At 34.0% G+C, this 144,179-nt stretch overlaps 4 protein-coding genes and 1 long non-coding RNA gene across 7 annotated transcripts in view; 3 read left to right on the plus strand and 2 right to left on the minus strand.

The window, feature by feature from the left end:
* Positions 1–2,056, plus strand: part of LOC145324340 (uncharacterized) — a 3,186-nt gene extending 1,130 nt beyond the window's left edge. Inside the window, exons 2-4 of one of the 3 annotated variants that reach the window (XR_013881252.1) lie at positions 181–282; positions 1,222–1,336; positions 1,912–2,056. This is a non-coding gene — a long non-coding RNA (uncharacterized LOC145324340). Of the gene's footprint in view, positions 283–1,221; positions 1,337–1,911 lie in introns of all 3 variants that reach the window. The other 2 variants (XR_013881251.1, XR_013881250.1) reach the window with 2 other exon arrangements.
* An 18,419-nt stretch (positions 2,057–20,475) lies between these two features.
* LOC145324341 (uncharacterized) lies at positions 20,476–38,833 on the plus strand. Its single transcript, XM_080166952.1, has 8 exons — positions 20,476–20,535; positions 20,822–20,897; positions 33,723–33,791; positions 33,999–34,064; positions 34,612–34,693; positions 37,000–37,076; positions 37,339–37,399; positions 38,495–38,833. The coding sequence occupies exons 2-8, from the start codon at positions 20,883–20,885 to the stop codon at positions 38,587–38,589; spliced, it is 465 nt and encodes a 154-aa protein (XP_080023078.1). The 5' UTR covers positions 20,476–20,535; positions 20,822–20,882; the 3' UTR covers positions 38,590–38,833.
* A 92-nt stretch (positions 38,834–38,925) lies between these two features.
* LOC145324342 (potassium voltage-gated channel protein Shab-like) lies at positions 38,926–108,874 on the plus strand. Its single transcript, XM_080166953.1, has 17 exons — positions 38,926–39,034; positions 39,416–39,432; positions 41,379–41,494; positions 46,651–46,730; positions 47,249–47,303; positions 75,203–75,272; positions 75,464–75,586; positions 77,638–77,736; positions 80,075–80,177; positions 84,340–84,436; positions 89,646–89,760; positions 90,081–90,130; positions 99,182–99,244; positions 102,497–102,614; positions 102,959–103,046; positions 103,488–103,631; positions 108,708–108,874. The coding sequence occupies exons 1-17, from the start codon at positions 38,956–38,958 to the stop codon at positions 108,854–108,856; spliced, it is 1,566 nt and encodes a 521-aa protein (XP_080023079.1). The 5' UTR covers positions 38,926–38,955; the 3' UTR covers positions 108,857–108,874.
* Positions 108,875–110,840: 1,966 nt separating this feature from the next.
* Positions 110,841–114,057, minus strand: LOC145324574 (uncharacterized). Its single transcript, XM_080167156.1, has 6 exons — positions 114,054–114,057; positions 113,685–113,751; positions 112,995–113,069; positions 112,342–112,415; positions 111,737–111,863; positions 110,841–111,083 (listed from the first exon to the last, which is right to left on the minus strand). The coding sequence occupies exons 1-6, from the start codon at positions 114,055–114,057 to the stop codon at positions 111,044–111,046; spliced, it is 387 nt and encodes a 128-aa protein (XP_080023282.1). The 3' UTR covers positions 110,841–111,043.
* A 126-nt stretch (positions 114,058–114,183) lies between these two features.
* LOC145324343 (uncharacterized) lies at positions 114,184–119,464 on the minus strand. The gene is made up of 7 exons (XM_080166954.1): positions 119,403–119,464; positions 118,923–119,031; positions 118,018–118,085; positions 117,463–117,507; positions 116,117–116,180; positions 114,858–114,933; positions 114,184–114,330 (listed from the first exon to the last, which is right to left on the minus strand). Exons 1-7 carry the CDS (start codon positions 119,458–119,460, stop codon positions 114,199–114,201), a joined length of 552 nt encoding a protein of 183 aa, XP_080023080.1. The 5' UTR covers positions 119,461–119,464; the 3' UTR covers positions 114,184–114,198.
* Positions 119,465–144,179: the final 24,715 nt, after the last annotated feature.

The raw sequence follows: 144,179 nt of genomic DNA on the forward strand, positions 1-144,179 counted from the left end.
AAATTAATCGATTTATTGGCCCCAACTAAACTACAGAATAGATTTTGTTTCCTAAGTGAAATTAACATCAAAACCTAACTTTTATTACCTACTTTTCATCTGTTATCCTTTTAAATTTAGTGGAATGGGATTGATATAATCTAAACGAATAAGCTGACAACTAAACTAATTTATTTACAGGAATTTGTATGAGAGGCTTTAGCCAGAAAAGAGAACATTCAAGCCCTTTTTTCAGTTGGTGGACCCTCCATGACCTGTAGAAGCAATTACCAATAGTCCCAGGTAAAATTGTTTTAAAACTTATATCAACAGTTTGTTTATTAAACCGAAATAGCACGAGAAAAAGCCTTTAAGTTATCTTCTACTAGCAGCTTGTATTCAAACCAAAAATGTATAAAAATAGAGGGAGGGAGGGGCTGTCGACGACCACTCATGTTTAATTTATGAATCGGGAGTGAAAGTTGAACATCTATAGTAGTTAAATATTGTTGTGCTTTGCTAGGTATTTAATATTCGGGAATAGTCCCTTTTATGGCAACGCCTCTTAAGGGGCGATTCGTGGTTTTTTTAAATAGCTTTTTATAGGTTATTTTAGGTTAGGTTATATTAGGTTAGGTGATTGCCCCACAGGGTTAGGCAATTAACTCCGCAAGGTTAGAGCCCACCGCAGGGGCTAGAAATAGGAGAAAAACAACTGTGAAAAATACGAAGATTCGCCCCTTAAGGTGCGTTGCCACGAAAGGGACTATACCCCAAGATTCTCAGCCACATTTGTAATACAAAATTTTCCACGAATATTAAAACAAAATCATCGGCCCCTCTGGACTAACAAAACTTGTTTTAATCTAATTTTTCATTTGTATATCCAAGTAAAGCTGTCTATAATAGTTATTTATTTCATCGTATTATAAACAGCTTTCCACGGATGAAAAAGGTACAATTATAAGATTAAAAACTTTTTTTTAGCCCCCTAGTCTATAACCTAACCTAATTATAAAAAATATTGTTCTCGGGTGTTGGGGGGGGGGGGGGGGGAAGGAATAATGGGTACCAAAATTTTCAAAATGTCTTAATTTTCTAGGACTACTGAAAATCTGCTATATAACGAATTTTTGTCCATCCATGATTGTATTATAGTACCTAAAGAGTTTTTTTTGTAAAAAAAACGTTCATCCTTATTATTGCTGCGCTTCTTATGGACCTAATCACTCTTATTATCAGCAAGATAGAGTTGGAGGTGCACGAGAAAGACAAGACTCTGCTGAAGCTGCCCATGAAGAAGGTGCTGGAAACAGAGAAGAATGGTTTAACCATGGATCTTGCCACCCTTGCCAAGGTATGTACAGGGGACAAGACAATGGACAATGAATTGACAACAGGGGTATGGGGTCCGACTTTTCAGCTTTCCGTGGACGGTAATATGAAGAAGAAAAAAACATATAATATATTGCATTTACATTGTCATTCAAAGGTACATAGTTTTAAGTTATTTAAGGCCATTATGAATCAGCTAGTAGCCTTAAAAGTATAAATATTTTTTTTGGTGATATGCCAGGAGCATTCTACGACAGGGGTGTATATTCTGCACAAGGTTTGTTTTTTCCCCTGCCACAAATTTTAAAAATCCCTCCCCACATATTTTTTCACCAAGGAGGGGGGGGGATGGAAAAATATTTAAAGAACTCTAGGTATATATTATTCATTTATCCCCACACATTTTTTTTTCACCAAGGAGGGAAGGGGGGGGGAGAATGGAAATTTTTTTTCTCAGTTCTCTTAATTTTTATTTTTTTTTCCAAACCACATATTTTTTATCCCCCCCTCCCCCTCCTTTAGTAGGGTCAATTTTGCAGAATATTCACCCCTGTTATACTGTTAGCTGCACAAAATCCATAATATTTTTATATTTAGATTGAGATGATCCAAAGCCAATATCTTGAAGATAGCTGTGACGTTAGCAATAGCCAATCCTTGCTACCTCTATACTTCATACATCATTATACTCAATTTCCAGAATAATATATTTAATTTCAATAAAATAATAATATAATACTAATCTAGCTCTATTTATATGTAAACTTGTAGCTGCTCTATTACTATACTAATGGTATCAAAGTCCACCTTTTCTTTTAGTTTCACTTATATCAGACAGAAAGCAGTATGACAGCCATAAGAGCGACAAAGAATATGCGGGCAAAAATAACATTTAACATAAGAATAAAAACATCTATAAAATCTAAGCTTGATTTTACAATACAGATAACCTAGATAAACTCTTGAGGATGGGATACACCATTAGGTGTTGTTTTGGTGTATCTCTGAACCAAATCTTGCTACTGACAACCAACCCTTTGATTGCACTACCTTTGAGAAGTATTAAGTGCATGGTAATGAGTTGCGCCTGTTTTGGGCCAAGACATTCCCGAGACTTTAACTATTTATGTCGCGTGCCTGACATAGCAGCAGTAGAAACCATTTTAACGTATTTAGTTATGACATGATGTCGGGCCGAGATTCTAACGAGAAGAAGCTACACTGTGAAGAAAAACCATATCGGTTCAGCGGTTAGCGAGATCCTTCGGGACAGACAAAAAACGCTTATTACTTTATATAATAGGACTAGCGGCTACGCCCCTAGAAGCCTCTAGGGGCACTTAATTTAGGAGGGGGAAAAGTCGGCCTCATCCCATATTAAATTTGAGTTTCAAAAGAATAAAAAAATATTTTTTGGGGGGAGGGGGGTGAAGACACCCTCTCAAAAAATAGTTTAAAACCTTCCCAGAACCTATAAGAAGCTTCCCTGTAAAGGAGAACAATATCGGTTCAGCGGTTAGTGAGATCCTTTGGGACAGACAAAAAACGCTTACTACTTTATATAATAAGAAGAAAAGATTAAGTTTTACCTCTGAGACTCACCCTTTCCTTATATTCGAAGAAAGAGAGAGTGCTTTCTTCTTCGTTTTTAAGTAGGTTACAACAATCTTTTGGAAACCAAGCATAACAAACACCCATGGCCAATTTAAGGAAAAAAAGTAAATTTTTCGGTTGATTGATATTAACAAGCGTGTTCGATTATTTAAGATATTAAGAATAATAAACTTTTGGGGGCCCGGTGATGCTTCGGGTACAAGTCCGCTACACGCCACCTTGAACGTACACTGAATTTGTGTTGTAATGTAACGTCCTCAAATGCCAAGGATATCAAGTAAGGGATCATCCATTAGACAATCAACTCTTTGATAGCTAGACCTTTGTCTAGAAAAGCACGGTAATGAGTTGCGGCTATGTTGTGCCAAGGCATTCCCCCTACTCTCTATTTTTTTGTCGCTCACTAGACATAGCAGCAGTAACATCTCAGTTCATGATGTGGTTTAGGGCCGAGATTCAAACCTAGCACCTTCCCGACAACAAGCGGATGCACTACGTGTTATGCCACAGTTAAGTGTTAGATATACAAATAGTCTAACAATTATGCGGACAAGATACGTTAAAGATTAGATGCTACATAATTAAAATAGTTTTTTTTTAAATAATAAGTGTTCACTTCTTCTGTTTGTTCATCTAAGCATTCTATTTGTTTTTTTCTTCACATTTTTTGATAAAAAGTAGTTAGGTATTAACTTCTTTTATATTTCTTAATTCAAAATCTAACTTAATCAGCGACACAAATAGTTGAAGTAGGGGGAAAAGCAGTCCGACTGTTGTGGATGTTTTAGTTAATTATGCTTCCTAATGATGGGAATGTTGACAGGAGTTTTCAGCAGTTTATCTTTAAAAAAGCGCCAAAAAAATCACGTTGTATAAAAAAAACTTTCATATGGACAGAGTGACATTTCAAATAATAGAGTAGCTTCGCTATTACGAAGAACACCTTCCCCTTTCAGTAAAATAAAAAATACAAAAGTTTTGAAATGTTTTGCATTTATTAGTTTATTTCATAACATAACAATAACAAATAGAATGTGTACTAAAGTTTTAATTTAACAATAATATTATTAAAGTATAACAATGTAAAAAGCAAAGTAATCCTTGGTAGGTCTAATTTCCCTAAATCGAACAAAAATTGCAAAATTAATGGCTAACGGCTGCCGGCTCAGCCGTTTTAAGGTTTTTTTTAGGGCAAAATTATCGAAAATAACACCAATAAACTTTTTAAAAATTTCTAGTACCAGCTGTTTAACTGCTAGAATCGACTAAAAAAGGCTGGTAGAAGTTATAAAATGCCAAGAGTACCATTTTTAGACCGAATAATGTAAAACTATCATTCAAAAAGTTGATTCCTCCGTATTTAATGATGGATTTGCCCTGAAAATAGCCAAAAACCGGCTTAACGGCTGAGCCGCCAGTCAATACTTATTCTAATTTTTTATTCGATTTAGGGAAAATAGACCTACCAAGGATTACTCATGCAAAATTTCAGATCGAAATTCGAATTCTAAGTGCCATTTATACATTGACTATGAGATGGTTGCATTAAACCCCCCCCCCCCCCTTGCTTCACCGCTAGATGCATATTCATCACACTTGAGGAAGGAGAGGGTCAGGTTTGTCAACCACCATAAAGGGTGGGGGGTTAAAGACATTTAAACTTAAACCGTGAGCAAAATGGTCTAAATATTGAGCTAGACACTTGAAACTTGGTACATAAGCCTAGTCCTATAGGTACTACATCTAAATGGCGAAAAAATTCAAATTTTTTTTTTATTTTAGGTTAGGTCAGGTAAGAAAAACCCTGCGGAAATGGGCGAAAATGGGGTTATTAGGCCATTTTTGGTCTATTTTGATGTAGAAACTTACCTTTAATTGTTTTTATTACGTTTTTTCCTTGAATACACTATGTCTATTACACAAGGACATTATTTAAGATGATTCAGCAAGTCGGGGACCGACCCCAGTAGGCTAGGTGAGTGGCTCGAAGGAGTAAAGTGCATTTTTTCTGAAGTTTGTGTGTCATATATCAAATCTAGGTTTTTTGAGTTTTGGTACCAAACTTGCTGAATCATCTTAAATAATGTCCTTATGAATAGACAAAAAGTTTCTAAGGAAAAAACTTAAGAAAAAAAATTAAAAGTGAGTTTTTACATCAAATTACACCTAACCTTAAAATAAGAAAAATTTAATTTTTTTTTCATTTAGATGTAGTATTTATGGGACTATGCTTATGTACCATTTTCAAGTGTCTAGCTCAATATTTAGACCATTATGCTCACAGTTTAAGTTTACATGTCATTAGCCCCCCCCCCCCTTATTTTTAAAGAAAATAAAAATTTTACGGAGAATATTTATTCTATTACCTAGCGGCCTCAAAATAGAAAGAACAAGGATGACAACATCCATAAAAGCGAAACTGTAGGACAAAAGGGCATTAACACTTGTAGAGTGTCAGAACTGAATAATCAGAATATAAATGTATAAGAATCGAAGCAAAATTGTAAAGGGGGGAGGCGGATGAGCCACTTTTTGAAACCAAAAGTAAAACGCACATGATCTTAGCCCATAAAAGAGTTACATCTCTAAAATTCGGCACAGCAGTTGCTTTTGTGAGAACAATATGGAACTGTGAAGAAACGGCGGCAGAACAGCCGCTCCCGCTGAAAAACCCCGTTTCCCGCCGAAATATTTTTTTACTTTTTTCGCCAAATTATACAGTTCTAGATCATCAGAGATAAACTTTTTTCTCATAAAAATTTCCCTTACATTTTTACGTGACACTTGTAATATTTCAAACATGTCAATATTAATAAACAAGGATGACAACATCCATAAAAGCGAAGCACTGAAACGGTAGGACAAACGGACATTAACACTTGTATAGTATCTGAACTGAAAAATCGGAACATAAATGTATAAATGTCGAATCAAAATTGTAGGTAAATTTGTTGAAAAACTGCTTAAAAACAGGATAATGTTTATGGACATACTTACATTTTGGGACTTGATTATAGAGTTGCTTCGCTTATAATATTGTTCTTTGTTGTCCCAGGAATCAATATACCAAAAATCAGATCAAACGGATAATTAAAACACTTAAAAATGTGTTGTTAAAAAAGTAGAAAAATCAACATGTTTAAAATGGACGTACGGACATTCTGGTAATGATTATAGAGTTGCTACGCTTTCTAAACCGTACCCAACTACTACAGGAATCATCATGCAAAGTTTGAAATCGATAGGACAATTCTAACATGCCTAAATTAACGAATAAAAGCTATCTATCTCGGACGGACGGACGGACATACTTACATTTTGGGACTTGATTATAGAGTTGCTTCGCTTATAATATTGTTCTTTGTTGTCCCAGGAATCAATATACCAAAAATCAGATCAAACGGATAATTAAAACACTTAAAAATGTGTTGTTAAAAAAGTAGAAAAATCAACATGTTTAAAATGGACGTACGGACATTCTGGTAATGATTATAGAGTTGCTACGCTTTCTAAACCGTACCCAACTACTACAGGAATCATCATGCAAAGTTTGAAATCGATAGGACAATTCTAACATGCCTAAATTAACGAATAAAAGCTATCTATCTCGGACGGACGGACGGACGGACGTACGGACGGACGGACGGACGGACGGACGGACGGACCTACCCTAATTATAGAAAAGCTTCGCTTTTAAAAATTGCAATTGTAAAATCTTACAAGTGTCAAGAGAAAATATAAGGGAAATTTTTATGAAAAAAAAGTTTATCTCAGATGTTTGAAAATTGTCTATTATGGCAAGAACAGGGGGAAAAAATTTCGGCGGGAAAAGGCAGCTCCATACTGTTCTCCACAAAAGCAACTAATGTTTAAGGACATACTTACATTTTAAGGACTTTATTAATATTATAGACTTATATATAATATTGTACTTGTCCCAGGAATCAGTATACCAAAAATCAGATCAATCGGATAATTAGATCATATAAAAATTTGTTGTTAAAAAAGTGAAAAGAAGAACATGTTGAAAATAGACGTACGGACATTCTGGTAATGATTATAGAGTTGCCACGCTTTCTGATTAGTATCTGACTACTACAAGGATCACCATGCCAAATTTAAAATCGATAGGAGAATTCTAACGTGCCTAAATTAACGAAAAAGCTATACGTCACGGACGGACAGACCTACCCTAATTATAGAAAAGCTTTGCTTTTAAAAAAAAACTGTGGATTGAGAATTTCTACCCTTATTTTACTATTTTTATCATTATACAAAAGTAACAGGATCTGTGTATGTATGTTTGTCTTCCTAAATTTCTTCAGTGACACTTCATGGTATAACTTTCCTGAAAAATATGAAATTTCTTCAAAATAAAAAAATTAGTGACATGCACAGATACCCCCAAACCCAAATTGAGTGAAGTATAATACAGGCAACAATGGTGGTGTTAGTTTATTGTCAGAGGGGTGGATTCACCTTCCTATATGTCAACCATCTAGCATACATACTTAAGAGTCAAATTATCTTTAATTCTTGAAATTACGAGCGAAATTATGCCATAGCAAGGGAAAAAAGGGACAGAAAGAGAATATATTAAAATTAAAAGAATATCATGAAACATTTAAAAAATAAGGTTTATGTCTGTGTAAAGACTAGAATTGCATGTCATATGAATCTTCACTGAAAATTTCAGCTGTCTATCTTTTAAAAAGTTTTATGTCTTCTAATTCATGACCGACAGACAGACAGGCAAAAAAATTAAGACTAGATGTGCCTTTGTCATACATAGGAATTAGGGTTGGGCCGGATATCCGGCCATTTTCGATATCCGGCCAGTTACCTGATATTGAAACTATCTGGATAACGGATATCTGGCCAGATGTCTTGTAATTAGCCGGATATCAAGCATTGGCATGATATCCGGCTGGATACCGGATATTGAATCTATCCGGATACCGATTTTCCGGTATCCGGTATCCAGCAAAAAAGTATTCAGCCCAACCCTAATAGGAATAGCTGTGTATCTTAAATAGCAGCCGAAAAAATCAAATTTCCCTCATTGCGTCTCGGACTGACGCATGGACAAAGTAAATCATAGAGTAGCTTCGCTACTCAAAAAAAACCTCCCTTATTTTAACCTGTATTCATCTGTAAATTGTTGAACTTTATTTATCTGGTTTTTTAGACTTCATCCACTTTAAACATTTTCACCTGAAATTTAAAAAAAAATATTCTTTAATTAAGTCTTTTAAACTTTTGAGGTCTCAGCCAACTTCACAAGAATAAGAATATCCATGAAAGCAAAGATCAAATAAGATGGACAAACATATTGAGTAATATTTAAAGTAAACATTTTTTCAGTGGCGTGCACAGCATTTGTCATTCTCCTTAAACCAAAATCGAGCAGGGTGTAGACGGGTGTCAGATTCAGAGTGTGTTTTACTGACAAGAACATGAAATTGCTGGAAAAAATATTTAGTTGGTAAAAAATAATAAAAAAGTATACTATGATTAGAACAAAATTATCAAAAAGAGAGTAGCAAAAATTAGATGTATCCCAGACAGCTAATCCACAATAGAGTGGGACAGGGAGAAGGTTAATCAAAAAAGAGAAAGGGGAGGTTGAAGTGGTAAAGCTCCTTACACAACTATTCCCGTAAAAATAAAAACTTAGGTAGATTCAAAATAAGGTAGGCAAATAGAAATACAATGCTTTTCTATAATTATGGTTATTCTACAGTCTACACATCTCTAAAGTTTAGCCTACTAGTCCAAACGTAATCATGAAAGCATAATAGTACAATAATAAAGAGTAAATAATTTTCAAAATAATTGTTTAATATCCTGCCGAAACCAGTTGTTATGAAATACTACGTACTTTAGAAAGAGTGTTTGTTATTGAAATCAGCTGACATATACGCACAGGGGTAGATAATTGCATTAAAAATACGTTTAGTAATGAATATTTATCAAAGTGGAATGTGTGACGTGTCAATGACGTCACACCTACGTACGCTTATTTGTAATTAAAATAATTACATTTAAAATTACGAAAATTAATGATTTTATGATCTTAAAAGATGCGTGCAAATGTATTAATTAAATGAACATAAGTAAAGTAGTCAAAAAAAAAGTCTTGTAAAGGGCTAAAATAAACGGTTTGTCGGCAATCTCATTTATCATATGTTCAATTGAAACAGAAAATTGCAAAATCTACTTAAGGATTTTTTTGAATTTTTAAATTTGGCATAGATATTCTAAAAGTATGAAATGGCACCTTTCATATAAGCTCATATCATATCGAACCTATATTCGCCCTTTAAAATAATATAATGTTTGTCTGTCAGTATGTTAGTACTGATCAGTATAATTGTCCATTACAGTGAAGCTTATCATAGGTCCAGGGAAAGTGGAGGAGGTCTATTAATTTTTCAATTGACGATCCCTTTTCTTCTGCATATTTATGATTGATATAATGTCTATGATTAAGGGTTAGTCTAAAACAGCCAATAACTTTAAGTCCAAGCTTAGCTGTCATGGAAATATATTTTTTTAACGTAGCAACATCTCAATTAACTTCCATAATTTGTTTGAAGTACTTTACTTTGTTTATTGGCAGTTTGCAAAGATTTTACTCCGTAAAATATGAATATTGAAACTTGTAAAGAATAAAGAGCGAAGTACTTTGTAAGAAAAAAAGTTTGTGTTGCTTTATACTAATGAAGTAACGGGCTAAGTAACGTTTTTACGTACAACAAACCCTAGTTATAGAGAAGTTGCGATAGTTATAAACTATGGATAAAGTGACGTTAAATACTTAAACATAGCAAAAAAGTTGTTTGGTAAAGTCTCCATTGAGTTCATAACACGTAAGAAGAGGAAAAGAAAGAGCTTGGAAAAAATGCATATTTTGTTTTTCATCTGCGATTGAAGAGATACTTATATTAACTAAAATAATTTATGTAGAATTATACGTGTATATTATGGCAGGGAAAAATTGTCAATTTATGTTGTTATTTCCCCTATAATTTATTGGTCAATTCGTTCATCCGGTAGGAAGGTATGAAATAAGTATGAGAGGGGATGAGGGGAATGTTTATTTTAACCCGCTACAAGTTTCACTTTATCTAAGTACATGATAATCTGGTTTAAGATCCAAGTAATGATAAATCCATTACTAAAATTTACTTTTGAAGAATACATTTTATTCGTTGGCGTTGAGGTTAATTTACAATTTTAACAATTATTGCCATTTTAGTTATATCATTAAATATTTTGATTTTTGATATGGAGCCTATTCTATAAAGTAGTAGGTTTTTTCGTCTGAAGCTTAAGATTTCAATAACTAATGAATTGATGGAGTTTTTAGGGAAGCATCAGGGCTGGTTTTAGGCTATTTTATTTTTAGATTTAAGCTTTGGGATATAAAAGCCTTTAGATGCTAGGGGCGCAGCTGTAAGTGTAATACTATTTTGGAATCCCAAATATAGATTTCTGTATTTATATTTATAGCAATTTGATAATTCCTCTATCCCTGTATTTATTTGGACATTTGCATAATGTAAATGAATACCTATCTTGAATAAACACATAGATACATCTTTTTTTTCAAGTTTAAGGTTGGATATTTTGTGTTGTATAAGATGCAAGCGACTGCACCAGTAAAATTAAGTATATATATATCTGTCTGTACGTACAAAAGGATCTCGCCAACCGCTGAATCACCATGGTTCTCCATTACAGTGTAGCTTCTGAGAGGTCATAGAAAGGTGTAATGCTACAACCCATCCAAGAGAAATCGCCCAAAAATCCCTAAAATATTCAACCCCCCCCCCAAAAAAAAAAAAAATTATTTATCTTTTTTACAACTAAAATTTAAAATGTAGAGTGTTTGACTTTCCCCCATCCTACATCAAGTGTATTCTAGAGGCGTACCCGCTGTTAGAGCTTTTTTGCAAGCTTTTTATGATTTGTATCACAATTAGCAATTTTGATTTCAATAAATTAAAGTAATCGTAACGTCAGTCCGACTTAAGGATCGCATTTGACACAATTTTTATTTTTTTTCCAAGAAAAATCTAAATATTGTTCTTTTCTTTCATTTTTTATTAGTTTTATTCCGTAAATGGCGTCTGTTTATGTATCTGTAAAAATACTTATAAATTTGAAAACTTGTACTAATAATCAAATTAAAAGTAGGTTTTGAATCCTACTTGTCTGTTTCTTTTTAAAAGCGAGGATTTTTAAAATTAAATTTATTAAATTTAATTATTTTGGAATAATGATTCTTAGGACAACAAAGTACAATGTTACAAGCGAAGCATCTCTTTAATCAAGTCCTAAAAATGTAGGTATGTCCTTTAACATTATCCTGTATTTAAGCAGTTTTTCAACAAATTTACTTAAAAATTGTTCGAAGTTATACATTTATATTCTGATTGCTGTGACACTCTATAAGTGTTAATGTCCGTTTGTCATAACGTTTCAGAGCTTTGCTTTTATGGATGTTGTCATCCTTATTCCACAAAACATACGTAGATCACTTTTGAAACAAAATTGTTATTGAACTAGCGGTTGCGCATCTAGCATTTAGGGGCTCTTTATTTCAAGGGGAAGGTATAGGCAGAAAAAAAGTATAAAACCTCAATTAGAATTAAGTCTAAAAAAGAAAACAGCTTAAAACCATTCTAGAATATATTGTAAAGCTTCCTAAATTGGAGACCTCAATCGGTTCTGTAGTTAGTGAAATCTTAAGCTATAGACAAAAAACATTCTACTGCTATAAAAAATAGGATATATCTTTAAAAAAATTTTCGCTGATCCTTAAAAATTGTAATGCCTATGAGTATGAGTATGACCGTGGCAAAATTGGTACTTTGTTTAAAATGATAATGAGACAATTTTCCCAAAAATTTTCCGGTGTTTTTGCAATGTCTCATATATAAGTCTTTGGGAAACCGTGCATAGTTGTTCTTTAGCAGTTGTCTATTTAAGTCTAACTCTCTCTTTTATAAATATAAAATTTACATAAAGCTAACCATTTTCTGTAAAAACATTGTTCTTCTAGCTTCAAAAATAAGAAAATTACAGCCGTTTGAAATTTTTCAGTAAAAAAGGACCTAAAAACTAAGGTTGTTAAATAAAGGGCTGAAGGAAGCGAAAATTGACTTTGACTCACTTAAGGTCGGAAATTCATTATCAAACAGGGGACTTGCACAAAAATGTTTAGCCCTCTAGCCCTAATAGGAACTGAGATAATAGGGGGGGGGGGAGCGTTGAACGCCCCCCCCCCCCCCCGACTGATTAAGGTGCGGCAAGGGGCCCGACTGTAAAGGGTTAAGAATATAATTACATTTAGGACTTTAATATAGAGATGCTTTGCTTATAACATTGTACCTTTTTGTAACAGGAATCCGTATACAAAAAATCAGAAGAATCGGATAATTTTAACATACAAATATTTGTTGTAAATAAAGTAAAATATCAGCATATTTTAAATGGACGTACGGACTTTCTGGTAATGATTATAGAGTTGCTGCGCTTTCGAATTATAAAAAAGCTTTACTTTTAAAACTAATCAATAATTTATATTGTTTGTAGGAACACTTTGAGAGCTTTTTAGCAGCAATGCATAGATATTTGAAAGAATTGATGATATTGTAGTTTAAATCCTTCATAACTTTGGATAGATGCCACATAGTCATGGATAAGAGATCAATGTCGGTAAAACCTACAGCACTTTATTCCATCTAATATAAAAAAAACTTATTGCCTAGTTTACATCATTTGAAAGATTATCTTATCGTTTAACTTAAAATATCCCTGTTATATATCTTCAAAATGTAAAAAGATTTATTTAAATTCTATAATTAATGCTTAATAATCGATCTAACTAAACCAAGAATGTTTACGTCCAAAAGCCAGAAAGTAATGTTTTCTTATTCGTTGGCTTAATATCTTTTTGTACTTTTATACAATTTGAATTTGTTGGAACTTGGTTCATTAAGTTGAATGTCGAAACGTTTCAACCACTAATTGTAATGTACAGAAGGAGTAATTTTTCTATCATCATATATGCTTAAACATAGTTGGTTAACAGTGGACTTATTTTCCTGTTAAGGATCATAATGTTTTAGACTTGTATGTTTTTAGATTTGTATGATATGACAAGAAGACAATGGGCTGTCATTACATTAGTCCTCAAAGTTTTATGTTATTGCGTTCTTATTTGTTGACTTAACAACTTTAGGGACTTTTTGATTGGTTGTTTTAATAAGTTGAGTGTTCAAATGTTTCAACACTAATTTTTAATTTACTCAATGGGTAATTTTGTGTATCATCATTGGGGATGTACATCAAGTTATTAGCCAGTGGCTTATCCCTTTAGATCCCTGCATTGTAATGTGGCAGGTTTAACCTAACTATGAAAGGTATTAATGGACATTTTGTCAAATTATAATATAATTTGTATTCAAATTCAATTTATATCCTCATATGAATACAGCCATCCTTGTTTCTGTTGTATTTTTAAAAGCAAAGCTTTTCTATAATTAGGGTCGGTCCGTTCGTCCGTCCGTTACAGTTAGCTTTTTTCGTTAATTTAAATAGGTCAGAATTGTACTATCGATTTTAAAATTTGCATGCTGATTCATATAATAGTTAGGTACGTCTTGGAAAGCACAGCAACTCTATAATCGTTACCGAAAGTCCCCACGTCCATTTAAAACAAGCTGATTTTTTACTTTTTTGACAACAAATTTTTGAATGTTAAAATTATCTTATATATCTGATTTTTTAAATTTTGATTCCTATTACAACAAGGTATAGTGTTATAAGCGAAGCATCTCTATAATCAAGTCTTAAAAACGTCACTATTTCCTTAAACAGTAACATGTATTTAATCAGTTTTGCAACAAATTAACGTAAATTTTGTATAGACATATGCATTAATATTAAGTTTATTCAGTTCTGACACTCAACAAGTGTTAATGTTCGTTTGTCCTTTCATTTCAGAGCTTCGCTTTTATCGATGTTGTCATCCTTGTTTTTTATGCAAAAGCAAAAGAAAGTGTGTAAGTTATGATTCTCTCTCCCTGTCTGTTTTTGAAATATTAAATAATAAACAGAAAAAAAAGATTATACACACATATTTAGAGTATATATACATACATACAAAAATTCTGGATGCTTTTTAGCCTAGCAAGCATAGAAACCCTTATCATTAAAAAATAAATGCAAATTAAGGAAGGAAATTTTATTTTCTTTATGTCTAACCCCTGCAGGGCTTAACTCATCAGTACCAATGTTACCTAACTTAATATAAAGTAATTAAATTAAAAAGACAGGGAAATCTATTCACCTCCCTTATGTTTAAGTTATATCAAAGAGTAAATAGGAAGGCTGTATTTCATGTGCAATAAAGGGAAACCGCCAAAATATGTGCATAATGCGAATAAAAAAAAAACGTGTCCATAAGTTGATCAACAAAAAGAAGCTGTGGAAATTACACATGTATAATATTCAGTAAATAATATTAATTAACGACCATTAACCATATAGTACTTAATCTGTAATACAGACGGTCTAACTAACGGAGTAAAAACTTAACAAATCTAAAGAAATAAAATTTTATTTAGTTGGTAATATTCATCTTTTTATTCAACATGGAAATCAAAGCAAATTTTGAAAATTATGCATTTATAATGGTTCATTAAAAACATGGCAAACCATGTACAGTTACCTAAAATAATCCACTACCAACCCCCTCATGTGCAACCCCCCCCCCCCCCCCCCTCCTACTGAATTATAATGTACAGTACACTTTTTTGCGATTGTGCAATCATTATATTGTGCATATAGCCTGGTCCAAAATGTAAATGTAAAAATAGTAGAAAAACAAATTATAACACACGTTAATTGTGAATTTCGAATCCAAAGACAATCATAATAAATTCTGTTGTAATATTTATTTGATTTACCTACTAGTTCAGATCGGGGAGGGAGGGGGCAATGGGCTGTTAATTACACTAGTCCCCAAAGTTTTATAATAATATTTTTCATTCGTTGGCTTAACATCTTCGGAGACTTGAATTGAATTTTGATTGATTGGTTTATTAAGTTCAGTGTACAATCTTCCAATCACTAATTGCAATCTACAGAAGTGGTAATTTTGTGTAACATCATTAACCCCTTACAGTCGGGCCCCTTGCCGCACCTTAATCAGTCGGGGGGGGGGGGGGAGGGGGGGGGGGGCGTTCAACGCCCCCCCTTATTATCTCAGTTCCTATTAGAGCTAGAGGGCTAAAATTTTTTGTGCAAGTCCCCTGTGTTATGAATTTTACTTAAAAATTTCAAATGGCTGTAATTTTTTTATTTTTGAAGCTAGAATAAATTTTTTTTTGTAGAAAATGTTAACTTTATGTAAATTTTATATTTGAAATATCAAAATATAAATTTCAGCGGCCGCAGCTGTACTTGGCAGCTGCCAGCCGCCGCAGTCGGCGGTCGGCGGTAAAACGGCGGCGGATCTTTATGAAAATTTAATACGTTATATAGATATATAAGAAAAGCTTAAGTTTGAAATTTGAAGTCTCTAAGTCAAAAATTGCGGCCACAGGAGCCTTTTAAAGATTTCTGGAGACATGGAGGATCAGGACCTGCAAGATTATACCTGGAACCTAAAATTGACTTGAACACCTGTATTTAATATAAGGATGTACTACTAGAGGATATTTTAGTATTTTGGTAAGATAAAATGCTTTGTTTAAGTTAAAAAAATATTTTTGCTATTTACCTGGATGACCCTGCCAGGTTTGCTGGCATCCTGTGCCCGCCAGGATGGAGATATTCAAAAAATTTCAACTCTCAGTTATGTCTCATACCCACACTTAAAAAGTCAAGCAGTTTAGGCTCTTTATCTTTCACACACAGAAAATGAGATAGAAAAAACCGGATGGGGGGGGCGTTCAACGCCCTTTCCCCCCCGACCGTTAAGGGTTAAGGATGTACATCAATTTATCGGCCATTGTCTTATCCCTTTACAACCCTGAGTTCAGACATATTCACCAAAATCCAACCTTCGTTATTATTGCACTCAAAAAAATTAGATCTTTTATTCTGACTGGTAGCAAAGTAAAGACAAAATAAGTGTTCTTCAAATAACGTATCCCTAGGCCTTTTATTGCCAAAATTATTTATAATTCCTTTTTTTACATTTCCAAATTCCAGTATTTTAGGTCAGGCTAATTTGCAAAAGACAATCTGAATATAATAATATTGTGCATTTGCGTTGTTTTGGCTTAATCAAACTTTATTATGCCACCCTTACTTACTTATATACATTAATTTCATGATGTCAGATAGGCAAGGACAAAATAATAAGTACCCACAAATTAATTCAGGTTGGATTACTCAAATTTTCAAAATCTCAAAAAATCTCAAAAATTTTAATTCAGGAGTGTGCTAGCAGCAAAAACCTGTACCTAATAACCCTAATTATCTTATTATCCGGTTTTGTTTTCTAGCACGTATAAATTCGCTGGTCTCGTATAATTTTTCAAGTCTTGAGACCTTTCATTATAGACTAGCAGCTTATCCCATTATTTTTTTAAATGGAGGCTTGGCAAATTCTATTGATCTTAGATCTTTCTAAAAATTAATAAAGGATTATCTGAAAATTATAAACCTAAACAACGAAATTGGTGCTGATATATTTTCTTCAAGCAAAACAGACAGACAAACAAAGAGACATCGTTTTACTAAGTATTGCATATGTTACGGGAAAATGTTCTTAATAGTATCTGCAGCTAGTTTAAAGGGTGTTTTATCGCATACACTCAAAACACATTTTCATAGAATCTAAAAAATAGTTATAATAGGAATTGTTATGTAGTAATCAAATATTCCAATTAAATTCATAAATGATTATGATCATACAGACCAGTAATAAAATATAAATACCTCATTTTTTTTAGAAACTATTTTTCAATGCAAAATCTAGGTTTTTGGAAGATTTTCGTTTTCAATACTTTTGCTCAAGATATTTGAATTTGACCTTAAAAATATTTTGCTTAGGTTGGTGTTCGATTTTTTCTGTATAAAGTTTCGCATTTTTGTAAAAAAAAACATAATGATATTTTTGATTTTACCGTTTTTACGTTATTGATTTTTTTCGGCAATGATGAGACAAAAGCTTAAAGATGCATTTGATTAGCATTGGGTAATCATTGCTTAGTGTATGTACGATTATGCAAAAATCAAAATAATGATCATAGCAAATTTAAAGTGGATGCAAAAGTTATCTTTCTTTTATCTTAAATATTATAGAAGTAATTAACATTTCACCATAGATATAATGTTTTCTCAAGCAGTATACATGCAAACGTACGGACATAGTGTGTTATAGAAAAGTTGCTGGTTGGACAAGGTGATCATATAAAATATTCTCCTAAAGTATTCATAATTCATAAGAATTCTTCTCAATTTTTGACATTGATTTTTTATTCGATCTTTAAGTTTAACTCCTGTATTCCTTTACATATAATATAATAAAAATAAATTTATTTGGTTGATTCACAGAAACATATTTTAAAGGTTTTTGCATTAGCTTGTTATATAATTGCAATACATCAATCTTGCAGTTAGGAACATGAATAAAGTTTACTTCTATTAACATTCGTCATTTTCTTTTAATTTTATTCCTCAGGGCTAACAAAAATACTTTTAATTATTCCTCTAAACAAGTATTTAGTTAATTTGAAAAGAAAAATGTGTGTTGAGGGAAAATGCCTGAACAACTTTTAAGGGCAAAGCAACCAGCTGCTGCACCCAAAACATACCAAGGTCTCTGTATTCGAGGGAGGTGAGAACTGATGAAGCAAAAACCTATCTACACTAAACATTTTTAAAAATTACTAAAAACCATTCTGGAACCTATGTAAAGAAAATAGGGATCTACTGCAGTTCACGGTAAAATATTGCTGATAAGCAATATTTCCAAAAATCTATGAATTTTAAAGGCTGCTAGCCCGCACACTGTTTTAAGCGGCATAAGAAGGCCTACAAATAATCTAGAATAGCCATAAATTAATAATGAATAATTATCTCGCAGTGCAGAGAAATGCGCGAAAAGTACCTATTTTACGCTTTTTTTCTTCAGTGAAGCTTTCCCTGTGCATAATTGAATCTTGGCTATTCCAGATTATTTGTAGGCCGCTTAAAATGGTGTGCGGGTATGATCTGTACGTTCAGCCGTTTGACAGCTAGCTGCCTTTAAAGTTCATAGATTTTTGGAAATATTGCTTACCAGCAATATTTTACCGTGAACTGCAGTAGATCCGAAAATAGAGCACTCAATCGTACAGTACGTAGTAAACAAGGTATTATAAAACAGATGAATATTTATAATGCCGGATTTTTCCGGTTTTGTGTCGGATATTTAAAATGGCCCGATATCCGGCAAATTACCGGTACCCGGACAGTTTCAATATCCAGCATCCGGATATTTTAGTATATCTCCAACCCCCTAGATTTTATACAGTAGAATTGATTACTATGATGTAACAGGATCTTTTATTCCATTCCTTTTTTTTCAGCCATGTTTTGAGAATTTTTAGCTATGCATTATATAGCTTATCTTCAAAAGAATTATTCCATCATAAATAAGAACAATTAGACATATCTAATTCACAAGTTTCATTACCAACCATACACAGGTTTTTCTCTATATGTCCGCTATGATGTGGTGAACAGCTGGACCGATTGTTCCATTATTTCATGGAATTTTAAAATTCATATAAAGAACAGTTTTTTTTCCAATTTTTCCTATTTGATCACCCCCTTTGTATATGTGGGCCCGAGTAAAAATCATCACCCTTAAAGGCTTGGAGCGAAAGCCATTGACATATTGAAAAGTAGCCGAAATAAATCTAAAATTGAGACAGTACGGTAGCTGTCTCGTTTTGTCATACAAATTTTGCAAGGCAAAGCTTATAGTGTTTTTGTATACTTACATACATTTCAAATATAGCTTACAACTAGGTAAAGATAGAAAGTCAAGCTAGTTAATTTCTTTCTCCCATTCTTTTTTTTCATTTTAAAAGTTCTTGGATGAAGGTAAGCAGTAACTAACATATTTTGTTTTAAATGTAGAAACATATCAGTTCCAATTGTCAATATAAAAATATGATATCTAAGTTAAAAAGAAATGTAATAAACAAATTTCGTTGTTGTGTAAAAACAAAAAAAAAGGCTGGAACATTATGTATATTACATAGGTATAGGTATTCAGGAAATTTAATCAAGTTTAAATTCTATAATTTCTGAGGAAGATGATTAACGCCCTCCACAGATTATGACGTCATACGATAGATTAGCCAATGACAAATACACTGTAATTGACCAAAGGTAAAATTTATGCTGGCCTCTCATTGGTTATTCTATCGTATGACGTCATAATCTGTAGAGGGACTTTAATCATCTTCTTTCTGAGAATCTGATTTTGTAATTACCCGCAGATAAGAAATTTATATTAATTAAAACAATAGGATGTTAGGGTTAGCCCTGTCAAACATAAACTTGTGTATTCTTTTTAATTGATTTTACTAAACTATCCCAGACATAATAAGATAAAAAAAGATGAAAGTTTGTTCCTTTCTTGAACAGAATGGAGAGATTTATCATTTTAACTAAATTTTATTAAATCATACAACATATCTTCAAAAGTAGGACCATACGTGTAGATATATTTTAAACTAAAATTTTAACATTTTTATACATTTAAGTTTTGTTCATCCATTCATTATATCTAGCAGATATTATGTTTATGTACGTAACTTAGTCCAATTGTATTTAAACCAAGTTTAAATGCTATTTAAGTTATTAGTGAGTCTATATGCTTTTTGAATCTGGGATCTTAAGAAACAAGACAATGGATAATGTATGTACACCCCTAATGATGATGAATTTAATTCTGTATTAAACATTGCTAATTTGAAAAAAACATTTTAAATTTTTAAGTTTTTAAGCCAAAGAATAAGAGATAAGTTTATAAATCATTAGCGTGCAGAAGGGGTTGTATCCATCCCCTTGTTGATAAAATTACACCTCTCTGATTTTGGTTTCAATGGGATGTCAAACTTTATGGGTGCGAGCAACTCCTTCCAAAACCATGTGCACGCCACTGATTTGCATGCCTTCTCCTTACCTGTGTTGACAATAGAGTAAAACACTAGAGGGAGAAAGGGTTAAATAACTGTATTTCCCCATTGTAACAACCTTGTGCAACCTTGAAAATCAACCAATTGTGTCGCTTATATTAACACAGCTAAGTAGCAGAAAATAATTTAGAAGCAGACAAAAGAGGTCTTTGAAAAAGGAAGGGAGGTAGTTGTCTCTATATACATCTATACTATATATCTGTTGTGTTGACAAATTTTTTTTAGCCTTTTTTGGATTGACTGAAACATTCTACTGGTAGCACGGTGTTATAAGCATGGCAATATTTCCTATGTTTGCTTTATCAATACTTTATAAATCTTTAATTTCAGAAATATTTATTATAAACATTTTCTTGAAGTGATCAAAATGCTTTTCTCCTACGTTAAGGTAAACAGGTTAATTCATGACAAGTGCAGCATTATAATGAATTTATCAACAACAGAAAAATCATTGTTTCAAATATCTTAGATTTATTTCGCTTGTTGGTTATATTTTATACCTTGTTTCATGTAGGTGAGCAAGACAAAATTGTGTTCAGTCCAGTAAAGATTTCTCAAATTCTTATTACTAATTCAATATGACTTAATTTAAGATTATTACAAAAATATGCGATATCTATCAATATAGTTTATTTTGTTAAAAATCTAATGTCTAACAATTTTATTTTGTTTAGAGTTGTTCTCAAGAAAAAGGATGAACTGAACCAAAGTCGTACAGCTATAAACTGATTCAACATGAGTATCTCAACGGTAAGTAAACAATGTTCATTTATCAAAACAAGGATCAAGCTTATCATAAAAGCTTCTAGTTCCACAAGGCTACTTTCACCTCTAACCTCTAGAGATTTACACTTTATGAGATAATGTAAAACCCCTATTGTAAAATAGCTTCACTGAAAGTTTCATTCAAATCATTAAAGTAAAACACTAAAGAGGGAAAGGGTTAAATGATTATATCTCCTCATCGAACTGTCCTTGTTCCCACTTTAATTGGGTCATTGAAAATTAACCAATGGTGAGGTGTGTAACTCAGCCAAGTAGTAGGAAATAATTTGGTAGCAGACGAGTAAGGCCATTGAAAAAGGAAGGGAGGTAGTTATATGTATATACATCTTTACTATAGATCTGTTTTCAAATCATCAGTGTACTGAAACAAGGATAGTAAAATTTACAAATGCCAAGCTAAACAAATGTAATAAAGCTAATTTGTAGCAAATTCCCATTGCTAAATAGCGTAAACCATCAAAGTTAAGCTTCCTACAAAAGCAAAACCCTTTTTTTTTACATGTAAAGTAGCTAAAAATCCAATAATACCTCAATATATTGTCAAAAAGGATTTTTATCAAATTATATTAAGGATTTTTTTTCTGTAGCTTAAGATTTCGATAACTACTGAACTGATTAAGATCTCCGGGTCATGGAAAGAAAACAAAGTTGCGGGTTTCATCGTATTTTCACAGTAGCTTTTGAACTGTTATTTTAGGTTAGGTTAAGTAAATGTTAATGATTGTGTGGTATCCGCCGAGGATAAATGGCAGACACCGGAGTTCAATTAGATTACGGCAGTGTGACAGACGTGGACACCTTACTATAGAGAAGCTACGCTTCTCTAGCATTCACCAAATAATAATCAACATCTATTTCAGTTGTCACTTTATTGCAGGTCTAAAGAGTACTAAAGCTATATACAACAAACAATAACTACACAGATAGGAATAAATAATCATAACATAAAAGCATTATAATACATATACAATAGTCAGTTTGGGCAATATTGATCCCCCATCCCTGGAAAGGGTTGGGGGAATTAACAATACAGTTAACCATAATAAAACTTGGCAGATTCAATCATTAATTTTAGGCATAGGGAGGGGGTCGACAGACCCCTTCCCCAGGACTCGGGGGAGGGCAGTTGGCCCTTCCCTGAACCCTGGTCAGGGGTGCCATAGGCATGGCTCACGGTTGCCGAATACCACAACTCTCCCCTCGGAAGGCTGGGAGAGGGTTTCCCTACCAGACTTCCAACAGTGGTTGAGGCCTTCGGTCCGCTCCTTAGGGCTAAGATATATACAAATGATAATGATTCAATGGAATCCTAGTGGTGAGTGTTTCTCAGGGTTGATGGGCTCCCAACGTGGGATAGAAGGCAGAGGCTGGCTTCGGTTGGACACGTAGTTCAGCGCCGGCAGGTGTCAGGTTGGCGGGTGGCACAATTGTTGCTGGGACAGTCAGCAGTGGGGCATTCTGGTTGTTGTTGGCAGCGGCTGGGGCACTGGCCGCCAAGTTGACCGTCTGGGCGGCAGCCTGACCTCCCGAGGGGCCGCGGGGTCTTCCAGAGGGCGGTCCTGGCCTGCCTGGGCGGTCATGCCCGCTATCGGCTGATTGCATGGACACCATTTCCTCGGCTGCTTCCCGGCTGATGGGAATGGCATCCCAGTCTACTGAAAAGTCCCGGGACTTGGCATGGGTGAGCCGGGCTCTGGCCAAGGCCTTCCTGTACAAAGTTGGATGATACAGGAACACTTGTGACATCGCATTCATGGCTGCCCGTACACCTCCTTGTGCTGCTGTCAGAGAAATGATGGTCAGATCCCCCAGCAGTTTGAGGATTAACAACAGCAAGCACAGTATGGCTGCGCCATCTCCCCACTCGTGAATAGCTTGTCTGAACCCAGCCCAGACATCCAGGGCGGCCTCTCCTTCCTCCGCCAGTCGGTCGATGTTGTAGGACACTATCCCATGGTCACCTGTGGCCGAACAGCTACCTTGCTGAACGCATGAGCCATAGGACAGGCCGGTCAGCATGGCGCTTTTATATGCTGGGAACGCCAGCAGTTGCTGCCAGTCGTTCAACTCAGCCTGCGAATACAAGCCCCCTGAACTGAAGTCATCCAAGGGTTCTGTCAGCAGCTGCTTAGGCGTATCCAGCGGGGGTGGCCTCTTCTTAGGAGCGGGGGTTAACTCTATCCAGCCTTCCTCCGCGTGCACAGTCAGGGGGTATGTGGAGGAGCAGGGAATCTTGGTGGCGTGGCCGCTATACACTCGTGTCACGGCGTCTACAAACCCTGTGGGCTCTACTGGCACTTTGTCCCAACACTCCTTGTGTTCACGGACAACATATTTGTTGCGTTGGCAGGTAAGCTGGAGCAGGACATCTCCCCTCAGCACTGAGAACGTGCTCCCCTGGACACGCACCGGGTGGGCCGGGTCTAGTTGCTGGAGCTTCCAGCAGTTGGCCACTACTTCTTCTGCTGCTGTGCTTTTCATGCGTGTCTCCAGAGTAAATCCAATATAACCTGCATGTATCTGGGCCTGCAGGGGGACATCAACATCCCTGGCCGATACTCTGGGCAGCGCTGCCGCGGCTGGGTCAGCTGCCACGAACAATGCTGGGTGGTTGGTGGCATGGGCCTCAAAGTCGCAGTTCACTATTGAGGTGGGGTTGGTCATGTTGATGAAAAACTGGGCCTGATGGTCAACCAGGAACGCATCCATCACTAGGCTAGGCTGGAGGCTGCGGATCAGCCTCAAGGGGCAATCTCTCCCCAGGTGGTCCCACACGTAGGTTGCTTCCCCAGTGATGCAAGACAGCTCTGAATGGGGACATTCCAAGGTCAGGTTGGGACTCCACCCGTCCATCCTCTACTATGTAGGTCTCTTCCTTGACCAGCAGCCGTCGCTCCTGGAGCACTAATTCATTGCGGTACAGCTGGCCCTCGAAGTGGACGTCCTCCCCTTCACAACCCACCCCCTCGGGGCTGTTGACGAGGGCGCCCACCATATCGAGGGTGAAGAACAGGGGATGGTTCAGCTGGAACGTCAGTGGCTGGGTCTTGCCTGGCAGCGTGTAGACTCGGTTCCTGGCCAGGTCTCGGCACGTTTCTGGATCGATCTTGGTTGGCCTCATGAGGGTGGGGACCGAGGTCACCTTGAGGTGACCCCATACCCCACACCTGAATGTCCACTGGGACACAGTGAGCTGACAACTGTATCCTGTTGTTTCCCTCACCTTGACTTGCTGCAGGACGTGTACTTCATGGCCCAGGGGCACCTCCTGGTGTAGAGGTTCCGTGTTGCACATGTTTTCTTTATTGTAGGCTGTGACGTGGGTGGGGTTGGCACAGTCCCATCCCACCAGGACGTAGCTGGTTGTAGGCCACACGGCTGCCAGCAGTAGTCCCCACAGGACCATCCACCAGTGTGAGAAGCTTCCAGGCAGCCATCTACCTCGCACACGCGGCTGGGGATCTTCGGCTCGGGTCATGGCTGCTTCCCTGGGCTGGACACGGCTGGGCTGCTCCTGGCTAGATACAAATTTCCATTGAGCGTTATCTGTGTGTGGCCGGGGCACCCCGATACCCTCCCCAATGACAGACTGGCAGGCGACTGGCGCTTGCCTGGGTGTCGGCTCCCCTAGCCCCAAGTGGTCCCTTCCCTTGTCCATGGCATGCCCAGTGGCATGGGGCTGAAGTGCGTGTGGCACAGGCTCGCCCTGACTCACGTCCCTCCCCTGCCCTAGGAACTCAGGTGCATGTGGCACAGGCAAGTCCTTATATCCCCAAATTTCAATCTCCCCACCCTCTGGTGCAGGGGGCACAGGCAAGGCTGGGGTTTTACAATGGTTTGGATACAACACATTTGTCAAATTTAACTTATCCTGGCTCGACTGGGAGTGCTGGGCAGCTGGGTTCCTTCGGATGGCAGGGGGCGCTGGATGGCATGTAGTTGGGCTCTCCCTGCAGGCTGGTGGCGCTGGCTGGCTGGGGGTGACGGGTGTCACCCCTTCCTCTGGGACTGCTGGCTCGTTCCAGGATCCAGGTCTCTCGGTGGCGGCGACGGTTGTCGCCCCAGGCACCAGGTTGGAGGCTGGCTCGTTCCAGGATCCAGGTATCTCGGTGGCGGCGACGGTTGTCGCCCCAGGCACCAGGTGGGAGGCGCTGGATAGCACCCCCCAGTCATCACAGGTGGCGGCGCTGGGTGGCGCCCCATACATCGATGTTGATGCGCTGGCTAGCGCCTCCTGCCTCTCTCGTTCAGCGACCGCCAGGGCCTCCCCGTACACCGTCTCAGTGACGCTGGGTAGCGCCCCTCCACTCTTGCTGGGTAGGCTCGGTCGAGCAGGCTCCATCATGTTGAGGCTAAAAGGCTGGGGCCTCAGAACTTCTGGCTCGGCGATGTTGTAGGGTTGCACCAACTCCGGCCCCAGGTGGTTGAGACTGAAGCCCAGGCCAACCCGGTTGGGTTCAGCCGCGCCGCCCAGTACGTTGATCCTAGCTGGAACGGTCCCAAACTGCGGCATCCCGTCGGCTCGGTCCACAGCCTTGGGGGCGGCTGCTTGCTGCGGTGGTGCTGGGGGCGCGCTCCCTTCCATATGGGCCACTCTGCTGGGCTTTCCTGGAGGGGCACCCTTGTCGGCGGTGCGCCTGCGGCTGGCTACCTGGTCCCAGTCAGCTCTGCACTCGGCCGCCGTGTGACCGGCATAGTGGCAACGCTCGCACTTGGCAGAACGGTCACGGCGTGGCTGGGTGCGTCTCTCCTCTAGGCTAACTTCCATAGGCGTCGGGCAGTCTCGAGCTCGGTGGCCTCTCCCCTGGCAGCGGAAACAGCGACCTGGAACCTTGTCATCTGGAGCGACCTTCCCCATCTGGTGGAGACCCGGAGCCAAGGCGCCAATCTCCATTGGCTCCGACTCGTCATATTGGGGCAACTGGATGCTGGCCGATCCAGTGAGCCCGTCGGTAGAGTCCACTAGGCACACACCCTCCTTCAGCTGCTTGGTAATCATGGTGACGGTGAACATGGCTCTACGAGTGTACTCAGGTACACTCATGATCTCATGACTCATCATCTCGCGTTTCACATTAGCGTTACGAATGCCACGATTTAATTCGTCCACCAACAACTCGAGATCCTCATGGCTGTAGGCGTCCCTATACAAGGCACACTTGGTTGATATGTATGCTTGTATAGGTTCTGTCGAGTGTTGCTTGTAATCCCTAAACGCTTGTTTAAGCGTTTGGGATTCAAAAGCAGGACGAAATAACATTTCACACTCGGCCTTGACCTGTTCGTAGGTCAAGGCTTGGCCTGCCTCGCCAAACAGATGAGAAGCCATTTCCGCCGCTTGCCCTACCAATGACAGTAAAAGGGCATTGCGGCGGTTGAGGGAGTCATGGGGTGGCACGCGGTAAGCCGCCCATGACATCTTGAGTCTGCGGATATGTGAACTCCAGGATTGCTTGGGCGGTCCTCTATATTCCGGCAGGTTACTCAGCATCAGCTTGCGGTACTCGGCTGGAGCCGGCTGAGGGTCATCCTGGAGCCATCCTGGGGCTTGGTCGCCTCCTGGCGCTTGCGGCTGTTCCATCGTGTCAACGGTTCAACGGCGGGACACAAAGTTATAAAGCAATAGGATAAATGGTTTGTCACTTGAGGCTTTCTAGCCTAACAGCCAACACTGTTTTTATCACTAGGTTGGTAGTTTAGTTACAAAGATATAACTTAGCTGTACTTATCACTAGTTGTAATTCTTTATTTTCTAAAAATAACTCTGTTAGATGCTATGGAGTAGCTCCGCTCCGGTGTGTGTGTGTGTGTGTGAAATCTCCTGTCCTTGCAACGCGCTTACGCGCCGTCAAATCCGCGCACACAGGTAAAACGCGCACTTATCCCTCAACTCGCTCTCTCATTGGTCCGCTTTGTCCGTTGAATTTTATGATATTTCCGCACTCCGTTGCGCTACCCGTAAATGGCGCTCTGTGTTCCCGGCCACTAGCTCCACACCGTGGGCGGACTTAGTCTAGTGTGGGTAGGAGGGGGGAAGCGCGTGAGGGGACGGGGGTAAATCCGTCCGTTCCCCCTGTGAGGAAGGGGGGAGTGCTGTGGGTTTGAGGTAACTGTGTGATGAAGTAATGGTGCCCTTTCTCCTTAATCCTAGGCTTATCTGTTATGTCACCTTGATTGTATTTCCTTCAGTGGAGAGTGGGCCCCTCCCTTTCCTCTGAGATAAGGGGTGTATTGTTGTTGTGCTGTAGGCTTGAGGTGATTAGATTGTGAATCAGGGCATTTGTTATATTACATCTAGCTTCTATTTTTGTCCTTATCACAATTACATAACAGATTTGTTTACCAACCCTGTTCTATTTTTAGTTGTTATCACAATACACAATAAATCCAAGCCTGTTCTATTTTTAGTTTTATCACAACACAACAAATTGTTTGCCAATCTTTGCTCATAAATCTATTGTTTAGCCATCACACCAGGGTGGTAATCCCTGCAATGTGATATAATATCTGTTTTTCTAGATGGGTGGCTGCGTTGTAGCCTCTCAGGATACTTGGAGTTGACGTAGTTTTCTCTGCTTTGGTGCACTACACTCGTATGTTGGCTCGCAGCTCGCAGCTATGTGGCGTGTTTCAGCCTATCGGCGGCAGGGAATGTCCCGTCCTGCTAGCGCCGCTGATCCAAATCCGGCTGATGGCGGCAGGGAATGTCCCGTCCTGCTAGCGCCACTGGTTCGGATCCTGCTATCTCTTGCAGTAAAATTGGCCTATTTTCAGCCGTTTACACTTATTTGGCTTGTTTCAGCCGGTCCGCAGGCCTGTTTCAGCCCTTTGAGCGCTCAATTCTCCGTTAGATGTCGGCGCTTCTCGCGGTTCTTCGTCAAGTTTCGCTGTTTCACTTCCACAACTGCCGGATGCAGAGTTAGACCTTGCTATCCAGGGTGGGTAATTCAGGTTGCTTGTGTCAGTTTTGCCAGTTTCACTGCTGGGAGTACCTTAGCCTCAGCTGCGCGTCTGCTCTACTCTTGTGGTTTGCCGTAATCTCACACAGCTGTCACCAAAAGTTGTGGTATCCGCCGAGGATAAATGGCAGACACCGGAGTTCAATTAGATTACGGCAGTGTGACAGACGTGGACACCTTACTATAGAGAAGCTACGCTTCTCTAGCATTCACCAAATAATAATCAACATCTATTTCAGTTGTCACTTTATTGCAGGTCTAAAGAGTACTAAAGCTATATACAACAAACAATAACTACACAGATAGGAATAAATAATCATAACATAAAAGCATTATAATACATATACAATAGTCAGTTTGGGCAATAATGATCCCCCATCCCTGGAAAGGGTGGGGGGAATTAACAATACAGTTAACCATAATAAAACTTGGCAGATTCAATCATTAATTTTAGGCATAGGGAGGGGGTCGACAGACCCCTTCCCCAGGACTCGGGGGAGGGCCGTTGGCCCTTCCCCGAACCCCGGTCAGGGGTGCCATAGGCATGGCTCACGGTTGCCGAATACCACAATTGCTCCGCAGGGTTAGAAAATATGCTAGAAATAAGAGGAAAGCTACTGTGAAAATACGATGAAACTTGCAACTTCGTTTTCTTTCCATGATCCAGATCTCCATTTAATGAAAACTTCTAATAGGATCCTGGGTGGTTTGAGGCTAATTAATTCTTAAATTTAAGCTTGTCTTTAGGCTATTTTTCTACTTTCCTTACTCCTTCAAATACAAAGCAGCTAGATGCTAGAGCGCAGCCGTTTGTGTATTATTAAGAGGAATAGACTAAAATTATATCATAATTAATAATTATACTTTTCAAAAACATACAGTCAACATTTAAACCCTATTTTGACTGGATAAACACACATCCTTCTACTTTAGCTTGTATAATTTATTGAACATATGAGAGGTGTATATACATTATAATTGTACATACATACATAAATTAATCCATAAATTTAGAATATTACATCTAGAGATCTCGTATTGTGTTATGCCTCCTTTTAATTAAATGAACAGCCCCGCGGGGAACCTTATAACAAAGAACATTTAGATTAAAATTAACAGGGAAACAGGGAATAGTAAATATTCACACAAAAAATAACTTCATATACAGCATTAAAATGGATAGATTATTATCAAGTACTATATTAAAGAGAAAATTGTAGCTGGCTAAAATAACGATCACCTCAATCTACCCCTTTTACCCCATCCCCTCCCCTTCTACTGGATGGACGAACTGACCAATTAGTGATGTCCATCTTTGCAACCTATGTTGACAATATTTTTCCCTTGGAATAATAACCACATATATCCATTATCATAAGACCACAAGACCTATTTTTGTAAGTAGATATCTGGAACGTTTTAGAGTAGCGGGACAAGTGTTTAAAAAATAGGGAATATCCATATCTTTTGAGGGTTTTTCTTTCCCACTTCTCCGCTCATCTCCCTCACTTTTATGACGTCACATGGCTGATTTTTGAGTCACTTTGTCCAGCTACTGTAATGCTACTAACAGCACATTTTATGACACTAGAGTCCAGAAATCGTTGTAACAAATTGTATTTACCTGTATCTTTATCTATGAGAATAGGTCAGTATTTAATTAATAATTCAATCCTTTTGTGGATGTATATGTTCTATAACAATACATTTATTATTAATTGGATCTTACACCAGATTAGCATGTACCCTAATAAAGCTGGCTAAAATAACGATGCTCCCCACCCATCCGCATCCCCAATCCTTATGGATGAACAAAATGCTCGAGAAATTCTGCAACTAAAATTGACGACTATTTTACCAATGTTATAATATCCACATATATCCTATATCCATTACTACAGCATACGGGTTCTGAAAAGTCCAGAATTTTACGATCTCAGTTTTATAGTAAGATATATTTAGACAAAATGTCTAATTTTAGATATTCTTTAAAACTGAAAGAAACAAGCTACTTTATATAAGACAGAATATAGGAACAATGTTATATAAAAAATGGTAGAAAATGAAATTGTAATTTTAAAATATGAGAATAGACAAACAGACAGAAAAAAGTAGAAAGACAAACAAAAATACATAATAAAATACTTATAAACATACAGACAGACATACAGACTAACAGACAAATAAATTTACAGCCAAACATACAGACCAACAGACAAACAAACAGACAGACAGGCATACAGACAAACATACAGAAAAACATATAGATAATAGGACTGAAAAACACACAGACAATATACAGATACACGCTATTGACTGTCTTTTTGTTTATCTGTATTTTGTATTTATGTTTGTGAGAATAAAAGAAAAAAAACATGCATCAAAAGCAATTAAAAGTTATTAAAAAATCAATTCATAATGAAGCCTGACAAAAAAATCCATGTAAGAAATTTTGCAATATTTTGCATTATTTCTAGGAACTAATTTGCGCAGATTAGGTCATTTCCAGAGTATGTTTCATACTTTGCAAATTTTTTATATAGTGTTTATGTACAATAACTGTTCTGCAAGGACAATAATGTCCATAGGTAGCGCAGCAAAAAGAAAAAATAACATAGATACCATAGTTTCAGTTATCTCTATGGATTTATTATTACACCAGATAATCATGAACTCTAATAAAGTGAAACTTGTAGCTCGCTAAAATAACAATCACTTACATCCACCCCCTTTACCCCAACCTCTTCCCTCTTATCGGATGAACGAAATAACCAATAAATGATGTCCATGTTGGCAACCTAAATAGACGACAATTTCCCCCCTGTCATAGTATCAACGCACATTCTATATCCATTGTTATTTCATCTAATTTCAACCCCTGTTAAGCGAACCTATGTTAAAATAACAAATATGCTATAGAGGGCCTTCCTTAAAAGCTAGATAACTATATTATCACATAAAAACACCTTTAAACTAGTTTTTTTTAGTTATTTTGTAAGATAGTAATATTTGCAATGCATTTTTGTTAACACTGATATCTCGATCATAGCTTGTTAAAAGTGCAGATACTCTATAATTCAAATCTTTGTAGAACTAAAATAAAAACATATTTTGGTTTTAAAAAATTAATTTAATATTGTATATTGTTTATTTGTTAAATTTTCTCACCCTCAACCTATTTGCTAAAAGGATAGGATGATTGTCTGTATGTCCAATATAATATCTTAAATGGGATAGAATGTATTATTAAACAAAGTACTTTAAGATCGGTACAGGGTACAGTTAATCTCTATAGGGGAGACATTCCTAAAAAGTCTACAGTTTTGTAAATAACATTAAAACCTAATGCGCAATCAAGAAAAATAATGTTATTAATAAATCTTTGGATATTTTTCATCTTGATTATATGAATCAATCATAAAGTAAATAATGCTCTCATAATAGAGACTTCTAATAAACAATAAAATACTAAGTAATATTATTGTGTAATTTTTAGTGAGGAAGCATATGCTTTGGGATAAAAAGATCTTAAATAAAATCTTACTATTTCTGCTTGTTATCTTTCTATAATACAAAGTGAAACGATGTCTGTCTGTCTGTTTGTACCAAAGAATCTCGCTAACCGCTTAGCAGGGTAGCTTCTCATAGGTCCCAGAAAGATGTATAACTATATTGGGGGAGGGTACCACCACCCTTCCAAGAGAAATCGCTCCTAGAAAAAAGTTCTAATTTTTTAAAACTAAATAAAATTTAAAAACTAAATCTAAAAAATTGGGTTTTGAGATTCAATCCCCCCTCCTCAAGTGCCCTTAGAGGCCTCTAGGGGCGACGCCGCTAGTTAATACTAAGTTAGTGGTTAGATAGTGTTTTAGTTTATATCTATGTAGATATCAAAACTTCTTAAATACTGTTTGAGGACATATTTACCTTTAAGGACTTGATTAAAGAGAAGCTTCGCTTTTAACATTGTACTAGTATTCAGTATTTCTAAAATCAGATGGTTTAGAGTTGCTACGCTTTCTAAATATAATCTAGTTGTTATAGGACCTTAATTTTGGAAAAACTTTTCAATACATGGTTTGTTTGTTTACCCGTTTTCAAGTCTATTAGGATCAATATTTATATTACATATATTTTAATCCTATAATATTTAAACTTCCGTATCCATGGACAACTGTACATAATAAACCAAACTATAAGTATATACAGTCAAACGAACGGTCTATTACTATAGAAAAGTATAAAGAACATAAATATAGGGGAAAGTTTTTGAAAGGAAGAATTCATGATCTACAAATTGCAGAATTTATTACACAGTCACACAGGAATAGCGACTTATTTTCTTAAACATAAGGGTAATCATATAAAAAAATAGATTAAAAACATTATATTAATATATATTATTGTATTAACAATCGGTTATTAAGAAGAATCGTTTGATTTCTGTAAAAAGTGTATTTTTTACTGAGATGATTTAAGTCACCTTGACCTTAGCAAAGCGTTTGAAACCCTCGACTGGTAGCGTAACACTTGGCATATCCGCTTGTTGTCGCAGGAAGGTTATTAGTTTGAATATTGGATCAACATAGTGCAATATACAAAGATGCAAACTATATATGGTGGTTGCCTTAGCCTCAGTAATTCGCTTAAATAAGATATATTGGCGTATCCCTTCTTGTATAGGCTATCTGAGGCTTCTTCCAAATAGTTTACTTATAATTGTAAGGGGCGGTGATTCTCCGTAACTAACATCTGTCCGTTCATTTTTATGATAGAGTCAATAAAAAAATTAGTTAAACAAATTTATTACACTAATTTTAGGGCAAGTATAATCATTTTCTAACATTAGTAAAGTTCTGATCATAAATTGTTTTATAATAAAGAAACTTTTGTTCATTTAGATGTTCCATCGATTATATAAATTTTTAATAGAATTATCTCCTTCCCATGATTTGGCACGTTTTGCTGATTTTTTACTAACAAAAGCGCCAGTCAATTACTCACAGGGAAGATATTGTACAAAGTTGTAGAATGGGGAAGCATTTTTACACACTAATATTATTCTCTTGATATTGCTGACTGTGTGAGCAAGCCTGTGTGTGACAAATGATTTTGTTATCAAGAATAAGGTATAGCTAACAAGCTAAATAAATCTAAAATAATATTTGGGGGGTAAATATAAAGGTCGTAAATTCTACTATGTGTTGCCTCCAAACAACAGCTAAAAATCTCATATAGGTTTCATTATTTTTTTTTGAACCATTTTGATTGTTGGTATAAACTGTTAGTTTATAGCTTGCTTGGTGTAATTTTGAGGAGGTGATGTTTTTCCACCCACCTTGCCTAGAACCTTCAGAGATCACAATTAGTCCAACAAGATCCTAAGCTTCAACCGGAAAGACCTACATCCTCCTACTTTATATTGTTTACCTTTTTTCATCTCTTAAGCTGTTTGTTAAGCTTTGCTGATATGGATGTTGTTATCCTTGTCTGATAAATAACCTTGATACAATACTTGAATTACTCTATTGACATAGATTTAATACAGGGAAAAAACCTACCAGGACAACCACCAACCTAGACTAACAATCATACAATGTGATTATTTTTACAATTACTTGTTATTCTTTATTAGAAATAATCCATAGATGCCATGAATAATCATATCAATATGATTAGTTTTATAAATACTTGTTATTTTTGGGGGAGAAAAATAATGTTAATATGATTGGTTTTACAAATACTTGTTATATTTCAGGAGAAAGACTCCATGGATGCCATGAATAATCATATCAATATATTATTATTACAAATACTTGTTCTTTTTTAGGAGAAAGAATCCATGGATGCCATGAATAATCATATCAAGATGAACAGTTTCACCAATCATACTGATCAGGTCCACATTTACTTTAAATCATCATCATACAGAAAATAGCCTAAAACCACACTAAACACTGGTATGAATGTAATATATTTGTAAGTTACAAAATTCTCAAATAGGAAATGGATGGTTATTCAGTCAAATAAAATAACTGCAATACAAAAAAATATGAAAAGCATTAAAAATATTCTTCATGTATCATAAGGATTGTTTTGTTTTTAGGTTGGTAAGAATCTTGATACTACAGTGCAACTTAAAATCAACAATATTGGAATTAATGAATTACCGGTAAAAATAATATATTAGCTATTTGATAATAATCTTGGCTATGGTCAATATTTAAGATCTCAAAAAACAGTTCACTATAGATATTTTCTAGAATATATTAAATTTTCTGTTATTTGGAAACAAAATTATATAACACTAACTGTAGGTGGGTGAATGGAAGAGTATTTGCCTCAATTTTTAACTTTAAACCTTTACTTTATATGTCTCTAATGGTTTTAGGGACTTAAGGAGGAGGTGGGGTATATAATTAACCCACAAAAATAACAATTTTCAAGAGTTCCCCGGAATAGGGTGAAAAACTTTCCTGTTCTATTATATACAGCAAGCTGTATATAGCATCAAGGGCCTCCATATTCGAAGGGCTATGGAACGGCAGAAAAATAGCCCAAAACCATACTAAGATATATTTATAAAAATCAGATACCCTAAAACCATCTCAGGATCTATAGGAAGCTTCACTTTAAAGGAGAACCATATGGTTTATGCACTTACGAGAGCTACAGACAAAAAGAGCTTACTATTTTATACAAAAGGAAAAAATATTTAGGCTCGTGTTGGTGAAATGTTCACCTTGCTAAGTGGAATATCTCAAGAACTGACCAGCATCAAACAAATGATAGAAAATGAAAGTAAGTCTGTAATGGGTTCAAATCTCAATCCCAACTGTATCATAACAAACAATATAAATAAATATACCTACCGCTACAATTCAAGATGGATGTCATTGTTATTTACCTTGGCGAAATACATCGCCATGCAAATTTAGGACTTCAAATAACGGTTGTTGTTATTGCTAAGATCTGCTAAAAGTTGATTTCTAGAAGCTTTACATGTAATTGTAGAAGCACATCCATATACCATATATAAGACAAAGAATACTTCCTTGGAAAAAAATAAAATGACAATTTTATGTTTAGAGAAATGTTTTTCTTGCTTTGTTTTTAATCTAAAGGATTTGTTTGTTTGCTAGAGTTAATGTTTTTAGAGACTTGCTCTTTCAGGAATAGAGAATAGGAAAAATAAAATAAAATAGTTGAAACATTTTAAAAAAGTGCTGTAAAGTGTCATGCATGACTTTGTAAAAATATGTCTAAAAGAAGGAATGAGAGGAGAAGTGTGAATAGAAACCCCTAAAAAAAGAGATGGGTTTAGATGTATTTTTATGACGCCACACTTGGCACTTTCCTGCGCTTTCATCTTAAAGAGTAGAGCTACAATGACAAATAAACAACTTTGTAAAACAGTTAAAGGTTGAAAAAAGAATAATAAAGACTTGGTCCAAGTTAGAAGGAAGGAGGTGAAGGGGGAGATGAAAATTGTTTATAGACTGTGAAATATTAAAGGTTTTTCTTAGGAACAAAAGTATTTCTTAAGTGCCTGATTTTGGAACATTAATGGATAATGGCATATTTGAAGGGTGTGCAAAAAATGTATTAATTTTGAAATTTAAACTGTGCGGCTTGTGGTAATAGTAGAAATGTTGTACATACCGTTAGAATCTTCATAAACTCTAGTTTTTGTAAATATATCTAAAAACACTCTGTATCTCCCTTATCCCGGGAAGATTATTTTACACAGCCATGATGAGAACAAAAGTATGCTTTCATACGATTAGGAGGAAGTTTTGCTTTTTACATGAGTGCAGCTGCTCTATTGCATTTTTAAGCTTTATTAAAAAAAGGCTTACATTTTACCAATTCCATTTATTTTTATTTCTCGTCTTTTGTTTGGTCCCCCCAAATGTCCCCCCAAAAGAATTTTTATAGCTGTGTTTGAGTGTAAGTATATATGTTTGTTATTTCACTTTTGGCATATCTTGGACGCTAATATTATTAAAATATTATTAAGATATCAAGATGAAAGATTAAAATCTTCTTACCCTCGTGGATAGCAAAACTAGTTTTAATTTTATTATTCGTACAAATAGTCTTAATACGATACATGACTTTTCAGTATGGCTGAAAACTGGTTCTAATCCAGCGGATATTAATCGTTATCGAAGCCATACTGTAAAATATTTCTAGTCGTCCTTTGCAGTTATTGAATATCTATCTGCATCAGAAGTAGTATGCATGTGTGTCTGTCTAAATAAATGTTGTATATTTGCCTTTTTTCTTCTAGTTTTTAAGATGCAAGGGGGCATTCTGGCTATATCATATTAACCCCCCAACAAGAAAAGTGGAATAAAAAGTGCATATTATTCTTTTACAACCCATGCTGACTTATTTTGCATTTTGTTTGGTAATATTACAGGATTAAAAATACGTAATTCTTCTTGATACTACTTTCATAACTAGCGGCTGTTCCTAAAGACTCTTAATGGAATAAGCTTCCTTCAATTATTCATTTCATTTAAAGGGGATGAAGAATGATTTTAGTAGCGAAGCTAGTCTATAATTCACTTTGTCGGTCAGTCCGTTCGTAACGCTATGGGAAAGTGCGATTTTCTCGTCTGCCATTAAATATAGACGGGTTAAATTTTTGGTGAAGATACCCTGCATCAATGAGCTTTAAGTGTATAATTTGCTTTGTCCGTCAGTCTGTCGGTCATGCATAAAAAAGACTTTAAAATATTTTTATTAATATATCAGAAAGGTTTCGTGATTTCTAAAAAATATAGCACATTTATCAACTGAACATATAATGGATATCCCATATAATTCATTTTGTATGTTTGACTTGCCGTGAATTTTTAGTGATTTGCTACTTATGGATGTTGTCATCCTTGTCTGAGTATTAGTCTTGGGGTTAATTGAAATATCAGGAACTAAAAAAAGTCAAAATGACTAGAAATAAAAAAAAGCTTTACTGATAGTAGCTAAAACAATAACCATCGGTGATAAAAAACAAACAGACAAAAAGAAGCTTTGTAATAAATCTTAAGAACAAAATAATTTTTGATATAATTTGCTTTTGATTGTAGTTTTGTCTTTAGATAAATTTGAGTCCAAGAGTTTGGTACTGGAGGATGAAGGAAAACATTTAATCTCTAGATCAGCAGAATCATTCCAGGTAAGAAAAAGCCAGATAAAAATTAATACCTATGCTTTGGAATACAATTTTACGTCGATACGAAGGAAAAAGGACTTATGGGCTTTTTTTTCGACTAAAGAGCTGTCAAAGTCATTCTTGTTTTTTAATTCTTTTATTTAGCAACCGTTATTTCTAAGTCCATTTTTTATGATAAGTATGGCGTTTTCTAAGTTTTGATAGCTTGAGAGTAAGGGTCCATCAACTGGTTTTAGGATTAGGCTATTAATTTGTGTTTATCTAGTATGATGATTCCTGCAAATCAAATCCAGAACTTAACAGAACAAATAATAATGTAAACAAAGGTAAAAAATTCCAACAATCCATTTCCTGTGAATCTACCCTATAGCTTTAAGAGTGATGGTACATGGGACAGTAAAGGTTACTGGTCTTTAAAGTTTTATTATCCCGTTTCCTTGTTGTAAGGCTAAATATTAAAGTAAGATATATGTAACAACGAACCACCCTTGAAGACCCTGTCCCGACTCCACATTGGGTCTTCAAGATCAGCTGATAGCTTCAGAACTATAAACACCAGGTTCCTGCAAATAGAACAAATTGCAGAACCTCGTAAAAATGTCGAACTATGACGTCAGAAAAAAAAACAATAGACCAATGAGAAGCCAGTATTCACTGTAATTGACCAATGGTAAAATATATAGCGGTCTCTCATTGGTTAATTATTAATTTTTTCTGACGTCATAGTCAGACACTTTTACTGGGTTCCAAATTGCAAACTAAACTGAATTAGTAGTTTATAACAGGGACGTTCAAGCTTATACATTAATTTGCTAAATAACTTCTAACTACTTATTGATTTGGTGTTACAAGCAAGCAGTTTTCAAACTTTTCCATAACTCATGTTAGTCTATAAAAGTGTATGTTTAGTTTATTATACATCAATTTATTGACTAAGCAATCCTAGAAAGCAATTTTTATCTGTTTTATATATTTTACTAGCAGCTTCGCCCCTAGCCTCTAGGGGCTGTGCCCCAAGAGGGTTGATCAAACCAATTTTTCGTATTTTAGATTTAAAAGAAAAATGGAAAAAAATGTCTTTTTTTTTGGGGGGGGGGTAGTCGACCCAACTATTTTAATTTTAGTTTTAAAAAGAAATTTTTTTTTTTTTGGGGGGGGGGGTATTTTTCATTTTTTGGGGGGGTTTGTGGTGTCCAACCCCCCCCCCCCCCCCCAAGAAAATAGTTATAAACCTTTCCGGGACCTATGAGAAGCTACCCTGTAAAGGAGAATCCGATCGGTTCAGCGGTTAGCGAGATCCTTCGCTACAAACAGACAGACAGACAAACAAACATCGATCTACTTTGTAATATAGATGTCCATTTATCGTTTATTTTCTTAAGAAACCTTTGATCCAAGTACATTTGTTATTTTAAATTTAGGTAGTTACGATGGAATCCGGAATTTTCGACCCAAATGTCGAGATCGAGAAAGTTTTTCGCATATTGGTTACAGGCAATTACATATTTTAGCATAACTTTCACAGGGCTAAAAAAAGTTTTCTCAATAACATTCTAATTTTGAACTCTTAAAGAGTACTCATACTCATTGACTGAACTTTTTGGAAGCTGTTGGGTTCGACCTATCAAATAACAGCGACGATCAAAATTTACAAGGTGCTTGAAATGGAAATAGAATGCTTAAATAATAAAATTTACCTTGTACGGAGGGACCTTAGACTAAGGTCGTGCAATCAAAGTGCTAGTTGTCCGTTAGTAATTGCTTTTCCAAGCAGACAATATACCCCCTCAGTATCATTGACTGTATATGAACAGTAGCCATGGACAACCTAATTAAGCACCTGAAGACAAAGGTTACATTATTGATATATCATAACTAAAATATGTTGAACAGTGCCCCGTTCGGTCCCAACTCACAGCCGGATGGGCAACAGGACCTCACTGAAATCTCCAGAATTTCAGGTATGATATTTTTATAGTTTTCTGTTTAATCTGTTTTTTTTGTTATTTTTCTGTTAGAAGGAGGAGTCAATTTGCTTAACCCTATAAAAAATTTTATATGTATCAGGGTATATATAACCTTTTCAATTTGGGCATTAGGGGTTTACACCTAGGGGGGTGTATCCATTCACCTTAAGTTTAACAGGGGGGAGAAAAGGCCCCCAGACCCACATTCTGTACTTTATTTGGATTTAATTATTTATTTAGTTTGTTGTACAAAAAGCAAAGATATTGCTATCTTTTTTTCCAGATTGCATTTAAAAAACTTTTTTAAAAACATTTTTATGATGTAAACTAAACTTTCTTTTAAAAATCATTTAATATTGTTTTTTATTCTTTTAGCAAGCCAATTAGCAAAGGTAAGTTTTGTTTAATGTAAAGTACAATTATGTGTTATAGCTACTTTATAATTAGGATTTGTCCGTACTTCTAAATGTGATACAAGAATAATATATGAATATATGAATCTAGACTTATAAAATTATCAATACACCTACTTAAGACAACTTTCGAACAATATATCAAGCATACTTTCCAAACATTAGTTAAAGTGTCATAAGCTGTGATACTTTTTGACGTAATTGCCCTTCGTATAATTTTTACTTAAACCTATTCAGTAACACATTTTTCTGCCCTATTTTTTATTTTCTCAATTCTTCCTTTTGCCAATTTTGTAAAATAAAATTGGGAGAACAGAATGATGTAGATCAACTTGATCAACATTTTCTCCTCCCTTTATGATAAAATCGGTCAAAATGAGCAATGAATTAACTCTAATTTCATTTGGGTTTAAAGTCCACAAATCTTAGTACTATGACAGCACTGTTACAGTCTTAAACAGACATAAAATTACTGTAAAAACTCAGTAACAGAGGAATCATCCTTAAAACCGAGACTTTTCTTTATAAGAGGTTTTGTAAGTTTTGAATCGAGTAAAAATTCTTGTAATGATTGACAATAATTGGCTCAGTAATTTTTGTCATAAATTCACTTGTCATAAATATATTTGTCATAATTACATATGTCATAAAGGTAAACTTGTCATAAAAATATTTGTCATAAAGGTACGTTTATCATAAAAGGTAAACTTGTCATAAAAACATTTGTCATAAAGGTATGTTTGTCATAAAAACATTTTTCATAAAGGTACGTTTGTCATAAAGGTATATTTGTCATAAAGGTACGCTTGTCAAACATATGACAAACATACCTTTATGACAAATGTTTTTATGACAAATTCTTTTATGACTAACGTACCTTTGTGACACTTTTTTTTATGACAAGTGTACTTTTATGACAAATATATTTATGACAAGTGTATTTATGACAAGTGAATTTATGACAAAAATTACTGAGCCCCATAATCTCTGAACACGTTGCAACTCTGTAATCAAAATAGTTTTAACATATTTAACAATATAATGCTGCTTCTCTATATAGTTTGCCAAAATTGCTTCGCTTTGGCAAAAGTTGGCTTCCTTGTTAATTGTTCAATTCAATTTACACTAATAGTTATGAGGAGTGCCTTTTTAATTCTTAAATTATAATTTATCTAATTCCCTTTTTATACGCAAAATTTTAACTTTATCACATTTGTTCCTTCAAAAAAAACTATTTTTAGAAGCGTAGCTACTCTATAGTTCACTTTGTCTGTCCATCAGTCCGTAACGCTATAGGGGAAACGTGATTTTCAGTTGAAATTTTTAGTGAATATTCTTAAGGCATATGCTCATCTAATCTATACTTTGTTTTATCCATCCTTCTGTTAATTGGGGTGCTATATTGATTTCTAGATTTTTAAGTTTTTGTAATTTTCTCGACTCCTGTTCAAGACAGACGACTGAAATTTTCAGAGATTAAATAAATTCACAAATGTATTATCTATAATACAAAGTAGAATGATGTTTGTCTGTCTGTCCTTCTGTCTGTCTGTCCGTCTGTCTGTCTGTCCGTCTGTCTGTCTGTCCGTCCGTCCGTCTGTCCCTTAAGATCTCGGTAACCACTGAACCGATCGGATTCTAATCTTCAGGGAATATACCTACTGGTCCTGTGGTGGTTTTAGGCAATAATTTGGGGTGTGGGACACCCCCAAACCCCCCTAAAAAACAAAAAATCCCCCACCATTTTTTTTTGTAGGTGATTTTCTTGGTCCTTTTACGTATTTTGCCAAAAAAAAGTTTTTATCACCTCTTGGGGAAAAGCCCCTAGTGGCTAGGGGCTTTGCCGCTAGTATAAATATAAAGCTTTAAACAAAAAGATCTACTACTTTATACTACAGGATATATCTAACTCAATATCTGTCTAGAACTGTTTGGACCAGACTGGAGAGGAGGTGAAGATGACGCTGACCCCCTCCCCCTTCCTCATAATTGCTAACAAGTGTCTCAAGGGACCGGTTCTACTCAATGTTGGAGGAAAAAAGTAAGTATTTTATTTCTTTAATCACCTTAATCCTTCCCCTCTTCCACTAAAAAATAAAAATGGGGGGGGGGGGGGTTCTATGCCAATCCCTAACCCTGCAGAGCTTACTAGTACCCAATATAACCTTACCTAACCTAACTTAAAGATATAAAAAAAAACAAATTATAAAAGGGAACCGGGTTATAAGTGTCTCTCAAGGTGTCTCATATGTGAAAGCGCCAATATATTTTTCTCTTATTTTTAGGCTAGTTTAAGTAAACCAATAAAAAGAGAATGTAAAGAGCACTGCTGGGGTTTAAAACTAATTTTACATACTTTTTTTCTTTCTATCTGTATTTAACCTTTCTTTCTATGCTGTATTACTGTCTGTATATTTCTTTTTTAAAGCCTCATCCATCCTGCCAACAATGTTTCTTAACTCAAAATTGTTGTATATATTTTTCCTTAAGAGTATTGTTTAAGAAATTGAGTAATAAGTAAAAACGTAAAATCCAAGACAAAAAATAGTATCAAAGTTTTTTTTTGCAAAACAAATGTTTTTAACTCTCCCCTTTTTAATTGTAGTTAGACTCCTAAAACTGTATAATTAAAAATGATGGGTAGACTTTTGAAAATTATTGAACAATTGAAATTCATCAATTTAAGACTATCAAATACTCCCTGTGTGGGTGTTATGATATATATTCAATTTATCTATCTCTGTGTCCATGATAATTTTAATAAGAGAAACTTGGCAAGTATTTCTATACTGTTTTTTCAACAAACTGATGACTTTACATAATCAAAAATCACAACATAACTATTGTTTTTTTTATGAGTGATTTGACTTTTTAAAATGCCAGGACCAGTAATAGAGACCATGGTTCTAAAGGGTAAAGAATATGACAATAGATGATAATTGATGTGTTTCTCAAATGACGATAACAAAATTACAGGTTTTAATTATCAGTAGAAAGTATGAACACTTCTAGTTTGAACGAACCAATTCAGATTTCATTGTAGTTACCGAAATTAAATAATTTTAGAGATTGTTACTAAATAAAGAAACGAAAATCAGGAAAAAATACATCATTATTGTGTTAGATAATATGGTCATCCTAATAATATGAAAGACTTTAAGAAATTACGATTTTAAAGTAACTACAATACAAATCAGTAAATTGTGGCCATAGGCGCTGTTAATAATTCAAAAGTATTGAGACATGTCTTAAGAAGTAGTTAAAGTTAAAAAAATTTTTTCTAGTTTCAGTTAAGGGACACATAAACATCCAACTACTTTAGTTTATAGGATAATTTAACAATCAATAAATTTAATTTAATTGAGATTTTCTTTTGTCGCATAGGACAACGTTTCCAATTCTACTCAGATAAAGGAATCAACATTTTGACAATGAAAACAATTGACTTTTTGGTATTATCCTCTTAGAAATTTTTTTTTCAATATTGAAAATTTGAGAAAATTTCTGAGAGGATAACGCCGACTTTTTTTAGGAGTAATTAAGGTGGGGGGGTTGATAATCCGACAAAACAAAGTCGCAACAATTGATATATAATACGTTTATATATTAACAGGGGACAATATTTCCTCAATTCAAATTGCTAACATGAACCTCATTTATTGGTTAGGTTTTTCATCTAGTAGGAGGGTATGGAGTAAAGGAGGTGAGTAGAGGGTATCGTTATGTTAGCCAGCTGGGAGTATCACTTTATTATAGTGCAACATCCAAATAATTGCATATCAATTGCCGCAATTAAGTATGACTTTCAGCTTTTATGTTAGATGAGTCAAAATAATAATTAGTTAGAGTAGTAATATCTTTGAACATTAATAGATTTATTACATTTTCATCCATTTATTAAGCAAAGGATATCAAGGTCGATGCTTATTTTGTTAGTTTAGAACTCAAGGAAGTTTTGTCAATTTAGCTATGCATTGAAAAGAAACATTCAAGTTAAGGCAGGTTTTAAGCTATTCTTATGAGGATAATAGGGTACTTACTTAGATATAGAAATCTTAACAATAAAGTAAATTTCAAAGAAAATTGACTGAAGACTTTGTCTCTAAACAGTTTGCCATCCCTAGTCTTTTGAAAGCGTTATTCCTTTTATTGCCCTTTCAATGGTCCAAAAAGTGACACTAACATCGACAGTATATTGAGTAAAACTGCAAAAAAGTTTCAAAAAGTTAAATATTTGTTCTATTATTTTTTTCCTCATAAGATAAGTGAACATCATTTTAAAGATGAAAACATCTAAAAACAAGAAGACAAACGCGCGTTATTAATTCATGAAAAAGACTTAAAATTATACTTCAACATGCAGTGGTATCTAACCCTTTAGGGCCTCTACCTGTGATTCAATAGCCTCTGAGGTCACCCAATACACAACCATAAGGGATAAACAAATAATCAAATTGAAGGTCATTAAAGTTACTAAACAGATTATGACGTCATGCGATAGAATAGCCAATGAGATGTGTAATTGACCAATGGTAAAATTTATGCTGGAATCTCATTGGTTATTTTATTGCATGACGTCATAATCTGTTGGGGGACTTTAATCAAATTCAAAATTTCAAAATTTGGGGTTTCTAAGCTCGACTAGACACTTTGAGGAAGACTGCATAATACTTTTTATAGATTTTAAACAAAACTATGTTTTCAAATAGTGTGGAATTGTCGTATTCTACAGATATCATTATAAAGAAAATAAAAATAGTAGTAAAGGGAAAAAAATCCTCTTTTTACAGTTTGTGCATTTTTATCTGTTTTGTGTGCACATCCAAATGGCTTTTTATCTATTTCTAATAGGATAAAATATATGTCCGTCCTTCCTTCAAATAGAAACTCATTTTACTCATCAATAAAACATGCAATAACTCAAGTCATTTTCTGTCCTTCTATCCATATTGGATTGGGCAGCTACTCTATGATTTGGCGTTTTTTTATTGTATGTACGTTTGTACGTCAATAAATGTAAAATATGAAAACTTTTTTGAACTGTGTACGTTATGATGTGGAAATTCTAGTAGAAGTAGATTTGTTTATTCGAAGCCAAAGATCTTAAAGGACAGTTCCGACCCCCCTCACCCAAGGACAAAATTTATAGAAATAGGAAATGCTATGTATATTAGGGCGGGTTCATATCGGAATTAGACAAAGAGAGGATATGCAACAGATAAAATTAACCTTAAATAAAAACATTTCTGACCGAAAAAGAATTTTAAAAAAATTGAGTTTTAGAACGCGACCACTATAAAATATATTTCAATACTTATTAATATGCAAAGACGACATTCAAAATTTTTTTGAATCAGAACTATGGCTTCATGGTGCTCCCTGGAAAGGCCTTGAGGAGCTGAATCAGAAACTTTTGTCCGTTTCAAAATATCTAGTTCCTAGCCTTAGAAATCACTAAAAAAGTTTTTAAAGTTTTATTGAGAATCGTCTAATTTGTAGAGATTTTTTAGAATTTCTCAGGCTAGGAAAGAGATTTTTTGAAACGGTCAAAAGTTCCTGATTCTAATCAGCAATGCCTTTCCTGGGAGCATCATGAAGCCATAGTTCTGATTCAAAAAAAATTTGACTCCCATTTACAAAAAGCTATACAATTGAATGCCTGGTCGTCAGCGGTTTTAAGACTTATGATAAATTTTAAATCATCCAGAGGTGTATTATACTCATACAAATCATTTGCATATCTCCGCTTTGGCCTGAGAAAAAAATGTCCAAAATCGACCCACCCTAATGTATATAACGGCAGTAATTGGTTATTTATACTTTATTTAACATTTAAACCAGTCTAAACTAATCATTTCAAGTACAAACTCCTTTATCTTTTCTGCAATAATCATATTGAAATTATGTAATTCTTTAAGGAATATGTTTTAAATCAACTTCTTAAACCGTTCTCTGCAAAAAGAGGTTTACATCTTATTTTTATTCTAACGTTTTCAATCTTGTCTACCATTTCTTATCTTAAGTCGAGACATGTTCAGAAAAAAAGACCAATGACCGCAAAAATTTTAGTATTTCGGGAAGTTAGGCGTTATTGAAATGTTTATTATAAGTAAGAGAAATAAATAAATATTCATTGTGCAATTTTGATTTTTATATTTGAAAATGGTTACCATCAAGAAACCATATAGCTCAGAAATTACGTTCCTCAACAGCCGAAGGAAGTTGATCTTATATACATCTATGCCGCATAAACATGAATTCCACAGTTGCAAACAAATAAGCAACTTTTGGTTAAACTGCAGTTACTAACATTAAAACCGATAATTAATTTGCTGCTACCTTTACTTTTCTTGACTTTGTTTCAGATTTAAATTTCTCAATAAGTTTTGCAATTATGAATCTACAGAAACAGCCTGCCTCCCCCCCCCCCCCTCTAAAAAAAGACAGCTAACATGCCCTGCAGGAAATGTAAACTACATATCTGTATCTTACTTGTATTTCTTTTTTAAAAGATATGACATACACACATCATTACCCTTCACCTTCACACTAGATTTACACAAAAACAAGGATGACATTAACAACATACATTAAAGCGTACCTTAAAAATCTGACAGTCAGACAAACTTTAACAAAATCTCTCCCCTTGAATAAACACAATAATAAAATAATAAATCGATTGATATCAGATTTAAAACTACTTTTAAACAGAATGAATTAGAAGTAAATACTCTGCTAAAAACATTGTGCCTAATCTAGAAGTTATCATTTAAGAATAAAGATGAATGGGGGATCTTGTTAATCAACATGCAAACAATTTAAAAACAACAGGACAATTATAATATCCCAAATTAACTAACAAATACATCCTTTACTTTAAGAGCTTAAATATAGAAAAGATTTACATTTAACATATTTAAAGACAAGTTTTTGCGTATAAAATTTACAAGCCCTTACAGACATTTAATTTGTAAAACGTTTATTACCAGCACCTTGACTTTAGCAAGGTGTTAAATAGACCCTTGAAAATTATCTAAAGCTAGAATATGTTCGATAAAGACTTAATAGTAAATAGAATAGCATATTCGAATCTTTTGTTCAAATAATTTCTTAGGCTAGCGTAGAAGTTGGGGTTTCCTTTTGTTTCTCATATTGCTTTATATCTATGTAAGAATATAATGATAAATTATCTTTTAGGCATGAAGTACGATGGGACACCCTGGACAAATTTCCCTCGTCTCGGCTTGGCAGGCTCAGACATTGTGTTACACATGAAGGTAGGAGTTAATTCAAGGGTGGCTACGATTAAAATCAGTAAGAATGTATCCAGAGGTTGTTCAATTTGATTATGGTATTAAACTCTAGCAGGTACGCCTCTGGAGGCCTCTAGGGGCACTTGAGGGTAATTAGGGGGAAGCGGATATTGTCCCTTAACTTCCAATTTTAATTTTAAACAGAAAGTATATTTTTGGAAAGGGCCATTTTATTCTTTGAGAGATTTATGGAGAGTTGGAGCGTCCTACCCCAAACAATTGATTTATATTCACTGGACCGATGATTAAGGAGAACCATATCAGATTATTAGTTACACACTAAGTTTTAAATTTTGTATTCTTTGGAAATGAAATACTTATTATAATATATTTCTTAACACTTTGTAAAATGTTTATCAATCTTATTCAGAATATAGATTTTGAAATAAGTTTAGAATTTTTAAAAAATGTCAATCTAGATCTATTAAAAAACATATTTTAAAGATTTGATTATTACATGTTGTCATTGTGTATTTTTTAAGGTTTACAACAATTGTGTGATGCTTATTCTCTGGCAAGAAGAGAATACTATTTTGACAGGAATAATCATTAAATTCTTTATATAAAACAAAATAAATTATTATCATTATTTTACCATTGGTCAATTACATTGTATACTAGCCTATCATTGGTCATTTGTATTAGCTGCTACATAAATAACTACTTTTTAATAATCTCTGTATTCCTGAAAATACAAAAATTTGTAAGTTTTTCCATAAATAATTTTTTTTTAACTTTTCATTAATCCCTGAAATAAAGATATATTCATATTTTTTATTTCAATTTACCTATCTTTAAATCTCTGATGACACTTATAATTTCTTAAATATAGTATAACAATAGTATTTCATTTTATAATTAAAATTTTATATAATGATGGTTGTCTCTTGGATGTTAACTTAAATAGGTTATATTCCTTATACTACTAAATACCTTGGTGGTTAATATCCATAAAGTTCTGATATTACTTACCCCCTTATTCAATGAGAGCAAAGATTCTCTATAATATCACTTGAACTGTTAGAAGTTTTGTCCAGAAACCAATTTCTTTACCTAAACATGAATTCATAAATAGAGATGTCTATTTGCAGGTATTATCAATAAATAAATGTTTTACCTATCCCTTGAATGCCTAAGAGCAAAGATATCTCTACAATAGTACTTGATCTGTTAACAGTTAATCTACCTTGTATTTATCTATCTTTTAATTTCTATAATCCTATTAATACTTTGTCAAAAGACTGTTTATGTGAGAACCTGGCCGATCGAAATATCTAATAAAACGATTGAACTTTATTTCATAGTTTTTGGCTCTTGCATGTTTACTTAGGTTATATAACCTGTACTACTTCATATGTTTGCAGTTAATATCCATAAATCTCTGGTATTTACTATCCCTAAATTCCTGAGAGCAAATATATCTCTACAATATCACTCGTCCTGTTAATAGTTATTGTATTTTAATCCCCGTATTTATTTATTTTTTAATTTCTGTAAGTCTATTAATACTTGCTCAAAAAAATCCAGGCCCATTGAAATATCCAATAAAAATGATAGCACTTTTTAAAATTTTAAACTTTGGAGAGGTGTTGGTTGTCTTTTGGATGTTAACTAAGGTTATATAACCTGTACTACTCCATATGTTTGCAGTTGATATCCATAAATCTCTGGTATTTACTATACCTAAATTCCTGAGAGCAAAGATATCTCTTCAATAGACCTTGATCTGTTACAAGTTTTGTCCAGAAACCAATTTCTTTACCTAATCATGAATTCATGAATAAAAAATGCCTATTTTCATGTATTATCAATAAATAAATGTTTTACCTATCTCTTAAATTCCTGACAGCAAAGATATCTCTACAATAGCACTCGATCTGTTGGCAAGTGTTCAAAACTAAGGATACAACTACTAACCAAAACCACTATGGGGATTAAGGACATGTATTGCAAAAAAAAAAAAAAATACACAATAACACAAAAAAATTTTATTTTTCAATAAAAGGGAAAAGAAAACTTAAAAATATCATTATATAATCTCAAAAAAAGCGCGGCTAGTGCTATACTACACAGCAAGAACAAACTTCTTAGTAGAAAATATATTTCGCTTTATTCAAGCCTTCTCATTTTAAATCGTTTGAGAGTTTCTGTACAACTTATTATTATAAATTTCCTTCTTGAACCAACTCTTTCCGTATTTTTTTGTTTATGATTACATGAAGATTTATATAACTAGTTGTGTTCGTGTTTTTTTAAAGTAAGGTTTAGAACACCTTTTCTCATTGGATAAATAAAAATATACTGAATTTATTCTGAGGTAATAATTCTACCTTGAATTTTAAGATTTACACACATATTTTAGTTTTTTTCAGAATACAATAACCTGTCCATGACTACGTTACAAGCTGCTTTTCATTCATATATTCCTACCAAAAATTTGGTTAGGGGATTTTTTTAGTTTTTTTAAAGGCCAGCATCTACATCAAATATTTATTAACAAGGATGACAACATCCATAAAAGCGAAGCACTGAAACGGTAGGACAAACGGACATTAACACTTGTATAGTATCTGAACTGAAAAATCGGAACATAAATGTATAAATGTCGAATCAAAATTGTAGGTAAATTTGTTGAAAAACTGCTTAAAACCAGGATAATGTTTATGGACATACTTACATTTTTGAACTTGATTATAGATTTGCTTCGCTTATAATATTGTTCTTTGTTGTCCCAGGAATCAATATATCAAAAATCAGATTAAACGGATAATTAAAACACTTGAAAATTTGTTGTTAAAAAAGTAGAAAAATCAACATGTTTAAAATGGACGTACGGACATTCTGGTAATGATTATAGAGTTGCTACGCTTTCTAAATCGTACCCAACTACTACAGGAATCATCATGCAAAGTTTGAAATTGATAGGACAATTCTAACATGCCTAAATTAATGAATAAAAGCTATCTATCTCGGACGGACGGACGTACGGACCGACCCTAATTATAGAAAAGCTTCGCTTTTAAAAAGGAAAACTATTTTTTTTATAATTTAAAGTGATAGAACTTAAATTTAAGAGACAGCGTAAAATGCCGCCTAAAAAATTACGTCATACAATAAAATTACCAATGCGAGGCCAGTATAGATTTTACCATTGGTCAATCACAATGAATACTGGTCTGTCATTGGTCATTTTAATAAATTTTTCTGGAGGCACTTTATGCTGTGTCTGAATTTTACTAATAATTTGTGATTACAAATGTATTACAAGTATGTTATATGCTGATATTAACATCTTTTGTTTTTAAAGACTTGGTAGATTTTTCCCCCTGTTTTGTAAAAATCCCCCCCACATGAAAAGCATAGGATATCCACTAACACTTCTTATTATTGTCATCAATTATATAAATAATACAAGTTACCACTCTACTAGAATCCTATTATACAATCATACATAATATATATATTTATATATAAGTACATGGTCTTTCTTTCAAAATAGATTTGTAGGTTTTCTTGGTGCCTATAGAGCACTGACCCCTCCCACACCTTATTTTTGAAATAATTAAAAATACGAGAGTGATATATTTTTTCTAATCCCAACTCCTTCGGGGCCTTTATCATGCGCCGCCTAAACCAGCCCTTTCCAAAAATTGTTGTAAACCTTCCCAGGACCTATGTAAAGAAGAACCATATCGGTTCAACGGTTAGCGAGATCCTTCGGTACAGACAGAGAGACATCCTGTTACTTTTTTATAAGAATTTAACTTGGAGACTTGTGCAACATGCCTAAGTCTGCCATTTACTAATTATTTATAATGAACAAAATAGTCGACAGCACCCTGTAGTACAGGTATATGTACATATTTATTTGTCTATTCTACTCTACATATACAAATAATATATCTGTAAATAAATACGTAAATGTGCCGCGTATGGTGGGTGCCAAGAACCCGCTGCTTTTTACATCAACTATTTGCATATAGGGCTTTTTATTCACCAACATTTTATTATTTAACCTACTTTTTATTCCAATCTTTAGATATTTAGATACTTTTTTTGTAGCAAATTCAAATTATAATTGGGGCAAGTCTGTAAGGTTTTTTTCTCACTCTTAATCTTTCCGTTTATAAAATTAACTTTTTTTATAAATGTTTGTAAAGTAAACGTTGAACTCATACATAAAATTGTTCTTGAAAGTATAGTTTTTATCAACCAAATTCATCAGAAAGAAAAAAATCAGGAATAGGCATAGCCAACAAGCGAAACAAATCTAAAATAATATTTGGGGAGCAAATAAAGAGGTCATCAAATTTACGATGTGTCCCCCCCCCCCCAAACGACAGCTGAAAAACACGTATAGGTTTCGTGATTCTTATCCAAATTAATTTCGTATTGGTAGAAGCTGGAAAAAAATAATCCTCCCACAAATAATATTTTCTTCCGTTTATAAACATAATTGTATTGAAATCACCCCTTCTGGAGCCAGTAGCTATATGTATTTGATTAAATGATATGTTTTTTTGCATGTTAATTTTATCCTTAAAGCTTATAATATTGACATTATATAAATGCAACTATGCGAAACAATTACTAGTATATGCAACTGTAAATTAGTTATGTATATATTTTTATAATAAGAAAACAATGATGCAATTATACGATATGCATATGACAAAGTGTTGCATTCTTTCTGCGAAATTTATCTTATTTTTTGAATATCATAATTGCAATTTTCAGTCCTTCCTCTCAATAGCAACATTGAGCAAACCCTTGAAATCATTTATAGATTACCTATTTATTCACATAGAAAACTCTAAAACATTGATGTTTGGGGTAATATGGGCACACTAAAAATAATGCCCTCCCTTATTTTTGTTGAAATCAAAGAGAATCAAATAAAATAACATATGAAAACCTACAGCTTAAAATTTTTATTTAGATTATTTTATAGCCTATAGCCTCTCAAAATGGTTTATTGTCTAAAAATAAGAAAAAGGAGTGGAAAACAAAAAATCACATTAGCCCTTCTAAAAACATACCGATATACTCAATAGCAGCCGAGAAACTGATAGACTAAAGGATAGCCTGACATACAGACATAGTGATTTATAGAGTAGCTTAGCTACTAAAAAATCTAAATTGTTGTATCTCCATACGCCGTGGTTATCAGCTGCTAAGTTAATTGAATTATCAGTGTGCAAATTCTTATATCTGATCATACCCCCCCCCCCTAAACACAGCCACAACTACACCAATAACAACTTGTTATAGTTGTGTCGATCAAACATTATTTCTGTCCTTAATAAGTTTATTTAACAATATTTTTCATGAGAAAAAAATTACCCTATTTCATCCCCTTCCCTCCTACTGGAGAAAAGACCTGACTAATAAATGAGCTCTATTTTAGCAGGATAAATTAACGACATTTTGTCTCCTGTCCTTATATCAATGTATATTCCACATCACTTGTCTAAAAATATTACCTCTCCAATCCTCTGAGTTAATAATAACACGTGCTAAAACACGAGATCTCTAATCACTGATGACTTAGACATTGAGTTGATAAGTTGAGGAGTAAACAAGGATGATAACGTTTATAAAAAGCGAAGCAAAAAAACTAAAATCATGATTCCCCATTCTTTCTTATTCGGTACAGACTGCCAAATGGACAATTTAAGTTTAAGAATAATTTCTATGATTGACGGCTATATACAGCGAATCAAAGAGTAGATACGCTACTATAAAGGTCCATATCCCAATTTCTTAGATATTTTTAAAAGGATCTTTTTTTCCAAAAGTAAAAGAAGTCACCCCTCCCCCTATCTTAAAAGGTAGTTTGTATTAAAAAGAAGAATATACAAATGTAAAAATAGAAAGATAGTAGAAAATAATACAAAGTATAAGAACGGATTACTCATTACTGGGAAGCAATACAATTGGCTTTTAACCAAATTTAAACAAGACGTCAGATGTACAAATCATATATTTGTAACATTTTTTTAGCAAAGAATGGAAGAAAAATCCACAAAAGCCAAAGATATGGACATAATTTATAGTAGATAATTTTTAGCTATGAGAATTTTCATTTTTACACGAAATAAGGTAAACACACTTTCAGGATAAATAAAATTGAAGTGTTAAAAAAAGTTGTTTTACTATAGAATGAACATTCTAACATATTAGAGTTGCTTCGCTGCAGTCATTTTCTCTCCCAAAACACTGTAATTCATATATGTATCTAACTAAGTGTACAATACATGCCAACGTGCATTAACATAACTTTTGGCAGAGGCAAAACTTTTTGCATATCATACTCAAAATGAAACAAAAGAAGACAAAAAATGACACTTAAAAGAGTTGGAGACTGTAACATCCATTGCGCAAATCATTACCAGGAAACTGCGGCCTATGGGAGCAATTGAGTTTATGGGGGAGGAAGTAACCCCCTCCCCCCTAACACAAGTTTTAACTTTTGTTTTAAAAAGAAAAATAAATTTTTTCGGGGATGAAGCTATTATCTAGGGGAGGTTTTTCTTGATAGGGTGGTAGTACCATCCCAAATAATAGTTACAAACCTCTCCAGGGCCTCCATGAAAAGCTAAATTTCAAAGGAGACCCATATTGGTTAGCAATATCCTTCGGTACAGACAAACATACACATATCCTGTTACTGTTAATTGAAGGTACTTACAATTTTCATACAATATAAGCAAAGGGACATTTGCTATGCCGATTAATCAGGGAATACTTTAGGTAATATCAAATAATCTACTTTTGAATACATCTCGCCAAAAAAATATCTAATACTTAACATAAAGACGGACAGATGAATATTAGGAATTCTAGAAAATCTGTGCTAAAAATAATAATACAACATACACAAATATATATATGTATATTACTAATATATTGTGATAACACAAAACAACATATTTTTGTTAACAATTTGTAAAAAGTTTGGTCGGGTTGGGCAAGGTCAACGCCCTACATAAAAGCTAACCCTAGTAATCTCAAAACGTGTAAGTAAGCAATTAACATTTTTTTTTGCTTACTTAAATGTGCCATTGTGCCATTTTTGTGGTAAATTACTGATAAGCCATAAAAATACTAATTGCTTACTTATATCAGCATTCAACAACAATTTGGTCTTACTTGTGAGTTAAAAGAGGGTGGAGTAAATAAATACTCAGTCATTTACAGTAAAAGTGGCTTATATAAGTTGAACTGAAGAAAAAGAAGGAGGAGTAATAATTAATCCCTTCCTTCCTGTAAGCAGTTTATGAAAAAAAGAGAAGATTTGGCTGATTTAAGCCAAATAAGCAAATATTGTGATTGATTGCTTGTAAGTAATTTATCAAAAAATTGCATGATTTGGTATATAAGCCAAATAAGCATTTATTGTGATTGATTGCTTGTAAGTAATTTATCAAAAAATTGGATGATTTAGTATATAAGCCAAATAAGCAATAAACGTGATTGATTGCTTGTAAGGGATTTATGAAAAAATTTCATGATTTGGTATATAAGCCAAATAAGCAATAATTTTCATTGATTGCTTATAAGTAATTTATCAAAAAATTGCATGATTTGGTATATAAGCCAAATAAGCAATCATTTTCATTGATTGCTTGTAAGTAGTTTATAAAAAAATTGCATGATTTGGTATATTAGCCAAATAAGCATTTCTTGTGATTGATTGCTTATAATTAATCTATCAAAAAATTGCATGATTTGGTACATAAGCCAAATAAGCATTTATTGTGATTGATTACTTGTAAGTAATTTATCAAAAAATTGCATGATTTGGTATAAAAGCCAAATAAGCAAATATTGTGATTGATTGCTTATAAGTAATTTATCAAAAAATTGCATGATTTGGTATATAAGCCAAATAACCATTTACTGTGATTGATTGCTTATAAGTAATTTATTAAAATATTGCATGATTTGTTATATAAGCCAAATAAGCATATATTGTGATTGATTGCTTGTAAGTGATTTATGAAAAAATTTCATGATTTGGTATATAAGCCAAATAAGCAATAATTTTCATTGATTGCTTATAAGTAATTTATCAAAAAATTGCATGATTGGGTATATAAGCCAAATAAGCAATCATTTTCATTGATTGCTTGTAAGTAATTTATCAAAAAATTGCATGTTTTGGTATATAAGCCAAATAACCATTTATTGTGATTGATAAGTAATATGTGTTATGGAGTAATTTTCATAAAAAAAAATCTTATGGTGTTTGTATTACAGGGTCATTCAAGAGAAATGATTTTTAAAAAACTTTTGTATTACAGGGTCATTCAAGAGAAGTGATTTAAAAAAAAACTTAATTATGCAAAGAAAATAAAATTTTTATGGAAAACCATTGAGACATTTACATTTTAAATATCTAAATAGGATTATTTCATCAAATTATGCGCTAAAAACCATTTTTTCCAAAGGCCTTATTTTTGAGGATTTATTGATTTAAAGGTTGTTTAAAAAATAAGCACAATTTTAAAATTCAAATTATGCGGCTTGTTTTAATAGTAGAAAAATGTTATGCATATCGTTAGAATTTTCATAAGCTCTAGTTTTTCAATATATAAAAACCATTCCTGTGCTACGTATAGTATAGGAGCTACGTGGTAAAATGTTCCAATTACTGAAAACTTCAACCTTTTTCTCACATTTTTCAACTTAGCTCATAAACTACAAATAGCACAAAAACGGTCCTTATATTTTCAAAAACTAGAGCTTATGAGGATTCTAATGGTATGAGTAATATTTTTCTACTATTAATACAAGTAGAACAATTTTAATTTTAAAAATGTGAATATTTTGGCACAACCTTGAAATCCACAAATCTTTGAAAAAAAGGTCTTTGGAATAATTGGACTTAATTATTTTCTATGCATAATTAAGTTTTTTTTTAAATCATTTCTCTTGAATGACGTTGTATATGCATTCAGCAGATAAATTCTATTGCAGTATTAATAGAGTTTTCCATTTTGGAGATGTTTCCCTTAGGCTACTGCAATTGCAAATTTACCTCTAGGTATAGTTTTAGGCTGTTTTTTTTTCTGGCAAATGCCCTTTCCCCCACCCCCTTTAAAAATACCTGAGCACAAGCTTGTATTCAATCAGTCAATAGTTAAATAGAAATTGTAGAAGAAAATTCCCTTTTGTGGCAACCTCTTAAGGGGCATTTTGTTGTATTTTCACAGTAACTTTTCCTCTATTTCTATCCCTTGTGGGGCCAATTGCCTAACCCTGTAGGGCAATAACCTAACATAACCTATAAAATATACTGTGAAAATATGATGAAACACCTCTTAGGAGGCTTGCCATGAAAGGGACCTCAAAAATTCTTCTATGCTGGATGTTTCATACATTGATGTAATTAACTAATTTACAATTGAATAGTCATTGGTATGACATCAATTGGATCTTGGATAAAGTAGCCTCAGATAAAGTAGCCTCCGGACAAAGTAGCCTCAGACAAAGTAGCCTCCTAAGGAAAGTAAGAGTTAAAACTGTAGGTGGCTTGGTGTTGCTTTGGGTTCTAGACCTCTCCAAACACCTTAAAACATACTCTGCTTATGTGTTTGGTGTAAAGCATCCATTCACCAATCAGTCAACCAAACCAACCCTTTGATTGCACAACCTTTGTAATGAGTTGCCCCTGTTTTGGGCCCAGGCATTCCCCCTACTCTAACTATTATTGTTGCGCAACTGACTTAGTAGCAATAGGAACCATTATAATGTCTTTAGTTATGACACGGGGTTTAGGCAGAGATATAATTTAGCTTTCACCTCCCTGACGGCGAGCGAGTGCACTACATGTACCCAAAGTTTTTAAGCTAACCATTGAGCGAGGATGGTAATGAAACTTTGGGTACCTGTGTAAATACAGTCAAATGTACACTCCCACCTTGGGTATAAATGTAATTTACAGATCAATGTTCCATGGGCATGGTTGGTCTAAAAATTGGAAATAGAATGTTAAGGTTTTTATTTAATCTAAATTTTTGCACATTTTTTTTTTTTGGCTAATATACCAAATAATGTTATTTTTTGATAAATTACTTATAAGCAACCAATGAAAATATTTGCTTATTTGGCTTATATACCAAATCATGCAATTTTTTGATCAATTACTTATAAGCAATCAATCACAATATTTGCTTATTTGGCTTATATACCAAATCATGCAATTTTTTTATAAATTACTCATAAGCAATCAATGAAAATTTTTGCTTATTTGGCTTATATACCAAATCATGCTATTTTTTGATAAATTACTTATAAGTAATCAATGAAAATTACTGCTTATTTGGCTTATATACCAAATCATGCTATTTTTTGATAAATTACTTATAAGTAATCAATCACAAATATTGCTTATTTGGCTTACATACCAAATCATGCTATTTTTTGATAAATTACTTATAAGCAATTAATGAAAATTTTTGCTTATTTGGCTTATGTACCAAATCATACTATTTTTTGATCAATTACTTATAAGCAATCAATCACAATATTTGCTTATTTGGCTTATAAAACAAATCATGCAATTTTTTATAAATTACTTATAAGTAATCAATGAAAATTATTGCTTATTTGGCTTACATACCAGATCATGCTATTTTTTGATAAATTACTTACAAGTAATCAATCACAATAAATGCTTATTTGGCTTATGTACCAAATCATGCAATTTTTTGATAGATTAATTATAAGCAATCAATCACAAGAAATGCTTATTTGGCTAATATACCAAATCATGCAATTTTTTGATAAATTACTTACAAGCAATCAATGAAAATGATTGCTTATTTGGCTTATATACCAAATCATGCAATTTTTTGATAAATTACTTATAAGCAATCAATGAAAATTATTGCTTATTTGGCTTATATACCAAATCATGAAATTTTTTCATAAATCCCTTACAAGCAATCAATCACATTTATTTCTTATTTGGCTTATATACTAAATCATCCAATTTTTTGATAAATTACTTACAAGCAATCAAACACAATAAATGCTTATTTGGCTTATATACCAAATCATGCAATTTTTTGATAAATTAGTTACATTCAATCAATCACATTTATTGCTTATATGGCTTACCCTAGAGTCCACTAGATGAATTTGAAGTCGGCAAAAGGGTAAATTGACCTTCCCCTAGTTAGTTAAAAGAGAAAAAAAGTAAGAAAAATTAGGGAGGGGGAATACGATTTTTCTAGGAACTATTTATATTTTGAGGAGTGTAGTACCCTTATAAAATAGTAATAAACCTACCTAGGTCCAATGAGAATATACAACTATAGATTCATACAGGAAAACAATATCTGTTCAGCTTTTGGCAAAGTTTTTCACTGCAGACAGACATAGAGACATACAGGAACACAGGCAGACATCCTGTTACTTTTATATGAGGATTAGGACAAAACATTAAAAAATTATTGTTTTCATTTAAATTAGAGAAATTATCTTATTATTCTTTAAAACGGAAAAAAATAGATTTCAACTTTAAATTTCATATACCTAGCTTAATTAATTAGATTCAAAGGTCTGTAGATTTAATTAACATTAGGATATTGGAGAAGGACGATGGAATATTAATTATCCTTGCCAAAACATTTCATTTTTATGTAAAAATGTATAATAATCAATCAGCCATTGTCCTACCCCTCCAAGAATAAGTTTAACGTTAGCCTATATTATATGTTACTTCACATACTTAAAACTTATGTTGTTGTCGTGTTATAAAAAGCATTCACTTAAGCAAGGATAACAAATAAAATTATGAAACAAATCAGGGATCTAAAGAGATAAGACAATAGTCGATAAATTGATGCACATCCCTAAATATAACACTCAAAATTACCCCTTCTGTAGATTAAAATTAAGGGTTGAAACGTTTATAAACTCAACTTAATAAACCAATCAAAATACAGTAAAACTCCCCAAAGCCAACGAATAAGAAAACGTTATTGTAAAACTTTGGGGACTATTGAAATAAACAGCCAATTGTCTCCGCTCTCCCTCTGGAAAAAAATACTAACCAAGAAAGAATAAAAAGCAAAGCTACTCTATGATTCACTTTTCTGCCTCTCATCATTCAGTCTGTAATTTATTTGATTTTCCAGTATGGCTACAAAATCAATTAATATCTGCCGGATTAGAACTGTTTCCCAACCATACTGCTAAATCATGTATAATATCAAAATATAGACATTTTCTATAAAGAGTAAAATTAAAATCCTAATATTCATACCAGTTTTCATTGGACCAAGCCTTCGGCCCTTACATACCGGAATTAACCGGAATTAATCTTATAATTTATCGTTTGACTATCCACAAAAAGCTAATTATAGAATGCTGCGATAATAACTAATCTTGGCTGCTAGGGTGTGAAATAAAATATTTTTCAATAATTGGTCCTAAAAATGATTTTTTATTTTGCTCAGGGATCTAAAGGGATAAGATAGTGTACAATATTAAATAGGTAAAAAAAAAATTTTTTATATTCTTCATTGCAAAAATTTTAAAAATCAGACCATAAACACCAAAGATATTAGGAACTATATAAAAAATATAAATAGCCAAAAACCTGCAAAAAGGCAGTCTGATCACCAGGGATATTTTTTCAAACAACTGGAAATCATATTTTGATATTCTTAACTACAAAAATTTTGAAAATCGGACCATAAACCCCAAAGATTTGGAAAAATATGTAAAAATATAGAATAGCCAAAAACCTGCTAAAAGGCAGTCCAACCCCCATAGATATTTCATTAAACAACAGGAAATTTAATTTAGATATCCATATCTAAAAAAAATTTGAAAATTGGACTATAAACAAGAAAGTTATGGTGAAAAATGTGAAAAATACAAAAATAGCCTAAAACCTGCTAAAAAGCAGTCAGGCCGCCATGGTTGTGTTAAAGTTAATTATGCTCCTTAATGATGGGAATGTTGTCAAAAAGTTTTAGCCTTCTATCTTTCGTAGGAGCCGAGAACATCACGTTACCCCCACTTTGTCTCTAACAGACGGACGGACATTACGAATTATAGAGTTGCTTTGCTACTAAGAAAGTCACGTTTCCCCCACTTTGTCTCTAACAGACGGACGGACGGAGGAACGGACAGACGAACAGACTGGCGGACATTACGAATTATAGAGTAGCTTTGCTACTAAGAAAATCATGTTTCCCCCACTTTGTCTCTAACAGACGGACGGATGGACGGACTAACGGACATTACGAATTATAGAGTAGCTTTGCTACTAAGAATTCACATTTCACCCACTTTTTCACTAACAGACGGACGGACTAACGGACATTACGAATTATAGAGTAGCTTTGCTACTAAGAATTCACATTTCACCCACTTTTTCACTAACAGACGGACGGACTGACGGACATCACGAATTATAGAGTAGCTTTGCTACTAAGAAAATCATGTTTCCCCCACTTTGTCTCTAACAGACGGACGGACGGACAGACGGAAGGACTGGCGGACATTACGAATTATAGAGTAGCTTTGCTACTAAGAAATCACGTTTCATCCACTTTTTCTCCAACAGACGGACGGACTGGCAGACATTACGAATTATAGAGAAGCTTTGCTACTAAGAAAATCACGTTTCCCCCACTCTGTCTCTAACAGACGGACGGACCGACAGACAGACGGACGGACTGACGGACATTACGAATTATAGAGTAGCTTTGGTACTAAAAACTGTTACTTTTGATTACATTAATTGGTTGAAAAGTTTGGACACCCAATCCAGATATGCGGACCCACGTTTATACTAATTTTTAATGTAAAGAGTTTTGCCATATGTTTTAAATGAATATAAAGACTTTCTGATAACGATAATAGAAATGCTTTGCTTCCCAAGTTTTATTTTTGTTACAGGAATCCTTACCCAAAGTTTGAAATCTATAACATGATAACATTTATAAATTAACAGAAGTTATAGAGAAACTATGCAAGGGATTTGACCATGGAAAATTACCGAGATCTTAAGGGACAGATGGACGGGCGGACAGATGGACGTACGGACAGACAGACGGACGGACGGACAGACATCATGCTACTTTGTATTACAGATAATAAGATTTTGAAATCTCAATCTTCAGACAAAAAAAACCTAACTTCTTTTTATAAATGGATAAGGATAATAGTTATTTTCGTATAGTATTATAGACAGCTTCTCTAAGCCCCGGGCTAACAAAACAGGCATGTACCAATTTATCATACAATTTGCAAAAATTGTCTATAATACGATGCTTTACATGATTTTTCAGTATTGTTGAGAACTGGTTCCAATCCAGGGGATCTTAATCGGTTCTAAAGCCATACTGGAAATTTTTAATAAGATAAAAGTTAGCTAAAAAAATTTTTAATAGCTAATATTATATGTTGCATTTTAAAAAAAAACGAAAATTGAGATATGAAATTTGCGTAATTTTGCGTAATTTTATATTTTCGGATTTTTTAAAGTGGCAACCAGCAAATATGGTTCAATAATGGCGGGACGGTACAAAAAGGTCTGTGCTTCCGACCCGGTCAGTTTGCTATTTAGTGTTGTTTAGTTTGTGTAAGGAGAAAGAGTGTTCATTTATTATATGAATTAAAATACAAGTACAGTTTAAATATTAATGTGAGATATTAAGTTAAAATAGTTATATGTAATTTAACTGTAAACTGTGCTTTTCTGAAAAGATAGGTAATCAAATATGAAATAAAATAATGATTAAATATCTTTTTAAAGCAAAGTTTATAAATGCGCATTTATTTCAAACAAAAATAATTCATAGTGAGATACAAAATAGAAGCCAGAAATTTCGCCCCTGTCTGTTCTTTGTCTTTCATCATGATGCATAGCTGGACTTCATTTTTGTAAAGGTAATTCTACATCTATAATTAGCGGCTACGCCCCTAAAGGCCTCTAGTGATGTTTTTTGTTTTCTGTGTTAGGTTGACGTTTATATTGCGTTGGAATCTCTTTGTAAAATCGAGAAACATAAAAACAATTTTGATTTTTTTATTTCTCTTGGGAGGGTGGTGCCCTCCCCCAAAATAATAAACCTTCCTGTGACCTATGAGAAGCTACCCTGTTAAGGAGAACCCGATCGGTTCAGTAGTTAGCGAGATACTTTGGTACAAACAAACACACAGACACAAAAAACGAGAGACATCCTGTTACTTTAGTAAAAGGATATGTATTTAACAGCTATTTTCTATATATACTGCTTATCTAAAGGAAAAATAGTCTGTAATGCGATTCTATGCATATTTCTATTATGACTAAAAACTGGTTCTAATCCAGCGGACATTAATCGGTTTCGAAGCGTCTCTATAATCTAGTCCTAAAAATGTAGTTATGTCTTTAAACAGTATGATGCTTATTTAGTTCTGACACTCTACAATTGTTCAGTACAGAGCTTTGATTTTTATGAATGTTTTCATCCTTGTTTTTCTGATATTTATCAGGGATCTAAAGGGATAAGACAATGACAAAGATGAATTGATTAAAACTTACAACTAGATTACAATTAGAGGTTAAAACGTTTGGACACTTAACTTAATCATTAAAGTCCCCAAAGTTGTTAGGCCAATGAATAAGATAACTTTATTATAAAACTTTGGGGACTAGTGAAATAAACAGCCCAATGACCCCTCCCTCCGTGGATATTTCTACTCTCATTTTCTTTCTGTCCAATTTTATTATTGGCAGAATTAAGTTTATAACAATTTTCGTCAATTGTTCCATCCTTGTTTGTTTATATATACCAAGGGAGGGAGGGAACATTGCAATGTTTATAGATAAGGTTGGGGTATAGTATGACTAGTAAAATACTGTTCAGTATGGCTTCGAAACCAATTAATATTCGCTGGATTAAAACCAGTTCTAAGTCATACTGAAAATTAATTTATTGTATCGTATGTTATAATTTATTCATGCATTATTTCAAAAATATTTTTACTCTTACAATTGTACATTTTTAATTCCACGGGAAGCTGTTTAGTGTTTATAATACGATGCTATAAATAACTATTTCAGTGTGGCTACGAATGTAATTTTTCCATCTTGATTTAATAGGTTTTGAGTCATACTGAAAAAAATGTATTGTATTGTAGACAACTATCAAAAACATAAATTTACTTCAAGATAACTGTTTACAATATGCGCAATTACTATTATGAAACGGGAACCCTTTTATAGATTAAAATAATCGGCGGAAAAGTTTGGACACTGCCTTTTTGTAGACACACCATACCCAGGGATGTAGGGATCATTGAACAGTAAATTACATTGATACATTGGACTGTATTAACACAGGTACCCAAAGTTTTATTACCATTATCGCTTATATTTAGCTTTAAAACTTTGGGTACTTCTATAGAATTTTGATTGGTTGGTTCCAGAAAAGTAGTGCCCAATCAATAATTTTAGTCTACAACAGGGGTAATTTTATATTCAGCATGGCTTTGAAACCGATTAATATTCGCGGGATTAGAACCGGTTCAAAGCCATACTGGAAAAATTAGTGTAATGCATTAGGTATGTTCTAGACTATTTTATATGAACATTAAAATGAAAAAATATAATATCAATGCCAGATTTGTAAGCCCAGGACTTCGGCCCCTCATGGTTAACAAAACTGGAATTAATCTTTTAATTTATGAATTTACAAACCGCAGAATGCTGTCTATAATACGATGCAATGAATAATTATTATCATAATTGGGGATGTATTCCAATTAAACATTTATTTTCTTATAGCAATAAAAACTGGCGCTTTCACTCAGGGTACTTTGTTGAGCACTGAAACCCTGAAACCTTTGAAATTCAAAGGACAACTCTAACATGCCTAAATTAACTAAAAGGTATTGACGGACATACAGACATAAACAAATGGACAGACAGAGAGACAGGTAGACAGATGGGCAGACCGACAGACAAACTGACGGACAGTCAGACGTATATATATATCCTAACTTATGATACTTTTAAGAATATCTTGAGTGGTAATTTAAATTATGCATTAAATTAAATTAAAATAGGCATGTCAGAATTTTTGTGATATATAATTATTCGATTGATCTGATTTTTGGAATACTGAATCCTAGGACAACAAAGTACAATTTTGTAGGCGTAGTATGTATAAAAATGTAAGTATGTCCTTAATCATTATCCTGTATTTAAGCACCTTTTCAACAAATTTACTTAAAATTTTGTTTTAACTTTTAAACATTTATATTCTGATTATTCAAATCTGAAAAAGTGTTAATGTTAATATTTATAATTAAATCATATAATGTAAAGCCCTACCCTATATCAATTCATCAAGTTGAACTGGTTATAAAACTTTGGGTACAAGTGTAATTTATGGTCCAATAGCACCTCCCTCCTTGTTTGCTCAAACAAATGCATCATAAAAACGTTTTAAGAAATAAAGCCAAACATTAACCCATTTACTAATTTAAAACAAGTAAATTTAAATAACAAAATTATTATCTCATAAAAAAGATATTAAAAAGGATGGCGTCAAAAAAGGTAAACAAGGGTGAAAACATCCATAAAAGCGAAGCTATAAAATGGTAGGACAAACGAACATTAACACTTGTATAGTGTCAGAACGGAATAATCAGAATGTAATGTATAAGAGTAGAAGCAAAATTGTAAGTAAATTTGTTAAAAAACTGCTTGATACAGGAAAATGTTTATGGACATATTTACATTTTTGGACTTGAATATAGAGTTACTTCGCTTATAATATTTTACTTTGTTGTCCCAGGAATGAATATACAAAAATCAGATTAATCAGATAATTAGATCACATAAAAATTTGTTGTTAAAAAGTAAAAAATCAACATGTTTAAAATGGACGTACGGATATTCTGGTAATGATTATAGAGTTGCTACGCTTTCTAAATCGTAACTAACTACTACAGGAATCCCCGTGCAAAGTTTGAAATTTATAGGACAATTCTAACATGCCTAAATTAACAAAAAAAGCTATCTGTTCTGGATGTATGGACGGACGTACATATGGAAGGACGGGCAGACCCTAATTATAGAGAGCTTCGCTTTTAAAAATACGACGAAACACCCCTTGCCACGAAAGGGACTATACCCAAATTTTATTATCGTAGGAATCTAAAGGGATAAGACAATGGCAGATTAATTGATGTACATCCTCAATGATGGTAAACAAAATTACCCTTTTATAGATTACAATTAGGGGTGCACGTTTGGACACTATCTATAATACAAAGTAGAACGATATCTGTTTTTTTTGTTTGTCTGTTTGTTTGTAACAAAGGATCTCGCCAACCGCTGAACCGATCGGGTTCTCCTTAACAGGACAGCTTCTCATAGGTCCCGGGAAGGTTTATAACTATTTTCTTGAGGGTTGGAACACCAAGAGGCTAGGGGCGAACCGGCTAGTAGTTAATAAACCAACCAATCAAAATTCAATAAGAGTCCTCAAAAAATATGAACGTTATTATAAAACTTTAATGAATAGTGTAATAAACAGCCCAATTGGTCAGCTTAATAACTTTTATCGAATTTTGATTGCTTGGTTCAAAAATAGCTGAGCCTGTGTCAAAACTTTTTGACCAATAATTTATTTATTTCTTATCGTAAATGGGAAAATTTTCATCAATTTATCGCCCATTGTCTTATTCCTTAAGATTCCTGGTAAAAAAAATCTAGTTTGAAGTAAAAACAAGAAAAAACATACATCAATGCTTAAAAAAAACATTAACGCTTTCACTTGAAGTACCTTGTTGAGCACTGAAACTAGGCAAGGTTAGGTTTGGTTGTATAAGGAGGAGGGGAGGGGGGGGAGTTATTACTTAAAATGTTTTAGATGATGTATATCTGTGAGCAAAAACAACAAAGAAGGTGCCATTGGACTGTAAATTACTGGTACCCAAAGTTTTATAAAAACTTTATCTTAAGTTCTATTTTAAGATCTATTTTACGTTAAGTCTCTGTGTCCTGTCCCTCCTTGTAATATAATTGAATTATCAGGAACTAGCAGAAAATGAGGGGGGACAATGGGCTGTTTATTACACTAGTCTGCAAAGTTTTAAGATAATGTTTTCTTATTCCCTGGCTTAACTTTAGGGACTTTTATTGGATTTTAAATAGGTAGGTTATTAAGAACTAGCGGCTTCGCCCCTAGCCTCTAGGGGCTTTGCCCCAAGAGGTGATTTAAAAACAAAATTATGTCGAAATTCGTAAAGGACCAGGGAAATCTTCAGCAATTTTTTTTTTAAAATGGGGGGGGATTTTTTGTTTTTTGGGGGGTTGGGGGTGTCCCACCCCAAAAGAAAATAGCTTAAAACCACCACAGGACCAATAGGTATATACCCTGAAGAGTAATTAAAATAAGATTAAAATAGCGTTTTCTTGTGCGATGGCTTAACAACTTTGGGGACTACAGAAGGGGTAAATTTGTGTGTCATCATTAGAAATGTACATCAATTTATCAGTCATTGTCTATAGATTCCTATATTTTGATATAACTTTGGTATTTTGATTGATTGGTTCCAAACAAGCAGAATCTTAACTTTTTTGGCCAGTAATTTAATTTCACGTATTCATTCAAATCCGTTGGATAGGGATCGGTTCTCTTCTCATCCATACGAAAAAAACTATGTCTAGCATCGTATTTTATCCAGCTTTCTACGAATATAAAAATGTATAATCATAAGAATAAAACCAGTTTTTTTAGCCTTTGGCACCTCGGGGATAAAAAAAATTGGTTTTAATCTTATAATTGTACATTCTGTATCCGCAGAAAGCTGTTTACAATACGATGCGATAAATAACTATTAAGGGGGGGGGGGGCGAAAGTGACACTTTTTAAAACCAAAACTAAAAGTCAACAAAGGAACTCAACTAAAAAAAAGAGTTACAGGTCTGAGATTTTGCATGGCAGTTGCTTTATAGGGGTAAAATATGGAACTGTGAAGAAACCGCCGTTTCCCGCCAAAATTTTTTTTGCCTTTTCTCGGCGGTTTTCGGCAGTTGCGACGCCGTTTCTTCACAGTTCCATAGTGTACCCCTATAAAGCAACTGCCTTGCAAAATGTCAGACCTGTAACTCTTTTTTTAGTTGAGTTCCTTTGACTTTTAGTTTTGGTTTCAAAAAGTGTCACTTTTGCCCCCCCCCCTTTTTTGTATTGTAATTGGATATTTTCATTATTTTATACTTCATTTTCTAATTCCTTAAGATTCATGGTATAAATGAAATTTAGTTTGAAGTAAAAACAGGAATCATGTAGAATCCATGAAAGAGATGCTATAAAAAAATATTGGTGTTTTTCTCAGAGTACATTGTTGATCTCTGAAATAATAATTTATGTAATAGTTATGTATCGAATCATATTATAGACAGATTTCCGAATATAGAGAAATGTTACATTAAAATTATTGTTTCAAAGTACCCAAATTTTTTAAACAATCAAACACAACATAGTGGACCAGTGTAATTTACAGTCAAAAGTTCCCTCCCCTTATATTATTCAATAATTAATATTCAATATTTCTTTCTGTTTTAAAATTTATTAAAGCTTTGTAAACAAAGGAGAGAGGGGACATTGGACTGGAAATTATACTTGTCCCAAAAACAAATCTGTTGTTTGTTGTCTAAAAAACTAGTATGTTTCTTTTTGGGTTGTACAAACCAACAGTGTCTTAACCTTTCTACTAAAAAAGTGTAACCTACAAAAAAGATTTATTGTAATTGAGGTGCTTACATAAATTTAACGTCCATTGTCTTATCTCCTTAGATTCCTGGTAAGATCAAATATTTAGTCTATAATGAAAAGAAGGATAGTTCAATCCATTAAAGGGAGGGAGGGGACCATGGGCTGTTTTATACACTAGTCCCCATAGTTTTATAATAATTTTTTTCTATGCGTTTGCCTAACAACTTTGGGGATTGGTTGATTCATTAAGTTGAGTGTCCAAAAGTTTCAACCACTAATTGTAATGGAAGATTTTTGTTTTATCATCGGGGATGTACATTAATTTCTCGGCCTTTATCTTATCCCTTTAGATCCCTGCATTAAAGCAATAAAAGATAAGAAACAATTTAGTTATTTCAATTTCGTCTATTGTCACATCCCTTCACGATCCATACAATGCTTTACTGTGGTGGGCCTTCACGTCTGCATATTGTCATATTCAAAACAAATGTTTTTGCAAATTAATATAAGACCATACATATTTGAATAGAATTTTGTTTGATGAAGGTAAATATAAATGGGAAGATTAAGTAATAAACTATGGTTCTGAATATTCTATCATTTTGACGAAGGTGATGATGCACTATCCTATCATATAAAGTAGTAGCATTTTTTGTCTATCCCGAAGGATCTCGCTAACCACTGAACCTATATTAGTCTCCTTTACAGTGAAACTTCTTATAGGTCCTGGGAAGGTTTTAAACTATTTTTGAGAAGGGTATCTTCACGCCCCCCCCAAACAAAAAATATTTTTTTACTCTTTTGAAACTCAAATTCAAAATAGGCTGAGGTTGACTTTTCCCCCTCCTACCCCTAGATGCTTCTAGGGGTGTAGCCGCTAGTTAATTTTCATAAAGAAAGACAAAATAACCCTTTCCTTTGTTATATATTTCAAATACTAACATTTAAAAAATAAGCAAACAAGATCATAGGTAGGGCAACAATAACAATTCAACCTTTATAAATCTTTATATTTTTTTGATAAGAAGCGCAGCAATAACAATCTACACCTTCTTAAACAAGAACGACTAGATTATAAGTAGGCAAGTAGCTTCTTAAAGAAGAATATTAACCCTAATAAATAGGATATTGATAGCTGATTACTTTTTAGTAGCGAAGCTACTCTATAATTCGAAATGTCCGTCCGTCCGTCCGTATGTCCGTCCGTCCATCCGTCCGTCTGTCTGTTTGTCCGTCTGTCAGTCTGTCTGTCTGTCAGAGAAAAAGTGGGAAAACATGAATTTCTCGGCTCCTATGACAGATAGAAGGCTGAAACTTTATGACAACATTCCAATCACTAAGGATTATAATTAACTTTCACACATCCATGGCGGTTGGCATAGACGTCCAAGGGGGGGGTAATGGGGCGATTACCCCCCCCTAATTTAAAATTTACCCCTACCCTGGGTGTGCCGTAGGCACCCCCCAACTATTTAGGAGGGGGTATTTACCCCCCCCAAACATTTTTTGGGGGGTAAATACCCCCCCCCAAAAAAAATCTCTGATAAAAAAAATTTTTAATACTGAATATTTTATAAAATTTAAATTACCCCCCCCCAAAAAATTTTACCCCGGGGGTAAATTTTTTGGGGGGGTACACTAAATTTACCCCTGCCAACAGATTTCAGGGGGGGTAATTACCCCCCCTAAGCAAATTTTACCCCTGGGTAAAAATTTTGGGGGAGGGTAAAAAAAATTTGTGGCTCGCTTTGTGCACCATTTTACCCCCCCCAAAAGCGAATTACCCCCCCCTTAAAAAAATTTAACCCCCCCTCCCAAATAAAAAGCTTGGACGTCTATGGCGTTTGGACTGCTTTTTAGCAGGTTTTAGGCTATTTTTGTTGATTTCACCAAAACTTTGGTGTTCATAATCCGATTTTCAAAAATTTTTTTGTTATAGATATCTAAATTAAATTTCCTGCCCTTTAATGAAACATCTATGGAGGTAGGACTGCCTTTTAGCAGGTTTTTGGCTATTTTTATATTTTTACATATTTCCCCATATCTTTGGTGATTATGGTCTGATTTACAAAATTTTTGTAGTTAAGAATATCAAAATTAATTTTTCAGTTGTTTCATAAATCATCCATGGTGATTGGACTACATTTTAGCAGGTTTTTGGCTATTTTTATATTTTTACATATTTCCCAATTTCTTTGGTGTTTTTGGTCTAATTTTCAAACTTTTTTAAGATGACAGTATCATAATAATTTTTCCTATTGTTCTTAGCATCCAGTATGTAATTTACTTTGAACATTTGTATGTCAGTCATCATACAAAATAAAATAAGGTTTTGTGTTTTTTTTCTCCAATTAATTAAATCTATTCTTGATTTTAAAGAATACTCTTTCTTTCTACTTGTAGGTATTCCCATCCACAATTTTTGTGCTGCGCTACTTATGGATGTTGTCATCCTTGTTCAATTTTTTACTTGCACTTCCATATTTCTTCTTGTAAGTCTGTATGTAAATCCATATGTCTGGACTAGCTAAATGTCCATTTGTTTGTATGTTTATCTGTATGTCCGACAATCTATCTGCATGTCTGTCAGTCTGTATGTCAGACTGTTGTCAGTCTGTATGTCAGACTGTTGTCAGTCTGTCTGTCTGTCTATATGTCCAACCATCTCTCTGTCCATCTGACTATCTGTCTATTTTTTACTCTATCCATTTTTCTGTCTGTCTATCCATCTTTCTTGAAGTCTTTCTAACTGTCCATCTGTTTGCATATCCATCTGTCTGTCCATCTATCTATTTGTCCATAATTATATCAATAAGTAGCACAAAAAAACATTCTATACTTTTTAAACAAAAATAATTATTTTATAAGTAGCACAAAATAACATTCTATACTTTCTTCAACAAGAATGATTATTTTATAAGTAGCACAGCAATACCAAGGTATACAATAAGTAGCACAAAATAACATTCTATACTTTCTTAAACAAGAACAATTATTCTATAAGTAGTGCAAAAATACCAAGCTATACCTTCCAATACAAGAATAATTAGAATATAAGTACGGCAACATAACAAGAATACCTTCTTAAACAAGAATATTAACCCTAATAAATTGGGGGTGGGGGGGGGGGGGGAGTTTTGCTATCTGTTTGAAAGTATATCTAAATGTCTGTTGATTTGTCTGTCTACATTTACATCTGTCTGTTTGACTGTCTGTCCATCTGTCTTTTTATCTTTCTGTGTAAGGTAAATAAATACTTTTTTTTAATTTTTAGAAAAAAAGGCATCAAGTTTTCAATTCCACCAATTTAAAATATTTTTTCAATGCTTTCATGTAATTTTGTCTGGTTTTTGGGACATTTGTCTGTCTGTTTGTTTGTTAGTTTGTTCATTATGTTTATTAGGGTGGGTTCATATTGGCAATTTATCTGACACCAAAGCAGGAACTTGAACTTGATTTTTATAACTACAAAACACCTCTGGATGAATTTGATTCATCTTAAGTCTAAAAACTGTTGGTTACCACACATTCAATTGAATAGCTATTTGTGAATTGTCATAAGCTCTAGTTTTTGGATACGTAAGAACTATTCCTGAGCTAAGTTTAGTATAGGAGCTATATGGTAAAATGTTCCACCTTACTTAAAACTTTTCAACTTTTTTCTCACATTTTCAATGTAGCTCCTAAACTACAAATAGCTGAAAAAACTGGTATCCAAGGCACAATAATAATCAAAATGTTTAAAAGTTTCCTTATAAAAGTTCTACCCTAAATTAAAATACTTTTTTTTTGAAATTTATTCAGGTTTATTAACAAACAGGCATTGAAATATTATTTGTCTCTATATTTGATATATTTTATTAGTATTTATTGTTATTAAATGTTGATAAAAATTCTTGAATGTTTAATTGGAAATTGTTAAGAAATATTTTTATGTAATCCTATTTAGTACATTTGAATATATTTTGTTTGTCTGTAATTATTTTTCATTAGATTACTTCAGTGAAGAACATAAACTTATCACCTGAAAAAATAATAGGGGGCATTTAGAATCACTTTAAAAATAGATTGTTGTTTTTTTATTCAGTCTGTTGTTAGAGTGGTTTTGCTGGAACTCCTATAGACTTCATTTAATCAGAAACATCAAATTAATTTGTATCAACTTGAATAAATTTTCATCAGAGTCTTTTGTATTATAAATAAATATATAAAATAATTTTTAAAAATGTTTGAGCAAGTTTATGTGAGGTTTTAGTAGCTCAAAAGAAAGGTAAGTAAACATAAGATAGCTGGTGTTCAAGCACATATTTCACAGTAAAAAGGTTGAATTAAAGAAAGCACAAAATAAATAAATGGATGATTTAAGTAAGCAATCAACCCCAAAAATGGCTTATTTAAGTAAGGATTTTGCAACCAAAATGGATGATTTAAGTAAGTAATCAACCCCAAAAATATCTTATTTAAGTAAGGGTTTTGCAACAAAAATGGATGATTTAAGTAAGCAATTAACCCCAAAAATGGCTTATTTAAGTAAGGATTTTGCAACAAAAATGGATGATTTAAGTAAGTACTCAACCCCAAAAATGGCTTATTTAAGTAAGGGTTTTGCAACAAAAACGGATGATTTAAGTAAGCAATCAACCCCAAAAATGGCTTAATTAAGTAAGGATTTTGCAACCAAAATGGATGATTTAAGTAAGTAATCAACCCCAAAAATGTCTTATTTAAGTAAGGGTTTTGCAACAAAAATGGATGATTTAAGTAAGCAATCAACCCCAAAAATGGCTTAATTAAGTAAGGATTTTGCAACAAAAATGGATGATTTAAGTAAGTAATCAACCCCAAAAATGGCTTAATTAAGTAAGGATTTTGCAACAAAAATGGATGATTTAAGTAAGTAATCAACCCCAAAAATGGCTTATTTAAATAAGGATTTTGTAACAAAAATGGATGATTTAAGTAAGCAATCAACCCCAAAAATGGCTTATTTAAGTAAGGATTTTGCAACAAAAATGGATGATTTAAGTAAGTACTCAACCCCAAAAATATCTTATTTAAGTAAGGGTTTTGCAACAAAAATGGATGATTTAAGTAAGCAATTAACCCCAAAAATGGCTTATTTAAGTAAGGATTTTGCAACAAAAATGGATGATTTAAGTAAGTACTCAACCCCAAAAATGGCTTATTTAAGTAAGGGTTTTGCAACAAAAACGGATGATTTAAGTAAGCAATCAACCCCAAAAATGGCTTAATTAAGTAAGGATTTTGCAACCAAAATGGATGATTTAAGTAAGTAATCAACCCCAAAAATGTCTTATTTAAGTAAGGGTTTTGCAACAAAAATGGATGATTTAAGTAAGTAATCAACCCCAAAAATGGCTTATTTAAATAAGGATTTTGTAGCAAAAATGGATGATTTAAGTAAGCAATCAACCCCAAAAATGGCTTATTTAAGTAAGGATTTTGCAACAAAAATGGATGATTTAAGTAAGTAATCAACCCCAAAAATGGCTTATTTAAGTAAGGGTTTTGCAGCAAAAATGGAGGATTTAAGTAAGCAATCAACCCCAAAAATGGCTTGTTTAAGTAAGGATTTTGTAGCGAAAAAGGAAGATATAAGTAGGACATTAATCACAAAAATGGCTTGTTTAAGTAAGGATTTTGTAGCAGAAATGGAAGATATAAGTAGGACATTAATCACAAAAATGGCTTGTTTAAGTAAGGATTTTGTAGCAGTAATGGAAGATATAAGTAGGACATCAATCACAAAAATGGCTTGTTTAAGTAAGGATTTTGTAGCAAAAATGGAAGATATAAGTAAGCAATCAACTACAAATATAGCCTAAATGGCTGAGAAGGGATTAAATTTTGAGGAAAAATAATCCGGATTAAAATCTTAATCTCTAAGACATTTACGTCAAAAGCGTCCGATTTGGCTGATTCTTATCAGCCACCCTTATTTTTGGGGATTTTTAGGGGTTTATAGGGCAATAATAGTTCTTCAAGTAAGCAATTAACCTACGAAAATGGCTCGTTAGTCCGACATTTCCGATTTAAGTAAGCCACTTTTGTTTTAAAGTGCGGCCTTTCCCGATGTGAGCACGTCCTACTTAAATCTGACAAAAATGCTTATATAAGCACAAAAAAAGGTAAATTGCTGAGACAGAGATTACTAGGGATAAGTTTCTTTTATTAGTTCAATCAGTTTTACAGTATATTTTAGTGTGGCAGTAGCTGGTAAACAATTTGTGCAACTGTAATGCAGCTGCGATCAACGGCTATTTTTGGCAGCTGAGACTGAGAAAACCACAAGTCTTTCATTAGCAGCTGCGTCCCTTTTTAATAGAGGCTCTGTATTCAAAGGCAAATGCTTGGTACAGAAAAATGGCCTAAAACCATCTTAAAAATTTTGGAAAATGTGGAAAAACCAGTTAAACCAGCACAGGACCTAATCCAAGCTTCCCTAAGGCAGAAAACTCAATTGTATATTAGGTTATAGAGATCTTAAAGGACAAACCAAAAAAAATCTACTTATATATATTAGGATAAATATATTTACTACAAATAAATTCCTATCGGAGTAATCCACTAATCTACCCGTAACTTGTTATGGCGAATTAGAGGATTTTTTTGGCAAAGCTGATATAAACATACTGGTAGGTTAATTATTTATTATCATTGGCTAGATATTGCTCATAATAATATCTAAAATAATAATTATAGTCACTGAGAAATATTATAAGATGTTCATAAAATTTTCCTGAAAGTACTATGTCGAGCATATAAACATTAAACACCCCACTTAATTTTAAAATAAGTAAAATAAAGAGTGTTTAGTTTTTGGTTGTTTGTTTATAACTTTAGGTTATGCTTTGTTAGGGTATTTTTGGCACTAGAATTAGAGCTAAAAGGAAAAGGACTGCAGGGTTAGGAGTTCAGCATAGGAAAAAAGGACTGTATCTTATTTTTAAAAGCGAAGCTTTTCTATAATTAGGGTCGGTCCGTCCGTACGTCCGTCCGTACGTCCGTAACGGATAGCTTTTTTCGTTAATTTAGGCATGTTAGAATTGTCCTATCGATTTCAAACTTTGTATGGTGATTCCTGCAGTAATTAGGTACGATTTAGAAAGCGTAGCAACTCTATAATCATTACCAAAATGTCCGTACGTCCATTTTAAACATGTTGATTTTTTAACTTTTTTTTATATTTTTATATGATCTAGTTATCCGATTGATCTGATTTTTTGTATGCTGATTCCTAGGACAACAAAGTACATTATTATAAGCGAAGCAACCCTATAATTAAGTCCTAAAAATGTAAATATGTCCATAAACAGTATTCTATAATAAGCAGTTTTTCAACAAATTTACTTACAATTTTGTATCGACTCTCATACAAATTTATATTCTGATTATTCAGTTCTGACACTATACAAGTATCAATGTCCGTTTGTCCTACCGTTTCAGCGCTTCGCTTTTATGGATGTTGTCATCCTTGTTTTTAAATAGACACCTTGAGGGGAAGCACCAAAGTTCAAAAGAATAAAGTGATATACAACTAATTTTAAGAACCTACTTATTAATAGGAAATATTTTTCGATTTATTTCAAATTGTTTATACTTTTAATTTGTAATTTTACCATTGCATTGCTAATTTTTCTAATTAAATGGTAAGTAATATTGATTATATAAAACCAGATCTCCTCGTAATTTTGATGCAGTGCTTGGCCTTTACAGAATTGGTAAACTTCATCTATCTCAAGGGGTAAGTAAAACTTTTATTCAACAAGAATTACAACATTAATGGAAAAAAAGGATCAAAGACCGATTTTTAACCCTATTTAGTAATACATTGGGTAAATAACTTCTTATATGTGTAATATATGAAAGACTGAAACTGAAATTTAATAGATATCATTTTTATTAAAACGTACAATTTCAATATAAATTCTTCAGGTTTGTGTACAAGACTTCTGTGAAGAGCTTGAATATTGGGGACTCACTGATCTGCACCTAGAACCTTGTTGTCAACATACATACTACAGGGCTAGGTGGCTTCTACCACAAGCGAATTTAGGGGTAAGTAGAACCTTAATGTTAACATACATACTACAGGGCTAGGTGGCTTCTACCACAAGCACATTTAGGGGTAAGTAGAACCTAAATGTCATCACACATACTACAGGGCTAGGTGGCTTCTACCACAAGCACATATTTAGGGGTAAGTAGAACCCTAATGTCAACATACATACTACATGGCTAGGTGGCTTCTACCACAAGCGAATTTAGGGGTAAGTAGAACTCTGATATCAACACATATACTATAAGGCTAAGTAGCTTCTACCACATTTATGGGTAAGTAGAACCAAAATGTGAACACACTTACTACAAGGCTTGGTTGCTTCTACCACAAGCACATTTAGGGGTAAGTAGAACCTTAATGTTAACATACATACTGCAGAGCTAGATGGCTTCTACTAAAAGCATATTTAGGGGTAAGTAGAACCCTAATATCAACACACATATTACAGGGCTAGGTGGATTCTACCACAAGCACATTTAGGGGTAAGTAGAACCATAATGTGAACGCACATACTGCAGAGCTAGGTGGCTTCTACTAAAAGCATATTTAGGGGTAAGTAGAATCATTGTGTTAACATACCATCAATTCAAAAGGATTATTATATTATCATTAAATATATTGGTTTTGATTAACTAGAAACCAAAAGTTTTTTTACCTTTTAGCCTAACCAATAAAAAATCTTTTTAAAAATCTAACTGTGCTTTAATATTTTATTCAAGGTATCTTGTTTCATATAGAAAGACCTATTTGTATATTTTTCATTTATTATAAAAGAGTTTATGCATTAATAATCAGATGCTGGTGTAATTTATAGTAGCATGACCATTACATTAACAAGGATGACAACATCCACAAAAGCGAAGCTCTGAAACAGTATGACAAATTAACATTATTACTTGTAGACTGTCAGAACTGAATAATCATAATAAAAATGTATTTAAGTCGAAACAAAATTTAATGTAACAAAAGATGAAAATCAACATGTTTGACAAAAGTAAGATTGCTACGTTCTATTTTGTTTTGCAGAATGTTATTCCCTATTTCTGGAAATAATTGGCATGAAAGAAAAACAAATTATAAGAGCATATTGTTCTAATCACTAAGATGGATTATACATACATACAGTTGGGAGAATGGAATATTTTTCTTTAATCAAATACAATATCATGACCTTAAGCGTATTGTAAACTGGTATAAATATTTATTTCAATATCATTTACTAGTGGCTACGTCCCTAGAGGCCTTTTTAGGGATGGTTGTGGAATGGAAGGGTGAAGCTAGATTTTAAAGGAGATCCATATCGGTTCAGCGGGTAACAAGATCACAATTACTTTTACTTTTATAAACGAAGTATTGGCTACTTTAGGCATCTTAGAATCATCCTACTGATTTCAAACTTTGCATGGTAATTGTTGAAACAACAAGGTTCAATTTAGAAAATGTATCATCTCTGGGTTCTTAAAAGATAATGCCGCGTTTTTTCGACTTTTTTTACGCTATGAATAACAAGCGCGGCATTCGCGAAATCTAAAAGAGTATACAACGATTTATTTAATTATTTCTCTTTTGTTGGTACGGCCTTTATAGAAGAAAAACAAATTATCTTCAATCCATTTTTGCTGCATATTAATTAATGCATCTTTTTAGAGCTGTGTTAGACATTATAAAAATTGCTAAAAAAATAATTTAAAATTCAGTATTCTTAAGTTATATACTCTGTTGAAATTCTATCGTCTTCGTTCAATCAATCAATGTCTAAAAAACGCCGAAAAAACGCGGCATTCATCTTTTAAAAACCCATCTCTGTGATTTCTATGCCAATATTATTAAGTTTAAACATTGATTAAGCAAAGTATCTATAAAATAGAGTCTACGAAATTTTAGTACGTCCATAGAAAACATTTTACATTAAAAAGTTGTCAAAAAAGAATATTTTATTGTTCGTAATATATAACAATCTCAATCTTTGAATGTTGATTTGTATGACTGTATAATAATACAGTGAGCTTCGCCTATGTGGATGTTGTCATCCTTGTGTTTTGTTTAGAAAGAGGACGAAGAGGACTTTGGAGATGGAATATTTTCTGCCACTCAGAAGAGATTATGGAATCTTTTTGAGAACCCCCACCACTCCAAACCAGCAAAGGTATGATTTTTATACAAAAATTATGAAGATTCCTATGACTAATACAAATTCCTAATTACATTGAACTGTATACAAAAATAGCCTAAATAAAATATTAGCAAAGTGCATAAATATAATTATATTTTTTATTACGAAGAAAAAGTTTCATAGAAAAGTTTCATGCAGGACTAAGAAGAAAACAAATAATTTCAAAATGGAAATTTTGACAGGGAAAAATTGCCATCAATTTAGTTTGCTTACATGGACATCATTTATCGGTCAGTTCGTTCATCCAGTAGGGGGAGAAGAGGTAAAGGAGGATAATTTTGCCCGCTACAAGATTCACTTTATTAGATTAGATTAGAGTAATAATAAATCCATTAATTTAAACAATGAATAAACAAATTGATCACAAATAAAATTTACATTTTCCCAGTATCCCAAAGTTTTCTTAATCAACACAAACATATTTCTTATCTAGTGAATCTAGCAAAATATTGGGGTATAGTCCCTTTCGTGACATCGCACCTTAAGGGGCGATTCTTCGTATTTTTCACAGTAGGTTTTATCCTATTTCTAGCATCTGCAGGGGGCTCTAACCCTGCGGGACTAATTACCTAACCCTGTGGGGCAATCACGTAACCCAACATAACCTAACCTAACCTAAAATAAACTATAAAAAGCCATTTTAAAAATACGACAAATCGCCCCTTAAGTTGCGATGTCACGAAAGGGACTATTTCCAAATATTGCCCAAAAACATTTTTTTTCTTCCATAGGACTATTCTTGTGCAGGAAAGTGCAGGTCAAATGAATTATGACGTTTATTTGTTTCAGTATAATTTATCTTTCACAACTGAGAATCTGTGTAGGTCCAGGTCTATATATCTATCTATCTATCTATCTATCTATCTATCTATCTATCTATCTATCTATCTATCTATCTATATATCTATCTATCTATCTATCTATCTATCTATCTATCTATCTATCTATCTATCTATCTATCTATCTATCTATCTATCTATCTATCTATCTATCTATCTATCTATCTATCTATCTATCTATCTATCTATCTATCTATCTATCTATCTATCTATCTATCTATCTATCTATCTATCTATCTATCTATCTATCTATCTATCTATCTATCTATCTATCTATCTATCTATCTATCTATCTATCTATCTATCTATCTATCTATCTATCTATCTATCTATCTATCTATCTATCTATCTATCTATCTATCTATCTATCTATCTATCTATCTATCTATCTATCTATCTATCTATCTATCTATCTATCTATCTATCTATCTATCTATCTATCTATCTATCTATCTATCTATCTATCTATCTATCTATCTATCTATCTATCTATCTATCTATCTATCTATCTATCTATCTATCTATCTATCTATCTATCTATCTATCTATCTATCTATCTATCTATCTATCTATCTATCTATCTATCTATCTATCTATCTATCTATCTATCTATCTATCTATCTATCTATCTATCTATCTATCTATCTATCTATCTATCTATCTATCTATCTATCTATCTATCTATCTATCTATCTATCTATCTATCTATCTATCTATCTATCTATCTATCTATCTATCTATATATCTATCTATCTATCTATCTATCTATCTATCTATCTATCTATCTATCTATCAATCTATCTATCTATCTATCTATCTATCTATCTATCTATCTATCTATCTATCTATCTATCTATCTATCTATCTATCTATCTATCTATCTATCTATCTATCTATCTATCTATCTATCTATCTATCTATCTATCTATCTATCTATCTATCTATCTATCTATCTATCTATCTATCTATCTATCTATCTATATATCTATCTATCTATCTATCTATCTATCTATCTATCTATCTATATATCTATCTATCTATCTATCTATCTATCTATCTATCTATCTATCTATCTATCTATCTATCTATCTATCTATCTATCTATCTATCTATCTATCTATCTATCTATCTATCTATCTATCTATCTATCTATCTATCTATCTATCTATCTATCTATCTATCTATCTATCTATCTATCTATCTATCTATCTATATATCTATATATCTATATATCTATCTATCTATCTATCTATCTATCTATCTATCTATCTATCTATCTATCTATCTATCTATCTATCTGTCTATCTATCTATCTATCTATCTATATATATATATATATATATATATATATATATATATATATATATATATATATCTATCTAGTTGTTGCAGTTGTCTCGTGCCTGTTTGTAGTAATATCCACTTTGTGTTTATAATTATCTATCTATCTATCTATTTAACTATCTATCTAGGTTGTTGCAGTTGTCTCGTGCCTGTTTGTAGTAATATCCACATTGTGTTTAATATTCTCCACCCTTCCCAAATATCAGACCAAAGATATAAATGGAGTAGTACGTAAGTACCTTTTATTGTATGTAGCGAAGCTGCTCGATAATTTACTCTGTTTTAACTTTGTGTGTTTATACGTTTACAGTTTTCATTGTTACAGAACTAAGTCTTAAATATTAAAGACTAAAAGCTAGATATTAAATAATGCCCCGACAAATATACATCAACTTCATTAATATTTTCATATGCGAAATTTGCATTAATCTAAAAATAATGTGTTTTTAGATTTTTGATGTTATCATCCTTTTCAAATATCTAATGATATATAGAATCATAGGGGAGAGAGGGTTAGAGGTAATAGCAAATAACCTTAGATTACTCTAAGATAATCATTAAGCCTTCCTGAAAAAAAAACAACCAATTTGGACCAGTATTTTACTTAATCTTTTGCTTCAGATAAAAACATTATAGGTATTATGGGAGATATATTAAAAACTACATGAAAATTTGCCTACTATACAGTATTTATTCCCCTAATGGAACTGAAAAAAATTCGTCCTTGTTGTATAGATAATTTAATGAGAAAATGATACCTGAAATTGGCATTTCAGACATAATAAACATGGCTTAAAGTGTCCTTTATTAATTCGATTGTTTCTATCTTACTTTTTTCTTATTTTTCCTCCTATTTTATATCTTGGTTTTCTGTATTAATCCAGATACTATTAAAAGTACTATTTTTCCAGTATGGCTTCGAAACCGATAAATGTCGGCTGAATTAGAACCGGTTCTCAGCCATACTGTAAAATCATGTATAGCATCGTATTATAGAGAATTTTTCACTAATATTAAAATCAATACCAGTTTGGTTAGCCGGAGCCTTGAGGCCTTTGTGGCTAACAAAACTGGTTCTAATCTTACATTTTTATATCCTAATATCCGCGGAAAGCTGTCTGTAATACGATGCGATAAATAACCAATTTCTCCTTTCATTTCCCGATGTGTGTATCAGTTTTATTTTCATGATTTTCATCCCTTGCTGGTTGTGATATAGATTCCTTCTAATATGTGTAAAAAGCCTATATCTGGTTAATGTAAAAATAAAGGAATAAGTAAAGATATAGTCAACATAAGACGAAAGTATTAAAGTAAAAGAATGGAGGGGGCAGCAGTTAATACTTGTATGTCATTGTCTACGGGGCTGGGACTTGTTGACTTTCAATTGGATCTTTTGATAACAGATAATAGCTACAAAAGGGTACAAAGCAATTTACAATCAAAAAAGGTCCCTACCAATTGGGCCAGGTAGTTGTTTGGGTTATACATCAATACTTATACATTTGTTACTTATACATATATATGAATATATGTATATTATATTTCATTTTAAAACCATTATAGCGAACTGCAGAAGAATATATATTTTTTTTACTTGTAATAAACCAATTTTAACAGATGTATTTATTCATGATAAGGGCTTGGGATTTGTGTGCCCCAAAAGGTACTTTCAGAGAAAATATAGTCTGTTTTTGTGTGGCAAATACGTAGATATATCTATTTTTTTACATGAAATCCATATCCTTTGCTTCCTGAGTGAAATGATTTGTCATGAAAGAAGTCATCTGATATTGACAACTAAGTCTTCTTTCTACACGCACATACACAGAGACACATTTCCTAAATAGTAAATATAATAAATTTATAGTATAGATGTATAACTATACTCTCTTTCAACAGCTAGAAAATTGTTTTTAGCATTTTTGCAGCGGCTTGGCTGATTTTATATTGCTATTGGTTGGTTTTGGGAAGACCCAATTAAAATTTGGCGCAGAGTCCTCAATAAGGAGCCATAGAGTTATTTAACCCCCTATTCCCTCTATTGTTTTACTCTAATGTAGATGTAGAGATAATCTAAAGACGTACTCTCCAAAGCAGCCAATAGGAGAACAGTGGAGGTACTTTAGTTGAAATTATGTACCTATTATGGTAGGAAAGAGCATATTTTTTTTCATTTTATCTGCATGATGAGTCAGATACATGTGAGTTTAAAACACTGTGGTGGAATATTGTCATAATGTCTAATTTGTTTCTAAATCTTTGACCAAATACATCAGTATATTTTCATCCTTGACAATCTATTCAAAACATCCATTCGTATTCAAAATTCGCATTACTACATATCTTATCATGAGTAGAGCCAAACAAACGCCTAATCAATATCCAAATGAATGCAGAAAATCCTCCAAAAACGTGCAAAAAATCTGCGAATTGATATTCGCATCCAAATGAGCAAAATAAAACCTAACTAATCGGCTGGGCAGAGCTTCTATAATCTCATTAGTAAAGTGGGTCCTAAAGTTAAAAACGAAACAGTAAATTACATAATGATATCAACCTTTACTAGAATAATACCTTACTGTTATAATGTCTTAAAATAACCACAAAGAAAGTACACTGCTTTAAATAAAATCTACCCTTTCATTGAAAACAAATGTATAAGAATGTGAAATAATGGATATTTAACCATGGATAAGATATTTTCATAGTCCTAAATGCATTGATGTATGTATTCCTTTGTGAGTTTAGCAAGATCTCAAAAACCTCTACACCAAAATATAACAATGAGGTTTAATATTCGCAAGTGTTTTTCTCCGTTTAGTAAACCAATAATTAAAAACAACCATAGAATGAATATCCCCCACACTCTCCGAGATCTAATGGTCTAATTCGGGGCGATTTCACCCCTCACCCAAATTCAATAATGATTAAAAAAAGACCAGCATCAACTTAAATACTCTATCCATATCTATAAAAACCATAATGAGTGTTTGCTTGCCAAATTTTCGTCAGTCTTTCTTCTTGGTTTTTATCATGGTTAAAGTTACTGAGATCCTGTATACCGGTATTGTACACAAGTTTAAATGTATAATACCTCAATTACACTAAAATAATGCATAAATGTTTAATTTAAAAAAATCTCTTTTATAATAAATAATCATAAATAATTCTCATACAAAAGGGGTAGGTTGCGCTAAAAAGCCGTAAAGGTTGTGAGTTTGAGGTTAAAAACAGTAGTTGAACGATAAAAATTTAAACTTCAAAATAATATGTCTATATATAGTTCTTTTCAATAAGAAATACACATATTTCGTGAATTTCATCCTTCTACTACTATTGTTAAGCCTTAAAACTTACACCTTATTTAAGATTAAGATTAAAAAGTTTGAACACTCAACTTAATGAATCTAACTATCAAAAATCACTTTAGTCTTCAAACTTGTCAAGCTAACGAGTAAGAAAAAGAGATTATAAACTTGCAGGACTAGTGTAATACACAGCCCCTTGTCCCCTCTCTCTCTGTTTATATACATACACTTATATTGTACATTTGAATTGGGCTGTTATTCTATAATTGTGGTCCGCACCACGTATGGCTTGTATACTTTATTAACATCGCTTGCAGAAAAAAAATAATTCTTTTTAACAAATTGTATAAGATGTGAGCAATAGCATAAATGGTATTTTTTTGCTATGCGTCTATATATGTAAAATAAAGAGGTTATCAATCAAAGAAATTGAATAAGAAAATTGTAAGGTCTCGCCATTTCTTGTCCTGTCTTGGCAGATAATTTAATTCCAGATTGTAGCTTTCAATCTCAGCAAAGTGGCAAAAATACTTAAACTAAGTGTCGTAGAATTTTGGCCAAACTAGTTGGAAGAGTTGTATTTTTATAAATTAGGGTTAGGCAATACCTTTATCATGAGCATTTAAAATCATAAGCAATTTTTTTTATGCAGATATTTCTTTATTTATTTAAACTACATTGTTTATTAAAAGAGGTTGGAATAAAGTCAGTTTTTGTTACTAAAATAACTATTTAAAAAGATTGCAAAAATCTAAAATTCTAAACTTATGCAGGATTGGAGAGGACATTGTGCTGTTTATTATACTAGTCTCCAAAGTTTTAAATGACGTTTTCTTATATGCTGTTTTAACAATTTTGGGGACTTTTATTGAATTTTGATTGTTTGGTTCATTAAGGTTAGTGTCAAACCTTTTCAACCACTAATTGTAATCTATTGTGTATCATAATTCGGGAGTACATTAATTTATCGGTCATTGTCTTATCCCTTTAGATCCCTTAAATTTATTTGTATACTGTATTCGAAAACTCTATCTAGATATGTAGATTATTAATCGACATTGTAAACTTTATTTTTTTTTCAGACGAGGAAAGTTTTTTCGAGATAGCTGAGGCAGTTTTTGTTGGATGGTTTACTTTTGAATATGTCATCAGATTTATTGCAGCTCCTAGCAAAATAAAGTAAGTGGTTCATTTATTCTAAAATGAGTAGCTGCTTTATAAAAACTGTGTGTCCTATGATATAAAGTAGTTAGGTTTTTTTATGTAGCTCAAGACTTTTATAACTAATTAATTGATTAGATTTTCTAATTTAAGGAAGGTTCAAATAGGTTCTTGAATGGTTATTTTTAGATTTTAGTATTGAATTGGTTTTAGGCTGTTTTTATTCACTTTTTAAACCCTTTGTTTTCAAAGCCCTTTAGTACTAAAGGCGCAGCCGTTAGTACTTTATACGATGCTAACGATGGTTTTTCCTTTTCTAATCTGCATTTTGACATGTTCCTGGGAAATAAGTATAGAAATAGGAAAAATGAAAATTTATAGGCTCGCTGTTATAAAGTAATACCACAGGCGAGTAAAATGAGTTATTAAACACTTTCTAGCTCTATAACTCACTTTCTAGCAAAAAAAATAGTTTAGCATTTCTGGTGACTCAATTTTGAAATTTTATTTGTAGCAGGAGAAACATACTTTTTATCTCAGAGGCAAATTAATGGTATTAAAATATTCGCAAATGTCTTATCTACAGTTTAATACACTTTTAAGTTCATTATTTTTGGGCTTTGAGTAATCGATCTCAATAATTAACTTATCGCATCGTATTATAGACAGCTTCCCATGGATATTACATGAAAAATCATAAGATTATACCACTTTTGTTAGTTTTTAGTTCAATATTCTCAGAATATTGTCTGTTATACGTTGCATCAAATGATTTTTCGGTATTGCAGAAAACCGGTTATAATCCTGAGGTTTCGTAGCTGGATTAGTTATTTCTCGCATCGTATTATAAACGGCTTAGCGTATTAAAAACTGGTTTTAATCTTATGATTGTACATTTTTATATTCGTAGAAAGTTGAATATAATACGATGCTAGACATATTTTTTTCGTATGGATGGGAACCGGTTCTTATCCACCGGATTCGATTGAATACGAGAAAAACTATTATAAGATTAAATAAAAGAATAGTATTTTTCAGTCAAAAATAGATATTTAAAGTTTAATTTTTGACATTTTTTCTAAACCTATCTATAGTTTTCTTTCCCTTGATCCCAACGCAATGTTATGAAGAATGTTGAAAAATATGTCAATAAATGTGACATACTATATTTGTCATTCTATTTTACTAACTCAAATCAAATTGAATTGTATAATGCATTTTTTTACCAGAAAAGTAAAGATAGTACCACAAAAGATAAATTATTCTGCACCCCTTACTCTTCTTCAAAAATCTGTATGCTATTAAATCATAATATCAACCACATTGAAGATTTTTTGGATCATGGAAAGAAAACAAAGTCATTCCTAATTAGGACAGAAGTCACTGAAAATTGGTCTAAGGAAGGCTACTTATGTCCTTCATCTAACAAAATCTAACTTAAGGGAGGTGACTTATGTCCTTTGTCTGACAAATTCTTACATTAGGAAGGCTGCTTATGTCCTTCAAGTTGCAAAACTTAGCTTTTCTGTCCTTCACATAGCAAAACCTCACAAAACATAGCATTTCTGTCATTCACATAGCAAATTCTTGCAAAACATAGCATTTATGTCCTTCACATAGCAAATTCTTGCAAAACATAGCAAATTCTTGCAAAACATAGCATTTATGTCCTTCACATAGCAAATTCTTGCAAAACATAGCAAATTCTTGCAAAACATAGCAAATTCTTGCAAAACATAGCAAATTCTTGCAAAACATAGCATTTATGTCCTTCACATAGCAAATTCTTGCAAAACATAGCAAATTCTTGCAAAACATAGCATTTATGTCCTTCACATAGCAAATTCTTGCAAAACATAGCAAATTCTTGGAAAACTTAGCATTTATGTCCTTAACATAGCATTTTGGTCCTTCACATAGCAAAATCTCACAAAACATAGGTTTTTCTGACCTTTTTCTACCAGGAGATCAGAACTAAATCAGAACACACATAACAAGAGTTTTACATAATTTAACTCTGCATAAATTATGATAATTCATTATTATTACCCCCTCCCCCCCCCCCCTACTTAAAATTTACCCCTGCATAAATTATGATAATTCTTTATTACTACCCCTCCCCCCCCCCCTATTTAAAATTTACCCCTGCATAAATTATGATAATTTATGCTGAGTTAAATGTACTGTTTGAACTTCTATCTAACAGGATATGAGAACTTAATCAGAACACACATAACAAGAGTGTTTACATAGTACATTCAGATTAACAATTATTCAATTGGCCCCTTTCCAGTCCATCATATGACATGGGAAGGAGGTTGAGGAGCATTTTATGCAGCCTAAATTCCACTATGCTATGCCACTTTTCCTAAAAGGCGTCATAGCTGGCCTCTTTTGTGTCCATCATATGGGAGGTGGTGCCATGTAGGAAAAGTGGCATTGCATTCTTGGGAATTTAGACTGCATAAAATGCTCCTCAACCTCCTTCCTATGTCATATGATGGACTGAAAAGGGGCCAGCTATGACGCCTTTTAGGCCCTAGAATGCAATGCCACTTTTCCTACATGGCACCATAGCTGGCCTCTTTTGTGTCACAACCTCCCAGTTCTCATATCCTGTTAGATAGAAGTTCAAACAGTACATTTAACTCAGCATAAATTATCATAATTTATGCAGGGGTAAATTTTAAATAGGGGGGGGGGAGGGGTAATAATAAAGAATTATCATAATTTATGCAGGGGTAAATTTTAAATAGGGGGGGGGGGGGAGGGGCAATAATAATGAATTATCATAATTTATGCAGAGTTAAATTATGTAAAACTCTTGTTATGTGTGTTCTGATTTAGTTCTGATCTCCTGGTAGAAAAAGGTCAGAAAAACCTATGTTTTGTGAGATTTTGCTATGTGAAGGACCAAAATGCTATGTTAAGGACATAAATGCTAAGTTTTCCAAGAATTTGCTATGTTTTGCAAGAATTTGCTATGTGAAGGACATAAATGCTATGTTTTGCAAGAATTTGCTATGTTTTGCAAGAATTTGCTATGTGAAGGACATAAATGCTATGTTTTGCAAGAATTTGCCATGTTTTGCAAGAATTTGCTATGTTTTGCAAGAATTTGCTATGTGAAGGACATAAATGCTATGTTTTGCAAGAATTTGCTATGTTTTGCAAGAATTTGCTATGTGAAGGACATAAATGCTATGTTTTGCAAGAATTTGCTATGATTTGCAAGAATTTGCTATGTTTTGCAAGAATTTGCTATGTGAAGGACATAAATGCTATGTTTTGCAAGAATTTGCTATGTGAAGGACAGATAAACTATTTTATGCAAGATTTTGCTATGTGAAGGACCAAAAAGCTAGGTTTTGTGTGGTGAAGGGAGGCTACTTATGTCCTTCATCTTGCAAAATCTTTGTTAAGGGAGACAAGTTATGCCCTTCATCTAACAAATTCTCACATAAGGGAAGCTACTTATGTCCTTCCTAGGAAGGTGACTTCTGTCCTAATTAAGGAATGACTTTGTTTTCTTTCCATGATCCGATTTTTTTGTTTATTGCCTATTCTTTATTTTGTTGGGTGAGTTTTTAAATTAAAAAAAAACAGTTAGAAATAATTGCTTAAAGTTCAATCAAAGGGTAGATAATATCATTATTTAAAACAACCATCCAAATATTTCTAGCATTTATGAAAAAACGAATGATTTTTTGAAGAAAAAAATTGGTATTTTAAGCAGACATAATCTGGTATTCCTAGGAGTTTAAATTTCCCTGTCCTTACATATAAGATATTTGAAATATGTAAGAACTTCTTATAGGCTAACTTATGAAATTTTATGGGCTTTAACTTAATTTCTGTAACAAATAATATCATATTATTAGTTACTTAATACTTTTTTTAAGCCTGAGGATTTATTGCCTTAGTTTTTCTCAATATTATTTTGGAATTAATCCTACAATATCCATTAACCCATTAGTATAGCAATATCATTAAACTGATAAGTATCAAATACGGTATGCCATAGTTTCCGCAAGATAAAATTATCAGAATCGATAGTTAATACTTCAGCAAAAACTCAATAAGTATAGATGTATAACCCAGACAACTACCTGGTTTTGGTGTTGGGGACCTTTTTTGTCTGCTAGTAAGTGGCTTTCTGTTTTTATAGAGCGACTTGGCTGTTTAATATTTCCGACGCTATTGGCTGATATTCAAAGACCCAATTCAAAGTCGGCAAAGGGACCCCACCCTGTGAACATACAGTTAAACTTACCCTTTTTCAAAATAAGGATTCTTTCTTTCGATAAAAATTTGTTGTTAAATCCAACAAAAATTTGTAAAATTGCTAAACACGTACTGGTAGACATCAAACAACTGATGTATTTGTATTCTTTTATTGAAAGCGTGTATTCCGGCATATGTATATGGTGCTAAATAACAATTAACATTATCAGGTTATCTTTGCTAGAAAGTCTGAGATAAGGGAATGAAATAATAATTTTGATATACGAAAAAGGAGAGCTTAAATATATTTTTATTGTAGAATTTAATGTCGATTATTACATGCGCTCCTCTACATGTGTTTTGTAAAATTTATCTATGCCTTACTGTTCTATGTTTTTGTTTATAAATATACGCCAGTGATAATCTATAATATTCCATGTTAGGGTTAATAATAAGTAGAATAAATCTTTGTACCTGCTAGGTATTATACTTTAGTTTTGATTATGTTGTGTTAATTCTAATTATTCTATGTTTATGTCTCTAAAAGGTAGAATGAATCTTTGGACCTGCAAGGCATTATATAATATTTTTTCCTGTGAAATACTAGTTTGTTAGTAAATAAAATTCTTTGTTTAAGAAAGGTGGGATGAATATAGTGGACCTGCTAGGCATTCTACCCTATTTTACATATGCTGTTGTTGTTCTATATTATTCTATGTTTAGGTTTCTAAAAGGTGGGATGAATATAGTGGCCCTGCTAGGCTTTCTACTTTAATTTTAATTTTGACGTGTTAGTTTTCATTATTCTGTGTTCAAGTTTCTAAAAGGTGGGATGAACATAGTGGACTTGCTAGGCATTCTATCCTTTTTGTTTTCTATGATGTACTAGTTAGTAATATTATATTTTTAGGTTTATAAAAGGTGGGATGAACATAGTGGACCTGCTAGACATTCTACCTTATTTTACATATGCTGTTGTTATTCTATATTATTCTATGTTTAGGTTTCTAAAAGGTGGGATGAACATAGTAGACCTGCTTGGCATTCTACCATATTTTATGTCCTTGTCATTGAATCTTGTTACAACGACTACAACTGCAGCACAGACTAAGTATCAGGTAGAACATATATATCTAGGTTCTTGTGTACACAGAAAAAACGTATGTAGGTAGAATTATAGACAGGTAGATATAATTTTTGGGTAAACGATATTGAGAATGTTGAGAAGACGAACCAATACAAAAGTAGATTAATAGAAAATCACATAGATCAGTAAATAGGTAAATAGAAATGATAGATAAGTAAATTAACATATATAAAATAAAATAAAAAAAAAATAAGATAGGAAAAGTATTAGACAGGTAAATAAAAGATCGGTAGATATAGAGGAAAAGGAAGAAAAATAAAATTGTAGAATCATAAATATTCCATATTTCAGGATGAAATGCGAAGAATTGCTCAAATATTTCGAATTATGAGAATTTTAAGGTAAAATTTATAAAGGGATTGTCGATGCATTATATAGTAGGATGTGTGACCCATCTAAAAAAGTTGGTCGGCGGTTTCCCTCAAAGTTCGTAGTTGAGCACTGAACCCCTACACTTATTATTTTAATTTTAAAAAATGAGGGGGAAGAATGATTTCTACCAAATGGTATGATACAGATATAATAATCCAGTTAACTACCTCGATCCAGTGTTGGAGAACTTTTTAGTCTGCTAGCAAATTGTTTTCTGCTATTTTAGCGACTTGGCTGAGGTAATATTTGTAATGCTATTACGCTATTAGCAAATATTTATCAAGTACTCAATTGAAAGTCGGCAATGGGTCCACGAGATGGGACCACAATGTAAGATGATTACTTCTTCCAACTAGAGGCTAGGGTTGCAGCTCTGGATAAGTTGAGACAAAAATTACAGACATAAATTTATCCATCTCTAATCCTTTTTACCAATTAACATTTGGATTCTTACACTAAAGATTAGTCAGGGATATAAAGAACAGCAAAGTATACTACAGGAGATAAAATCAGAATAAATCGCCTTACAAGGTTTTAATAGCGTTAATTTCCATTCAAGTAATTACAATTAGAATACCTCTTTACGTAATTTTGTTGGAATAGGGTAGCTTAGACGCTAAAAATTTACCTCTTTTAATGCTTATACAAGAAAAATTGAAAGACGAAGAAAGTCTCTTAAAAAATCACCATGTGACGTCAAAAAAATGAGGGATTATACATCTCTTTTTTAGGGGTTTATTTCCCACTTCTCCTCTCACCATCCCTCACCAGACGTCAGAATTCTTTTGATGGATTTTCTTCGTCTTCGAAAAATTGTTCTTTTTTTCCCTGGTATCCTGGGTCATTTATTTGGCATGAAAACGTGTATTAGAAGGTTTAACTAGGTTTTTCTTTCATAATTTATAAGATTATTTGACTTTTTACTTGATAGGTTTTGTATTTGGTAAATAAAATCTGCATGTCATTATATGAATTTTTCATCCTTGTAAAAAAACATAATGAGATTATAATTTGGCACCAGATTTGTATAAATTTAATTAATTGCAACAAAACACTTTGTAATTTGATTTAAATTAAGTTAAAGAAATTTAGATAATTACATTATAATTTTAATAAAAAGCCTCTAATTTTGCTTAACTTAAGTCAAACAAATCTTAGAGAAATAAACAAAAATTACTAAAAGTTTAAAGTTAAATTATAATTAAGTTTAAATATGACTTAAAAGCTTTAACTCAATTCAACTGAAAATAAGATAAATATAAGTTTATATAAGATAAACTACGATTAAATCATCAGAAACAAAAAATTCTTTATGATATGATAGCCAAACAAAATAAAGTTACTAAAGTTCGTTGTTAGATTTATAGAAAATTTAACATTGGATAAGCTAAAGTTTTATAGTTTATGAATAGTAATTAACTTAATATTCAGAAAGAGTAGTGGATATTGAGTACCTATGCTCCATATTGCATTTAAGAAGTGACGTAACAAGCTGTCTAGTCATACAGCCAATACACTTAATACACCAATATAAAGAGTAGCAACGCTCTGTGTTTCATGTACAAAGTGGCGTAACCACTGAACTTATATACTTTACAGCGTAGCTTCCCATAGATCTTGGGAAGATTTAAACTGTTTTTGGAGAGGGTACCCTTCTAAGATAATCACCCTTAGAAATAAAATATCAATAGTCGGTGCAGCTGTAGAGTGCCTAATATTTTTCTTTAAAATCTACAATTTATAGTAAGAGGGATGGGGGTCGACTTCCCCCTCATCCCTCCACCTACAGAGCCCCTAGATACCTCAAGGGGCGTAGCCGCAAGTAAGATATTAAGTAGCTATGCTCCGTATTGCATGTAAAAAGTGACGTAACATGTTGTGCAGTCAGAATTAATGCAACTAGTATAAAGATGAAAAGCATATACACAAACACACACCAGAGACGAGGGTTAAATTAAGCATCAAAGACAGTTTTCCGCGGATATTAAATTCATAATTATAAGACTAAAACTTTCTTCTACTCGGGGCTTATAGTATTATTTCTATTTCAATATTTGTGGAAAATTATGTGTAATAGGATGCAGCAATGTTATACATAATTTTTTAGTATGGGTAAGAACAGGTTTTAATCTAGCGGATATTAATCTGTTTCAAAGTCATACTGAAAATAATGTTAATGCAAAATATTTTCAAATACTAAATCCCTGACACTGATATACACATACACACACTGCCTTCTAGTATATAAAACTTTTAATGTTATGCTTATAAAAAGAGCAGTAACTTCTGCCAGAGTTGCAATAAGAGATAATTGCGCGGCATTTTACTCATCTTGCGCTTATGTACAACTTCTTTATTTTGTGTCGAATAAAACAGCAAATATTACAAAATAGCTGACTTAAATTTTACTTTATATGGTTCTCAACCTTAATTTTAAAGTTGTTGATCATTTTTTTCAGTAAATCATTAAAATTATTAAAATTGGGGGAGAAGTTCACCAAACTAGAGTTAAATCAGTAAAAACATTATTTAGTTGTTTTGATTTAAAAATTCACAAACAAAGTTAACAAAAATAGCATAAAACACAGACATTTTATCATATCTCCTGTGATTTGGCCTTTAAAAAGTATCATTAGAGTTACCGAACAAATAAAACAATTAACCATTTTTTGGTTCAAATGAATTTGCAAATACAGAAGAAGGTGGGGTGTTATTACCTCCATAGGATAAGAAAATATGAAGAAATACATTACTCTGTTTTACCACCTTAATGGTTAACACCCAATTAGTGAATTTCTGGGCACGCCACTGTTCTTAAAACTTTACTCTAACTATTACTATTTTATTGAAGGCTTTGCTAATATCACATTTACATTTGAAATCGAAGGCTTTAAGGGGAATTGGGTCAATGTTTGTCATTAGTCGAGGATATGATAATGGATAATAAATTGATGTTTATCAATAAGAATTATACAGGGTGCAGCAAATAAAACAGGACTTTTTCTGATTTGTAAACAAATGACCACAAAATAGTCAATTTTAAAGATTTTATTTGATTTTAAAAACTGGGAATCAGACTAGGTATATGACTATTAGATTATTTAATAAAATCACTGCCAGCCTCAATCGCTGTCTTTACCCACCCCCTGAACGGCCCGCAGGCCTTGGTCACAATGACCCTGTAAAGAAAATTAGTTCTTCTCTGAAAAAAAGATAATGGTAGAAATTTTTGGGATACTGCTAGTCTACATCAATTAATCAATATTAAATGAAATTTCTAAAGTAATTTAGTTAACGAATAAGAGAACATGTTTATAAAAAAAGGTTAATTGTAAAAAAAGTTCTTCGAAAGAATTTAGATTTTAAAGCTTTATAAAAATCTTTAGCTGTAAGATTTAAAATTAGAAACAAATTATAAAAGCAAATGTATTTTATCATTTTTGATAGTTAAAAAGAATCCATATGTATAGAGGATATGTGAGATATACCAGGGAATAAGGGAGGGGACAATGAATCGAATATTCAATTATTAGGGGTCTCAAACCTTGGGTACCAGTTTAAATTGTTTGTAAAGGATATAGCAAGATTTTTGGACTTTAGATACTGGCGCGCATTTGCCGCTGAATTTGTTCAAATTTTCTCGATAAATCTGGTTTTCATTGTCTTTCAGCAAAATCTCTTAAATTGAATTAATTGTCCATTTTCCTATCCCTTACTTCCTTGAGATATATAGCTTTCATATTTACATCAGCAAAAACAAGAACAAAAAGTTTACAAAGTTTTCTGTGCATCCAAATCATTCAGCATTGCAAACTTTTCCAGAATATTTGCTGGAATTAAAGCTACTCTTTCATTTATTCTGTATCCAATAATTTAAACTATTTATCTCAAGAAATAAATTATCATATAAAAGTAACATGATCTTTGTATGTCTTTCTGTCTGTTCCGAAGAATCTTGCTATCCGCGAACCGATATGGTTCTTCTTTACAATGTAGTTTTTCATAAATCATGGGAAGTTTTATAATTATTTTTGGACAGGGTACCATTTTTTAGACCCGCCAGGCAGCACCAGCGTAGAAAAATAGAATCTTAGCATAGACAAATAGTTATTTTTAAAGTATTGTACATTTAAGTACTATTGTATAGTTTTGATGTACATTTTTTTTATGAATTAGAGAAAAATGACAAACAAATTATAAATTCAAGAACTAAGCAATCTATAATTCAATTCAAGTTAATACTTTATTTCTTTAAAATTTAGATTTGTTGTTTTATCATTTTTAAGAATTATTTTAAGTTACCTTTTAAAATAATAAAAATAGAAAGTTTTTTTTTAATTAATTACTTTAATCAAAATTAAAATGTACTACTGCACTGCATTATGAAGAATTTGCAACATTATAAAAAGACCCAGTGCACTATATAGGGTAAGAAATTAGCATAATATCACAATTTAAAAAGATTATTTCAACAAAGAGAATCGAAAGAGAATGGCCAGGAGATATGGACAAGAGAAATTGACAGAAATCTCACGTAAATCTAAAAAATTAGGCTCTTTATTGCCGCTCTAAAATATAGGTTTTCCCGCAAATTAGCAAAATATTTAAAAAAAAAACAGAATCATATCTAATAGTCCGAAGAAAAATATTGTATACAAATTCTAAGAATAAGGATAAGTTTGAAATTAAGTTACATAGTCATATTAGAAATCACAAAACCCACGGAACCCCATAATCAAAAATAAAATTTTAATTGTTTTAAATATTTTCCTTCACACTTATTTCCTTGAAATTACAAGTAAACATTTTTTTCTTTTCTTTTAGAATACCAATATTGATACTACTAATATAATATTAATCATTGACCTAACAGTATAAATTATAATCATATATATTTGTTCCTTTTTGCATTATTCAGAAATTATTATTTTCACATTTAAATTATCCATTCTACATATTTTTTACTTGCATCTTTTTTTAATTAGAGTAAAATAACTGTAAAAATACTATCTATAACCCTAATCACCCCTTCAATGTTAATTTAAGTTTTAGTAATCTTAGAAAAGATTAATTGTCCTACGCCTGTAAATCTACTTTATTTTTCTCTATATCCAACCCCCAACACTGCTGTTAACTATAAATCTGTAGTACTGGTATACTTTTAGTGATTTTACATTAGTACTCCATTAAAGTCAGAAATCAATGAATATGTAAGTCATTTTTTTCTTTTAAACTCAAATTCTAATGTTTATGGCATTTTTATTTACACATTTCTAAAATCGGAGCTACGCTGTAGAAGAAGTTAATCTGTTGGTGCAGGGATCATTCAGGTTTCGTTGTTGTACATATAGTTGTAGGGTAAAGGGGGTAATAATGAATTCTCAAAAATGTTAAGAACTTTTTTTAGGAAGCAATCCTTTTTTGCCTGAACTAATTCAACATTTTATTGCAAATGTGTATTACTCACATGTAGAAAAAAAAGAAAAATGTTCTTTCGTTGTTTTAATGTACTATTCTGTTACAGATAGTATTTAAAACTATCAACTAAATAATGCTAGGCCTAAGTCTTTAGAAATCAGGTAAAGTTTTTATCAAGACCAAAGTAGTGACAAAACTATAAAACTGTGCAAAATGTAAATTTTGTCTTTTATGTTATATCATATTTTGACTATTATTTCGTTTATACTTTGGTGGATTTTGTTCGAAAATGAAATATTGAAGTCTTAAAGCCATATTCATATCAGATGATTTTAGTTATACTTATTATTTAAATGCTGTGCATATTTTTATTTAATACGCCTTGTTTAAAAATTGCAATCTTTCTTCTAAATACATACTTGTCTTGAAAAGTCTACCCTAAAGCAAAAAATCCATTTCTTTCTTTTCTTAATTCTATGCTGCAAGACAAATTAAGAAAAAATGTAAAGCAAATCTTTTATCTCTAAATTAGTCTACAGCAGGGAAAACCTTTTGTAAAAAAAAAGAACAAGTCATTTAAATTAGTGAGGAATGGATATAAATTATTCAATTTAGGTTGCTAATATGGACCTTATTTATTTGTCCGTTTGTTCATCCAGTAGGAAGGGAGGAGATGGAGTAAAGGTGGTTGATGGATGGCATCAATATTTTAGCCAGTTGGGAGTATCACTTTATTACAGTACAAAAATCTGGTCTAATATCCAAAAAAGATATAGAACTTATGCATGTTAATAGTAAAATTCTTTTTAAAGTAGTATGCTGTTATTTAAATTGCCAGCAGTCATTATAAGATTACAGTTACATCCCATTAATTTTTAATTCTGTTGTCGACAAAAATTCGTTGCTATGTAGGTATGTGGAAAATAAGTCAGTTTTAATCACATTATCAATATCTTATACTCGATATAATTGATATGCAAGTCAAAAATTTACTTTTAAAAAAGGTTAGAGGAGTGGTAGGGATTCTGATTTAGATGTAAAGGAAGTTATGTGAGTTGTTTTATCTCTATATATTAGTATCTAATTGATTACCAACATTAAGTTACTGCTGCATTAATTTTTAACAATGCAGCCCACCTATAACACAGTATGGTACTTATTTCATAACTTTTTTTGAATATAATTAGTGGCAACGCCCTAGGAGTCTAGGGGCTTTGTATACAAAAGAGAAAGAGATTCAGTACAAAAATAGCTTTCATATTTTGAAATTACAATAGCCCAAAACCATCCATATAAGAAGCTTTCCAAATTTGTGAACTCAATCGTTTCAGTACAAATCGAAATCTTAAGCTACACAAAATAAAACCTTTCTACTTTGTAAAATGATTTGTAATCATATTAGCAGATCCGCCCAAAGCATCTAGAGACTCTGTATTTAAAGAATGAGGGATAATATTATTCTAATCCCATGCTAAAAGTTCCAAAATTAATTGTGTGTAGTGATTTGCTAACAAACAAAAAACAACAGTTGATAGAACCCAATATTTTCAGATGCTAAATGTTTTATTGCTGCTCTACTAATGAAAAAAATTGTTCTTGTCTAAAATACAAATATATCTATAATACAAAGTAGCTTGATGTCTGTCTGTCTGTCTGAAGCTTAAGATCTCGGTAACCGCTGATCCGAATGGGCTCTACTCTTCAGGGAATATACCTACTGGTTCTGTGATGGTTTTAAGCTATTTTCTTGGGGGGTGGAACACCCCCAACCCCCCAAAAATGAAAATCCCCCCCCAAAAAATGGTTTTGAGGCAGTTACTTCACAAAAAATGGCAGCACAAGAAATACTTATTTTTTTTTAAATTTCCTCTTTTGGCAAAGTCCCTAGAGGCTAGGGGCTCTATATTTGAAGGGCAGAAAATAGCTTAAAACCATACCCAGACTTATTTATAAAAATAAAAAATCCTAAAACCATCTAAGGGCTTATACTAAGCTTCCCTCTAAAGGAGAACCATATCGGGTTAGTGGTAAGCGAGATCCTTCGCTACAAACAAAAAAGCTTAGTAGCTTATATTATAGGATAATATATCCATAACATATATATGATTTGAAGAGTTAGAAAAGTATTTTGAAACTCAGTGTAGATGTAATAATAAATGTATTGAAATTGGTGTATACATATCTCAAGAGAACTTTTCCAATGGAGTTAGATTTAACTTTTATAAATACACTAACGGCTTCGCCCCTTTAACTTGAACTTTGAGTTATGAAAAATATTAAAATAGCGTAAAACTGCATTTCCAAAGTTTTTTGAAATCAATTTCAACCGAAACAGTCATTTTACTCAATTCTTTATGTAAAGTAGTAAGCTTTTTTGTCTGTGACGAATGATCTTGTTAACCGCCAAACTGATTTTTCTTTACAGTGAAGCTTCTTATTGGTACAGGGAGGCGATAAGCCTATTCTGAGGTAGGTTATCTCCACCCTCTCTCGAGAAATCGCACCCAGAAATCAACTCCAAATTTTTGTGTTTATTTCTTTTTAAAGTTATATTGAAAATGGGTGGATAGGTCGACTTCCTCCACCTCTACCCCACTTTTAGAGCCCTACTGCTCTCTATGGCCGCAGTCGCTAGTGGTTGAAGAAGAAAGGTTCTTTTAAAAAAAAAAATATAAACTTAATTTAAAAAAGAGAATATAAACTACATTTTTCCTTTATAGAAATTTTCGAGATAATAAAGAACATTTACTTTCTTTTATCTAAGAAATATAGGCAATGACCGTGTTACCTTATACCTAGTCTTTAACCTAATACATTTCTTTACATGAATAGGTTTATATATAATAGACGAATAAGATAGAATTATCTGATTTACTAAAAAAAATTACTTTGATCAGGTTAATTTTGTAATATCCCTTTAGGGTTAGATTTTTAAACTACTTCCTTCAATTTTTTGTTAGTTTTGTTTGTTTAGTTTGGGGGGAGGGGGGCTTAAACTTTTGGATAGGCATAAAAGTAAATTTAATTTGGGGGATTCTAATGCTTTTAAGAGGGGGGTATTAACCCCCCTAAACTTTTGAGGAGTCTATGGCATATTGACATACATACAGACATGGAATAAACAGACTGACAGATATAGATACAATCAAATGTTCTTTTTGCATACAAAAAAAAACACCTAATGTTATTTAAAATGGTCTATTTTGTCTATTAGATAGAATATAAATAAATCCTTTTCTGCTTAAAAGAATGCGGATCATTTGACTACGAAACAATAAAAGATTTGTATTTTCTTTTTTTTTACAAGCGTTCCATCTCTATAATCAAATAATTCTCGAAGTTTATATTTCACTACAGATTGCTCATCTGTGCTGCTTATGGACTAAAAAGTTCTTGTTCATGGGCTAAAAATATTAGAGTAAAACAATAGAGGGGGGTGGGGTTAAATAACTGGTTATTTTTTATATAAATTATTTATCTTGTAATACATCTATATTTACAGATTTCTAAAAATAAAATCTTTATCGTTTTTTTAATGGTTAAGATTCTGTTGACTTCATGAAGTAGCTACGCTACTAAAACTACACACACTATTGTTTTAGGATCTTTAAGCTGGCCCGACACATTACTGGACTACAGACACTTGGCATGACGTTAAAAAACAGGTAAAACATCCTTTTTCTTTCCCACTTTGTTCCCAGTTGTCAGTAAAAACCGCCAAAAAATATTCTTAACTACAATTTACGTAAAAGAACTCATAGTTAATTATAAATAAATAAAGAATATTTTAGACATTATTTTAAAAACACAAATAAATCATATACCTTTTTTATAAAAATGGTATATAACCTACCATGGGTTGGTAAGGTTCTCCATTGTTCAAACAGGAATAGTATATCTTTTCCTATAAATTAACATTTTTGAAGAAACATATAATTGTATAATTGTCAAGGAGGGTTAAGACAATGAATTAATTAATTTACTTCCCCCTTTTTTCTCTAAATATTTTAATCAATCTAAGGCAAAAATGTTAACTTAATAGTTGAAAAAATTATTATTCATAAGCAATTGTGCTATCCCTGTATGACTTGGTTAATTGTTGGCTCTATTTATATATTTACTATTGAATACAATGTGGACACTTGGTCTAAAAATATATGCGTGCTGTTAAAAATATTTTAGCTAGGTTATTTAGTTATTAAATAGGTTATTTAACTACCTCAAAGAGGACTATCCACAAACAAGAGCTAATCACCTTCCAGCATTGTTCCATAGTATTTTTTAGTGAATATACTAGGTTCATGTTTAGTATTTGGTTTATCGACTAAAAAGTTAGGTTTCACCATGGTTTCATATGAAAAAAACTTTGAAATGTTAAGCATTTTTAGGAGCAATACTATCAAACGTTTTGATGAGTTCAAACTGTTGTTTAAAAGCCTAGACACAAAAGTAAATTATTTTGATTAAAAATGTATATTTAGAAAAGGGTTGGTAACTTGTAATATAGTAAAAAGTTTAATTAAAGTACTTTTGCAATTTACAGCATTTGATGCTTTTCCGTCGTATTATTTTATTTTGTCCTTTAAACCCAACAAAGCATTTGATGATATTGAATCAAATAAATGCTTTACAGTTCAAAACATACTATGGATCAATGCTGGAAGGTGCTTAGAATCTCTTGCTCTTGTTCGTGGATAGTCCCCTTTAGCATAAATGGATATTTACATCTTGACTAATAGATATAAATCTCATCATCTAGGGACTTTGTGTTCAAAGGGGTTTAAAGGATTCAACATTTTCTTTCCAACTATCCTAAGGTTGGAAACAAAAAAATATCTGAAACAATACCGCGACAAATGTGCACTTGTAAATTAATTTTTTTCAGTAAACTAAAACCTATGACGTCAACAAAAGAAAAAAATACGTTATAAATACGTAGAGTTGCAGTTGATTACATCTTTCTTTTTTTACTTTTCTTATTTTCAAAACTTATAGCTGCGCCATTAGCCTCCAAAGAGTTCCATCCCCTCAACCAAAAATATTTATACTTTAGACAATTAGAGATCTTACAGTTTGTTGAAAATATATGTTAACATCAGGTCCTGTTCTGAATTTTTGATCAAAAATATTCCTGTATAGTCCTCCGGGACCTTTCTTAATGTTATTAAGATGTTCTAACCTAAAAGAAGTGTCTTTTTTATATACTTTTTAACTCCAAAATAAAAATCGTTGAGTTATTAACTCAAAATGCATTTTCTCAAGTCTTAAAATTATTGTCCTTGTACAGAATGACGTAATTCTACCTTAAGAAATTTTTAATTTAGTATAATGTTAAGGACAATTTTGTGCAGAAAACAATCAATTAATCTTTACTTCAAGTTCAAACACTTCAAATAAACTTTAAACTTTCATCAGTAATTAATTTACGCAGGGCTTAAGATTAAAAGTATATGCTATGTTGAGAAACACTGATATTGAAAAGTTTTATTTTTTAATAAAATATAGACGTGGAATTCATTTAGATTTTTTTTCTGATAAGCAACATTAATTTGTATACTTAGAAATGCAGAAAAAATTATAGTTGTTATTAATCAAGTTTTGAATCAATAAAATCTAAAATTATTATACCATTTAATCTAGGGCCATAGCCGTTGTATTGGAGCTACGGACTAGGCTATATTTTGATGAAAAAAGGCAAAAAATTTTTTAAAAACTATCCTAAAAAGACTAGTCTTAAAATGAAAATCAATTTGGGAAAATGGATCTAGTTTGTGGATAAGTTCTTAGGTTAAAAGATATTTGAATAAATGAATATTTTTCCTTCCTAAGAAAATCAGGAATTAATGGATTCAAAATTACATATCTGAAAATAATTAGAAAATGGATAAATTTATTTATTACTTTCTTTACCTGCTCAAAGAATACTTTTTTTTACAATTTCAGCATATGAAAACAGAATCAAAATATGTTATGAATTATACCTTCCTTTCATGTTGTAATTATTAAAGTTGGAAGTTAGGTTAGACTTTGAATTTCATTTATATTTTTGCTCAAGATTTTTAGGCTGAAATGTCTTGTATAATATTTTGGTTATTAAATTTTTTTATTGATATTTGACCAAATTCTTAAAATTTTCTAAGACTAGCCTAACAGTTAAACTTTCGTTTCCATTACATAATTATAAAGAAATATTCTAGATTTAGATACCTAGGATATTTTAAGCAATATTATAAAATTTAACCCATTGAAAAAATTTACTTCCTATATATTTATATTCAAATGATGATAACCCAGGTTGATAAAAAGGGATCAAAACATGATAAAAATCAGGTTTACAATATGCTTGGGAGATAATAGTTGGATTAACCCTCTTCCAACCTAACTCTGCTTTATGTTCAATCATTTTACTGAAACAAGATTTCATAACTTTGTAATCTTCTTCAGTATTTTCTAGAAAGGAAATTTTACAATATTATATCAGATTTAATGCTTATTTTATGTTTGGACTATAATTCCTAGATAGACACAAAATATACCCCTGTAAGAGACAAATCTATGCAAAATGCAAGCATAACAACAGTAGGATATAAAAATATAAGATAAAAAAATATTGAATTAAATATGGAATTTTTTAAATTACCAAGCTAATATTGCTTGATTCACTTTTACAGGAGATGCGATTGAAAATGAGTATTTTTACTTGAAATATTTTTCGGAAAGATAAAGTAGACTTTTTCCTTCTAAATTGGGTTGAGAAAGATTTCTAACTGAATGGTTTTGAATTATATACAAATCTTCAAGCATATTTAATTAATGCTTTATTAAAAACTACACGGTCCAGAAGAGTTACAAAATGAGATATAGTTGTTAACTTAATAAAAACTAAAAATCTAAAATAATGATAAAATGTATTTTAGTTACAAGGAGCTTGGGCTGTTGATGTTGGTTGTGATCATGGGTATGCTCATCTTCAGTGGACTGGCCTATGTGAGTGAGAAGGATGAGGAGGGAACTATGTTCATCTCAATGCCTCAGGTAGCTAAAAGCAAAGATTGACAAATGATAGATATGTTAATTGGAATTTTGGACTACAATAATAACTTATAATTTTGTATTAAATATTTATATATGCAACATATCTTATGATATAAAGTAGTAATTTTTTTTGTTTAAAGCTAAAGATTTTGTAAGATACTGATTCAAATTGGGTGAACTTTACAGGGAAGCTTTATAAATATCTTATTGTGGCTATCTACATTACCTACCCCTATATGCCTTGGTCGTATTCTCTAGTTTAATAAAAAAAATACTGGATGAGCTACCTGTATTAAAGCAGGAAAATTTAGCTAAAGCATCCTGAAATTAAATTTACTGTTTAGGCATTGTACTGGGCTATTATAACAATGACAAGTGTTGGTTATGGAGATATCTCACCAACAACTTGGTTTGGTAAACTTGTTGGCTCAGGTAAGGATTAAGAATCAAAGACACCCTACTAATTGTCCACTGTCTTTTAGATTGAGTTACATCTTAGATTTTGTTTGACTAAATCATCTTTTAACTTTAATGTTATGTTTTCTTAGCAAAGTCATTAATGAAATGTTACTTTATTTAAAACTGACACAACCCAATCTTTCCCGATTTTGTATAATTTTGAAGGGGGGAAGAAAATCTATTCAAAAGAGATGGGGAAAACCCCCTTTTCTCCCATCTCTTTTTTTCTTTCCCCCTTCCCTTTTTCGGGAAAGAAAGATATGACGTCACTGGAGTCGTGTTCCATCAAAAATTATACAAAATCGGGAAAGATTGGGTTGTGTCTTTAAAACTTACTTTGATAAAATTATGAAAAATACAATTTGATATTGTATTTTACTTTTAAAAATGATTCATTCATCCTGTAATTTGTAGCCTGTGCTATCTGTGGTGTGCTGTGTATCTCCCTACCTATCCCAATTATTGTCAACAATTTCAACAAGTTCTATGAGAAGGCTAAAATAGAGGAAGAGATTTTATCCAAGAAAAAGAAATCATCCTGGGAAGATGTTAAAAGAGGTAAAACCTAAATAGATATTAGAATACATTTAAATAAAGTTTTAGAGAAAAAAATAAAGAACCTTTAAAATTGGATTTGTATGATAGAAATTTCAATAAGTAAAAGAAAAAATATATTCCCAAACACCCTATTAGATATTTTAAACTGTAACTAACCTAACCTGACAACTAATAAATTGTACTATACTCCTAAACATTGCACTATGACCTTCCTGAAAAGTTATTTTAGTTTTGAATAAGAACTCAATGTTCTTATATATATATAGTGTCAACTTATACTAAAATCTTAAATGATTTTTTGTTGAAAAAACTTTTTGTGAGTCAAAGTGTACATTTTAAAAGGCTGCATCATCACCAATTAATTGATTGATTAAGATTTGTATAGTTATTTTAAACAAGAGTAAAAGAACAGTATATCAAACAGTATGACAATTAGTCATTGAGAGAGAATGTTACTAATACTGAAAATGAAGGAATGGAAAGTTTTATTAATATCAATATAAGATTTTGCAACAAATATTGATGTAGAGGTTGGAAAGTTGTAAACTAGTATGACAATGTGATATTTTAGTGGAGTTTTACCAGTTATAGCTTGGCCCAATAGATATTTGAGTAAATGGGATCTGACATAATCTTTCAATTTTGAAATTAATCATCTAAAAATACTTTATCTATTCATCCAATCTTAACTTTGGTGACCTATAGATGACGGGTACACAACAAATTCTTATTTTATTGTACCTGAACCAAATCATGCTTATAGTGTATGATAAGTCAAACAAATGTCCTAGAGATATAAAGTCTTTGATTGCAAAATCTTTGTTGGTAATAACTATAACCCTTTTTTAAGGGGTCAAGGCATTTCTCCTTTAGAAAGCTTTGGCCTAATATACCATAAATTAAATATAGACTCTATTGTTGGCTATTACTGAGCTCTTAAAATGTTATGGATTTGCAGAAAATACAATTGAAGTAAATGAAATGTTATGATTAAATAACGATGGAAGCTCTAAGAAATAAGAATTATATAGTTTATTAAATTAGAGGAAATGACATAAAAAAAGAAAGAAACATAAAAATATATAAATCCTTTTTACATTGCCCTTAGCTTCTAATGTCTTAAAAAATTCAATTTATTCACAAAATTATCAATCATAGGAATTATGGTGTTTCTCAAGTTATATCCAGTTATTGACTAATGACTATGCCTTTTATTCCTGTGAAAGGGTACAATACTCCTATTTTCAATGTGTGTAAACACAAATTTATGTTTCCTGTGATACAACTTGAGAGAAAACTTTTCCTTTGGCTTAAACATCATACATCAAGGGTGAACTAAAAACTGCTTTGACTTTGTTGTACAACAAATTCTAAATCTAATTAAAGATTTCCAATTGGTCTTTCTGAAAAAGCTCCTAATTTTAAAATACTTTTAGATTGGTTTGGCTCCTAAAAAACGTTACAAAAGTAAAATATCTACAATCGGCGTTCTCCATTTTTTTCAATTTTGAAATTTTTTTACCACCCCCCACCCACCTGACAGAACATCCATTTTAGGTTAGGTTAGGTTTTAGACTAGGCAGGCAAGGGTGCTGAGCGCACGGCCAGAGTTCATAGTTCTGTCGGGTGAGGGGGGAGGAAGGTATAAAAATTTTCATAATTGAAAAAAAATTGTTCTAAGGGGATATTACCCTATAATTCAACTATCATTTTTAGAGTTTTTATTTATGATAGTCTAGGTCTAAAAGATGTCTGAAAAGTTACATTTTTAGATGTTTTATTATTATTACTTCAAATATATATCATCCTTTAAGATCTTACACTAAGCAAAGTGTAATGTTGAATGAATTTTTATAAAATTTGCAAAAAGCATCCTTTAAAATCTAAAATTCTATTTTGGCAGGAATGAGAAAAGAAAACCTAAATGTTATTACAAAATATATTTCCTTCAAAAGTTAAACAAATTTGTTTAGTTGAATCACAGATAAAGGAATATAAAAAATATGTATATTTTAATTCTTATTATATGTTCTATCAATATTGTTAAATTTTCTAAAAAGAGATAAAATTGCAATTTTTTTGAACTTTACAAAAAGAACATCACACAGAGATCTCTTTTTCCCTAAGTGTCTGTGGTTTGATTTATTCTTCATACATAACTTTTGAAATGATGATGGGAATACATTTTACAGTTTAATGAAAGTTTTATTTCATTTTTGGTTATTGAACTTAAAAAAGGTTTAATTCATTTTTTTTACAATAATAACCTACTTTATTTAAACTATTGCAGGAAACCTTAGAGTAGCCAAAGGCATTTATAAATAAAACTTTAGCCAGTTAGTAGCCAGCAAAAATTGCATGTTTTGAAATGGTCTTATACATTTTATAAATCCTAGAAGGAGGTTCAAAATGGTGCAAAATGTATCTAATGTTACAGTATAAAAAGTTTAGAACTCAGACATTGTTATTATTTTGTTGTAAATGTTTGTGTGCAAGTTCAATTTTTGCTCTTGAAATATTATATAGAGTTGGGAATTTGAAAATATATGAATCTATATGGACTTGCAAATATCCTTACCATTAAAAGCTGTTGGTTTATTTAAGTTTAATTGTTACGTATACTGTTGACTATGTTAAGGTTTAGGATATAATATTACTGTATATGTATTTACTGTATGGCTGCCTAAATATGCATTTGACTTGGAGATGTATCCCCTATTTTTTTTTGTTAGTTATGAATACTATTGAAATCTAAGATTTTAAAGTCTTTAGAGTTTGTATCATTACATCATATTTATTAATTTGCAAGATTTTTAGACAAAATAAATTTTTGATACTTTATTTTCAACAAATATCTAAGATAATCATTGGTTAAAATCAGATCCTAAACTTTTATCATTCTTCCTCATACAATATGTTAAATATCTCAGTTGGTGGTTCAAAACAAAAACAAGATTTGAACTAAGCACAAATATCATAGACAGACTTACTATTTGCAATATACAACATAAGAAAGAATTAACATTAAACCATTACACCAGAAATTGAAAAAAAAAACTGTAATTCAAGGCAAATTTTAAGTAAATCAGATTCTTCATATCCTTGAATTTCTTACTTTGTCAGTGAACAATGAATGGTATTTTCACCATGTTAATTTCTAAAGCTTTTAAATCAAAATTTATGTCGGGCTTCATATGTAACTTTTTAAATATGTACCCATCTTTAAATTTTTTGATAATTTTAACTTTAAATCAACAAAAAATAATTAGTAGGTATTATTGATAATTTAGAGCCCATATTTATGTATAATAAGTATGAAATACAATGGAATATGGTAATCTTTAATACAAAGTATTAGATTGTCTGTCTGTATGAAGCTAAAGATCTTGTTAATCACTAAACCTTTTAGTTTGTGCTCTCATTGGCCCTGTTATAAGTTATTTTCATGGAGGTGGGAAAATTCCTATGCTCAAGAAAACTCTTCTGGGTGAAAATATAATTTATGTACACTGACAATGCACACTTGTCCATAATCAAAAGGAATGCAATTTGAAATGTTTGGGTTTTTCCACCAATGTAAGCTAGTGGCTAAGCAACTAGTATAACAAAAACTACCTTTTAATTTATCCCTTTAGCAACCTATTATTAAAAAGTGTATTTATTAGAAGTAATAGCAGAGCCTGAGACCCCAGACACCCTGGATGAAGACCTAACAGCCAGCACATGCATGGTCCCTCAGTCTAAGTCTGATTCAAGGAAATCAAATCATATTAATTGTTTTATATATTGTATTTTTAAACCACCCTATTTAAATCACCCTTGCACTTGTTTTAAATTTTATGACAGAGCAGTTATAGGCAATTCTGGTTCAGTATTTTTAAGGGCGATAACATAATTATAATAGTTATTAACTTTATTAGAATAACCTATACCTGGACTGTTATTTATATGATTATTGTAACCACCCTTTCACAACATTAAGGATTATTAATTCACCAAGTTATATGACACATTTTTGTTGAATTATCATATTTTGACATAAATAGACTTAGCATTTACCCTTAAAAATCAGTTTGTATGTAAAGGTATTAATTGATTATATATCTAAACCCATATATATCTATGATAAGGATAATTTAATTCTACAACATATTGCATATTGCTTCTTCCAATTTTTACAATAATTAAATTCATAAAAACGACAAGACATAAACATTGTTTTTAAAAACAACACGTCTAACCAGAATTTAAAAAAAATTATTGAACACATTGTCACATTGTGTATTTGTTGTTTGTTTCAATGATTTGACACCTATGTATAGTAGGAAGAAAGACTTGAAACGAGACAATTACAAGTCTTTCTATTTCAATTATTCAAAATATAAAATTAAACGACAAAGAACAAATACTGGGGTTTGTTGAAGGTATAACTTTATAACGTTTTCATATTTTTAATAAGGTAAGTAAACCCTAAATCCATTCTTTTGTTGTTCTATGAAGAGAATTTCTTAAGATCTGCTATTTTTATTTATTAAACTACAATTATTATAAAGTCCTATACAAAAATGTTTAAAATTTAAACTAAAAAAATAAAAGGATGCTTGTTTTACAATGATGTAATTTTAAGTGTTGAATTTTTTTAAAAGCCGATTAAAAGCTATTTCAAATTTTTATCTCATCAATGAACATTAACATCTTTTTTTTATTTAAATTCTCTTTTTAGAACTAACTTTTATAATTTTTCTTGTTCTGTTGTTCACTATCACTGGGTCAATGTAGACTCTGTTTCATATGTTCTGAAATACATGCAACTTTATTTTTGTATGCTTTAACACAAAATTTATTTCAGGATTTGCTATAATTTATTGTAAAATTACAAACTTTTTCAGTGGACTACAAAACTCATCCCTCTGATATTGTAATGGAATCATGGCTTTTATGGCTGTAGAAAGTTTAGTTTACTAAATAAATCTACCTTTCATAATATACATATTGTTTTGCTTTAAAAAAGAATGGATGCGCTTGGTCCACTACTTGTAAGAAAATATTGAAAATTAAATTTTATATTATTTTTAGATTATTGTGCTGATGGGGTATCTGTAAGATCTAGCATTATCAACCACCAGATCACTGAAAGATCAGCAAGATCAAGTATTATAAAACATGAAATAAAAAGACCTTCAATAATCAACCAATCCTCAACTGTTCATAGAAGATATCTTTAATCAAACAGGTAAACTACAGCAATAGGTAATGAATGCAATATGAGGATTTAAAAAAGTATATTGACAATTTATTATATTTTTTTTTCTTCAGATTTCAGATTTTTTTCACAAATTGGTGAAAAGTTAAACTGTTTGTTGACAATAATAACTTGAGAAGAAATAAGGCAGTTTTGTGATTTCTTTTAAAATCAGTGAAAATGTGAAATCTAATATGAATACAACAAAACAATAACAGCTTTAAAAGGTGAAAGATTCCCAAACTTGACCAGATTACAAAAACAACTTAATATTTCAAAATTATTTGAGGTTCATTTATTTTAACCTTATTTTTCTTATATCTTTATAAATCATTTGAATCATGTTTTATAAGGGCTCTAAGAAACACAACCTTTAACTCATTTTATAGTTTTTGACTTTTGTTTGATCAAGTTGTAAAAGAAATGCCCAGTGTAAAATATAGTCGTGATACTAAGTCACTTTTCTGAGTAAAATTTAAGATACCAAAGAAAAGTTCTGAAATTAATCTGTAAACAATATTACTGAAAAGTGACCTTATAATAATGTATATTCATTGTAAAAATGTGCAGTTTTATATGTAGCAAAAATATTTATAAATGATACAAGTTTCATTTAAATATTTTTATTCTTTTTGTCCTTTTATTTCAACCTTTAACTTTGATTTTAAAACTAATATTTTCTTCATGCATTTTTGTAGTTTATGCTTGATTAAAAAAATAATTGTATAAGAAGACAAGATGTAATGTAAAAAGGTATAAGTCTGTAAATATGTAAATAAAAATGTAAATAAATTTCCTCCATTCAGATATTCTGATATAAATATTGTAAAAAAAAATTATCCTAAAATTTTAGAATTTATTTATTAAAATATATTTGAGATAAATTTATTTATTATCAATGCCTAATGTATATTTGATTCATAGGCATTAAAAGAAATATTAACTTAACTTGTTTAATATATTATATTTATAGTATTTATGATATGTTTTATTATTCATTTTTATCATTCTCATAATACCCTTTTCTTTCACAGTGTGTTCTTTTATCATTTGATTTTCTTTACAATTTTTTATTTCAATATTAAATCAATTAAACTGAGTATTGTTTTTGAAAGATTTAAGTAAGATATTAACTCTGACAAGCCTAAAAGTAGCAAAAAACTTGTATGATATTTTAAAGGCTTATTATTAGTAGATTTATTTTTCTTATATAGCAAATTAAGTTTTTTCACCTTGAATATCATCTTATCTTTGTTCAACCCTTAATTAAGTTTTATTTTTATTTATCTTATTATTTATAATAACACTAGCCGCTACGCCCCTAGAGGCCTCTAGTGGCACTTCAATTTTTAAAAAATTCAAATATCTAATTTGAGAAAGAAAAAAATTCTATGTTGCTTTCAAGTATCTCATTAAAAAATTTCTTTTGTGATTTCTCTTGGGAGGGTGGTGATACCCTCCCCGAAAATAGTTACAAACCTTTGAGAAGCTACCCTGTCAAGGAAAACCCGATCAGTTTAGCGGTTAGCGAGATCCTTCGGTACAGACAAAAATCCTGTTACTTTATAATAAGGATTAGCGGCTATGCCCATAGCATATAGGGGCGAGAATTATAGCTGAAAACCATCCCAAATTAAGGTCAAAAAATAAAATAGCCTAAACCAATTACACGACCTATGTGAAGCTTTTCTGAAATAGAGAACCCAATCTGATCAGGAGTTAATGAGAAGTTACGCTTCAGACAAATTAACCTTAATACTTTATATAATAGGATGAATGAAATAAAATGATGAGTAACACACTGTTCTTTCTTTTGTAATTTGCTATTTATATTTCACAATTATGATTATTGATTGATTTATGCTAAATTGAAAGAGAATAAAAATATTGTAGTTATCTAATATTTATATTAAATGAATCAAAACTAAATAAACATATATTTCATTTTATTGTTATTTTTTATCATATATATAATATGTATGTATTTAAATTTAAATTATATTTCAAGTTATTTCCTCAATTTTAACCTTATAAAAAGTTAATTTAATATGCGAAAAGATGGTAATATTTAATATTTTGAGAAACGTAATTTTATTACAATATTTTCATCATATATAGTTGAGCATGAATAAATAAAGTACATTTATTTTAAAAAAATACAATTATCTTTTCATATTCTTCCAACTTCAACTCCATTGATAAGAGGATACCTTAAATAACAATAATAATAAATAAAATAACAATAAAAAATTAATAAACAATTTTTTATGGATAGTTTTGAAAAATAGCAAAAAACAAATTTTGAGCTACCAAATGAAAATTAGTAAATAGCAAAAATTAAACATATGTATTAAGCTTTCAAAACAGAAGAAAATTGAAATATCAATTTTGTGCTAAAACTCAGATATTGTTCCTTATCCCCTAAAATGATGATGTTTCCTTTATAAGTGGAGTAAGTATAAGTAAAATCGGGTAAGGCTGATTGGCCAATTTACTAACCCATTAATTGTTTGTTGAAATTTATCCTGTGGTTTATAAGCCCAGATCACCATTACACATATAAAACGACTAGTCCAACCTCGACTTATAAAGTAGCTTCAAAGGAAACTAGTTCCTTAACATACATGTGGCTAACCTTCCTTTTAGTTTTTAATTTTTCAAAAGTTTTAAGCTTTTCTTTACTGTTTTAATAACTAGGTAAACCACTAGAGGTCTACATTGATGTTGGCCCTGAGGTTGGCAAGATCTTTCGGTTCAAAATCACAAAAAAATATACTCAAGAAAATATTTAATGTAAGAATCTAAAAAAGATTAATTTATCCTTGATTGTCCTCCCCCTTACTGGACTAAGGAAGCCACAAACCTGCAAATTTTCTGGTAATCCTTATAGGCCAGGCGTGTATAGCAACACTTTCTTCTGCCCAAACAATCAAAATCATTACTGCACTCCATATATTTGGGAGGAGTATTTCTATAATCTCGCACAGGTCCTGAATATACATGCTTAAAAATACTATAATTTTGTTGCATTCGTTGCGTTATTTGTTCAAATATTTTGAATTAAATTTGGGTAAATGTATAAGCCTGCATTATATGAAGGGAGAATAAATGAAAAATAAGAAGAAACAGAAAAAAGTTTTTAACTTTATAAAAATATATATCATATAATAAGTGTATTTTTAAAGGAACAAAAATATGAAGAGAGTGAAAGAATGAAAGTGAAAGATTGACGTATTAAAAAAAAACAAGACATAAAAGTAGATAGAAAGACAGAAAGGAAGATAAGGGATGAGAGAGGTAATAATAAGATATAAAAAGTTTTGCAAAAAAGAAAGAAAAGGAATTCCCATACCCCCCCCCCCCCCACACACACACAAAAAATAAGCTAAAAAATGACTAAGCTACTTTTTAACAAGGGTCTTTTAGGGCATCTTCATGTTTATGATATTCAAGCTTATCTAATTTTACCTGAATTTATATCCAGATTCCATTTAGTATTGTAGCTGCGCCCGTCTCTATTAACCAGTCTTTTCACTTTCACCCTTAAAAAAGCATAAATACATTCATAATTAGCTTAACCATGAAATCAGATCTTAATAAAGAATTCACAAAGGTTAACAGACAGAAAGAAGTATTTACACACTTATTACTTATTAAGTAGATAGACATATAAAAATATGGTATATTCATTTTGATGTAGGATAGTTAGTTACATTCCAGTCACAATCATTTAATATTTGAAGGTGTGTTTAGCTTCTTTCATTAATCCCTTTCTATCGTTCATGCCTTGATTTTAACAATAAATGTTTAAGTATAGATGTATAACCAAGACAACTACCTAGATCCACTGGCGGTGACCTTTTTCTTCTGCTAGTAAATTGCTTTCTGCTCTTTTATAGCGACTTGGCACTGTTAATATTACAGACGCTATAGGCTGATATTTAAAGACCGAATTGAAAGTCCCCAACCCGTGAACATAAAGTTATTAAACCCTTGTCCCCTCGATTCTTTTATTTTAATATTTCAACATTCTTTTATATTTGAAAGATACAGGAATATGGCAATGAGAGATAAATGAAGCCTACAACCAATCTTTATTCTGAGGTAATGAATTTAGTTACCTTTTAATTTGTCGCCTACCCCTTCTTCCAGTATGCTCAAAACTTATTTCACTCGGACACTCTCCTGATTTGGTTCTGAAACAAAGTTTTTGGAGTAGAATCAGTTCTCAGATGAAAAATCATGTACTTTATTATATTACAGACAATTTTCCAAGAATATCAAAATGAAAAACGTAAAATTACTACCAGTTTGGTTAGCCTGTGTCTTCGGACCTTCGGGGTTAACAAATCTGGTTATAATCTTATATTTTTTCATTTTAATATCCGCTGAAAACTGTCTATCATACGATGTGATAAATAGCTATTATTGGTCCGTCAGTCTGTCAGTCATGGTACAAAAAATATATATTCTTGATTTATAGCCATCCATGATTTTGTTGTGCTTCGCTAAGTATGACTGTTGTCATCCTTGTTATAACCATAATTATGTTTTAGTCTTTTATACGCAATTTTATTTGATTTTTATGATTTTTTTGCTACGCTACATAGAAGATCTTTATAGTGAATGACGTCATACACTGGCCTACCATTGCTCAATTAAAATGTATATTGGCCTACCATTGGTAAATTAGTCTGTCTATTGGCCTATCACTGGTCATTGTATTGTATGACATCATTTTTTATAGGCACTTAAAAAAGATTCTGATTTATATAGATAATATTGTTTCTAATGAAAAAAAATCATATTACTTGGTATTCCAATCCACAAAGTTATATCCAGTAGAACTACTTGTTGGTGGCCTCGTCACTAGATTATCTTTATCATTTAATTAAAACAGTCGAAAGCAGGGTACCACCACCCTCCCCAGAGAAATCCAAAAAAAATCGAAAAAATAATAAATATTTCAGAGACTTGAACGCAACATAAAGAGGTATCGTAGAGACTTGAACGCGACGTAAAGAGGTATTGTAGAGACTAAAAAAACATTTAAAGTGCCACTACAGGCCTCTAGGGTCGTAGCCGCTAGTTTTATATCAAAGGGTCTATTAATTAAATATCTTCCTGGAGTAAGAATTGGATAGTATGTGACTGTATTATCATGATAACTGGGTCTAGACACATTATAAGACAAAAATAAACTTATTTGCAGATTCCCCAGGAGTGCCTGTTCAAGCACAGAATCTCACTCCCCTTTAATTTTTTGATAATTTTTTGATTTGCTTTACCTTCCTTGTTTTATATAAATTTATTTATTTTACTATGTCAAAATTTAAAGGTGTCCTCTGGCCGTAAGAATATATGGATATATAGTTTGTCTTTCCTGTAAGGAGGTCTTGATGTTGTGTATCCATTATTATTATTGCATCCAGTACCTCCATAATTGTTGAAATAGTCCTAAATAAAATGTTCATTATTATATAAAAAGTATCAGGGTGTTTTTCTGACTGTACTAAATGGTGAAGCTTTTTGTAGTATCAGGCAAGTTTTTTTTGTCTATTTTATAGAAAAAACTAGCGGCTTTACCCCTAGACTCTAGGGGCTTTGCCCCAAAAGGTGATTAAAAAAAATATTATGTCGAAATTCGCAAAAGGACCATGGAAACTTCAGCAAATTAAAAAAATAATGGGGCGGGTATTTTTTTGTTTTTTGGGGGGTTGGGGGTGTCCCACCCCCCAAGAAAATAGCTTAAAACCACCACAGGACCAATAGGTATATACCCTAAAGAGTAGAATCCAATCGGTTCAGATCTTAAGGGACAGCCGAACAGACAGACGGGTAGACATCAAGCTACTTTGTATTACAGATAGCTTTATCCCTCGAAGATAACTAACTTCAAGAAAAAAATGAAAATAATCTTAGATTTAGAAGAATTTAGAGATGAATAATTTTGTCATTCTATTTAACTGGAACATAAGTTTTACCTGAAAGTTATTATATGAATTGTAGCATGGTTGTACAGGGGATTGTGTAGAGTGTACTACGCTCTCATAATGGTTTCTAAAAGAACAAGGATGACAACATCCATAAAAGCGAAGCACTGAAACGGTAGTACAAACTGACATTAACACTTGTATAGTGTCAGAACTGAATAATCAGAGTATAAATGTATAAGAGAAAAAATCACGTAAAAATTTGTTGTTAAAAAATAGAAAAATCAGCATGATTAAAATGGACGTACGGACATTCTGGTAATGGTTATAGAGTTGCTACGCTTTCTAAATCGTACTTAACTACTACAGGAATCACCGCGCAAAGTTTAAAATCAATAGTACAATTTTAACATGCCTCAATTAACAAAAAAAATATCTGTCTCGGACGGACGGACCCTAATTATAGAAAAGCCTCGCTTTTAAAAACATTTTTTTCCCTATATAAAAATAACAGGATAGCTATCTGTCTTTGTGTTTAAAGCAAATGATCTCATTAACCGCTAGACTTAAATATTTTTCCTTTACAGAGAAGATTCTTATAGGACTAGGTAAGGTTTATAGCTATTTTAAAATCACCCCTGAAAGAAAATATTACGAAGATGGAGGGAGTTTCTTATTGTCCAAAAAAGATCTCACTGAAACAAGTTAGTCTAAAGTATTTTGTAGGACTAAAATATATTCCCAAAGAATTGGCTATATACGACGACATATAATGAAGAATCAATCTCAAATAAATCAATAATAACATACAACAATTTTTTTCTAACTCACTTAACGTAAGAAAGGACGAGCAGACGTATTTCATGTCTAGTAAGCTATAAAAATTGGAAAGAATTTTAATGAATATAATAGATTTGAAATCTGCATAAAATTTAAAGGAATTTTTATAAAATTATTTTTTTGTATAATTCTTTATCTATAAGCGCAAATACGAATTAAGTTAAATAATTTTGACATCTGTGATTGGTGGATTGAAAACTATCTGCGCCCTGATTGGAGAAGCTTAAGTGACGTACATCATTCAACCAATTAGAGCGCAGGTAGTTTCCAATCCACCTAACCCATTGGTAAAAATTTATTAACTTAAATTGGATTTGCGCTTTTAAATAATGAATTATAAAAAACGAATTTTATAAAAAATCCTTAAAATTTTATGCAGATTTCAAATCTATTATATTCATTAAAATTCTATCCAATTTTTATAGCTTAATGTCTAGGCTTTATCCTAGCTGCACTTATAATACACTTACTTGTAAATAACACAACAGTGAACATTTTGACTTTTTATACAACAATATCCAGCTTTGGTTATATCTACCACAAAATTTTCATAGATTTTATTTCAAGAAATTTAAGATTATATAAAAACTTTTGAATTCTGCCAATATTTAATAAATTTCATCTGCTTTTTTTACAGACAATTTTCCACGGATATAAAAATCAAGAATACTAAGATTAAAACCATCTTTGTCAACTCACGGTCTAACAAAACTGGTATTAATTTTATGATTTTTTATTTTATTATTCGTGAAAAATTGTCTTTAATACGATGCTATACATGGTTTTTCAGTATGAATGAGAACTAGTTATAATCCGGCGGAAGATATACTGTAATATTAATTAAAGAGAAGCTTAAACATAAAATAGAGCACAAAATCCACCAAATCAAGATCAAAATAAGATATTCATATAATTTTAAAGCTCTAAAATGTTGATTAATTTTCAGCTTTTACTGACTTACACGCAGTTGCCGAGCCCTGTTAAAATTCTATATAAATTGAATAAGACAGAATGTATGTGGATATTATGACAAGGAAAATTTTCGTCATTTTAGTTTGCTAACATGGAACTCATATATTGGTCAGTTCGTTCATCCAGTAAGAGAGGAGGGGATGGATAAAGGAGGTGGAAGGAGGAAATCGTTACTTTTGCTAGCTGCATGTTTCACTTTATTGGAAGACATGAATATCTGGTGTAAGATCCAAGTAATGATATATCCATTAAACTTTAAATTTCTTATTACGTGGTCTATTGTCGCTTTTACAACACAAATTCAATGAAATAAATTCTCAATTTTTATAAGATTAAAAGTTTTTTCAAAAGAAAACTTTTTGAGGTCTCTAAGAATTTAAAACATTTTTAATCACTGTAGAAATTATTCTTAATCTAGCATTATAGTTAAATGTGATATCAAATGTCTAAAGTCTTTAAAAACATATTTATTTGACAAAGTTATCTTGGTTTGTGAGAAATAATTCTATGTTCAAATACACAAAACGTATTTTTAGATATTTTTTGTTTTTTTCTTAAGTATGGTTATGAAGCACAAAAAAACATTATTTTAGTCGACAGTTTTTAATGTATTTGGTCAAATATGACAAATTATATGAGGGCAATTATGAAAAATACTATAAAAGGCAGAATTTGTACACATTAGAATAAGAATGATATTAATCTAAAACTTATTTTTTTTTTAAATGGGAAAAATATATATTTGAGGATGAAGTATCAATTAAACCAATATAGCCAGAATGAAGTACAGACAAACAAGGACGAAAGATACAGTAGCTTCGCTACAAAATCTATAAAAATTTTCCTGCAAGACAATTGAATGTGAGGCATTGCAGCCCTATCCAAACATCTGAAAAACAAGAATAATTAGTTGCATTGACAATTATAACCAATTTCAGAGAATCTGTAAATTATGTAGAACAAGACTAAGTTTATCCATAAATATTAAGACTAATGCCAAAAATAAAAATATCTAGTTTTCTTGATTTTACATTAATGTACATTTTGACAAACAATACCTACTATAATCTATTACCTTAGGGATCTAAAGGGATAATACAATGACCGATAAAATGGTGTACATCCCCAATGATGATGAACAAAATTACAATTTCTGTTTTAAACGTTTGAACACTCAACTTAATGAATCAACTAATCAAAATAACATAAAAGTCTCCAAAGATGTTGAGTCAACGATTAAGAAAAGTTTTGACCACAAAGCTTTGGGGACTGTTATAAACAGCTCATTGTCCCCTACATTCCTACTATTATCTTATACCTATTGTTATTATAATAAAAAAATCGACAAGGAATAAACAGAACCAATATTTTAAATCTTCAAAATTTCACTAATTTTTACCTCCAAGAAAATCCAAAGTTCTAGCGCCTCTACCAGCTGAGCTTGTCAGATTTTTCTCTAATTCTCTTCTAAAACATTTCGAATTAATTGTAATTATGTACTTAAATTATTGGCATTACATAAAATGTGTTATATACTTTTCATCTACATAGATACTATCTATAATTCACAGTAGCTTGATGTCTGTTCGTCCGTCCGTCCGTCTGTCTGTCTGTCAATCCGTCCGTCTGGAGCTGAACCGATTGGATTCTACTCTTCAGGGAATATATCTACTGGTCTTGTGGTATTTTAAGCTATTTTCTTGGGGGGTGGGAAACCCCCAACTTACCAAAAAACAAAAAAAAATCCCCTCCCATTTTTTAAATAATTTTAATTAATGGTGGTTTCTCCGATATTACTTAATTGTTTGTTTCTAATTACCTCTTGGGGCAGAGCCCCTAGAGGCTAGGGGCGAAGCCGCTAGTTCATAACAAAGTAATACATGTCGCATATAAGACCTCAGTAATGTTTGAAAGAATGGTACAAAAGTTTCAGGGAAGTTTATTAATGGCCCAAAGTATGTTTTACACTAGAATAAACATCTATTAAATCAGCTAAATCAGCTAGGGATAAGACAATGGCAGACAAATTGATGTACATCCAATATATTTATAGTAACATGATCCCCAATGATGATACACAATGTATTCCTTCTGTAGATTACGTTTATTGGTTGATACGTTTGGACACTGAACTTAGTGATCCACCAATCAAAATCATTTTAAAAACAGGTAAGAAATGTTATCATAAAACTTTGGGGACTAGTGCAATAAACAGTCTAATGTCCCCCTATTACCTGGTTAAATACAGCAACCCTATAATTGTCTACATGAAAATATGTAGCAAAGATATAATAATGACATTACCTAGCTAAATTCTGAATATCTTGAAGCTCTGTAAAACTAATATTAGTGTTGTACACATCTGCAACCACTTCCTCTGTTAGTTTACTTTTCTTCTCTGTCACAATATCTTCTAAATTTAAAGTGTTAGCAATTACAATCATAAAGAGTTAGGTAACTTATTTATCTCTCTGTAGAACGAGAATTGCGCGTAAATGTTGAAACTTTTAAAGACTTTTTAAGGCCTTTTTTAGGGTTGGGGTTGGGATTCTTGATTTGATTTCTCTTCCTCTCAAAAAAAGTTGATAATATACTCTGGGCCTGTAAGAATCTTCACTGTAAAGGAAAACTCTATTTAGTTCAGCGGTTAGTGAGATCCTTTGCTACATACACTCTCACATCCTTTTGCAAACGATTTTATGCCATATTCTAATTACCAAGAAATGCTAGAGCTACTCTATAATTTTAGTACAAAAGTATGTACGTCTGTAATTAAAATCCTACCTTGAATCAAAAGAACTGATTTAGTAGATATGAGCAGCAAGAAAGCAATACAAAACATTATGAAGACTGAAAATAATCACAATATAACTTAACGACGTTAATAATGTCCATAATTAACGGAGCAAGATAAAAAAAATTAAACCAAGGTAAACTAAAAGTAACCTAAATGAGAATTGGCACTATTTTTTATTTAAACACTAAAATATTTTGTCTTCAGTCCCTTGATATATAGAATTTAATTTGCATTTTTTGCAAATTTGCTCCATATTTGTCTGTCCATAAATCAGTCAGTCGGTCAGTCCGTAACGCTTTGGGGGAAATGTTGTTTTCTCAGCTGCTATTGATAATAGAGTGTTAAAATTTATAATGAAGATTCCCGTGACCTGTGCAAATCTAGCTAATCAATTTATAATTTTCTAAAAGACAATTAAACATCTTCTATAACTCGCTTTGTCCATTTATTCATCCAATTTTTTTGTGCTTTGCTACTTATGGATGTTGTTATCCTTGTTAAATGTTTTTTTTGACGTTGTACTTGTTGAACACAGTAATAGTGTCGGACTGATTATGACGTAACAAAAAAAATTAGCCAATGAGAGGCCACTATAAATTTTACCATTGGTCAATAACGGCCTCTCATTGGCTATTTTTTTTGTTACGTCATAATCAGTCAGACACTATTACTGTGTTCTACTTGTTTTTTGATTAATAGATATATAATTATTAGTGTCATCATTGTGTTTTAAATATATAACTATTTCTTTGCACAAAATATTATATAATTATGACTTAAATGTTGACATAATTATGACATGGTAGTATTGTGACTAAAAGATCTACTTAACTTTATCATGGGTTGCAACACAATAGACATATTATACATAAAATTATAAAGTTTATTTTCCACATAAACAACATTTATATCTAGTATTATTCTAGATTAAAAATTTTACTTAAGCTTAGAAAAATATTCTTGCTAAACCTTAAAACAAAAAATTTTACTTTGATCGGCCAAGCCATTTTCGATATCTTTGTGGACACACACCAAATTTACAACTGAAGACCATAGCATAAATCAACAATTATGCCTCATTATATGATGCTTCCCTATAAAGAACAACCTATATGTGCTATCTATTTCGAGATCTGAAGCTTTAAATTCATAGAAAAATTTAAGTTTTACTATTTTAAAAAAATGTTATAATAAGTCAACTGTTTTACGCTCTGATGATTCCTAACTGTTGGTATGTAATGGGGTCTTAAGGACTAAGGAGGTGTGGGAGGGGGGTGGTTAGGTTCTTCAAGAGTAAAATAGAAAGAGCCGAAGGAAGATCAAGATAGCAATTGTGTTTCAATTCAAATTCAAATTCAATTTATTAACCATAGATCCGACAAACCCCCGATCTTGGACAATTATCCTCCACCGGGAAAATAAAATGATAGATTTTACATGATAAAATACATGTTAATTATAATATTAGATTATTATATATGATCTAATTACATATTATCACATTTACTTATAATTATATGATGGTTTATTTTTATTTCCCATCCAATCATTATGACATATTATTAGCGATAATAATGACTAAACAATTTAATAATGATAGCGGATAATGCCCATGTCTGACTAGCCAGGTGCAGTACGTAGCCCTAAGGCTGGAGCACGCCCTTGATGACGTTCAGGCGCTATTGCTGGCCGGCATAGTCGGACTAGTGAATTTGAACATTGCTGTTATAGTTCAATAATGATAAAATTCCGCAATTATGCTTCAATATGCTTGCTACACCCCCAGAAGTCTGTCCGCCTCCGTCTTTGGTTGTCCCCCACCGCCGCGCAATGCCTCCAAATGTGATTCCTAAATAGTAAAGTTAATACAATTCCTTGGTCCTAGGACCAAGGAACAAAGTTATCAAATAGATAGAAGCGCAACTCGTAATAACAATCCATAATTTATCCCATACGTCTATATTCAGTAGGACTAGGTACCTAATTACAAAAAAAGTAAACAATAAAATTAAAATTAAAAAGTCAATAAGTCTTAAAAAAGTCTTAAAAAACTTAAGAATAGGTACCTAGAGAATTCTGCTTGCAGTAACCACGCTAATAACCACGCTATGGAGAAATAATTTTGAGTGATATGGACAAAAGAAAGGTTAAAATTGAAATAAATCATTAAGAATAAATTAATTTGAAAATTTTTGGCTTTGATTAAGTTTTTTATTTTGGTCCGATCCTAATAAACGAATATTCAATGAATATTCATGAATATTCAAGCGTAGAAGGGTTGAAGAAAAGTGTGCCCATGACCCCCCCCGCTCGGGTTGCCGCGCCCCACCTGCCAAGGTCCGAACAATTATGCGTCAAAAATCATGCGTCATGAAGAATAAACGAATTAAATTGACAAAATTTGAAAATTGGATGAGTTCCAATATTCATGAATGCAACAGAGAATATTCAAAATTAAATATTCTAAAACGTGTTGTTTGTTGCAACAAAAAACTGCGTCAAAATTCAATTTTGACAGAACAAGGACAAAAAGTCTTCAAGCGAGAAAAATAACACATTTTGTTCGGAAAATGGCATAGAACGCTGCCACCGTCGCGGCTGGAGTCACTCACCACAATTTTCTCCAACCAACCCCACAGCATTAAGCCGCAGTCCCTGCTCACGACAACCCCCTAAAACAGAAAGAATTAGTAAACAGCTTAAGTTGAAGGAAAGATAAATTATAACCAGGAATGTAGTTTATAAAACTAAGAATATTAAGAATATTCTTCCATCCGCCGCCGCAACCCGCAATCCCTGCCCCCGGACAAACTTAGCTTCGAGTTAAATAAATTAAGAATGACTAAAAAGTAGTCAATAAATTGATTGGAATAATATTAATCTGTCACACGTCATAAAAAGTTAAATTTAAGTTTAATTCAAATGCAGCTAAGAAAGTGAAAATGAAAGTTAAATTAAAACAAGTTAAAATAACGTATTTGTGGTTTACATTTTACACAATTCTATTTAGTAAGTAATCAAAAACTCTTTTTTTGAAAAGTTTAAAATCTTGGATAGTTTTCAGGTTTTCTGGTAAAGAGTTATAAACTATTGGAAATTGAATTAAAGGTAAATTGAATATAAAATTTCTTGTTGTACTATCCACATGTAAATCATTTCTATGACGTGTGTTGTAGGAGTGTAACTGACGTCTATATTGCCAAGTATTATCAAAAATGTCCGGCTGTTGGCCGTTAATATATTTATGCATAAAAAGCATGATATTATAATCCCTCAGCTCTTTGAATGGTAAAATACGCAATTGTTTGAACAAAGGAGCACTGTGTGCAGTGCTGGAGCTGTTTGTGATTATTCTAGCACACTTTTTTTGTAGTTTATGTATAATACTTGCCTGTCTGTCAGTTACACCTGTAAAAACTATTATTGAATACTCGATAATGCTATGTACGTACGCGAAATACAGCATCTTAAGATGCTGCATGTCGAGCACGTTCTTCATGACACGGAGGCTAAAGATTGCGCGCTGCAGCCTGCTGTGAAGGTCCCCCCAGTGATAAGTAAACTTCAACTTAGAATCTAACCTAATACCTAAGTGCTTAGCCCATCTATTCTTTTCATTTTCATGGTTGCAGTCGACTTTATCAAGCTTGACAATTTTGCCAGGATCCCTTTCCCCATAGTTGTTAGAATCAATATAAACAGGAAATTCATTAAGAAGGTCAATTTCATTTGCAGGAATAACTTGTCTAGGAGTTTTAAAAAGGATAATTTTTGTTTTTAAGGAGTTTATAATTAATTTATTGGCAGCATACCAGTCATTTGCTTGAGGTAGGACTCTATTTATTGTTTGGATTAAATTTGTGAAATTGTCAGATTTTAAGAAGATTAGGGTGTCATCACAGAAAAGGTTAAAAATGGCTTCTCTGCAGCTGCTGTCTAGGTCATTAATGAATATCAAAAACATTAATACGCCCAGACAGCTGCCTTGGAGTATGCCGATAAGTATCTCCTCCAGAGTGGAGGAGTACTCCCCCCCAAAAAAAACTTTCTGCCTACGAGAAGAAAAATAACTAACAAACCAATCATAGATGACACCTCTAATCCCATAATGATATAATTTAGCCAGCAATATGTCCCTGTCAACAAGATCAAAGGCTTTCTTGATGTCCAGGAGCAGTATACTGCATACCTGTCCATCAATGAAAGCCTTTGCAACAAGATTCATTAAGTTCAGAACATTATGACTAGTATTATAGCCGCGACGAAAGCCAAATTGACGCATATTGAAAAAATTTCGCTCATCCAAGAAATCATAAATGGAAGTGTATAAATACCTTTCCAGAGGTTTGCTGAATGACGCTATCATGCTGACGCCACGATAGGCTTCAACAACAGAAATAGGGCCACTCTTATATACTAAGACAACTTTGGAAATCTTCATGAGATCGGGAAAAACACCTGTGCTTATGCTCAGATTATAGATGTATTGCAACGGAGCCGTAATCGGCCCCGCTGTTCTACATAATAATTTCATGGATACATCAAAGAAGTCCTGGCTTTCCTTTGGCTTAATACTAGTCATTAATTCAAATGTTTTCTGCAGTGTAAGGGGGGGAACAAAGATGGTATCTTCAATTCGTGGAGGGAGAAACTCCCTAAAGTTTTTGTTTGAAATAGGGATGTCTGGGGTTAAATTAGCACCCAAATTACTAAAAAAATTGTTGAAATGATTAGCGATTTCTTGTTTATCGGTGATCTTACGATCACCGACCTCAAGATAATCCATTGTTTTTGTGTGCTTTTTCACCCCCAGAACCTCCCTAAGTACAGACCATACTTTTTTCCCATCCTTACCCGCAGACTTAATTTGATTCTGAAAATAATTTTTCTTAGACCTACGGACGCTCCTAAAGTACTCATTGCGGTACGCATTGTACCGTGCAGTATTAAACTCAGAAGGATCATTGCATTTTATCCTATAAAGTGTGTTCTTGAAGGCTTTGCATTTTAAAATATAATTATTGATATAGGGCTCTTGGGGGATGCAACGCCTGTTGTTTCTAATAGAAACTTTGGGACAGTGAATGTTATAAAGGTCAATGAATATCTTTAGGAACGTTTCATAGGCTAAGTCAACATTATCTAGAGTAGTAACCACAGACCAATCAGTATCATTTAGCGCATTGCAAAGGTTATCATAATTCTCATCTGATAACAGGCGCTTTGTGAAATTTTGAGGTTTTTTTGTCTGTTTGAAGTTTTCTTCGTAAAAAACACCAATAGTTAAAAAATGATCTGAATAGTCTGTGGGTACAATCATTGACAGGGCTACATTCTGTATAAAGTTTTTGCAACAAATTAAATCCAATAAACTATGACTAAAGTTGTGTATACGGGTAGATCTAAGGGTTATATTAATAAACCCATACATAATTAAGTTATCAAGTTATAAAACGATGAAAAATATAATAGCAAAATAAAGTTTAAATTGACCATTCTAACAAAATGACAATAGGGACACTTAGCCATGACAGTATTTTTCAAGCTAAGCTTTCTCAAATTAGGGTCTTACATCCGTCCGTACATTACGTTTAGCTCATTTTGTTATTTTAGGCACAGTCGATTACCCAATATACTTCAAACTTTGGATAATGATTCCTGTAACAATTAGGATGATTTAGAAACTGTACCAACTTTATAATCGTTTTAATTTTTTTATAACAATTTTTCTTTGGGTGTAATTATCTTAAAAATCTGATTTTTTAATAAAACAAATATTCCTAAGACAACAAGGTACTATTAACTATATCACATGCGAACCATCTCTAAAATCAAGTAATAAAAAAACGTAAATATATGAGCATCCTGTATTTATGCTGCTTTGCTTATAAAGTTCTGACACTCTACAAGTGTCTGGTTTTAGAGATTCGCTTTTATGGATGTTGTCATCCCTTTGATTTTTGTCTTACAACAAATATAAACAGTCAGTCACAAGTTTTGTAGAACACTTTGCAGTTGTCTATTAGCTATGCTGCACTTTTAACACTTATTATTAACATAATAGCATTAATGTAATTAGTCTATAATTAATTAGCTTAACTTCCCCAATTTATCATATAAGATACATTACATAACTGTTTATTAGGCCATAATTTTTGGGTGGACGCTTAAGCAATCTACTCCCCACGAATACTGTTTACGAGATCTTATCTGTCATACACATAAATACATACAACTTACTGCTTGTTAGTATAGGTTTTATATTTGTTTTTACATTTTTACAAAAACACTTTCATAGTAAGGGTGTATTTATTCTAAGAAATATTAATAGGGTTGAAACGGACAATTATATGTTTACGGCCACTGCAATGCAATGTAAAGAAAATTACATCAAAAATGAAAATGTTAAATGAAAGTCTCCAAAGCTTTTAAATAAACCAAACAAACAGTTTTCAATATTCCATCTCTCCCGGTCTTAAAACTCCCCTCTAATGGCTAATTTATTTGATTTAAATCATGTTAATTTAATTGACGTCATATTATAATAATGGACTAATTTTAAGTAATTCGGGATACTTCGGCCAAAAGTTTTTATATTCCCCTTTTTTAAAGGCACTATAAAAAGCTTCTTAACTTGGAAACTTCAAACAAACGCATAACAAAATTGAAATCGAATATCTGAGACACCTCTAGTGTTGATGTGGTAATACGACACCCATACGGACAGGCCGATTACAGAGTTGCTTCGCTGTGACTTATGATAACAAACCCCCCGCACTAATCCTATTATATCACTATCCATCTCATGACCGCTGTTAACCCCGCACCCGGCGGTCAAACTAGCCTGCCTAAATGTGGGGAGGGGACTTGAACATGCAACTATCACGAGTCCATCATGCGCTTATATAATCGGGAGGCACTGCCTCCCCTTTTACCACCGCTGCCCCCACAGCCTGTCTACCGTCGGGCGCTAAGCCCTAGCGCCCCACACCCCCTTCAAACCTAACCATTGTTATATTTTTGTTGTATATATATAGTAAACATAACTTGTAAATATTATTCAGTTTAAATATATAATTCTGTATGATTGAATCCTGCTTGTTTGTTTGGTAGAATACTTAAAGGCTAGGGCCCGTTGAATCCGAACTCGTTACCCCGTGGGCCGAGTACGCTCGGCTTACCAGAACTTGGTGTCAGCGTGTTTCAATCGAGCCTTACAGAAACTAGCCTATTCTACCTCTGATTGGACCCTTTGGCAAGTAAGGGGACAATCAGCCGCCAACTGACCCGTGAGACGGCCTTTTTAGGTCGAATTTCCATCATTTTGAACGCAATATGTGGGCCTCTGGCCTACGGCAAGCAGATTTAGCCTGCTAAAAGCGCCAGTTAAGACGCTTTTTCCGTGTCGTGTATGAGTAGCGCTAGGTGCGCAGCCGCGGCAATCGGATAATTTAGCTCAGACGGCTACAAAACTGAGTCTAAATTGGCAAGTGTAGCTGGGACAAGCCCCAGGACACCCAGGCCAAACCTACGAGACAGACAGCTGTGTGCTGGTCTCCCTAAGAAGGCAATGTGTGGCTGCGAAGCTTCAGCACACAAGTAAGCCCTACCACTGCGACGGATAGCAGATTTTGAGCCACAGGCACGGCAGGACGGGACATTCCCTGCCGCTGCCTCCCAGGATTCGAACCCGAGGCGCTGCAGGACGGGCCATTCCCTGCCGCCATTTTTCGGGATTCGAACCAGCGGCGCTGTAGGACGGGTCATTCCCTACCGCCGTCACCCCTCTGAACCTTGCAGGACGGACATTCCCTGCTGCCAGTGCTTCCAGAATCACACCTAGAGCTCCTAGTGATAACAACACATCATTGTGTATAAAATGTCAACCAAGTGATAAATATAAAATTGTTGACCAAGTGATAATTAATAAGCTCTAGTGATTCGAAGCTACAGTCTAAGCCACCATGGTAAGCGATACCACCATAGCTGCGGTGCGGCCACCACCAAAGTTTCTGCCAACCCCCGCCGAACGAGAGGCCCCCTTGTCTCAAGGGCAGGACCTCCACTTCCCCTGCCATATCAGGGTAAGGTTTCCTACTCCTGACCCTGCCCAGCATGTACAGGTTGATGCCATGATTGACTCTGGCAACCGTGTACCAGGGTCTGCTGTAATTTCTGAGCACCACATGCACGCGATGGGCGTGCAACGCATGTTGATTCCGGACAACACCCAGATCCTAACTGCTAATGAGGAAGGCCAGCCCCTCCAGGTAATCGGAAAATTAAAAGAGTTATATATGGCAGTTTCACACACTCTTATACTCCATCTATACCACGTGACTGTGGTCCGAAATCTCTCACACCCTCTGAACCTAGGAGGGTATTTTCTCAAGGAGTTCGGAACTAGGCTCTGTTTCGACATGCAACCACCTTGCTTGTGGGCGCGTGGGGAGTTTATCCCACTCCGTGGCGTCCCCATGGACCGGGAGACAGCCGAGAGAGAGCTAAGCTATGAGGGGCCTCTGCCAGGCCCCCTGCCTGAGCAGCCGCGTGTGGTTGAGAAAGGCACACACTGGGTGGACGCTGAGCTCAACGCACACAAGGGAGCTAACCTGCTAGCCATGGGGTTGCCCCCAGTGCCCAAGGTGCCAAGGGAGAGCCTGCCAACAACGTTTCCTGAGATTGCCAGCCCTCCAGAACCAATCTTCTCCTCCGACATTTTTATCAACGGCCAGCCGTGTCCACCTGGCCCCCTCTACCTGGGACCTCCAGCCAGTCCACCAGCCAAGCCCGAGTCCAGACCCGTCAAGTCGCGGTCTGATGTACCCGGAGCCACACTCAACTCTCAGGCCCCAGCCTCTCCCGGCGCCGTGCCCGTCAAGTCGCGGCCGGACGCCCACGGAGCCAAAGCTGGACCCAGCACTTTGGCCTCTCCCAGCGCCGAGCCCGTCAAATCGTGGCCGGACGCCCCCGGAGCCACGCCTGGCTCCGACACGTCAGCCTCTCCAGAAGCCGAGCCCGTCAAGTCGCGGCCGGTGGGTCCCGGAGCCAAGGCTGACCCCTCACCAGCCACGTATAGGCTAAGCGCTGTCACTCCAACTGACGGTCAACCACCCCAGCTCCGCACAGCCAAGCGGGTGGTCCTGCCTGGCCGCGGGGTTATGGCGGTCCCTGTTGAGCTAGTAGGCCATCGCACCAAGGATGCCATTCAACTAGCTGCCCCAGAACAGAGGTTTGGGGAGGACCTTGTTATTCCAGAGGGCCTGTATGCCCACAGGCCTGGCTCTGCCACTGTGTTTAGAGTACTGGTGGTCAATGAGGGGGAGGTGCCCCTCTTGCTGGATGCTGGCCTCCCAGTGGCAGGGGAGCTGGTCAAACCTGACATTTTGGAGGTCTCTGATACGCCTCCCCCGCGTCTCCACTCGTTCCAAGAACCTGCTGAGCCTATAGACATGCAAGAGTTGTGGGAGGCCCTGGAGATGGAAGACAATGAGTTCCTACGCAAGGACCCCTTGCTCAAGAAGGAGGTCTGGACTATGTTGTCAGAGTACAGGGACGTCTTCTCCAATTCTACCCCCGGCTGCACAGATGTGGTTGAATTGCAGCTGCGCCTCAAACCAGGGACCCAGCCGATCCGCCAGAGATTTAGGGATCTGAACCCGCGGCAAGAGGCTGAACTGGAGAAACAACTGGACACCTGGCTACAGGAAGGAGTTATAGAGCCGTCGGACTCCGCCTGGAGCAGCCCCCTGGTGCCCATCAAGAAGAAGGACGGGAGCACCCGCTGGGCCGTCGACTACAGGGCCCTCAACAAGTGTCTGGAGCTGGACAGCTACCCCCTGCCTAGGATCCAGCAATTGGTGGAACGAGCTGGCGGGCACCGTGTCTACAGTGCTTTAGACGCGGTGGCCGCATACTACACCATCCGTGTGTCTGAGGATAGCCGCCCCTGCACAGCCTTCACCACCCCCAGGGGCTTGTATCAATGGAAAAGGATGCCCTTTGGCCTGGCTACGGCACCGTCTGTCTATTCCAGGTTTATTGCAGGGGTCCTAAACCCACTAGGCACAGCCAACCTCCAGTCATACCTTGACGACGTCCTGACCTTCCATCAGGATACCTGGGCTCACCTGGCCAGGCTCCGAGAGGTCTTGGAAGCCCACCGCAGGGGAGGGATCCGCCTCAAGCCAGCCAAGACCAAGTTGTTCCGGTCCAAGGTGGATTATCTGGGCCACACCCTCAGCCGGGAGGGGATAGCCATGCAAGAGGACTATATTGACCGCATCTTGGACTGGCCAGCCCCTAGCACCCCCAAGGATTTGCTGGCGTTGCTGGGCTTCTTTGGATACTACCGCCTGTTCATCCCAGAGTATGCAGACCTCACCTACGAGATGAATCGGCAGAAGACGGCCAAGGCCCTAACCTGGACGCCTGAGATGGAAGCCCAGCTGCTGCAACTCAAGGACAAGTTCCGCCAGGCCCCCATCCGAGCGCCGCCCAGGTTTGATTTACCAGCAGTGTTCCAACTCACCACAGATTTCAGCAGCCGCGCCATCTCTGCCATACTGAGTCAATGCCAGGAGGGCAAGGAGAGGCTGATTGCCGCCGTGGGGCGCAAGACAACCGACCCTGAGACGCGCTACCCGTCCTGGAAGGGAGAGATGGCCGCCATTATCTATGGGATCCGAAAATTCCACGGCATCTTGTCCTACCGCAGCTTCCAGATCAACACCGATTCCTCTGCCCTGCTACAGATGAAATCACTGAACACATCCACAGGGATGGTGGCCCGCTGGCAGGAGGAGCTAGCGGCCTTAGACTTTACCGTCTGCCACAGGCCTGGCACCCAGAATACCAACGCCGACGCCCTCAGCCGCCGGGAAGATGCCAACATGCCAACGGCTAGCGCCGAAGAATTAGCAGAGCAGGCTGAGTATATCCACAACCTGGGCCAGCTAGGGGAGGCCGCAGCTAGCCGGCCTCCTGCCGCCCGACTGGATTCAGCTAGAGTATTGGAAGCCCAGACACAGGACCCCCTCCTGCTCCGTGTCCGCCAATGGGTGGCTGACGGCAAGGCCCCAACCAAGGCTGAGCTGCGTGGCAAGGAACGAGACGAGCAGCAGTACGCCAGCCGCTTCTCAGCCCTGGGGCTTGACGAGAATGGCTGCCTCACCACCACTGACCAGACTCTGACAGGAGAGAGGACAAGATACCTGCTGCCTTCGGCCCTCCAGCAGGACGCGTTCTTTCTAGCCCATGGGACCCCCATGGCTGGGCACTTTGGGATGGACGCAACTATCGCCCGCGTTGCCATGCACTTCTGGTGGCCCAACCTGGCCCGTGACGTCCGCCTGATGGTACAAACCTGCCCTGAGTGTGTCCAGAAAGTCACCAAGGAGAGGCTGAAGCAGGGGATCCACGTGCCCTCCCGCCAGGGGTATCCACAGCAAGTCCTATTCATCGACCTGGTGGGGCCACTGCCAGAGACCCCAGCTGGGAACCGCTACATCCTCACCTGCCAAGATGGATTTAGCCGGTTTGTCAGCCTCTACGCCATCCCCAACAAGCGCACCCTCACGGTGGCTGAAGCCCTGTTGCACCGCCACCTGGCCACGTTCGGATGTCCCCTGAAGATCCATTCCGACAATGGAATGGAATTTACTGGCCAGGTATTCCAGGAACTGGCCTCCCGGCTCGAGATTGGCCTGACACATCCACCACCCTACAACCCGCAGTCCAACCGAGTGGAGAGGTTTCATAGGACGCTCAACACAGGCATGCGCCTGTTCCTAGACAGAGACGATAACAACTGGGAGCCACACCTGCCTGCCATCGCCTTTGCCTACAACACCAAGGCCTGCAGATCCACTGGTGTGACCCCGTTCCTGGCCTTCTTTGGGAGAGAGGCCAAACTTCCGGTGGACATGGTGCTACGGCTGCCAGAGACCGAATATGCTTCAGTTCCAGCCAACGTCCAAGCTCTGTTGCAGCGCTACTATGCAGTTTATGATGCCATCCAGCAGAAGGAGGAGGGAGCCATCAGGAGGAGCGCGGCAGCTTACGAAGGCACGGCCAAGTATGAGGTTGGAGACTTGGTCTGGTACCTGGCCCCTCGCCTGGTGCCAGGAAAGGCAGCCAAGATTACCAAGAGATGGACTGGCCCCTGGAAAGTAGTGAGGAAAGCTACAGAAGTCCATTATGTCATTAAACCTGCCTCTCCAGTAGCCAGGATCTCAGAAGTTACCGCGCATGTAGGCCGACTGCGCAAATACACTGGAGATGTGACTGCCCACCAGATCCCAGAAGACATCCAAGTTGACGTGGACGGCGACGAGGATGCCACCGAGCTGCCAGTTGGAGCGGCGGCGCCCGCAGCTAGCAACCCAGGAGAGTTCCCAGTGCACCAGCCAGCCGCAGCCGCCCCACAGCCTAGCGGCCAAGATCGTGACCCAGTGGAGGAAAACCTGCAGGAGCAGCCCAACGAACCACCGCCGCCGCCGCCCGCTCCAGAGCCACTCAGAGATGCCATCTGGAACCCTGACGCAGACATGGAGAACCTGCCAGCCAGCAGCGAGCCTGTAGGAGAAGAGCCAGCCACTGCGATGGAAGAAGCCGCCCCAGAAGAAGAAGAAGAAGCCATGTGCCCCCTGCTGATGACAGCCATCCCCATCCGGGTAGGAGCTAGGAGGCCAAGCAACCTGAATCAAGCAGGCGCCCCCATGGAATTCTATGCGCCCTTTGCCATCACCATTCCACCCTTAGGAACCACCAGAGTCTGCCTAGGCCTCCGTGTCCAGCTACCAGCCGCGACAGAACTGATCCTGCAGACGAGGCAAAACTTCCAGCGGCGAGGCCTAGCCGTGGCCAACCCACGCCTAGAAGCCAACCAGGAGCTGACAATGCTGATCACCAACCACAGTCAGACCGAGCAACGAGTGTCCCGGGGAGCCTGTGTAGCCCGAGCTGTCCTCCATCGAGCTGTGCCCCAAGAACTGCCTGTCCGGCGCATGAGCTGGCTGTCGTATCCCCAGGTTCAAGGCCTGGTGGCTCAGGAGCCACGCAACCCTTGAAGGGGAGGTTGTGGTAATACGACACCCATACGGACAGGCCGATTACAGAGTTGCTTCGCTGTGACTTATGATAACAAACCCCCCGCACTAATCCTATTATATCACTATCCATCTCATGACCGCTGTTAACCCCGCACCCGGCGGTCAAACTAGCCTGCCTAAATGTGGGGAGGGGACTTGAACATGCAACTATCACGAGTCCATCATGCGCTTATATAATCGGGAGGCACTGCCTCCCCTTTTACCACCGCTGCCCCCACAGCCTGTCTACCGTCGGGCGCTAAGCCCTAGCGCCCCACACCCCCTTCAAACCTAACCATTGTTATATTTTTGTTGTATATATATAGTAAACATAACTTGTAAATATTATTCAGTTTAAATATATAATTCTGTATGATTGAATCCTGCTTGTTTGTTTGGTAGAATACTTAAAGGCTAGGGCCCGTTGAATCCGAACTCGTTACCCCGTGGGCCGAGTACGCTCGGCTTACCAGATTGACATTGTTTCTATCTTTCTTTTGTTTTCTTTATACATCCGTTGCCTTTTTCAGGGATACGGGGATTAGTCAACTAGGGATGAATTAATGAAATTAACATGTTCTTTTTTTTATCACGCATCAATTACTGAATACTCCTAGGTTTTATATCCCAAAATTTATCATAGCAAGTGCTCTTTTTTTAATTAAGTCCTTATAAAACTTATTTAATCCTTTGTATGTAAGTTTAAGATAAATCACAATTGAAAATATAAGAATATGTTATTCTTGTGTACAGACGATAAACTATGATTGTAGAATTCCCTAGCTTTGCTAAAATCGCTTTATAACAGGGCTCGGCCGCAGCAATAAAATTTGCTTTACCGCAACCAATATTAGAAAATATGTAAGATAAAAGACAAACAATTCAGCTTAAGCCGCTGATTAAAAAAAATACAGTCGTGGCGGAAATGAATTTTCTATCAAATTTTTCAACAATTAGACGTAGCCATAATAAATGGATTTATTATTACTTGGATCTTACACAAGGTTATCATGTTCTCTAATAAATTGAAACTTGTAGCTTGCTAAAATAGCTTGTGATCCACCACCTTTACCCCATCCTCTCCCTTCCTATTGGACGAAAGTTAACTGACCAATAAGTGAAATCCATGCTGGGAACTTAAATTAACGACAATTTTCCCCTGTCTACGTATATGCATCCATAATATGGCTTTCTAATGCTGCTCCAAAATAGGCGATTGCCGAGCCCTGCTTTATAAAGTAGAAAGATCATATCTGGTTAGATTAGATAGAAATGCTTTTATTATTGTAATGGTGCTATGTTGCTTAGAATTCCCATAATCTTAGAAGTGCAGCTAATTTGATTAGTCCGTCCGTTCGTCCGTCATTAAATCTATCTTGTTTTGAAGGTTAAATCTTATATAACTAAATACATTTATGGTATGTTATCCATTTTGTTGTTTAAAACTATGAGAAATTAATTGGGTATAGTAAATTTCGTAGCAACGCCCCTTAAGTGTCGATTCGTCGTATTTTCAAAATGGCTTTTGATAGGTTAGGTTAGGTTATATTGGGTTAGGTGATTGCCCCGCAGAGTTAGAGGCCCCCGCAGGGGCTAGAAATAGAAGAAAAGCAACTGTGAAAATACAAAGAAACGCTCCTTAAGGAGCGTTGCCACGAAAGTGACCATACCCAATTTATTCACTGATAGTTAGTACAATCCAATCAAAAATAAAGTTTTTTATTCCAACACATGGGAGAACGTGATAAGTAAAACTTTGGGTACCCGTATGATTTACAATCCAATTTTCTTGCCTCTTTGACTTAAAAATGCTTAAAACCATGCTTAAAAAAGTTCAAAATAATCCCTATTTATTCAATTAAGATTAAATAGTCTGATAAAATATGGATTTAAAGCTACATAAGAAAAATAATTTAAAAAGATAATATTTGAAAATTTTCTAACAATTAGACAAAGGAATTATGTATTTAATTTTATCTAATTTCTTTATTTAACCTTATAATTAAGAATGTTGTAGTACAATTTTTCTTTTGTATGAAATACAGTTACAAAAATTTAATATTTACATATTTCATTTTCAACAAGTATGACAAAATTCAAAATGCAAACTTGATAACAGTTATTTCTCGCATCGTATTATTAACAGCTTTCCGCGGATATTAAATGTACAAGAATAAGACGAAAACCATTTTTATATTTGTAGAAAACTGGATATAATGCGATACGTGAGATAATTTTTCAGTATGGCTGATTACTGGTTCTAATCCACCTGTTTCGCAGCGATATGGGAAAATGATTGTTTGATATGATCAGGACTTAAAGCTCCTAACCAACCCATCAGGCTTTAGACTCAGTCGCAGCCGCACGGTTCAAGGAAATGATAAGCCACAAAAAGCCTCAGCCAGTTAATTTAATATTCAGCCACCAAAAGATATTATTATAATATGACAATATCTATAGAGTTGCTTTGCTTCATGTATTTTAACATTTAATAAAGGAAATCGTAATAAAATGTTAATATTAAATCTTAAGATGCTTGTTACGGAAAATAGTAATTGTATAATAGCATTGATGTAAATAATAAGTAATACAGGCATAGGTTAATGGCTGATCAAAAAAACTTTATTTGTTACTTTTTTTTTTATAAGCCATACCTAATTTTGAATGATATTTAACGCACTGACGGACGTAAAGACATCCCTTATTGTATACTAGCGGCTGGGCTTTTTATTTGAAAAACATAAAAATATCATAAAACCATCTCGGAACCGTTGTAAAGTCTCCCTAAAATGAAGAACTAGATCGGTTTAGTGATTAGCGAGATCTTAAAGAACAAAAAATAAATCTCACTACTTTATATAAGAAGCGGTAAATTAATAATAAAAAAAACATCACTCCAAACCTATAATCTTTTTCTTTCTTGTTATAACATTTTTCAGAATATTTTTCCCCTTTATTCTAAAATAGAATTAACCTATCTATCTATAGGTGTTGGACAAACAAGGATCTTTACTTTATAAGAAGCAAAGAATTGTTATTCTACTAAATTGAAAAACAATGCTAAGCTTTAATAAAATTGTTAAACTAACATACACTTATAGATTTTTTGAGGGGTTAATGTTTTGTAGATGAAATTTCTCTTGGGAGGTTAGAACAACCCAACCCCGTAAGATGTGCTTACCGTTCTGGAACATATAAGAAGCTTTACTGAAAGGAAATTATTGTGGTTAGCATATCAGGGATAGAAAGACATGAGATGAAATAATCATGCCCGCATTTTTTAATGACAAGTTAAAATATTATTTACTCTATACAAGGATGAGGTCAGGGTAATTTGGCCATAACTGAACCCTTTGATTGTATGAGCTTTGTCTGGATGTTCTAAATGTAAAAGGTACTACTAATAGAAATAGAAGAATAGAAGCATATTCTGAACCCCTTTTTCGTCAAATCTAAGAAGGAACATTTCTAGCAGACAAAAGTATTGTTTACTTTCGACTCAAGCTGATGTGGATTCTTAAAAAATTATAGACTCGCTACTCGATAGTGAGGCAAAATTATTGTTGTGAAAAATCATCCAAAAGCACATTAAAAATCTACAAAAATTAAACAAAATCATATGTTAATAACCCTTTAATATTTTATTTAATTTTTAGAAATTTTTTTTATACGATTTTGGAGGATTTTTCACAAAAATAATTTTTCCTCACCAGCGAGTAGCCAGCCTAACTTGTTTTTTAAGAATCCACCTCGTTTCGAAGCTTTCAAATTTAAACGAAATTTTTGGGCAATTAATTCTGATTCCGCAAAGCTTTCTACTAAGAAAATATACTGTTTACAGCTGACTATTAACTATGTATGAAATGAAAAAAAACATGCATTCTTAACAAGATGTGTACAAAATTTCAACCAATGAAATTAAATGTATGTACCGATGCGATTCTCCTATTGGCTCAATCAGACATTCCCTCTCTTTCTTAGTACCTTTAGTGTACTACTTTCCTACCATTTATTTACTTTCTTAAGAAGGATATAAAAATCCCCTATTAAAATTGAAAATAACTGCCTCCCATTTTCCCATGGTTTAAATCCCATGAAAAGTTCTGTGCCCGCAACAGAAACTATTTATTATGAAAATGTGTAAAAACAGGGAATTTTGTACAATAGCTACGCTTCCAAAACTAAATAACGGCCAATGTCAGATTTTATTACGTGCTACACAAATTGCTTTTATTGGAAACAACTTTAGGAATAAAAGGGAAGAAGGTGTATAGATATAAAAACATGCAAAGACAAATATAACCACAAGTAGCGAAGCAAAAAAAATTTTTTTAAATGAAGTACGTTAAAAATCAGTTAAGTAGTACGATCTAAATTGATTTTAAAATAAGATAGATGAAAAAATGAAATGCTTTAAAGATTGCATTATTCAAAATGTGTATGATGTCTATTTGGCTATCTATGCCTATAAAGATCCCGCCAAATGCTAGAAAAGTAGCATAAAACCTGCTTGAGACGTTTTAAAGCTATTTTGTTTAATCCAACAGCCATATTTCATTGTACTAAAGTAAGTTACTCTGAAAGCAAAATGGCTATTTTTATATTATTAAACAAACATAACTTTAAATTACAAGGAAAAGTAATTTTATTATTCATTGGAGGCTTTTTGTAGAATTCTTTATCTTATGGAGCGTAGCTACTCTTTTACTAATTTCTATCTGTCTGAACGTCACTAACTTATACGTTGATATGATTAGAATAGAATAGAAACTTACTAGTCATGAATTTAAAAAAAAATGCAATTTAATTACAATTTTAAGTATTTTTGAGAAATTAATTGGTGAATTTTGATCGGTTGGTTTATTTGGTTGAGTGTTCAAACGTTTCAACCACTAATTTTAATCTATAGAAGGGGTAATTTTGTGGATCATCTCTAGGGATGTACATTAATTTATCGGCCATTGTCTTAAATGGTTCCAGTAATCCAGATTTTCGAGAAATCTTAAATAAATTGTGTTAAATTTAGATTGACAAGATATCATTATATAAAATTAATATGATGTCTGTCTGTGTGTAGTGAAGGATGAATAGTATAGATGTATATACAGATAACTACCTCCCTCCCTTTTTCGTCTGCTATTAAATTGTTTTTTTTTGCGACAAAGGACATTGTGATAGGCAGATACAGTTATTTAACCCTTTCTCCTTCTAGTGTTCTACTATAATGTTGCCAATAAAGTTCTCTTTCAAAGAATCTTCTTATGGTTTAAGGGAAGGCTTATGATTTTTTTAGGGGAGGGACATAAACTTTTTAGTTTAATTTACCATATTAACAGCCGAAAAGTAAAGATTTTGTTGGTAGAAAATATTTATTGAGATTCTTATACTATTTTTCTATGACAAATGGGACAAACACATATTTTTTTTTTCTTCTTCTTTTACGGTCAAAAGATTTATCATAAACATGATATTTTCACATGACTTATTAAACGGAGGCGTGCACAATAATATGCCCTTAAGGACTAAAAAGAGGATGGCATGCCTGAAAAATTCAACTTTAAAAGGTGTTACAAACACCTCTCGCCCATTTCATTAATAAACAGAGATATAGACAGGAATAGTTATTTCTCGCATCGTATTATAAACGGCTTTCCTCGGATATAGAATGTACAATTAAAAGATTAAAACTAGTTTTTTTAGCCCCGAGGTGCCGGAGGCACCGGCTAAAAAACTGGTTTTAATCTTTTGATTGTACATTTTTATATTCGTAGAAAGTTGTATATCATATGATGCTAGACATGGTTTTTTCGTATGGATGAGAACCGGTTCCTATCCACCGGATTCGAATGAATACGAGAAATTTTTTTACATCCCATGTAAGACCAAACTGAGTGCCAAATTTGTTCAGATACCTGCCTGTCAGAAAGTATTTCTGCCAAGATCTTGTAAACGGCAATGCCGATTTTTTCACATTTTTATTGGGAAGATGCGTGAACTCCCCCTCACCCCCTCCCCCAACAGGGAGATAATGCATCGAAAAAAAACCTCCACTAAGAAAAAAAACATGAAATTCTCGTAGGGCTGAGAGGTACCTTAGTAATAACATATACTAGCAGATAAAGAAAAAAGACAAAAATATATAAATGTTTTAATCCTTAAAAACACAAATATACATATGTTATTTTTCTAATTTAAAACAACCAAACCATATTCCACAACAAAACCATGCGTCTCAATATTTTCTTAATACAATTTTCCTTAAAACAAGGATGTAAACATTTATTGCAGAAGGAGCACAATATAAGAAAAGCACTTTTAATTATAAAAAGTTTTTAATATAAAGGGTGTGCAAAACAAAATGCGGACATTTTTAAAATTAAAATTGCGCGGCTTGTGTTAATAGTAAAAAAATGTTACGCATATCGTTAGAACCGTTATGAAGTCTATTTTTTGGAAACATAAAAACGATTCCTGTGCTACGTATAGTTTAGGAGCTATATGGTAAAATGGCCTAACTGGCTTAAAACTTGACTTGCGAGTAAATCATTAAAGAATAAAACATAGAAAAAAATAAGTACCTTTTTAAAATTAAGATTGCGCGGCTTGTGTTAATAGTAGAAAAACGTTACGCATATCGTTAGAACCGTTATGAAGTCTATTTTTAGGAAATATAAAAACCATTACTGTGCAACTTATAGTTTAGGAGCTACGTGGTAGAATGTCCCAGTTGACTTAAAAATTGACTTGCGAGTAAATCATTAAAGATTGAAAAAAAGGGTGTGCAAAAATGCGGATATTTTTAAAATTCAAACTGCTCGGCTTGTGTGAATAGTATAAAAATGCTATGTTTATCGTTAGAACCGTCATAAGCTCTATTTTTTGGAAACATAAGTACAATTTTTGTGCTATTTTTAGTTTAGGAGCTGTATTGATAAATGTGGGAAAAGTGGAAAAAAGATTTTTTTGAGTTTTAAGTCAGTTGGGACATTCTACCACAAAGCTCAAAAATTATACGTAGCACATGAATGGTTCTTATATTTCCAAAAAATAGAGTTTATAGCAATTCCATAGGTATGCATAACATTTTTCTACCATTAACACAAGCCGCGCAATTAGGATGTTTAAAATGTAGGTACTTTTATTTGCACACCCTTTACTTCAATCTTTAATGATTTACTCGCAAGTCAAGTTTTAAGCCAGTTGGGACATTTTACCACATAGCTACTAAACTATACGTAGCACAGGAATCGTTTTTATATTTTCAAAAAATAGACTTCCTAACGATTCTAACGATATGCGTAACATTTTTTTTACTATTAACACAAGCCGCGCAATCTAAATTTTAAAAATGTCCGCATTTTTTTTGCACACCCTTTAAGTACAGAGAAGTAAGGTTATTTTGTTTGTACATTTAGATTTTTATAACAACTGAAATAATCAAGTTCTTAATTTCATGGAAACTTCACATATGTCTCTGGTTGGTTTTTACCCATTTTATTTTAAGATTTTTAGCTTGGGATGGTTTTAGGCTAGTTTTCTGCCCATCCCTTTCCCAACCTGTACATTACATCTATACATGCTAGGGTGCAGCCGCTAAAATATTTCAAAATGGCTGGCAAATTAAGCTACACCAGCACAAACTATGTTAGAAAATCTTCGCAGCCCCAAAGTTTTGGCTCGCCTAGCTGATAACCAGACTTATATGTACAAACCAGAAAAAAAACTTTTAGAATACTTTTCTAACAAGCAGTTTGAGTTATATAAAGCGTATCTTCCCTAAATCAATTGACTAAACTTTAATTATATTGAACAAATTATTTTATCTCTAATACCAAAACTCGGGACTGTAGCGTAACACGTGCACGTGTGGTAAGCCGAACGTTTCAGCTCACAGGGTTGCGAGTTCGAGTCCAACGAGCCTTAGCCTTGAATTATTCTACCAAAAACAAACTAGCAGGATTTAGTCATACAGAAATTATATATTTAACTGAATAATATTTACAATGAATGTTTACTATTTATATACAACAGATTATAACAATGGTTAGGTTTGAAGGGGGTGTGGGGACACAAGGGCTTAGCCCCACGGCGGTAGACAGGCTGCGGGGGCAGCCGTGGTAAAAGGGGAGGCAGCGCCATCCGGTTATATAATTGTGTGAGGGGCGCGTGATAGCTGCATGTTTGTGCCCCTCCCCATACTTAGGCAGGCCAGTTTGACCGCTGGATAGCGGGGTCACCGTCGGTCATGAGGTGAATGGTGATATAATGGGGATTAGTGCAGAGGGCTTGTTATGATAAGTCACTGCATAGCAATTCTGTAAACTGCCGTCCGTCTGGTTGTCGTATTACCACAACCTCCCCTTCAAGGGTTGCGGGGCTCTCGAGCCACCAGGCCTTGAACCTGGGGATACGACAACCTATGTCTGCGCAGGACAGGCTCTTCCTGGGGCACAGCTCGGTGGAGGACAGCTCTGGCTACACAGGCTCCGCGGGACACTCGCTGCTCTGTCTGGCTGTGGTTGGATATCAGCATTGTCAACTCCTGGTTGGCTTCCAGCCGTGGGTTAGCGACGGCCAAGCCCCGTCGCTGGAAATTTTGCCTCGTCTGCAGAACTAACTCTGTCTCGGCGGGTAGCTGGACACGGAGTCCTAGGCTAACTCTGGTGGTTCCCAAGGGGGGAATGACGACGAGGAAGGCGCATAAAATTCCATGGGGGCGCCTGCTTGGTCCAGGTTACTTGGCCTCCTAGCTCCTACTCGGATGGGGATGGCTGTCATCAACAGGGGGCACATTGCTTCAGCTTCGTCCTCTGGGGCTGTCTCTTCCATTGCAGTGGCCGCTTCTCCTCCTACAGGCTCGCTGCTGGCCGGCAGGTTCTCCATGTCAGTATCAGGGTTCCAGATGGCATCTCTGGGTGGCTCTGGAGCTGGCGGCGGCGGCAGTGGTTCGTTGGGTTGATCCTGCAGGTTCTCTTCTACTGGGTCACGATCCTGGCCGCTAGGCTGTGGAGCGGCTGCGGCTGGCTGGTACACTGGGAACTGCCCTGGGTCACTAGCTGGCGGCGCCGCAGCTCCAACAGGCAGCTCAGTGGCCTCCTCGTTGCCGTCCAGGTCGCCTTGAATGTCTGTTGGAATCTGGTGGGCAGTTACATCTCCAGTGTATTTGCGCAGTCGGCCTACATGCGCGGTGACTTCCGAGATTCTGGCTGTTGGAGAGGCAGGCTTGATGACATAATGGACGTCTGTAGCTTGCCAGGGGCCAGTCCAGGGGCCAGTCCACCTCTTGGTAATCTTGGCTGCCTTCCCTGGCACCAGGCGGGGGGCCAGGTACCAGACCAAGTCTCCAACCTCGTACTTGGCCGTGCCTTCGTAGGCGGCCGCGCTCCTCCGGATGGTTCCCTCCTCTCGCTGCTGGATGGCGTCATACACAGCATGGTAGCGTTACAGGAGAGCTTGGACGTTGGCTGGAACCGAGGCATACTCTGTGTCGGGTAGCCGGAGCACCATGTCCACCGGCAGTTTGGCCTCTCTCCCAAAGTAGGCCAGGAACGGGGTCACGCCCGTGGATCTGCAGGCCTTGGTGTTGTATGCGAAGGCAATGGCAGGCAAGTGTGGCTCCCAGTTGTTGTCGTCTCTGTCTAGGAACAGACGCATGCCCGTGTTGAGCGTCCGATGGAACCTCTCCACTTGGTTGGACTGCGGGTTGTAGGGTGGTGGATGTGTCAGGCCAATCTCAAGCTTGGAGGCCAGTTCCTTGAATACCTGGCCGGTGAACTCCATCCCGTTGTCGGAGTGGATCTTCAGGGGGCATCCGAACGTGGCCAGGTGGCGGTGCAGCAGGGCTTCAGCCACCGTGAGGGTGCGCTTGTTGGGGATGGCGTAGAGGCTAACAAACCGGCTGAACCCATCCTGACAGGTGAGGATATAGCGGTTTCCAGCTGGGGTCTCTGGCAGCGGCCCCACCAGGTCAATAAACAGGACTTGCTGTGGATACCCCTGGCGGGAGGGCACATGTATTCCTAGCTTCAACCTCTCCTTGGTAACCTTCTGGACACACTCAGGGCAGGTTTGAACCATCAGGCGGACGTCATGGGACAGGTTGGGCCACCAGAAATGCATGGCGACGCGGGCAATAGTAGCGTCCATTCCAAAGTGCCCGGCCATGGGGGTCCCATGGGCTAAGAAAAACGCGTCCTGCTGGAGGGCCGAAGGCAGCAGGTATCTGGTTCTTTCTCCTGTCAGGGTCTGGTCAGTGGTGGTGAGGCAGCCATGCTCGTCAAGTCCCAGGGCTGCGAAGCGGCTGGCGTACTGCTGCTCGTCTCGTTCCTTGCCGCGCAGCTCAGCCTTAGTTGGGGCTCTGCCGTCGGCCACCCACTGGAGGACACGGAGCAGGAGAGGGTCCTGTGTCTGGGCTTCTAACACTCTAGCCGGGTCCAGCCGTGCGGCAGGGGGCCGACCAGCTGCGGACTCCCCTAGCTGGCAGAGGTTGTGGATGTACTCAGCTTGCTCTGCTAATTCTCCAGCGGTAGCTGTCGGCATATTGTCGTCCTCCCGGCGGCTGAGGGCGTCGCCGTTGGTGTTCTGGGTGCCAGGACGGTGGCAGACAGTGAAATCTAGGGCCGCTAGCTCCTCCTGCCAGCGAGCCACCATCCCTGTGGATGTGTTCAGCGACTTCATCTGTAGCAAGGCTGAGGAATCAGTGTTAATCTGGAAGCTGCGGTAGGACAAGATGCCGTGAAATTTCCGAATTCCATACATAATGGCGGCCATCTCTCCCTTCCAGGACGGGTAGCGAGTCTCGGGGTCGGTTGTCTTGCGCCCCATGGCGGCAATCAGTCTCTCCTTGCCGTCCTGGCATTGACTCAGGAAGGCAGAGATGGCGCGGCTGCTGAAGTCTGTGGTGAGCTGGAACACCGCCGGCAAGTCAAACCTAGGCGGCGCTCGGATGGGGGCTTGGCGGAACTTGTCCTTGAGCTGTAGCAGCTGGGCTTCCATCTCAGGCGTCCAGGCCAGGGTCTTGGCCGTCTTCTGCCGATTCATCTCGTAGGTGAGGTCAGCATACTCTGGGATGAACAGGCGGTAGTATCCAAAGAACCCCAGGAGCGCCAGCAAGTCCTTGGGGGTGCTGGGGGCCGGCCAGTCCAGGATACGGTTAATGTAATCCTCTTGCATGGCTATCCCCTCACAGCTGAGGGTGTGGCCCAGATAATCCACCTTGGCTCGAAACAGTTTGGTCTTAGCTGGCTTGAGACGGATTCCTCCCCTGCGGTGGGCTTCCAAGACCTCCCGGAGCCTAGCCAGGTGGGCCCAGGTATCCTGGTGAAAGGTCAGGACATCGTCAAGATATGACTGGAGGTTGGCCGTACCTAGTGGATTTAGGACCCCTGCAATGAATCTGGAGTAGACAGACGGTGCCGTAGCAAGGCCAAAGGGCATCCTTTTCCATTGGTACAAGCCCCTGGGGGTGGTGAAGGCGGTGCAGGGCCGGCTGTCCTCAGACACACGGATGGTGTAGTACGCGGCCACCGCGTCTAAGGCACTGTAGACGCGGTGTCCTCCCGCTCGTTCTACCAACTGCTGGATCCTGGGCAAAGGGTAGCTATCCAGTTCCAGGCACTTGTTGAGGGCTCTGTAGTCGACAGCCCAGCGGGTGCTCCCGTCCTTCTTCTTGAT

This window comes from Acartia tonsa, chromosome 7 (genome assembly GCF_053477335.1).
Source record: "Acartia tonsa isolate MP-2025a chromosome 7, ASM5347733v1, whole genome shotgun sequence".
Lineage (NCBI taxonomy): Eukaryota > Metazoa > Arthropoda > Copepoda > Calanoida > Acartiidae > Acartia > Acartia tonsa.

Coding starts and splice junctions, on each gene's coding strand:
- LOC145324574 (XM_080167156.1), bottom strand. Junction 112,416..112,994: donor GGTAGGCGACAAATTAAAAG/GTAACTAAATTC, acceptor TGCTTTTTTAAG/GGTGAAAGTGAAAAGACTGG. Junction 111,864..112,341: donor GAATCTGGATATAAATTCAG/GTAAAATTAGAT, acceptor ATGTATATTCAG/GACCTGTGCGAGATTATAGA.
- LOC145324343 (XM_080166954.1), bottom strand. CDS start 119,460: ATGTTTTGTATTGCTTTCTTGCTGCTCATATCTACTAAATCAGTTCTT. Junction 117,508..118,017: donor AACTTTGGATTTTCTTGGAG/GTAAAAATTAGT, acceptor CTTGTTTTTCAG/ATGTTTGGATAGGGCTGCAA. Junction 114,331..114,857: donor ATTCATATAATAACTTTCAG/GTAAAACTTATG, acceptor CATTTTATTTAG/GACTATTTCAACAATTATGG.
- LOC145324341 (XM_080166952.1), top strand. Junction 33,792..33,998: donor TCACCAATCATACTGATCAG/GTCCACATTTAC, acceptor TTTTGTTTTTAG/GTTGGTAAGAATCTTGATAC. Junction 37,077..37,338: donor GATCAGCAGAATCATTCCAG/GTAAGAAAAAGC, acceptor GTGTTTATCTAG/TATGATGATTCCTGCAAATC.
- LOC145324342 (XM_080166953.1), top strand. CDS start 38,956: ATGTTGAACAGTGCCCCGTTCGGTCCCAACTCACAGCCGGATGGGCAA. Junction 46,731..47,248: donor ACATTGTGTTACACATGAAG/GTAGGAGTTAAT, acceptor GTATTTTTTAAG/GTTTACAACAATTGTGTGAT. Junction 103,632..108,707: donor CTGGGAAGATGTTAAAAGAG/GTAAAACCTAAA, acceptor TATTATTTTTAG/ATTATTGTGCTGATGGGGTA.